The 144,179-nt window shown below is 41.1% G+C and overlaps 3 protein-coding genes, 1 long non-coding RNA gene and 1 other non-coding gene across 7 annotated transcripts; 3 read left to right on the top strand and 2 right to left on the bottom strand.

Moving 5' to 3' along the window:
• Positions 1–19,297: 19,297 nt before the first annotated feature.
• Positions 19,298–20,012, bottom strand: LOC121180910. Its single transcript, XR_005893976.1, has 3 exons — positions 19,954–20,012; positions 19,578–19,694; positions 19,298–19,334 (listed from the first exon to the last, which is right to left on the bottom strand). It is a non-coding gene; the product is annotated as an uncharacterized LOC121180910 (long non-coding RNA).
• Positions 20,013–31,261: 11,249 nt separating this feature from the next.
• Positions 31,262–46,094, top strand: LOC121180341 (fibrinogen-like protein 1). Its single transcript, XM_041035658.1, has 8 exons — positions 31,262–31,432; positions 41,802–41,879; positions 42,803–42,971; positions 44,062–44,221; positions 44,324–44,421; positions 44,506–44,594; positions 45,460–45,677; positions 45,863–46,094. The coding sequence occupies exons 1-8, from the start codon at positions 31,262–31,264 to the stop codon at positions 46,092–46,094; spliced, it is 1,215 nt and encodes a 404-aa protein (XP_040891592.1).
• On the top strand, positions 41,141–41,233 carry trnar-ucu. Its single transcript has 2 exons — positions 41,141–41,177; positions 41,198–41,233. It is a non-coding gene; the product is annotated as a tRNA-Arg (tRNA).
• Positions 46,095–46,318: 224 nt separating the features above from the next.
• Positions 46,319–123,665, bottom strand: LOC121180463 (microtubule-associated tumor suppressor 1 homolog). Of its 2 annotated transcripts, XM_041035894.1 has the most exons (19): positions 123,579–123,665; positions 108,223–108,342; positions 94,728–96,238; positions 94,194–94,640; positions 91,822–92,050; positions 86,256–86,471; positions 84,733–84,978; positions 83,077–83,244; positions 69,298–69,416; positions 68,521–68,862; positions 59,670–59,736; positions 54,379–54,502; positions 54,118–54,208; positions 52,876–52,981; positions 52,579–52,652; positions 51,963–52,061; positions 48,655–48,771; positions 48,300–48,397; positions 46,319–47,723 (listed from the first exon to the last, which is right to left on the bottom strand). In XM_041035894.1, exons 3-19 carry the CDS (start codon positions 95,898–95,900, stop codon positions 47,510–47,512), a joined length of 3,930 nt encoding a protein of 1,309 aa, XP_040891828.1. In that variant the 5' UTR covers positions 95,901–96,238; positions 108,223–108,342; positions 123,579–123,665; the 3' UTR covers positions 46,319–47,509. The 2 variants fall into 2 exon arrangements, with proteins under 2 accessions (XP_040891828.1, XP_040891829.1); XM_041035895.1 differs by lacking the exons at positions 108,223–108,342; positions 123,579–123,665 and adding an exon at positions 107,600–107,735.
• Positions 123,666–126,426: 2,761 nt separating this feature from the next.
• LOC121180466 (myotubularin-related protein 7-like) lies at positions 126,427–143,144 on the top strand. Of its 2 annotated transcripts, none has more exons than XM_041035897.1 (14): positions 126,427–126,740; positions 128,121–128,246; positions 129,926–130,088; positions 130,248–130,405; positions 131,471–131,599; positions 131,693–131,827; positions 131,960–132,092; positions 132,842–132,951; positions 133,229–133,354; positions 133,465–133,514; positions 137,632–137,832; positions 137,953–138,087; positions 138,477–138,603; positions 140,225–143,144. In XM_041035897.1, the coding sequence occupies exons 1-14, from the start codon at positions 126,717–126,719 to the stop codon at positions 140,576–140,578; spliced, it is 1,971 nt and encodes a 656-aa protein (XP_040891831.1). In that variant the 5' UTR covers positions 126,427–126,716; the 3' UTR covers positions 140,579–143,144. The 2 variants fall into 2 exon arrangements, with proteins under 2 accessions (XP_040891831.1, XP_040891832.1); XM_041035898.1 differs by having other exon boundaries at positions 138,477–138,652; positions 140,225–140,405.
• The last annotated feature ends 1,035 nt before the right edge of the window (positions 143,145–144,179 follow it).

The raw sequence follows: 144,179 nt of genomic DNA, 5'->3' as shown, positions 1-144,179 counted from the left end.
CATTTAATTGTGGTGTCTTTAGGTTCAGATACTTTTGTAGTATTGATTTTTTTGAGGTTTTTATGAATAACACCTCTTGCATTTTTTAATGTATACACTTTTTGTTGACGGGAGCAGACAGTCTCTATAGGATAAAGGGAATCGTTAGAATGGTAGGAATAGTAAGAATCATGGGTGGGTGACAGCTCTAGAGAAACTGCAGAGAAGCATGTAGGACTGCAACTCTGCCTCCTGGTCTCAACTCTGGGTTGTCATAACTTTGGTTGTCTAATAAAATCTGTCATATTTCTAGATATGAGAGCTGCACCATCCAAAGTGGGATGGATGCCGTCTCTCCTAATCAGACCAGGTTTTCCCCAAAAAGTTTTCCAGTTATCAATGAAGGCCACGTCGTTTGCTGGACACCACCTAGACAGCCAGCGACGGAATGATGACATGCGGCTAAACATGTCATCACCAAGGGGGGAGTTGTAGGTTTCAGCAGTGAGGATCACTTCCGCGTTCAAAAAGCTGCAGTTCCTCGGCTGCCGCTGGGGGCTGGCTCCAGAAGTGAGCAATTCTCCATTGACCCCCATGTTAAAATAGCCAACTTTACAGCTTAAAAAAACATATTTACAGCTTGGTACATTTTTTGTTTTTGGTCTCTATTGATAGTTTCCATCTCCGTGAACACTGTGAGGGGGGTGAATTTTTTTGTACCACAACCGTTTTAGTGTTATTTAGGCTTAATAAATTGGGGCGTGGTTACGTTGAGTGACAGTCCGTAGACAGGCACTGACAGTTAGCTTGTTGCTAAAGCATCGGCTGGGCTCTACGGCTACCTCCAGCGGTTGACAGGAGTTGCAGTGTCCGTGTTTGTTTACCAATGTTCGGATAGGTTTTTGTGACAGTATGGCTTGTTGTAGTGTGGACTGTACTAACCGACCGTCAAAGGATTCTGTGTTGCAGTTTTTTCGGTAAGTAAATTTCTCACTATTTTACCTGGATGTTTGCACTAATTAGCATGTATTAGCATATTTTGCCGCTGGCTTATGACTTAATTGCCGATTTATGGTCGCTGCTGATACAGATAGAGGACCAGAGCGGATAATGTTAGGAACGCTGCTGCGGTGTGTTCCGTGCTCTCAGAGTCCGTTTATTGCGGCAATACGAGGCTACAACTTTATTTTGTCTCATTTTTCTGTTTAAAAAGTCCGACATTGCATGGACAGAGCAGCTCCGTCAGTAAGCGGCTGCTGTTGTTTGTGTGCTGCTGTAACTGTAAATGGATAGTGGATGGAGGCAGCGGCGAAAGCCGGTAAATATTAAATATTAAACATTTTAATATATTATCATCATCATTATTTTTTATCGTTCACTCATTATATATCATTAATAATAATGGCAACAATAACAGTAATAATAATAATAATGTTTTAACTTTTTAATATATTTTATTAATATGAAATAATAGGCTAATGATTGTTTCACAGTTAAATAACAGGCTAGAAATAAATCCCCCCCCACAACTCCACAAAACCCTGCAGCTCCATCTAAAACCTCTCTATCTGAAACAGTCATGTTTAAAACACAGCAGCAACATTATGATCTCTGTTGTATGTTCTGTGTCGCGGTTATACGGGGTCGAGCTAGTCGGGTCGGACTCGGGGACTGGATGTAGCTGCGTGTAGCTGCCGCTTAGCTTGTTACCCTAGCTGATTAGCTTTAGGCTAGCTCGGTTGGTCCGAGCTAAGTGGCCGGATTCTCGGCCGGCTGACCCGTAGAGTAACCGCCTCTTCGCCAAATATGGAAAGTACACTCCCACTAAAATCCAAGATGGCGCAGCTCAAATGCCCATGGTTTGGTCACAAAAACGACTCCCCGAAACCAATGGGTGACGTCACGGGTGCTACGTCCATGTCTTATACAGTCTATGGCAGGGGTGGGCAAACTGTTCCACAAAGGGCCGGTGTGGCTGCAGGTTTTTGTTCCAACCAAGCAGCAGCACACCAGACTTGACTCATTTAATCAACTGATCTCAGTCTTCAGACAGTTGATTGGTCAAACTTTGTGCTCTTCATTGGTTGGAACAAAAACCTGCAGCCACACCGGCCCTTTGTGGAACAGTTTGCCCACCCCTGGGTCATCACTGGTCAAATCGGGCAGGAGTCCAGAGAACACTACGGCGTCTGACATTGTTTTAGCAAAGTTACACACCGATTCCACGTTAATTTTAGTGACCTCCGATTGGCGTAATCGGGTGTCATTACCGCCGACGTGAATAACGATCTTACCAAATCTACGTTTATCCTTAGCCAGCAGTTTTAAATACAATTCAACGTCGCCCGCTCTGGCCCCAGGAATGCATTTAACTATGGTCGCTGGAGTCTCTAACTTCACATTTCGCAAAATGGAGCTGCCAATAACCAGAGTTTTTTCCTCAGCGGGTGTGTCGCTGATTGGGGAAAATCTGTTTGAAACATGAAGCGGTTGATGGTGAACCACGGGCCGTTGTTTCATGCTATGCTTCCTTCGGACTGCCACCCAGCCGCCCTGGCTTCCCCGCTGCTCGGGAGCTGCCGGGGAACGGCTGACAGGAGCTAACGTAGGACGGCTAGCTGTAGCTAATCTAGGCTGGTCCGCATCAGCTACAGGGGACTGACTAGCTAGCGCTGCTACGGGGCGATTATCTATGGTGCGGAGCCGAGCCTCTACTTCCCTCAGCCTCGCCTCCAATGATACAAAAATGCTACATTTATTACACATACCATTATCGCTAAAGGAGGCAGAGGAGTAACTAAAAATCTCACACACCGTGCAAGAGAGAGGAAAGACAGCAGGAGAAAGAGAAGCCATTGCTAACAGCTAAGCTAGCGGACCAGAGATAGAGTGATTAGATTAGAGTGTAGTGTTAAATCCCGAGGGACACGTGCACCACAGATGTTTAACTAAAGCAATATACGTGTACAGGAATTCAGAGATTGACCACAGAAAACGGCAAAGTTAGAGTTGATTAATAAGCTAGGATAACACTCGTAACACCACAGTGCAAAAGCAGCAAACAGGAAGTGACACAATACGTTACCACCACGTCAGCTGTGTATTAACGTGTATTAGCTTTAAACAGCTACATAAATAATAGAAATGTTGATTGAATGTTGCTGTCTATATTGGAATGTCTGCTTTCCTCATGTGTCTTTTGTACTTGTACCAATTTTAATGACACTGAAAACATTAATTCACCAAAGCATCCTGTTAGATTCATTATGAGCTTTATGGTAAATCTGGAAAAACCTGATGAGTAGTTCATAGAAAATGAACTCAGTGCCATTACTGTTGGGGGTTACAGTAGGTTTATTTGAAATTCAATATAACTCTGACCACAAATGAATAAGGCACATTATGTGTTCATTTACAATAACTAGTTGGGAAAAATAAAACACATTCAAATTCATCAGTTCATTCCATTCTTTTATACAATTTTGTGCTGATATTGACAGTTGATACAATTGTTGAAATGAAAACAGATTTTAATGTGCAATAAAGGTATTTATGAAGCTCTTGCTCTGAGTTTCTTGATGGTGTTTTTCATAACTTATCTTCATTCTGTTGGCACAGATGGTTGAGTTTTCAGAGTCACATTTTGAATAAGAATCAAGGAAAAACATTTTAGCTGAGACGTGAGCTTCAGCTGTGGATGATCATGTATGAACCTACAGTATTAAATGAAGTCATACATGACAAATGTTCAAATCAAAGTGTAGAGCTGCACTTGATCATTTTTATTCTTTACACTGCCTTTGGAATGCTTTTGAATTTTTCAACAATCTGACTGATGTATCAGAACACCCCTACACTTGCTGGGATTTTCACTCGCAACAGTTTGTATTGTTTAACTGTGAATGGAGTCAAAAGCAAAAAGCATCCAGTGAGCAGCAGCTCAGAGGAGGTGTGGCTCATGACGTCACCATCTCACCTGCCTTTGATCCCCAGGCAACGGCTCTGGCGTCACTACGGCGGCAGCCAGATGATATAAATGAGGAGCCTTCCTTCACTCTCTCAGGGAGCGAGAGAGAGAAACACAGAGAGAGATGCTTATTTAAATGTAGATTATTTCCATTTCTATACATCATTTCTCCAGCAGGGAGAGTTTTTGCCTCTCTGTGTTTTCTCTCTGGGTTCCTCCTCTCTCTCTGGCAGAGAGAAAGGGAAGAGCAAGAGATCTCTCTCTTCTCTCTGTCAGGCAGAGAGCGAGTTACACAGAGCTTCCCCTCTCTCTCCTTGAGACAGATAGAGATCGAGACGCTTTTCCTCTCTCTTTCTGTCTCTATCGATGGAGAGGGAGGGAGCGAGAAGGAGAGCATGGCCTTCTTTCGCCCTCCTCAGCGAGAAAGAGAGCGTTTTCCGTAACGCTAACCCTCTTTCTCCACCGAAAGGGAAAGAGAGAGAACTCTCTCTTTCTCTGCTTCTCCCTGTCTCAACTTCTCTGCTGTTCTCTCTTTCTCTTCCCTCCTCAGAGAGTTTTTTCTCTCTCTTTCTCTCAGAGTTCTTGTCTCTGAGAGAAAAAGAAAGTTTTTTTCTCTCTTTTCCCTCAGTGAGAAAGAGAGTTTTTTTCTCTCTCTTTCTCTCAGAGTTCTTCTCTCTCTGAGAGAAAGAGAGTTTTATCTCTCTTTCTATGTAAGGCGCTGTATAATTAATAAATAAATTGAATTGATGGCAATAAAATAAGAGTTAGAATGATATCCTCCATCATCTCTGCCCTTCATTTTCATACAGTAGATAAGATAAGATAAGATAAACCTTTAATAGTCCCACAATGGGGAAATTACACTGTTACAGCAGCAAAGAGCGGATGCAATAGGGTACAGGCACTCAGAATATACAGAATATACAGATAATACAGATAGAAAATAAAGACTCCAAGAAAAAAATGACTTATAAGAGGAAACAAAAATAATAAATACTATAAACAGTATGACCAAAGTGACCATGTGCACTGTTTGAACAGTAAGAAAAATAAAAAGAAGAAAGGAATATAGCAGCAATTTTAAGTCCAGGAGTGAGTATGTGTTTTGTGTGCATGTGGTTTGCTCAGCACAGTTGGTTGTAGTTCTTTAAGTGGAAGAAGAAAATATCTTCTTGAATCCACATTAGCAACTTGCCATTGAGGAAATATCCAAATTACAAGTAGGCACGTTACAGGCCATGAATGAGGCAAAGTGGTAAATGCAGCTCCAAAAGTCACAATTGGAAGAATCCAGATGGCTCAAATGACAAAGTGTGGATACATTACAGATAGCTGTTACTGTAGTATGACTGAGGTGTACCATGTTGGAAATAAAGCTCTTTATACTGTATACAGACAGTATTAGATGACAGTATTAGTAACAATCAGTGTGGAATTCAGCCCAGCACAGAGTACCATTGTGCCTTTGTGTATACATACCCTTTAAGTTTTGGCCTGATATTATGCACACAAGTTGACACAAACAGCTTTAAATGGCTTTTAAGGGTCACTGTCTACACCTGTCACCTGTTTGGCTGTAATTAGTGTGTGTGGATAAAGAGTCAGTGAGTCTATGGGCTCCTGACAGACGCCTGCACATTTCATCTAGTGCTGCACTGACTTTGCTGGATTCTGAGCCATGGGGAAAGCAAAAGAACTATGAAAAGACCTACAAGAGAAGGTATTTGAACTTTAGAAAGCAGGAAAAGGATAGAAAAACATATCCAAACATTTGACAATGCCAATCAGTAGTGTTCAAACTCTGATGAAGAAGTGGAAAATATGGGCTTCTGTTGATACCAAGCTACACTCAGGTAGAGCAAGAAAAACTTCAGCCACAAGTGCCAGGAAAATTGTTGGAGATGCAAAGAAAAAAGCCAGAAATAACTTGAGCTGACATATAGGCTTCTCTACAGAAAAGTGCTGTGGCTGTTTGAAGATGTGGAGGTGGAAAGCAGATGTTTGGGCAAGATAATGCCCCTTGCCATGCATCCAGGTCAAGTAGAACTTGGCTGCAGGAGCACAATATCCAGGTCTTAGAGTGGCCAGCTCAATCTCCGGACATGAGCCCCATTGAAAATCTTTGCTGGATTAACAAAAGGTCTGTTTTAAGCAAAGAATTTGGAAGAATTAAAAACAGTAATTGAAGAAGAATGGGAGAAGATTACCCCTCAACAGTGTGAAAGGCTCGTGGAGAACATGCCAGCCAGGATTAAAGCGCTACTGCGTGTTAATGACAGGAGTACTAAATATGAATTTTACTATGTGATGGTTTATTTATTTTTTGTTCAGTTTTGAAGACATTCTTTGCTATTTGTTAACTTTGATACCGACTATGTTGAGAACTGACATGTTGACACCATGAAGAATTTACTTTTGCTATATTTTGTCTTGATAACAATAAACAAAAGAAATGATTTGTTTTGTTTGTGTCTGTCTGATGCAGCCACACCTTTTGAAATCCCAAAAAGATTTTTCTGCAAATATTTCATGATAATATTTGAGATTTGAAGGGTGTCCCAAAACATTTTTCCACTACTATATATATAATGTGCTTATTGAATTGATGAATTTGCTACATTATTCTATACACCTCTCTGGTGATATTGACAGTACAGTATTGCTGTACTGCAGAGAGGAGCTGTTTGAGCCTTTGGTTGAAGCTGAATCTTCTCTCCCAACTTGATGAAGGTAATGGTCCACTGTGCTGCCCCTGGTGTGCAAGTCTTCTGTCCCAACTATCTCTCTATGCTATATCTGTAAGAAAAGATCTTTGACTCATAATGAGGAAACAGTTTATGGCCATAGTTTAGTCACCTTGAACCTGATGACACTCTACAGTAGCACAAGACTCTGACACACAGAAAAGCTAATCTAAGTGATGATATGAAGCCTTGTGAGGCTTACATATTTACTATGTAAATGACAGGCAACATATAGAATATCAAATAGTGTGAGTAGCAGACAGTCTAAAATAGTGTATTAGCAATTTACTGTACATGCCAATGAAAATAAATGCAGGTGTAAAGATACAAGTTGATGCAGTGAGATTTTCATCTTTGCTTTAAGGTTATTGTGATGACAGTGTGTGGTTTTATGATGCTATAAATCATTGATAACAGACTTCTATCAAATATTATCAGTCATTGATATTGTGAATGAGCAACAAGCCACAATTTAGTAAATACATTTTATTGTCGTCATATTTATTTAAATGGAGACATGAGACTAATCTATACCAGTGTGAGAATCTGGACCTTGAGAGAGAAATAAAGAGACGATACAAAAGGAGGGGAATGGCAAAACTGAGTCAAAAGCTTCACAGCCACATTCAGCTGGGGTCTGGTTTGTCAGTCACATTCACCGTCACAGTCACGGTGAATAAATAGTGTCACACCAACTGGATTGCTGGGGTCAAAAGGGGGGAGGGAGTAGTCCGTGCTCATGGGTGTTTTCATCTGTAATGTCTTCTTCATACTCTCCTCTTCTCCGTTTGTTTGGTCTTTGGACGTCTGTTGCTTTCCTAGAAGAGACAGGGACTGCTTTAAAGTCCAATCTAGAACATACACAGGGGTAAAAAGACCTGGTCCTGGCTTTGTTCAACAAAGCAGATAAGCTAATAATTAAGCATGTTCCAAATGGACTTGATGTGTCTTCATCTTGGTGCTGTTATTAAACACCTGCAATGACTTATGGCAAGTACCTGCCCCAAGGACAACGTCCCATCATCCCAAACAACTGAAGAAGAGGTAAATTTGGACAAGCCTGATTCTCTACACACTGAGGAACTGCTGCCACTCACAGTTCTATTTCAAAGAAAATCAAAGCGTACCTGTCTCTGCAGCAGGAGCAGAGCTCCTGTGTCTTTGTCCTCCTGGTCTTGCATCTTCTCCTGTTCTTCTGTTTTGTCCAACACCAGCACCGTCTCCTCCTCCTTGGCCTGGCTGTGACTGAGAGGACTCTCCTCTTTCTTATCGTCCTCACTCTCTGCAGTCACTGCTCCTATGGCTGGGCTGTTTGAGGAGGAGTCTGCAGGGGCAGCTTCAGGTGGGTTACCTGATGCTGCAGGGGCAGGCACGGACAGGTGTTGGACCTCTGGGGTGGAGTCCAGGGTGGGCAGTGGTGTGATTTCTAAACATAAAGACAGATTTCAGGCCAAATTTACAATTTGAAATCCAAAAAAATAAAGAAAAATATCTAGGAAAGACTGCTTGTGACCTTGCTTCTGAAGAGTGCAGACGCTTTTCTGCTTGCTCCTGCTCCTGCCAGCTTTTCTTACTTCTTTTACTTCTTTTTTTTTTTACAATTCAATTTTTAGGACATTCTTTTAACTGCACTCTAGATTTTAACTACTGGATACTTGATTTTAACTACTGGAAACTTGGATTTTAACTTCTCAACAACTGAACGGACCAGCTACAGCTTAGTTTTGTCCTCAGCCGGGTTGAGAAAAACTGCTGGAAATATCTTAAGGAAATCACTCAGCTTCAGGCAATGATTTTTGCTCTGGAAGCTGAAAAGGGACTTCATGAGACTCTATCACACCTGGTGGTAAAAAGGCTAAATCTTTGTCCACAAAAAGCAGTGTTAATTATGATACTTCTGCCTCTGATAGGCTAAACTTGGACGACACTGTGTCCTTTCCAAAACGTATGAAAGCAGGACCTGAACAGACTGATGCCGTCTGGCAAAGACTCAGTGCCAAGCCAAAACGACACAGAAAGAGAAAGGTGAATGCTGATCACACAGGAGTATATGCTGCATCACCGGGCATACAGCTCAGAAACAAATACCAAGCACTGTCTGAGCTGAATGGAAACGAACCAGTAAACACTGCTGTAATTAAGAAATGTGAAATAAAGAATAAAATATCTCCAGAGAGAGATATACATGAAGGGAAGAAGAGATATCGGGCACACGGAGACAATGTATCTATGCCAAAAGTAAAGGACAGAGATATCTTGCTGCTTGGAGACAGCGCTATCAGTGACGTAAGGAATGAAAGAATCCACATATGCAGTTATCCCAGTGCCATGGTCACTGACATCGCTGGACTTCTCCCCCAGGTCATATCAAACCATCCAGGAGTCAAACATATCATTCTGCATGTGGGTGCAGTTGATACAAAGAGGGGCGAATCAGAAGTTCTAAAAAAAGACTTCTCTGCGTTCTTATAGATGGTCAATAAATCAGATGTACAATTTTTCATCAGCGGGTCGCTCCCAAACATTGATAGAAGGATAAATAAATTCAGTCGCCTGCTTGCACTCAATACATGGCTGGCCAAAGCCTGTGAGACACGAGGAATGAACTTTATTGACAACTTCAACCTGTTTTGGAAAAGTGACGACCTCTTCAAAGGAAAGGGCCCTCATCTGAATGGACGTGGACTGAGGCGACTAACAGATAATTTTCTCCACTCTCTGAGGCACCAAACCCCTTCTGACCTCCCTCGGGGCCCGTCTAAAGCTCAAATGCAGAGTGAACATTAGCCAAGGAGAGACAACAACACTCCTACTCCATCAGCTCCACCGCAGAGCGAGCAACAGCTGCACGGTGACAATGGTAGGACTGCTTCACTGGCCCTCCACATGGATCTCCCCATCCCACATCCTCCTCTACAGCCCTGTACCCCCTCAGCTGCATCCTTCTCTGACTCCCCAACATCCATCTCCCCCCCGCTTCACCCCTCGGATTTCCAAGTCACATGGAGAGTTTGGTGAAGTCTGGGATAAAAATGATTCCCCTAACCGCCAACCTAGCCAGATCAAGGGTGCTACTATCATCAACACTGCAATCCCCACCAGCATCCCCCCCAGACACCACCTCCAAAGCCCCCCAGATGCAGTATCTCCTCCCCTTCCTCCCCACAAATTATGCAGCTCAGGTCAACTCAACCCACCCCTCCTTCTCCCACTCCACTAAACACACCATCTAGGCCTCCTTGGCCCCCACCCAGACCACTGGTTCCTAAGGCTTTTAAAAGCACCAAGACTGCTATCAGGGACTAGGATGTCCAGGGTCTCTGCTGTTTGAGGACGTATAGCCACAATAACCCCTCTATCAACCTGAGGCCCAGGGAGAGAACACTCTCCCACAGTAAAGTAAATGTTTTTCCTGACGTTTCCAAGGAAAAGCCAGGACACAAAGTGGCGATTTTGAGAAGCAAAAGAGGGTTAGGGTTAGGGTTAGGGTTAGTCCATATTCTGTCCCAGAATATGGACAGGACATGGGTTTTAGTAAATTAAACTTAGCTCTTTTAAATATCAGATCCCTGGCAGGCAAATCATTCTTAATGAATGATTTTATTCAAAAGCACAACCTTGATTTTATGTTTTTAACTGAAACATGGCTGGGGCAAGATAACAGTGCAGCAGTTCTTATCGAGTCAGCTCGTCCTAACTTTAGTTTTGTGAGTGAAGCTAGACTGCACAAGAAAGGAGTCACCATTTTGTTCAATGACAGCCTCCAATGCAACATGACATCCTATGGAAAGTTTGACTCTTTTGAAGATGTTGCTCTTCAAGTAAAATCCTCCTACCAAGCAATATTCCTAACCATCTACAAAACTCCAAAGTACAACGCAATGTTTTTTGATGAGTTTGCCAAACTGCTTTCTATTGTATGCATTGATTTTGATTGTGTTATTGTAGTGGGTGACTTTAATATCCATGTTGACAATCCTAAAGATGGAAGTGCTAAAGAACTCTTCAACATCCTGGACAACTTTGGACTTTTGCAGCATGTAACAGATCCAACACACAACAAGGCACATATATTGGATCTAATTATTTCCAAAGGTCTCAATATTTCTGAGGTTGTGGTGACTGATGTTGCTCTTTCTGATCACTACCTTCTTTTAAAACTATCACAGCTGCTAATCATAACAAGGCTGAAGAAAAGGTGGTCAGAAAACGCTGTATTAATGATAACACCTGTGCAGCATTCACTCAGGCATTTGTACCATCACCAACCCTGCCCACGGCTCCCGTTGATGACCTTGTAAATAGTTTCATTTCCAAAGTTAAAACTATTATTGATTCAACTGCCCCGTTCAAGACCAAAGTTCTATCAGGAAGGAAAAAGTCACCTTGGAGAAATGCTACACTGGTTAAAGCTCAAAAAAGAATCTGCAGGCAGGCAGAACGTAGATGGCGAAAAAACAAACTCCAGGTTTATTATGACATCTACAAAGAGAGCCTACAGAACTACAACCAAGAACTGAAAGTGGCAAGACAATCCTTTTTTTCTGACATTATTGATAGAAACAGTAACAATGCTCACACGTTGTTTTCTGTTATCGACAGACTGACAAACCCAGGAGTATCAGTCCCACCTGAACTGCTCTCCAAAAAATCATGCAATGACTTTGCACTGTTTTTCACAGATAAAATATCAAAAATAAGATAAACAGTTTGTAGTTCGAGCTCAGGTAAAATGATGATGTAACTTTTGCCTTCCTCTCCACCAGTTAGCCCAGCACATTTTAACGTGCTAGATAATACAGCACTTACAGAAATCGTTAAGCAACTAAAATCTACAACATGCTCACTCAATGATCTGCAGACAAAATTTTTCAAAAATGTTTTAACTGCATAGCTTTAGATGTGTTGCAGATAGTAAACAACTCTCTTGAGTCAGGGCAGTTTCTCCAAGCCCTGAAAACTGCAGTAATTAAACCTCTTCTTAAAAAATCTAACCCATTCACTAAGCAAGTGTATTCAGCAAATCAATGAGTGGATGTGCCAGAATTTTCTCCAGCTCAATGCAGATAAGACAGAATTGATTGTTTCTGGCTCCAAAAATGAAAGGTCCAAGATCAGTGCTCACCTTGACTCCATGTCACTGAAGGTTACAAATCAAGCTCGGTGTAATTCTTGACACAGACCTGAATTTCACCAACCATGTAAAAGCTATCACTAAGTCTGCCTATTACCACCTGAAAAACATTGCTAGGACCAAGGGTTTTCTATTCAAACAAGACACAGAAAAACTTATCCTTGCATTCATTTTCAGTAGGCTAGATTATTATTATAAACAAACGATCTATCAGACAGTTGCAGCTGGTCCAAAATGCTGCTGCCAGAGTCCTGACTAACACCAGAAAAATGGACCACATTACACCTGTCCTCAAATCACTGCACTGGCTTCCTGTGAGTCAAATGATACAGTTTAAAGTTCTACTCTTGGTCTACAAGGCACTGAATGCTCTTGGACCAAAATATCTCATGGACTTATTGGTTCCTTATGAAGCATCCAGACCCCTCAGATCATCAGGGACAGGCCTACTGTGTGTTCCTAGGGTCAGGACTAAACAAAGTGAAGCAGGATTCAGTTATTCTGCCCCTCACTTGTGGAATAAGCTTCCAGAATACCTGAGGTCAGCCCAAACACTCAGTTTATTTAAGTCAGGCCTGAAAACACATTTGTTTACTGAAGCATTCTCTTAAATTGTCTTAACTACACTCTTCTTAATTATTTTACCGTTTTCTATTTTTTCTGCTCCAATGTTTAAATATTTTTCTTTAATTCTATTATTCATGATTTTAATGTTATATGATTTGCTTTTATTCTATGATTTTAATGTAATCTGTAAAGCACTATAAATGACCTTGTGTACGAATGTTGCTATATAAATAAACCTTGCCTTGCCTTGCGTTTCCTTGTGTTGATGGTAGAAGTGAAATCAGTGTGAGGCTGTACCAGTCAGGTGTTTGGCTGAGAGAAGACTCAGCCTGTGGAGCTGGTAAGGTGGATGCTGCAGCGGTGAGGACCGGACCGGGTGTTAAACCTGACGACCTGTCTGAGGAGTCAGCTGTTGGTGCTCTCACGGGTTCAGACTCTGATACTTGTTGATCAAACTTGAGCAGAGTTGCTGTGGCATCCGATACTGTTGTTTCTGTGGCAACCTCCATGGGTGTGTCCTAGAAGCAGAAACCCAGAAAAGGACTGACGTCATAAGACTGTGGACATTTAAGTGTCGGACACCCTCCATCAGACATGTAGAGAAAAGCTGGATGGGATATACACAAGCTAAAATGTACCCCTGTACTGTCCTGAGGGACAGATGTGGGAGCACCCTCCTCCTCCCTGTCTGTGGTTTCCATGGGAACAACAGCAGGAGAACACGGAAGGTCGGTAACATCTCCTACTTCATCTAATGTCACAAAGTCACTCATGTTGAATGGGAAGTGGTCCTCGTCCTCCACCTGATTTCATGACAGGTTGTGGGATAGGACACACAGGAGACATTTAAGTGTCCAGGTTTTGACCCAGCAGCACCTCCTCACCATTCTGGTCTCAGCCTTCACCTTGTGCTCTCTTTCTCTCCCTCCTCTCTCTTTCCCTCCTCTGCCACTCCCTCCTTTCCTCCTCCCTCTTCTCCCTCTCCCTCCTGGCTCTTTCATCCCACTCCCTCTCCCTCTTAGCCCTCTCCTCCTTCTCCCAGGCCCTCCTCTCCCTCTCCTTCCTCTCTCTCTCCCTCGCCTCCTTTCTGGCTTCCCTCTCTTTCCTCTCCCTCTCCTGCTTCTTCACCTCCTCCTCTGTGTGGTTCTTGGCAGCCTCTTTTGTCCCCTCTGCTGACCTTTTGTCCTGCTCTGTCTCTGTTTGTGTTTCCCCCTTCACGCCACAGGTGGAAGCTACTACGTTGTTAGGATGGCTGCCGGTTCTTGTTGGGCACTCCACAAGCAACGCGTTAACCATTTCTTGAGTGACCTGGTGAAACAGGGATGAAAAAGAGACATGAAAGCTCACAGGCTGAGCTACACAGAAGAACAACCCGACTCCAGCAACAGGCTGATGAGCGCAGAGCCACATTTCTGCTGTATGTTACCTTAGGTAGCTCTGGCATGGCCGTCTCCATGGAAGCTGCTCTGCCATTAGACACAGATGCCTTTGACTCTTCAGCACCTGCAGCCTTGTCCTTTCAGATGGATTGACTCCTTTATTGTCTCCTACTGTCTCTGTGACAGTTTTATCAGCAGATGTTTCCCTCATGTCTGTATCCATGACTGCTTCTGCTTTGGCGTCTTGTGCAGCTGAAGAGTGGGAAACAGCAGCGCTAGGCTCATGGCTTCTGATGCTGTCTTTGCTGGCGTTTTCTCCCAAAGCTTGGACTTCACCAGCCGTCTTGTCTGTGCTCTTCATCTTCTGGTCTGTCCCAGAAGCATCTTTTTCCACCTCCTCCAAAGGAGGTTCAGACTTCTCTATATGGACAGCCTCCTCTTCCTCTGCAGCTGCTGCTGTTTGGCTGCTTTTGCCGTTAGCAGGTGCATCCTATGACCAGACACAAGGAGCTTTTGAGCAGTGTGACATCAAACACGTGCACATGGAGCTGACACTGCAGGACATCATGCCAGTAGTAGATAAGAAATATGTCTAACTGAATAATGAGCAAGCACTGCCAATCAATTACTGACCTTAGACGACTCAAGGTACGTAGTGATGACTTTTGTCTGTGTGTTGGCCTTGGGGTCCGGTTTGCGGGAGAAGAACAGGGGGTTGTTCTGGATGATGCACGGAAACGTCTTGAAGCGTTTGTAAACAGAGAATGCCATGGCTGCAGTCGCCATCTCACAAATGACCTAAGCAGGAAGAGGCACAACATCACATCAACAGCATGTTACATGTCTTTACAGATAAAGAGCAAGACATGATTTGGAGAAAATGTGATTTGGATTTTCAGACCAGGACAGAGCTGTGTGTGAGGACACGGATATTCAGGACAGGGGTGGCTGAGGATCTCATAGATTAGCATGTCTGCAGCTGCACAGACAAACAGCCCTCACCATGTTGTTGAGCACGAGGGTCTTGATGACGGTACCAAAGCGTGGCACCAGTTTTTGGACCTCAGAGGAGCCAGAGGGCATGTTGGGGACATTACTGATCACCAAGAGCCTGCTCCAGCACACTGGAACAGTACTCTCCTGGAGGACACAAAAGGACATACAATCACTAATTAGCCAGCAGATAATTACTGGATCAAGGTTCACAGAAGACTAAAGCAGAAGATATACAGAAGACATATTCATTACCATCAGTAAATGAGGGTTTCTGCAAGATTACTATACCCATGAAAAATACTGTTTCCTTACTTTAATGTACTTTACAACAAAAACTAGTTGTAAAGTTACAGCAGACGTCACATTTTACAGGACTGTCCCTGTTTATCTACATCTAAAATGTAGGACAGGGACAACTGAACACTTACTGCTGCAGTTTGACAGTAAGACCCTTCAGCCTGATTACTTTATTAATTACTTTTTTTATTACTTTAAAGAGCTTAGTGTAAATGTACATTTGGATCATCTACACTTGTCCCTGGTGTATTTACAGCAAATTTTATTAATGTGCACTGTCCTTGTTACATCAAGCAATAAATAAGATGAAGTGCACAGAAATATCCAATGGTAGAAATACTCATTAATGGCTCCACTGATCCCATCAGCAGATTGTAGAGAGACACCTGTGTAAAGTGGTTTTTTAGTGTTAATCAGCAGCTACTGCTCAAGGTTCACAACCAACTAGAAATGCTGCACTAAGCACAAGATGAAAGAAGCAAGCACACAAAAGGAAGATATTTAATATAGAAGATTAGAGCAGAGGAGGAGAAAAAGATGATGAGTGTCCTGTAAAGGATGTGGGTGAATGATGAGAGGCCTTACCGGTGTGCTGAGGCCAATACGCTGTTTGACATGAATTATCTTCAGCTCACAGTCTTTAATCTTGGTGGGGATGAAGGAGTGGACTTTCACTATCTCTTGAGCGATCTCCGTGTCTGCCACTGACACAAGCACCTAACATACAATAAGGATGATTTTAACACGGTGCTGTAGGAAGATGAACTTTGTAACAGGTCAACAATCCAGAAACTAGTATCTATGGACAGATTGAGTGTATGGACTGTCCACAAAGCAGTCCCACTGAGCCTGTGATAGTAGTTTAAGCTATGACAGAAGCAGCTTGCATGGCTACATGTATTACTGGTGTCCAGGTGTTTTCTCCTCTCCTCCTGGTGTGATCACACCAACCTTTCCCATTTGTTTTGCCAGGATGAGGTCCGAGGGCGTGTCAAAGGGCTGGATCAGCTTGATGATGTCACTCTCTGAGCAGCTGCTCTCAGGAAGTCCTGTGATCAACACCATGCCTTTCTGTAGGAGACATTACAGAACAAGTGAATTTAACAGACATTTAGCTGAACATTTCCAAACATAAAATTCTGTTTTCAGACTGATGAGGGGGGAAATGACCTGAAAGGATTTTAGTATCAGGCTGAAACACAAGAAAATGTGATGGAAGTGAAGGAAACTGTACCACATCAGACGTCTTGTGTTCAGCCTCAGCTCCTGCAGTGGGGAGTAGGAGGGGAAGATGCTACACTCAGTATGTTTTCATACACATCACAACTACAAGCCAGCAAAAGCAAGACATCACAAACCAGACTACATGTGACTAAGCTACAGTTTATTCCATGTGATCAGGTATAGTTAACAGACTGTGATTTTAACTAGATATACTGAGTATTTCTTGACAGTGATAGATGTGGATATATTAGCACTGACTGCCTGCAGACTAGCAGTGGCGGTTTTTTGTTGTCCTACCTGCGTCTTCCCCGGCAGGACCCTTCTCCTGTCCTGAAGCAGGTTTGCTGTGAAGTCAGAAATAATCATATCTGAGTGCAGGTTTGAAATGGGCAGTTTGAGTGAACAACATATGGGGTTAAAGGGGAAGAACAGTGATGATAACTGTGGCAGACCTGTTGTTGGCATCAGGAGACTGCACTCCTTCAGGTTTCTAAAGGAAATCAAACAGAAATGAGACTTCAAACATCAAAAAATAATAAAAAAAAAAAGGAATTGCAACTAATTTTGTGTATGAAATGGTTTCTGAATCAGCAATTGCATTTAGACAGAAAACAAACTCCACTCAGCGTTTTTGTGGAAGCTTTATGTTTTCTATGATTGAAAGGGTTTAAAGTGAACATGCCTTCAGTGCCACGTGTGTGTGTTTTCCACATGGTACCTTGGCTGTTGAAGCAGTGATTTTCTGGTCTCTGATGGAGAGATTTGTGCAGTTAGCCAGTGCCTGAGCGTCTTCAGCCTTCACCATGCATACAGATGCCTGCAGCAAGGGAGGGAGACAAAGTGATGACGTGGGACAGACAGAAACCACGATGACATTGTGCAAAGTAGAAGCAGGAAACCTGCACAGGCTAAAGTATCCACAGCCACTGTTTTGTTGACTGAAGAGTGACAGATGAACAGGCCAATGCTATTCTTTCTTGTAAAACACACTTAGAGAAATTGTTAATTCTGCACATTTTAATGTTATTATGGGAAACGTCCGTTCCCTCTCTAACAAGATGGAGGAGCTTACGGTGCTGACCCGGCTGCAGAGGGAGTATAGGGTGAACTGACACTGGACTCTGTGGTTTACCTGGACGGACTTAAACTTGAGCGTGCGGACAGGAGAGTGGCGGAGAGTAGAAAAGAGTGAAAAATGGTGCAACCCAGCACCCATCTGTGTGAAGGACCAACTCTGCATAAAGAACATGGAGTTACTCCAAGACGCATACACCTCCGCCCCCCTCCCCCCGCTCTGATCACAACCTTGTCCATCTGCTCCCTGAATACACACCCAGGGTGAGAAGAGAGCCTGCTCAGAAGAAGTCTGTGAGAGTGTGGACTGATGAGGCCAGTGAGAGACAGAGACTGTTTCCAGACGACTGACTGGGAGACACTCTGCAGCTCTCATGGAGATGACATGGACAGCCTGACTCACTGCATCACAGACTATGTCAACTTCTGTGTGGAGAACACTGTGCCAATCTGGAGGGTACGGTGTTTGACCGGTCGCCTTGACCTCCCATCTGATGAAGACCCTGGAGAGGCTCATCCTCAGCCACCTTGGCTCCGTGGTGAGCACAGTGATGGACCCGCTGCAGTTTGCCTACAGGCCCAACATCGGGGTGGACGACGCTATCATCTACCTGCTGCATCTACCTGCTCCCGACCACCGGGAGCACTGTGAGGGTCATGTTTTTTGATTTCTCCAGTGCTTTCAACACCATCCAGCCGGCACTGCTCTGAGGGAAGCTGGAGGGGGCAAGAGTGGATGAACATCTGGCCACATGGACCACTGACTACCTCACTAACAGGCCGCAGTACGTGAGGCTGCATAACTGTGTGTCTGAGGTAGTAGCCTGCAGCACTGGAGCCCCTCAGGGAACAGTGCTCTCACCATTCCTCTTCACCCTCTACACGTCAGACTTCATGTATAACACCAGCAGCTGTCATCTCCAGAAGTTCTCCGATGACTCAGCCATTGTTGGCTGTGCGTCTAAGGGGAATGAGCTGGAATACAGGTCGGTCGTCATGGACTTTGTTGACTGGTGTCAGCACAACCACCTGTGCCTAAACACCAGTAAGACAAAGGAGATGGTGATGGACTTCCGGAGAAGGACACTACCACACACACCGGTGAACATCCAGGGTGCGAACATTGAGTTGGTGGACAGCTTCAAGTACCTGGGTGTTTACCTCAACAATAAACTGGACTGGATGCACAACACTGATGCCCTGTACAAGAAGTGCCAAAGTGGCCTCCACCTTCTGAGGAGACTGAGGTCCTTTGGAGTGTGCAGGCCTCTTCTAAAGACATTTTATGCCTCTGCTGTCCATTATGCCGTGGTCTGCCGGGGAGCAGGCAGCACAGACAGACACAGGAAGAGACTGAACAAGCTGGTCAGGAGGGCCAGCTCTGTCTTAGGCTGCCTGCTGGACACTGTGGAGGAGGTGGGTGAGACTCTCAAAGTGAAATTTCTTGTAAAACACATGAGCATGTAGATACTCTTAAACGCACCTTCTGTCCTTGGCTCTTCTCACTATCTTCTTCTGAGCACGGCATGAGGATCACGTTGTTGATCTTGCCAAAGGACCCGACCAAGTCAGTGACTTCCTGCTCCGAGGCGTGGTTTGGAATGCCTGTCAGATAAAGCAGACCTTCTTGGTTGGAGGAGGCCTGGCAGACTACAAAGCAACAGCATTAGTCTTTGGTTAGTTTTAGGCTGAAAGAAGTGTGTAGACATAGTTAGCTGTGGCTGAGCTTTGTCCAAAACAGTGGAATTCTGTGACAAGCTTTACACAACTAAAGAGAAAAACAGCCACTGTGTCAGCCGCCTTGTTACTTGCTGTCTCAGCCATCTTAGTTCCAGTCTTCATCCCGCTCTTGACAGTTGTGATGTTGGACTGTCCACGTTTGGAGCTGTGAGCCGCCTTAGAGGAGGGTGGATGTCGGCTGGTGTCAGTGGAGTCGTGGTGTGGACGCTTCCCACCGATGCCAGAGGAACCCCCTGTAGACACAGCACGAAGCAAAGGGAGGAGGGAAAGCAAAGAAAGCTCCACATCACTCTTGTGTAAGGCTCTAAAACTAGAAGTTATGTCAGAAATCTCATGTAAACAACAGGTAAAGTGTGATTTTAGCTGAGCACAGACAAACTCTCTTCCCCGTTAGCAGATAACTTTAAAAGAGATTTCCAGAGTCAGACTCTGAACATACATCAGTCTGTAAAGAACAAAGCTACACACTGACTAACCTGATGATTCCTTGTCCTTCCTCTCAGGCCGGTGCTCTCTGGAGGAGGAGGAGGTTGGGTGTGAGTGAGAGGGACTGTGTGAGCCGGAGTGGCGGCCCTCCAAGCGATGGCCGTGTTCTTAGGATAGTGAATGGATGGATGAGGTTAGAAGTGAGTAAACTATCATACAGACATTTCCCCTGATCTGAGTCATTTATTGGTGAAAAGATAATTGTGTATTAAGAACCTACAGCACCACTGAACAGTCCAGTAGCACTTGAGCAAATGAGCTCACTACATATTTGTATTATTTGTAAGTTTGCAGATGAATATTTAACAGAGTTGTACACGATTCCACTTTGTAAACGCTGTGCCTGCTCTCTAGCCTGTGGTCTACCTGTGCAGTGGTGGAAGCGAGGGAGATGGTGAGGGGAGTAGAGCTTCCCGTGTGGCCTGTGGGGATGGGGGCCCACCCTGTGTTTGTTGTGAGGAGGACTTGGGGTGGGAGAACCTGAGAGGCTCCGAGACACGGAATGGGATGGAGAGCGATCCTTGGGATCCCACAGAGCTCGGCTGCCATATGGTCTGCTCTGACTGGATAACACATTGAGTGACAGACATAACCAGTGAAATGACAGAGTAGAGTTGTGTCAAGTGGCAGCTTAAACAGCAGCATTTGAATGGATGTGCATTTTTCTTGTGTGGCCTCATTTGAAATGTTTTGGAGCAGCCTACTGACAGGAGTGATTCCTCCCCAGCTCATGCTCACAGCTAAAAACAGATTATTGGAAACAGAAGAACAAGAGTCCAGCTGACCATGGTAGAATTGGTTTCCAGTCAGGGTACCTTCAGAGACACACAAACATCTGTTAGCATGTCTGTCACGACTTGGGAGGCAAGGACTAGGACCCAAACGCACAACCCCTCAGACGTAGTCCAAAATAATAACTTTATTCTAACAAAGTAGCAAACAAAGACCACCCATAAGGGGGAAAAGGCACAAAAACAAAGGTTACAAAATGTGAACACAAAATCACTTTAAACGAGGAGAAAAGGCTAAACAAGAAATAAAACCTAACAAGAAACAAAGTAACAAATTAATACAAAACCTGACCTGGGGTATTATGAAGACGAGAGATCCAAAATGAAGCAAAATACATGAGCCAAGGGCAAGAGACAAAAACATGGGACACGGCATGAAACATGGCTTGAAACACGGCATGAGACAAAAACGAACTGACAAAGACACAGGGAAACCACAAGGCTTAAATACACCGGACAAAGGGAAACCGGTAACACCAATTAGGGTGGGGCAGACAATCACAAAAGGAGGGAAACAAGACAAAGACAGGAAGTAGAACAAGACAAGATACACTAGGGCAATGATTTCAAAATAAAACAGGAACCCACAAGACAATATAGACACCAGACAAAAACATAACATAATTTACAGACTATGACAGTAAGTAAAACGAGACATGATACACAAGAAATATACTTTCCAAAATAAAACTAAACTGAAACTGTCCAAAAGTCCACCAAAGAGTTCCAAAAACAGCTCCCTTAGGGATGACAATGTCATCAAACATCTTACTCCTAAACCTGTATTTAGAAGGAATTAGAAAATTCCTGTCTAGTCGCTGTCTATTGTAGGGATAACTTGCAGTGCGCTGTGATTTCCTCTAAATCTGTGGCAGTTGGACATGATTGTTGTAAAAATCTCTCACTGTTGCTGGTTGTTACAGGCCGCCCTCTGCCCTTGCCTGTGCTCTGCCTGCTCCAAGTGAGCTGATTGCCCCTCACACCTCCTCTAAATTTCTCCTGCTAGGGGACTTGAATTGGGATGTGCTTGACCCTCCATCTTCTGTGCAGTTACAGCTGGATGCACTAAACCTGTCCCAGATTGTGCAGGCCCCTACCAGATACAATACCAAGACTATGGAATGTGGCACATTCATTGATGTTACACTCACCAACAGGCCAGATAGGTATAAATGTGAAGTTTTTTGTCAAAGCTTCAGTGACCATTATAATGGAGCTTGATTGTTTTCAAACGCCTCCAGAAAAACTTTAATGAAGAGACTTTTTTATATGACCTGACACAAGTTGAATGGCACAGAATTGGTCTTATCCTTGACGTAAAAGATGCCTGGACATACTTTAAAACTTTGTTGAGTGCCATCTTGAACAAACACGCTCCTCTCAAAAGAATGAGGATAAAAAAACGTCTCAGTCCCTGGTTCAGTTCTGATCTGTCTGAGCTTATTGGCCATAAACAGCACCTATGGTGTAAAGCAAATCCTTCTAATGAAACATCAGACTGGCAGACATACAGGGCAATAAGAAACAAATGTACTCAGTCAGTCAGACACACAAAATCCAGCTTTTTCAAACAGCAACACGTTGCCAATCGCTCTGACCCTCAAAAATTCTGGAACACTGTCAAATCAATAGAAAAGAAAAATGTCTTCCCATTTGCCCACTGTTATTAAATCTGATGGTATTGTGATCACAGAAAAAAAAAGTGGTGGATTATTTCAACAGACACTTTGTCAAAGCTGGTTGTGCTTTTGAGGATATTACACCTCCTCCCAATGTTCCTCCATCCACCCCATCATCTGTCACTCATCCACCTTCTCCAGGACATCCCCTCCTGAGGTCCTTGCAGAGCAGCACACCCTGGACACTCACAAATCTGCTGGACTCACTCATGATTCATTTGAAACACACATAAATGTTGTGCTTACAAATGTCAAATCTAGAATTGGTTTTCTTTATGGTAACAAGTCCTCGCTTACACACTCTGCAAAACAACTCTTGGTTAAAGTGACAGTGCTCCCAAGTTTTGATTATGGCGATATAGTTTACAGGTCAGCCTCCAAAACCCTCCTCCACAAGCTGGATGTTATTTACCATTCTGCTATCCGCTTTGTGATTAGAGCTCCGTTTAATACTCACCACTGCAACCTCTACTCACTGGTGAACTGTCCCTTACTCCACTCCTGCAGACAGATACATTGGATTCTATTCATTTACAAAACCATCATTAGCAAAAGCCCTTCACTGTAAAATGTAATAAGTTGACTTTCCTTAAAGTAAAATCAGCTTTACTTTACTTAAAAAATCAGGAAAGCGACTGCCTCAAAATTTCTAAGCTGTTAAAGCTAAAAAGAATTGTGTTTAAACTACTCGGTAAAATTGAGTTAAGCATTGACATTACTAGTAAAATATATGGAAAGTGATTGGCTGAAAATCTTGAAGTCAGCTGAACTAAAAGTGTTAAGTTGTTGAAAGAAGACATTTTGAAGGGGACACAAAAACAGTTTATTTGTTCTCTAAGAAGAAGAAATTGTGTCCAATTCATTAACATGAACAGCAGATATGAATGTGCACAAGTCTAACTGTGTAATGTGCAAGTGTAATGCAGACATTTGAGACAGCAACAGCTAAAACCTGCTGAGAACATTGTGAGTGAATTCTTAGAGGATGAGTTTAACTGTACTGGAGACTGAGTTCCAATGTAATAAATTTGGAGGTAACTGATGCTGCTATATGGCCACAATGGTGTCAGCATGAAGAGAGAGGGAAGAAGAAGGGCTGAAAGAAAAGGTGTTGACATTTCTCCTTGTGAACAACAAAGTATTTAGCAGCCTGTTTGAGAAGAAAGAGCAATGAGGCTGGCTCCAGCAAAAAAGGGCTGACCAAGGGGACACTTTCCCAGTACTGAGCAAACCTAACATGAGACATTCTATTGACATTGTGAAGACAATGAGTCAGTGCAAGAGAAGATTTTTGGGGGGAGGGAGTGTATTTTTGCTTTTAGGGTCTTGTGTCCAAGATCACCATCAGCACTGTTCCCTCCAAAATGATTGCAGTACCTGAAGCCTGTAGGTGCAGTGAGTCAGGAGAGTCCACACTGTGTTGAGGAATCAGTGTCAGGATCCCGATTGAGGTGTGGGACATGTGCGGGTCATCATAGTCCTAAGAAGAATAAGAGCAAGCACAATTACATGTTAGTTATCACCTTGCCTATCTATGGTTCTTTGTCACTGCAACATGTGGGCAGACTGATGACAGGGTATACAGAGCAATCCTTAAGTTCAATTTAATACCTTTTAATAGCTTTTTTACTGCCTTTGGATTTTTTAAAAAACCATCAGGACACTGAGTTGCAAATGTTAATCAGCGACCTTATTAACGTTGACTTAGATTTTGACATATATAAGACTATAGACAACAGAATAGATTTAGAGACTAACTGATGTTGTTGACTGTAAGTTCTACATACTGTAGACACTGTATATCCTGCACTTTCTGCTTTAGCACTTGTGGTTATATGCTAAACTGCATTTGGTTACCTTGTCCTTGTACATGTGCAATGACAATAAAGTTGAATGTAATCAGATTTATTTGACTTCCCTACTACAGAGCTGAGCCAGTCCTTAAACGCTGGCTCTTCCACCCAGCTGTCAGAAAAGCTGCATTCACCCATGACAGCGACAATGGTTGTCTGGACGTTGAAGATTTGCCTGAAGTAAGCGTGAGCCAGCCAGTTGACTGTCCAGTTGAACTGAGCGCGCAAAGTGTTTGAGATGTGGTACAAGCACTGAATATGACATCAGCATTAAACATACAAAGCTGAGAGTTCAGGATTGAGGCGAGGATCTTTGATTATGTGCCCAGAAATGCTAAAGCCCACATTTAAAGGAACTAACAGGAAGTTTAGCAGATAGAATTTCAATGGGAATAGGACACCTCATAGTCTGAAAAAACAATAGCTGTTTTTAAAAAAAATAATAGCTCTAAAAGACAGTTAACACTTTTAATGGCCTTAAATTTGTCAATTTTGATTTATCAGCTTTTAATACTTTTTCAAACCCTGCGGTCACCCTGAATGAGTAAACTAGCAACTTAGATGGGAAAGTTGAGAACAATGTTGTGTTTAATTACGTGTTAAAGTTTATTTGGTCACAGGAAATATTAGCAGAAGAAATAAAGGTGTAAAGGTGAAAAAATACATGTCTGAATAAATTTGTGTTTTTTTTCCTTGAAGGAATTTGAGTTTCATTTGGGGTGACTCTATTTGCAATTGAACCAAAGCACATAGAAGTAAAAAGGGCCTGCTCAGGAATAGACAATCAGTGCATGAAGTAATGTAAATGAATACTTGATGATGTAAATTATGTACAGTAGCAGTCAGAAGTTTGGACACACCTTCTAATTCAGTGGTTTTTCATTATTTTTCTGACTTTGTACTAAGGCTGTCAGTTTTTATTCGATATTCGAACATAGGTTCGAACGAGGGGTGAAAAGTTCGTATTCGAACTGTAATTTCCCATTCGACTGTAGGCTGTCATCTCCCTCAACCCGTCAGACCATTTGAAGTAGTTTTCATTGTATTCCAGCAGAGGACGCTACTATATTATTGACCTATCATTGGGCCCCTCTTGACCTGCAGCCTCTCAGCGGTAAAGGTTAGGAACATTAAACTAACTTGATATTTGCTAAATGGATTGTAACGAGGAAAGCCGCCCATCCCACCGAGGCAGTGGAGGCAGACACGCCAAAGACAAGCAAAGCAGCGATAGATGTACAGCCTCGATTGACAACATATTATTCTCACGGTGACAGGCAAGGAATAAGTTCATAAAAATGTTTTTAAAAAAATACTGATTATATGCATTTAGTTGCCGTGTGAATGTTTTACAGGCTTTGCAAGGAATAAAACGCATGAACAAAAGCAATTACTGTGTTGTAGTGTATTGAGGTGAGGTTTGAGTGTGTATGTGGCGGGGTGTTGGGGGGAATTCGATTATGTTCGAACAATGACGGAATTTTTTAGATTCGTTCGAACATAATTTCTTTGTAAAGTGACAGCACTACTTTGTACATTGTAGATTGATACTGAAGACGTGAAAACTATGAAGGAACACAGATGGAATTATACAGTTAAGAAAAAAGTGTGAAACCAAGCAGAATATGTTTTGTATTTTGGATTGTGGGAAGTAACCACCTTTTGCTTTGATGACAGCTTTGCACACTGTTGGCATTGTGTCTATGAGTTTGATGAGGTAGTCACCTGGAATGGTTTTCCAACAGTCTTGAAGGAGTTCCCAGAGGTGCTGAGCACTTGTTGGCTGTTTTCCCTTCAGTCTGCGCTCCAAGTGATCCCAAAGCATCTGAATTGGGTGTAGGTGAGGTGACTGTGGAGGCCAGGTGATCTGATGCAGCACTCCATCACTCTCCTTCTTGGTGAAATAGCCCTCACACAGCCTGGAGGTGTATTTGGGGTCATTGTCCTGGTAATTGTCCTTCTCAGTGAATGAGAAGGTGTGTCCAAACTTTTGACTGGTACTGTAAATAAAGCAGCAATGATTGAGGCTAAGTGGAAGAGACACAATACTGTGGTGCTCAATTGAATAATAGGGACTACAGACAAGTTCCAAAGCATGTGTTTAAAGTGTGCATTGTCATCTCCAAGGATGACAGGAAGCCCACGGAGGACTGCTGCTGGCTTTACAGTAACATGTGTACTGTGAAAAAAAAGGGAAATTAAGATGAGTCCAAAATGGTGAAGGGGAGACAATTAACAGCTGTGTATACACAATGCAGTTGCGGAAGTTTACTGTCCAAATAATGAAAATGTTTTTCTACTGTGTGTGTGAGAAAGCTACCTGAGGTGTGACTTGGATTTGAAAATGTCAAAGAAGCGAGGAGTATATTTGTGAAGTTCTTTGGGGAATATGTGTTTTGAGGTTTTTGCTTGACAAGCGAAGGAACTCTGCCACAATCTAAAGGAAAAGTTGTATAAGTTAAGATTTAAGATCCAGTGTATTTGGACATATAAAGAAGAAGAAAACACTGGCTCACACTGCACACTGTGGAACTAGTGTTCCACTTGCCTCCACAATGAACATGACAGCAAGTCTACTGAGTGCTTGGTGGCAATAAGGTGCTTTACAAAGACTGGTAGGTAAGTTGAGCATGCACTCGCTTGAGTGATTAGATGCAGCAGTGGACGTAATCTGTATTGAACATGTGGAGGCCATTGAAGACTGAATTGAATTGTTGTGTGACTGTTTGATTGGCCCTTCACTATGATTTCTAATGATCAGTTGATAAAATTGAGATTCTTTTTCACTTTTATGACACTGAGTTAATAAAAGATGACATGACAATGATGAAATGATATTCTCCATCAAAACAAAAACTCTTGGTACATAAATGATGTAAAGAGTTTTAATTGGCCTGACCCTGGATGACCAGCCAGGTCCGGACGCTCCTCAGAGCCCGCGACGCTGCCTTCAGGTCAGGTGACAGAGCTGCTGGAGACGACCTGAAAAAAGGAATTAAAAAAGCTAAGGCAGACCATAAGAGGAGCATAGAGTCCCACCTGTCCAGCCACAACACACAGAAGGTGTGGCAGGGTATACAGGACATCACAAACTACAGAGGATGTCATGTGTTAACAGGAGACCTGAGTGCGCCGCTGGCAGAGGAGCTAAATCGCTTCTTTGCTGGCTTTAACTCACCACAACATCAGCACTCATCTGCTCCAGCCATCTGGAGCAGCAGCAGAGCTACGTCCGGATGCTCTTTGTGGATTACAGTTCCACCTTCAACACAATCCTTCCCGACATTCTCATCACTAAACTGGACACTCTCAGCCTCCCCCTCTCACATGTGCCTGGATAAAGGACTTTCTAAGCAACCGGCCCCAGACTGTGAGACTTGGCCCCCACCTGTCCTCCATTTGCACGCTGAGCACCAGTTCTCCAAAGGGCTGTGTGCTGAGCATCTCATCTCCGCCAACATCTCCTGGACAGACAACATGACAGTGGTCATCAAGAAGGCTCAGCAGCGGCTGCACTTCCTGAGGGTCCTCAGGAAGCACAACCTGGACTCCATCCTGCTGCTGAACTTCTACCGCTCGTCAATTGAGAGCCTGCTGACATACTGCATCACAGTATGGTGCGGCAGCTGCACCATGGCAGACAGGGAGATGCTTCAGAGGCTGGTAAAGGCAGCACGAAAGATCATGGGCTGCCCCCTCCTCTCCCTGATGGACATTTACACCTCATTCTCCATGAGAATGAGGTGGGAGCCAGGGTGGGAGCCAGCTCCCACCCTGGCTTTGCTCTGTTTGACCTGTTGCCCTCAGGAAGGCGCTACAGGCACATCAGAACAAGGACTAACAGACTGAGAGACAGTTTTTACCCAAAAGCCATAACCATACTGAACTCTGACATGCACTGAATGCCACAATTTATTCCCCTGACCCCCCAGACTTCCTTCTATCCACTCACTGTGCAATATCTGTATATCTGTATACTGTGCAATATTCATTACTGTGCAATAACTCATACTTCCTTGAATTGTGCACCTTACCCCCCCCCCTCTTATATTTTTGCCTTTTTTATAATTCTCTTTTAATATTTTTGAATAGTTTTCTTTTTATATATTTTTGACATATCTTGCATTAAACTTATTTAATTTAATTGTATTCTATTCTATACGCCTATATGTCGGCCATAGGTTCAGGAACCCGTTTGCAGTGGCTGGCGTGTACCCATGCGGCCTTCTCTGCAACCTTTACGGCTGTCTCAGTGCTCAGCAGAACTTGGAACAGGCCCTGGAATGGCCTTTGTTTCCAGTATCAGCGTCTGTGATCCTTGATGAGAACCCAATCTCCAGGCTGTAAGTTGTGGAGGACTGCTGTGGCTGCAGATGGCAGGGCACTTTTCACCTCTGAATGCAATGCTGACAAGGTTGTAGACAAGTTGGCACAGTATCTCAACATAGCATCATCACATGCACCTGTGGTAAGGAGAGGATGCCTAACTGGACCTACACCTGTCTGAGGGGGTCTACCAAACAAGATTTCAGATGGACTCAAACCACGTTTGTTTCTGATTGGCGAACGCATGTGGACAAGCACCAGTGGAAGGGCTTTAACCCACGAAAGACTGAAACTGGTCTTTGGTGCATTTAGCAAGTTTTGCTTTAATGGTGCCATTTTCTCTTTCAACAGCACCTGCACTCTGTGGATGATATGAACAATGGTGACGTATGTCAAACCCAAGATAGTCTGACACTTCTTTCAGGGCTTGGTTGACAAAACCTGGTCCATTGTCACTGCTGATGACTGAAGGAATTCCCCACCTAGGAATAATTTCAGTTAGTAGTGCTTTAGCCACAGCTCCAGCATCCTGTTTGGAAGAGGGGAAACTTCAACCCATTTGCTGAACATGTCAACAATTACAAGACAGTATGTTTTCCCTTCACTTGGTGTTCGTCCAATGAAATCCATCATTAAATGATCAAAAAGTTTGTCAGCCGGTGGATGACCAGCAGGCAGCATATGAATAGCCATGATGCGTTGTTGGCTGCACAAATGATGTATTTCCTGCAAAAGTCCTGTGCAGAAGTTGAAAAAGCATGTGTGTACCATGATGAATTAACAGCAGCACACATTCTCCCTTTGCCCACATGGTCTCTCCCGTGGGACAGTTTTGCATAACAGTGGAAGAGAGGACAAGGCAAACAAGGTTTGTTATGTGGACCCATCCACACTGAGCCTTTAAATGTGGCACCTGATTTTGACCAAATGGTGCGTTCTTGAGGAAAGAGACTGCAGAACAGAAACATCAGCAGATGAGCAGGTGTCAGGAGTGACAGACAACAGTAAACAGTTAACCGTGAAAGGTGAAGCAGACAATGCAGCAGCTTTAGCAGCTTTAGCATTTCCTGTAGAAATAGGGTCAGAACTGTTAGCATATCAAGCAAAGTAGTGTGTTATCTTAACCAGCGCTGTGCAGAGAGATGAGAGGTCTTCTGTGTGTGCAGAATGTGAACAACAGCATGAGGAACCATGAGAGTCAAATCTCCATAACCAACATCACGTGATGCAACCACAGCATGTATCTGTCCTTCTGGACAACAAATTGAGTAAAGGGACAGTCAGGGTTTGGCAGTCCCAGTGTGGGAGCAGCCTGCAAAGAAGCCTTTAAGTCAGTGAAGGCTCTGTCAGTTTGGTCAGTCCAAGTCAGTTTTTCATGTGCACACAGATTGTTACCATGAATCATGGAAGAGAGAGGTGCCTCTCTCTCTGAATAATTTGGTATCCACTGTCTGCAATATGACGTCATGCCTAAGAAACTCATCATTTGCTTTTTGGTGGTTGGTTTTGATACAGATTGAACTGCTTCAATACGTTTGGGAGAGAGGGATTTGCCCTCTGCTGTGATCACATGTCCCAAATACGTAACACATGTCTGAACAAACTGCAGATTTGACAAGCTAGCTTTATGGCCATTGTTTGCTAGGTGTTTTAGCAATGCTATTGTATCTATGCTATCATCAACATACTGTAACAAGACAGAACCTAAAGGCAAATGGAGGCTCTGTAAACTGTCACGCAGTGCACTGTGGAATACTCCAGGACTTTCTGAATATCCTTGTGGACAGCGAGTCCAAGTATAGCCTTTACCATCAAAAGAAAACGCAAACCAGGATTGGCTGTCTGGATGAACGGGAACAGAGAAAAAAGCATTTGCAAGATCAATGACGGAGAAATGAGTGGCATTAGGTGGAATTAACAACAAAATTGTAGGTGGATTTGAAACTAGAGGCGCGCGCGGATATATTGCAGCATTTACTGCTTGCAAATCTTGCACAAATCGCCACTCAGTGGGTTGATCTGCGTCTCGGATTTTCTTAACCGGAAAAACTGGTGTTCTGACAGGGGAGTCATCACACGGGATTATAACTCCAGCCTTTAAAAGTGAATCAAAAACAGGCCTGATACCATTTAACGCTTCTGGTTTGAAAGGATATTGTTTCATGCATGGTCTGTAATCTGATTTTGGGTGAACTACAAGAGGTGTGGCTCCCTCAATAAGCCCCACGTCATATTTGTGACGCGCCCACAAACAGGGAGGCACCTCAGATAGTTCAGCCATGTCAACTGATGTGTCATGTAAAAGCATGCAAGGTGTGGTGTGTGTATTAGGAATCAAACAAACTGTTCTGTCGACAAAGGCAGTAGATGTAAGTTTTGTTTTATATACATCAGCCCTTTTGCTGTACAGTGTTCTGGGATCCCCATTTATGGGCCTGAAATCAGAGAGGGTCTGTTGTCTGCGGAGCCATGGTCCCATATCCTGCCATGTCCAGTGGGCAGGTTTCGCCAGCGACACATGTGGGGACACACCATCAAACAGTTCATCTTGTGAACGAGAGAGAGCTACAGAGACAGCAGCAGCTTTCTTTGTCCAATAAATACATGTCATATTCAATTTCTCCACTTCTAGTGGCTTTCTGTTCCAAACTTTCTCCAACCTTTCATCTGGCCCTTATGAAACATGTGCTGTGCAGTGTAGTGAATCAGGTGACATGTCCTGTAGTGTGTGAGTAAAGCTGGTCTTCATTGCAAGCAGTGTGTGTGTGTGTGTGTGTGTGTGTGTGTGAGTGTGCGTTACCTCCTGTAGTCTGTGAGTCAGTGTTGCTGCGGTCAGATTGCTCCTCTCCTCCCGCCCCGTCCCGTCTCGCCCTCACTTTGCAGCAGTTGTAGTCTGCACAGAGCCATTCTTCTGTGGGCAGTCTTTAGCCCAGTGTCCTTGCTGATGACAGTCAAAACAGATGTTGGGGTCATATTGCCAGTGTTGTCTGAGATCATTTAATGGAGCTTTGTCCCTTATTGCCAGATGTGTTCTCACCTAGCTGTGGGAGTTCTTGTGGGAGCATCAGGTTTAGACGTGGTTGAATCAGGGGATGAGGATGATGCTGGTGGAGGTGATGATGTTTCTGCTAGACATCTGGAGGATCCTTCTGCTGTTCCCAGACCCCCACCAGGCTCATGTGGCAGTGGAGGTGCAGTCGGAGGGCAGGAGTTGAGGTCGCGATCCACCTTGACATATTGACTCACAGAGGGAACAGAAGGACAAAGTGTATTAGTTTTTGTTTTGTTTTTACCTCTGTGAGGAATATAGCATGTACTTTTGTGTTTGTTTCTTTTCCCTACATTCTGCTTCCTCTATCCACACTTTCATTGCTCTTTTGTTCTTTTCAATCTCCAAAGAAGTATACAACATGTTAGTGTGTCCAGATTGTTTTTTTCCCTCTTTTTGTGTCTGTGCTCTTAATCTACTCCTTCTTTCCCTCTCCTCTCTCCACATGCTTTATGCCTTCCAGTCTGCTTTTGCCTCCAAACATGTCTTCAGTTGGTCCAATTGTCTCAGGCTAAAGCTGCCATTTTCTGGAAACCCCAAATCAGCTTTGAATTGATTCATGCTTCCTACTCTGACTTTTACCCAACCTTTATCTCTGATTATTTTGTCTCTTGTATTCGCAGAATAAACTGGTCCACTTTCTCAAGCAGATACACCAGAAATCCTCAAATACCACAATAATAACCGAGACATGTCTGTCTGCAACTGCTTATGCGAGATATACCGGTTTACACTCTGATTAACTCTGCAAACTCTCACAAGCAACATCAAAACACTTCTCACCGTGTGTGATTCTTTCCCTTTAAATCCTCCGAGACTGGTGCGATGACTGGGCTCCGTCTGAGGACAGCTTCTCACCCACAGGGAGGAATCTTTCTTTGCAGCCGGCTTTCTGTCTTTCCAACGGAGTCCAGATGACACGTCCAATCCCATCCTCGTTGCCAAGTTTGTGTTGGAAAAATACTTTCCTCCTGATGAAAAGTGAAATAAAATTCTTTAGACAGCAATTGCCTTTTGATGTTTTATGATAAAATAAAGTTTACACAGTAATCAATTTCTGCAGAAAGATAAGAGCCCAAGCATCACCAAATGCTACAGAGGTCTGACCCCGGGTTACAAGTTCCCAGAGTACTTAGCGCTTGTTTCTCACATACCAGGATGGCAGGGAGACAAAATAATCTGAAGGTCATAAAATAGAGATAAAGTGTAAGTTGTGCTCGAAGGCACCGGAGACATAACAGGTGTCTTCACAGTAAACAAAGTCCATTAGGCCACTACAGGTCATGTTGTATGTACTTTACCCAGAATTGAATATACAAGTTTATGAGAATATACGAATGCATGATAAGAGAGTATATGGTTACATGATAAATTGACATTACACTTCACACTTTACTTTACTTACTATACTTTGTGTTTATATTTTCATAAGTGTTCTTTTTTAAGGATCTGTGTTATTTATTTATATGTGTGCCTTAAAGCCGGGAGTCTGCAAATTTTTGTTATGTTCGCATAATAACAATAAAGACTCTTGAATCTTGAATATGTTTTTATTTTTGTATAGCTATTTTTTAAATTTATCTAGTGTAACACTGTGGGCCTACGGAGCACTGCAATTGCAAAACCTGTGTATGACCTGTACATATGGTTCTGACAATAAAGCTGGCTTTGACTTTGACGGGCTAACGTCGTTAGCGCGAGCTCACAAGTGCTCATTACATCAAGGTGTGTAAGCTAGCGCTAGCGACGTTAGCCCTTAACATACGCCTTGTAAAACTACTCATTCATTCTAACTTTTAAGATAACTCAAAGAATTTCAGCAAACGTATTGTGCTTCTTAACAGTTGCTAAAACAAGTGCTACAGCCATTGATGCTGCAATAAATCTTTAATGTTAAGTGGGACATTTAGAGAAATTGCTCAGGACGTTAGCCCTAGCTAACGCGCTATCTACACATGCTAACCTCTGTGGTGTCTGTTAGGTCCGCCTCCCAGCAAAATAAATAAATAAATAAAAAGGCCGTGTCATTTCAGCTTGCTTGGAGTATTTGAATTGGCAATCTGAAGAAATACGGTTAACCTGAAACCTTTCGCCAACAGATGAGGCATACGGCATAAGACCTAGAGACCTTACTAAATAAAAAGCCGATAAAATCTTCCAGTTTGCAGCAACTTACCTTAACATGACAGAGCCACAAGCTTTCTTCCCGCTTTCAACGTGCCATTACCGAGCACGTCTTCACGGGGAAATGCGCGTGTCACACAGCCAAGTGCTGCCACCTAGTGTTGGGCATAGGTGTCAGGTTGTGAGGACGGCTCTTCATCACTCATACTTTCTCAGGCTGATGACTTTAATTACTCCCTAAAAAGTTTTATTAACTAAGTGTAACATAGCAGAGTCAGCAAAGTAAGCACACATCAATTAAGATCACTTCTTATTTTAAGCTATATTAGCAATTACATTTTACAGTGGTCATACCTAGGCTCTTTGCTCAATATTCAGAACTCTAGTCTCAGTCTTTGCTCCAGCAGCTTCATTAACCTCGTCATTCCAAAAGCCTGCACCACCTTTGGTTGCTTCTCTTTTCAATTTTCTGCCGCAAACGACTGGAATCTCTTACAACAGACACTAAAACTCAGCTCTTTAATACCATTCTCTTCTTTTAAGAATACATTACAAACCATAATCCAACATCCTTGTACTTGTTTTTAGTCATTTACCATGAAACTCACTGTATATATATGCACATATTACACTGTCATTTTGATTGATATGTATTGAATTTGTACTGTGATCCTTTGTCTTATCTACTGGATTGTGTCTGTGGCCAGGTTGTCACTGCAAATGAGAACTGGTTCTCAAAGGACTTACCTGGTTAAATGAAGCTGAAATAAAATCCTACTATATATGCTACTGTATATATGTGTATGTGTGTGTATTTTTAACACTTGTGGCCATTCATCAGTTCATTCCATTCTTTCATACACCTTTCTGCTGATATTGATGGTTAATACAATTCTTGAAATGAATACAGTTTTTAATGTGCAATAAAGGTATTTATGAAGCTCTTGCTCTAAGTTTGTTGCTGTTTCTTTTTCATACCTTATCTGGTTTGCTTGTAACCATCCAAGAACACACTGATAGAGGTTTTTCCCACAATTTGTAATTAATTACAAGTCCATTTCTGTATTAGCTTTAATCAGCATAAATAATAGAAATGTTGATTGAATGTTGCTGTCTATATTGGAATGTCTGCTTTCCTCATGTGCCTTTTGTACTTGTACCAGTTTTAATGACACTGAAAACACTAATTCACCAAAGCATCCTGTTAGATTCATTATGAGCTTTATGGTAAATCTGGAAAAACCTGACGAGTAGTTCATAGAAAATGAACTCAGTGCCATTACTGTTGGGGGTTACAGTAGGTTTATTTGAAATTCAATATAACTGTGACCACAAATGAATAAGGCACATTAAATATGTCTTTCTCATTTAAAATAACTAGTTGGAAAAAACAAAACACATTCAAATTCATCACTTCATTCCATTCTTTTATACACTTTTCTGTTGATAATGACAGTTGATACAATTGTTGAAATGAATACAGTTTTTAATGTGCAATAAAGGTATTTATGAAGCTCTTGCTCTGAGTTTGATGATGGTTTTTTTCATAACATCTTCATTCTGTTGGCACAGATGGTTGAGTTTTCAGTGTCACATTTTGAATAAGACTCAAGGAAAAACATTTTAGCTGAGACATGGTGGATCACAATGAATCACATGTAGCATCTTGTCAGGACAGGTGCATGGATGTGAGCTTCAGCTGTGGATGATCATATATGAACCTACAGTATTAAATGAAGTCATACATGACAAATGTTCAAATCAAAGTGTAGAGCTGCACTTGATCATTTTTATTCTTTACACTGCCTTTGGAATGCTTTTGAGTTTTTCAACAATCTGACTGATGTATCAGAAGACCCCTACACTTGCTGGGATTTTCACTCTCAACAGTTTGTAGAGTTTAACTGTGAATGTAGTCAAAAGCAAAAAGCATCCAGTGAGCAGCAGCTCAGAGGAGGTGTGGCTCATGACGTCACCATCTCACCTGCCTTTGATTCCCCGGGCAACGGCTCTGGCGTCACTACGGCGGCAGCCAGATGATATAAATGAGGAGCCTTCCTTCACTGACTCAACGTTTCTGAGGAGGTAGGGACAGCTCTGGTGGCGGTGCGTCGCCGGTGTCTCAGGCTACCAACGTCTTTGCTGGGGGCATTCAGTCGCTTTCGTTCCGCTCATGCTGCGGATCCTTAGTGATAACGGTTCATTTTGAGCGTCTGTGAGGTTAATATCCAGGAGAACTGAATACAGATGTTACCCGGGCCACCAGACTCTGTCCTTCTCTCTCTCTCCCTGAGAGAGAAACAGAGAGTTTTTGCTCTCTCTTTCTCTCTCAGGGAGCGAGAGAGAGAAACACAGAGAGAGATGGTTATTTAAATTTTGATTGAAATTTGACTGAAATTTATTGGAATGGAAATAATGTATATACATTATTAGAGTTTTTGCCTCTGTGTTTTCTCTCTGGGTTCCTCCTCTCTCTCAGGCAGAGAGAAAGGGAAGAGCAAGAGATCTCTCTCTTCTCTCTCCTTGAGACAGATAGAGATCGAGACGCTTTTCCTCTCTCTTTCTGTCTCTATCGATGGAGAGGGAGGGAGCGAGAAGGAGAGCATGGCCTTCTTTAGCCCGCCTCAGCGAGAAACAGATCGTTTTCCGTAACGCCAGTGGCGGTTTTTGGCACAAGCTACTACTCAGTTGCCTTGCTGTCATCAGTATCAATAATTCAATAGGGGAGCAGATTTCGTATATTGACATTATTGATGATTTTGCATCAAGGAAGGCCAGAAAGGTCAGGTTTTAGTTTTAGTTTTTTCTTTGCTGCTCTTAGTGCAATAGTGTTAGAATTAGATTCCCTGTAGTGTGTTTTCATTTGTGTGATGAAGGATTTGTGCTGTTCAGAATATTCTATATTTTATTTGTATATTATTCGTTTATTATTCTAAAATAATAATATTATATTGTTTTTATCTTATATCATTTTTATCTGCTGTTGTTATGTGTGATTGTGTATATTTTTGCCACTTTTATGTATATAGAGTATATTTATTTAATTTCTGATAACTTTAATTTCAAGTAATTTAATGTAGAACCGCCACTGCGTAACGCTAACCCTCTTTCTCCACCGACTCTTTCTCTGCTTCTCTCTATCTCAACTTCTCTGCTGTTCTCTCTTTCTCTTCCCTCCACAGACAGTTCTTCTCTCCTCTTTCGCCACGAAAGAGGAGAGAAGAACTCTCTCTTTCTCTGCTTCTCTGCTCTTCTCTCATCTTCTCTCTTTCTCTTCCCTCCACAGAGTTTTTTCTCTCTCTTTCTCTCAGAGAGTTCTTGTCTCTCTGAGAGAAAGAGAAAGTTTAAAGATATCCAAACATCCAAACATTTGACAATGCCAATCAGTAGTGTTCAAACTCTGATGAAGAAGTGGAAAATAAGGGCTTCTGTTGATACCAAGCTACGCTCAGGTAGAGCAAGAAAAACTTCAGCCACAAGTGCCAGGAAAATTGTTGGGGATGCAAAGAAAAAAGACAGAAATAACTTGAGCTGACATATAGGCTTCTCTACAGAAAAGTGCTGTGGCTGTTTAAAGATGGCTGCAGGAGCACAATATCCAGGTCTTAGAGTGGCCAGCTCAATCTCCGGACATGAGCCCCATTGAAAATCTTTGCTGGATTATCAAAAGGTCTGTTTTAAGCAAAGAACTTGGAAGAATTAAAAACAGTAATTGAAGAAGAATGGGAGAAGAGTACCCCTCAACAGTGTGAAAGGCTCGTGGAGAACATGCCAGCCAGGATTAAAGCGCTACTGCGTGCTAATGGCAGGAGTACTAAATATGAATTTTGTTATATCTATCTATCTATCTATCTATCTATCTATCTATCTATCTATCTATCTATCTATCTATCTATCTATCTATCTCTGTAAGAAAAGATCTTTGACTCATAGTGAGGAAACAGTTTATGGCCATAGTTTAGTCACCTTGAACCTGATGACACTCCACGGTAACACAAGACTCTGACACACAGAAAAGCTAATCTAAGTGATGATATGAAGCCTTGTGAGGTATGAAAGGATTTGTAAGACTGTGTCAGAAACGGGTTGATGTTCTGAGCTTAGAACAGAGTGTACTGCCATCTTGTGCTGAAATGAATGTCCTGCGAATAACCTGGGACTTGACAAGTGCCACACAAAGGATCCCTGGTTTGAGTGTTTACCCCACAGTCACTGAGGCGTGGATGTCACTGGCTGTAGTCATGCCAAGGTTGTCTAAGGCGTGTGGCCAGTGGCTCTCACTGCGGGAGGAGCTGCTGGAACTGCGCTGGCAGTATGATCCTCAGCTCCTCCTGTCCACATGCAGAAGTGGCAAGCAATGCCATCAGTGTGTGTGTGTGTGTGTGTATTTCAATGGGTAAACAAGAGTCAAATATAAAGCCCTTTGGATATAAGCACTATGTAAATGACAGGCAACATATAGAATAGCAAATAGTGTGAGTAGCAGACAGTCTAAAATAGTGTATTAGCAATTTACTGTACATGCCAATGAAAATAAGTGCAGGTGTAAAGACACAAGTTGATGCAGTGAGATTTTCATCTTTGCTTTAAGGTTATTGTGGTGACAGTGTGTGATTTTATGATGCTATAAATCATTGATAACAGACTTCTATCAAATATTATAAGACACTGAGATTGTGAATGAGCAACAAGCCACAATTTAGTAAATCCATTTTATTGATGTCATATTTAAATGGAGACATGAGACTAATCTATACCAGTGTGAGAATCTGGACCTTGAGTGAGAAATAAAGAGACAATACAAAAGGAGGGCAAAAGTGAGTCAAAAGCTTCACAGCCACATTCAGCTGGGGTCTGGTTTGTCAGTCACATTCACCGTCTTCTCAGTCTGCAGGTATTTCTACAAGAGGAGGAAAAAAGGAAAAACACTCTTTGTGAACACACGTGGACGTTTTATCACCTGTATCACAGTAAGTGTGAAAATGGAGCAGAATAAAAGAGGGAGAAACTGCAACAAATAACCATGAGCTGCCTACCTTTAGGTTCTCGTAGTGTTTGATGGTTTTGCAGTGGTTGATCTCAGCTTCTTTGGTTCCGCTGAAGAATGGATTACATACTGTACAGAAGAAAGCGGTCTTTGGGACTAAGAACTCCATACCTGAGGACACACACACACGAGAGTGACTGTGGAAATACACATGTAAAGAAAACAGTGATGAACAGTCACGGTGAATAAATAGTGTCATAACAACTCGATTGCTGGGGTCGAAAGGCGGGAGGGAGTAGTCCATGCTCATGGGTGTTTTCATCTGTAATGTCTTCTTCATACTCTCCTCTTCTCCGTTTGTTTGGTCTTTGGACGTCTCTTGCTTTCCTAGAAGAGACAGGGACTGCTTTAAAGTCCAATCTAGGGCATACACAGGGATAAAAAGACCTGGTCCTGGCTTTGCTCAACAAAGCAGATAAGCTAATAATTAAGCATTTTCCAAATGGACTTGATGTGTCTTCATCTTGGTGCTGTTATTAAACACCTGCAATGACTTATGGCAAGTACCTGCCCCAAGGACAACGTCCCATCATCCCATCATCCCATCATCCCAAACAAGCCTGATTCTCTACCCACTGAGGAACTGCTGCCACTCACAGTTCTACTGCAAAGAAAATCAAAGCGTACCTGTCTCTGCAGCAGGAGCTCCCGTCTCTTTGTCCTCTTGGTCCTGCATCTTCTCCTGTCCTTCTATTTTGTCCAACACCAGCACCGTCTCCTCCTCCTTGGCCTGGCTGTGACTGAGAGGATTCTCCTCTTTGTTATGGTCCTCACTCTCTGCGGTCACTGCTCCTATGGCTGGGCTGTTTGAGGAGGAGTCTGCAGGGGCAGCTTCAGGTGGGTTACCTGATGCTGCTGAGGCAGGCACAGACAGGTGTTGGACCTCTGGGGTGGAGTCCAGGATGGGCAGTGGTGTGATTTCTAAACATAAAGACAGATTTCAGGCCAAATTTACAATTTGAAAGCAAAAAAAGTAAAGAAAAATATCTAGGAAAGACTGTGTTTTCTTGTGTTGATGGTAGAAGTGAAATCAGTGTGAGGCTATTGGAATAGTGTTTATTTAATCTTGTTCTGGCCATATTGGTCTCTTACTTATATTTTACTTACTGTACTGTACCCCTGCTGTTGCTAAATGCAATTTCCCCACTGAGGGACTAATAATGGATTTTCTTATCTTGTCTTGTCTTGTCTTGTCTTAAAATGCACCAATCAGGGCAATCAAATTTTTTTCAGTTTGTCCAAATTTTTTTTGGTCTTTTGAGCTCTTGTGTGCTCTTGCAGCAACAGCCTGATCAACAAACTGACAATAAACCAATCACAGACTTGCCATCTTTCACAAGAGTTGCTGCTTTATTTATTTTATTTAGCCTTTATTTAACCAGGTAAGTCAATTGAGAACCAGTTCTCATTTCCATTGACGACCTAGCCAATTTATCATGCCACATAACCTGTGCTTAATATTGTTGTATTGATTCTATTGCACCAATATTGCAGTATCTATTGCAGTTCTTTTGTGGGATTATTTAACAAAAAATATTTAAAATTTATATGAAATATAATGTAGGGTAATGCAGATTTAAACAGTACGGTGTTCTATTATTTGTGTGGCAACAGGTATCTGCTTTTGCTGATGAATCTGTAATAATCTGCTATAATTCAACCATGCCGCACTTGTGAGACCTCACAATTCTTGTTTTCACACAGAGGAGTTTCAGATACCTTCAGACTATGGATTAATGGTCATCTACTATTACGGATGAATGAAGAGTTTAAACATCTGAATATGTCACTTGTGTTTGGGCCATGACCTTCAGTTTAAAAGACAGATGAAAGGTGCAGTTCCACTAAATTACACTCATGTCTCAAGATATGATCTCAAGTGAAGCTTTTTTGACAAGCTTGTAGAAATACTACATGCAAAGATGTCTGGTTAGTTGTTTTACCATGATGTCATCTGCTATTGTTATTTAACTTGTATCATTCAACTCACAAAAAAAAAAAAAAATCATTCAACTCACAATGATGCAGGAGTGTTTTAAGATTAATCGCGTCCAAATTAGGTGGGGTTATTAATTATTTAACACCTAAAGTGAAACGATGTTACATGGCAATTTACGTTATATAGGGCCTACTTAAGGCAATAGTTCTAACTAGTGTGAGTTACCGTTCACACACGCTCGCTCTTTTATTTTGAAGGCTCGCACAACAGAACAAGAAGTCTGACCAGGTTTTTGTGCAGTGCTGGGGCTAATAGGATGGCGGTTCACAATGCGTAGCTTTCGGCGACAGAAATAGAAAAAGAACATACTTTTAAATACATCACCCTCTACAGGACCGATACCTTCGATGTAAGAGTAAACAGACAAGTGGAAGAGAGCAGTCTAGCCAGGAGAAGAGTCTTTGGCGCCTCATACTGCAGCGTCTTCTGCAATAAAGACCGCTACACTGCTAATATTACCCTTAACCTTTCTGTACAATAGTAAGCATCCAGTCAACCAGTCCCGAACAGAAAGAGGCTCAAGATGGCGGCTCGAATGTGGCTCCTTTGTCATGTCTTTGATTGTTAAATCTAAATAGCTGTTCGCAGAGTTTCCTCTGTAGTAGCGTGGATATCTATATACCACAATTGTCACGCCTCTTTAGAAACAACATATCTATGTTATTATTCGAAACGTTCAACAGGTGGCTCCGTGGCGCAATGGATAGCGCATTGGACTTCTAGTCAATACTCGAGAGGAGTGATTCAAAGGTTGTGGGTTCGAGTCCCACCGGAGTCGCATTTTTGTTTAGTCTCCCCGTGTATGTACAGTGATGAGATACGTTACTTGGCTGAGTATATGATATTTAAATGCCGCAATCCTTCTGGTTGGTTCAAATAGTGTTTTGTTTTCAAATCGCGCTTCACTTAGCGAACCTAATTTATACTAACCCTAACCCCATGAACAGGTCATGTTTAATGCTCCATAACATACAGAAAAAACGACTTCATAGTGTAAAAATGGATATTTTTTGATATATTTATAAAGTGAAAGCATTAAGTAAGTGAAATTATGAAGATAGGAAGTGACATTAATGCAGTCCCTTGTTAGTGTGCAGTTTGTAAGTTCAGAATGAGGCATTAGGTACAAGCAGGAGATAAGGACTATTTACTCCAACCACTAGATGGAGGCCAGTTTGCAAAGTTTCAGATTATGTGCAGTCTGATAATCTCCAGCCACACAGAGAGTGAGAAAGAGCAGTGAAGTGATACAATATCAAACAGCCAAATGGGACATAGCAGAGAAGAGAGGAAATCAATGAGGCTGTGAAGACAAAGTGAGAAAAGAGCTTGGCATTTTGATTCAGTTGCTGGTCGGATCACTGGTTATAGGAATGTTGAGGACATCAGTGGCCTTTCTTCTTCACCTGGCTGCATGTCTGGCCGTAAGAAACTCCTAATTCTCAGTTTATAATAAATAATTTCTCTGATTTCTAATCATTCCATGTTTCATGCAGATAGTTTTGCTTGTATGTACACAAATCTTGAAATTTCTGTCTGCCTTCACCACAACACAAAAAAAAGGAATTTCTTTTGGGTGATTGCATCATTTAAAAATTTAATTTGCAAAACAACATCAATCTCAATCAGAAATGTTACACTGACCCCACTACAGTTTTTATCGGGACTGTTTTAATTAAATGTAATCTTCAACATTACCTAAAGAAAAGCCAGACAGGGTAGGACTACATACGTCTAGTGTCCACTGCTTTTATGCATGTTTGTTTCTGTGACATTGTATGTGTTTGATGGTTATTTTGGATTCGGTGTGATCATTCTGTTTCCATTATGACTGCCCTTGATAGTTAGTTATTGAGTGTCACCTGGCTGCACTTTGTGCATGCTCCCTTATCAAACGAAATATTAAAACGTGCCTCTGTAACAGTGGAAGAATACATCTCTTGAGGGCAACCTTGTATTTAAGCCTTAAACAGATCTGTACCTTGCATGCATTTTTCCCCTCTTGATTTATGTAAGATTGGAAAGATTGAAAACTTTGTTGTATTTTGACTGTAGATTCTCTTCTATGAGAATAATTAAATCAAGGAATTTGCATGGCATTAGTATGTTCACCACTTCAACTGTCAAAATTGTAACTTATTTTTCTGGAGCAGCTGAAGGAAAATTTTAGAGAGCTGAAATTTTTCAGCAAAGCATATCCACAGTATTCCAAATGTGTTCTTTGCATAGGGGCTACCTACCTGCTACCTAAGCCTAACCCTAACCCTCTGACAGTTTGTATCCTACTACCCTTACAGTCCAGGGTAACCCACAGTGTACCACCTACTCATATTGTCTTTCTGTCCAGGCTCCTGTGCCATGTGAGGAGAAGGTGGTCCATTTGGAAGCGGAGATCCAGGGCCTGATGAACTTGATCAGCGACCAGCACCTTTATATCCAGGAGCTCCACAACAGCCATGCCCAGCAACTGGAGCTCATACCCAACTCACACCTGGGCCCTGAAAACCTGTATAGAGGTGGGGCTAGATTTCTAGGAGACATACATGCGTTTGTTTCTGGGCATCAAAATGTGTATCTGCCTTCACCACAGCACTTCTTCAGCTAGTATCAGACTAGCGGTTGGATTTCCTAGCTGCCTAACTACTTGCCCACCAAGTTAGTTATGTACTATATACTTTCCTGCCAGTGGCATCATCTGTCCTGTCAGAGCTTAAAGCTGTTTTGCTGCTAATCAGTATTTTAGTGTTTTAATAGTTGTAATAGTATTAAAGTGTTTTAATAGTATTTTCTTTTATTAACAGTGGATTAATTGCTAACAGGAAAAAGCCTCAGAGAATTATCACTAACGCTGCAGTTTGCCCCATTGTTTTGTTTTTCTAGCCCACCGACTCGCATTAACCTTGTTTTGTCTACAGGAGCTGTTTAAAAAGAAAAAGCTCTGATAAACCCATTCTACTCTGCCTGCTCAGCACTACAGAGTTTACAGACACGGTTAGCAGCTAAATGGTCAACATAGTGGAGCATTTAGCAACTAAAGATGCAGACATTTCCCTCAGAAGTTGATAGAGATCAAAAACAGTTAAAAGGGGGTGAATATTGAAGTTTCATTCATCTAGAGGCCTGAATCATGAATCCTAATGAATGCTCATTTTGCTTTGTGTCTACTGACTGTATAAATTGCCATCTGATTTGTAGCTAAAACAACTGTGTAAGGCAGTAGGTTTTTGAGTGGAGCTCTTCTGACTCCAAGTGTTCAAGAGGAAGCTCTTCTTGTGTTTCAGACAAATTGGATGGAAAAAACATAAGATGCTGGCAACCCAAAATTGATCATATCTCCACAGACAATCAACATTTAGCATCTGGTTGATAAATCAATATCTCTGCACCTTTCATGACCAGCAGCAGCTTCACAGTTAAAAAACGAAACAAAACAAAACAAAACAAAACAAAACAGAAAAACAACCAGCCATTAAGAATCTCACAAAGACATTAACCATCTTATAACCTGCCAGTGTATTTCTCTTGGCTTCTACATATCCAATGCGTATAATCTACCCACTCGTTTTAAATATTTCACCTCATGCACGTTTTTGTGTGCATGTGCAGATTGTTCTGAGATGTTTGCAGATGGTAATGTGGCCAGTGGGGTCTATGTGATTCGTCCAGACGGCTCTCCCACCGCACTGACTGTTTACTGTGACATGAACAATGGAGGAGGATGGACCGTCTTTCAAAGGAGGAAAGACGGCAAAGAGAGCTTTGACAGGTGTGAGATTTACATGCACAAAAATAGTAATTTACACTCTGCATTTGTCAAGAAAGTTGACATTTCAAAGAAACATGCATTCAGAGTGTGTACTGTTTGCAGAGCGTGGGTGGAGTACAAGCATGGATTTGGGGACCTCTACTCCCCTGATGGAGAATTCTGGCTGGGCAATGAACCTCTACACTATCTCACCTCCCAAGGTGTGTGTACCTGTGTGTATGTGTGTATGTTTGGACATGCCAGGCATTAAGGAATGGATGCTTGAGTAACTTGGTGTCTTCTAGGAAACTACGACTTGCGCATTGACATGGAGGACTTTGAGGGTAATCAGCGCTATGCAGAGTACAAGAACTTCAGAGTACACAATGAAAAGGTAAAACAGACAGGAAAGTAAGGAACATGCTAACAAGTCATGTTGTTCCATCAACATGTGGCAACCATGGGGTTAGGGGCATTTCAAAAGTCAGTGCAAAATAAAACTGATTCCTTCAACAAGATTCAAGATTTTGAACCAAGTTTACATTTTTTGGCTTTCTTAACTCATTAACTTTTGTCTCTCTTAACTCATTTCTAGAAAATGATTTAAATTCTCCAGAATCCATTAAATCCAGTAATTTTATGCAATCATATCTTGAACTCTTTTTCTATCATGCAAAAACAGCTTTTAGCCCTCTCTGTGTCTGTCTTTCCTCTGTCTGTCTCTTTCCTTTCATTTTTTTCAGTTTTAAACCTCACCCTCTCTTCCTTTCCCATAACAGTAGGGGTGTAATTTAGACGATGTATGCACTTTGTATTTTATGACCTTTGCCATAGAGACAACAGCAAGGATGTCTGGCTCCAGGTCCACAGGCTTTCTTTCCCCCCATCTCTTTCTGTTTTTCTCTTTCTCCTCTTCATACTTCTAACCCTTACTGCTCTCTTAATTTCCTCTCAACACTTTTCCCTTTTCCTCTCGCACCTTTGTCCATCCAATCCTTGTAAGCATGTTTTGATGTCAATTTATAACCATGCTTCTCTACTCAGAACGAAACCTCATCAGCTCTATCGATTTGCCAGAGAATGTAAAATACTGAGTCTTGTAATCCACACTTTTGTTTGTTTACAATGTTTTTAATTAAGAAATTAAACATTTACAAACATTTCTTCATTGAATGTCACTCTGGATGTATCAGTTATTTGTGAAAAATGTAAATGTACCATGTAGTAATGATCAAAGATTCTCCCCTATTCACTCAAAGGACCAGTACCAGTTGCATTTGGGAGAGTACACTGGGAATGCAGGGGACGCCCTAACTGATCTTCACAGTCCTTCCTCAGCTGGGCAAATATGGACTGATCCAGGCTTGGGGTCAAGCGGTGTCAAATTCAGCACCTTCGATCAGCCGAACAGCAGCAACACTGAAGACAGCAACATCCAATGTATCAGACACAGCAAGTCAGGCTGGTGGTTCAGCAGGTACTGACCAGACTCTTCAGCTTTACTCATACTTTTGTGCTAACGTTATGCAGTGGATTAAAATGGAGAGAGAAAAAGAAGGGGGGGGGGGGTGCCGTATGCTGTATGCCATTTACTGCAGCTGCCACTGACCAAGTGTTTGATCTGTTTCTCTTATTTTTCTTCTCATTACTTCCTCATTACAGGTGTGATTCAGGGAATCTGAATGGTCATTACTACAAAGGGCCGTACCAAGCAATGATCAGTGACGGGGTGGTGTGGTACACTTGGCATGGTTGGTGGTATTCTATCAAATCTGTTGTCATGATGGTACGAGCTGCTGACCTCAAGCATCCACCGCCAGTTATCACCCCATTACTGGGGCAAGTCAACAGCAAAGTGGCAGGTGGTACTCTTTCCTCATGGCCAATAGACTGAAAGCAACTGTGGAAGCAATGTGTGTTTCTTCACTGGAGCTGAAACGCTTTCCTGTTTTATACACATTTCACTTAATTCACATCTGTTGCAGGGTACAAATTACGTAAAGTCAGTATCATCTCACTCTAACCTTTCCTGTAGTCCTGCTGTATGACTTTTTCAGAAATGTTTATGTTAATTTTACAATTTGAAATAAAACAATGTTGCTTTAATGGTATGTCATATTGTATTTATTCTGTGTCCAAAATAAAACAGAACATGGTACACACTGAGGCATTTTGGGTACAGCTGAGGTTTTCCAGGACACACAACAGACAAAGTGATAGTTCTCTTGGATCCAGTAAAACAGAAGGCAGTGTCTGTCGGTTAAGGAGAGTCTGGGAGTTTGCTCCATGAAAACAATCACTGGTGTGTTTTTGTGGGGATTTTATATGTGACCCAAAGTAAAGACAGATATTAGCTTATCAGTCAATAGTTCAGCTTTGCTTTGTTTGGGCACAAGATGGTTTTAAAGGATGTGGGGGAATCGTATCCCTTTGTTAGTCAGAGGTTTAATTGAAAAAGTAAAGGGGACGGGGTGGTCTGAACTGTGTCTGAACTGGCCTGCTCTGGTTTAACATCACAAGGGTGATTACATTCCACATAACAGATTAAGGTAGAGGTTGTGAGGAGTTTACATGAAGGAACAGGTCTCCATTGGATAATAGAAGGTCAGTTCCTCAGGTGAACAGAGTACTGCTTCCTGTTTGCACAGAAAGATATGACAGCCACTTCTTCCAGATATCCAAAGCAGATCAGTGATTGAGCTTCGCTCTTTGGGAAAATAAAAACATCCCCTTTAAATTAAGAGAAAAGGCAAAACAGTCCACACAAATCCACCAAGAAGTACATTTCATTATTTGCCAAACCCAAACAACTTTCAGACTTTCTCCACAAACCTACATGAGCCACAAATCCAAGGTTTGTTTCTCTTCCAGCTCTTTTGGAAGACAAGTATAAAAGAGCAGGATGAGCTAAAGTTAAACAACATAAAAGAAAACAAAAGGATAGTCATAACGAGAGTGAGGCACAATGTACAGACCCTGAGGTGTGCCTGTTATTTAGTTTTCTTCAGAAAAAGGTTTGTTGGTGAACCAGGCATTTGGTTAGAGACTGACAGAGAGCAAGGCCAGTCCCACGCTCAGACCTAAGTGCATCAGTGCCACTGCAATGTCTTTTTGCTTTCAAAATAAGCCTCTTCTAATGCAAATTATACAAAATGTACACATTTATTGTGTGATTTATTAATCACACAACACTGCTGTGACAGGAGTCTTTCTCTGTATTTGGACCACCTTCCATCCTTCCAAGGCTTAAAAAGATGATGAGGAGAATCAAAGGTCAGAGGAGAGGAGGAAGTGCTGTCTGTTGAGGGGTTATCTGGGTGATAAGGGTGCAGCTGTGGGGAAGGAGGCAGAGTTCCTTGGTGAGTTGAAGGGTGAGGTTGGTGAGAGGCGACGGGGACTTGACAGTAGGTCACCGTTGTGCAGTTTCCACAGCAGCTCCTCGTTCTCCATGGACAAACGCTTGTTGACCTTCGACTCTTTCTGCAGCGTCTGCTGGAGTATGGCCTGTTCATTGGACAGCTGCCTGCAGGGGGAGACAGAAAGCTATAACAGGCTGCAAGAAGACACATTGTGGTTATCAGAGTTAGAGTTCAGTAAGACGGAAACACATTTCAAAGGATAGAACAGACATAGGAACTGCACCATACTGGTTGGTTTTGCAATGGGTAAATTATCACATTCATATCATATATTGTTCGTGTTAAATTCTTTAACTCAGGGTGTCATAATGCAGAGAGTCATCCCAACATCATGTGGCTGGTGCTGGGATGACTGGCTTCTTCCTGTTGGATCTAAGCCAAGACACACTTAGGTTAAACACTAGGGTTAAAGGAAAGGCAAATATGTGAGAGGGGTCAGATGTCAGATAAAGCCACATGAATGCATGACTGATGGACCTTTTGTTCACTCTAAATTTTAAATCTTATTTAAATGTATGTGCAGAAAAGTACACAAACATATGTCAGAGGGTAAAGCCTTAGGGTTTTGGTCTGGTGTCATGGAGCTGAATAAGCGGCAGAGAAGTGGAGAAAAGACAGCAGATAGAGAACCCCCCCCCCCCCCCCCCCCCCCCCACACACACACACACACACACACATACTTGGAGAGAGCAGCATGTTTGTCCATTCTGGCCTTGTAGTCCTCGTTCTCCTGCTGCACCTTCTTCAGACACTCCTCCAGTTTCACATTAGTCTCCACCTGAAACACAGACATACAAATAGTCGCAATTGGTTGAATGTAAGCACCATAGCTGTGTACAAAAGCTTAATCTGATAAAGGTCAGAATGTCTGGACTTCCAATTTGGCCATTTCTACACCAAAACATAATTACAATAAACAATTACAATATTTGACTTGGCATTATCTGAGAATGAGAAAGCCTTTGAAAAAGCATTTCAACTACTTGTGGGCTACCAATTCTCCAAGATCGGTAATAGAGCAAGATTGATATCCACCAGTTTGTCCATCTCCATAAGCCTCTTCTCCTTTTGGTGCAGCTGATTGTTCTTAATCTCCAACACCACCTTCAGACTCTCCAGCTCCTGCTCCAGGTACACTGTGTGGGAGTCCTTCTGCACAAACAAACCAATAAAGTTAGAGCTGGCTACATGAAATTTGAATGCTCTTTACGGCTCACTGCAGCAGCACAGACAAGATTAGACAAACTCTGTGAGCCCCACGGTGATGACATTGATGGGCTCACTGAGTGCATCACAGGATACATAAACTTCTGTGTGGACACCATTGTCCCAGCCAGGACAGTCAGCTGTTACCCCAACAACAACCCGTGGGTAGCAAAGGACATCAAAGCCATTCTAAATGATAAGAAGAGGGCGTTCAGAGCTGGCAACAGGGAGGAGGTGAGGAAAATTCAAGCAACCCTGAAATCCAAGACCAGAGAGGCCAAGGAGATGTACAGGAAGAAGCTGGAGAGGAAACTTCAGCATAACAACATGAGAGAGGTGTGGAGTGGCATGACGACCATCACTGGTTTCAAACCAAGAAACAGCAGAGGAGCTGATGGAAGTGTGGAATGGGCAAATGAGCTGAACCTGTTCTTTAATAGATTTGAAGGAGTGACCCCAGCTCACCCCCAAACAGACTCTTCTGCAGCACAATGGCAACCATCAACTCCACTCTCTCTCCCTCCCCCCTCCTCTTCTTGCTCTCCCTCATCTCCAAACGAAGGCCTCACTCACACCTCCTCCTCTGAATCCCCGGACTGCACTTATCAAGGTAGCACATACACCCCTCCCCCACCAGACTCCCCCCCACTGAGTTTCACTGCTGACCAGGTGAAACGACAGCTGAATAGACTCCATGCAGGCAAGTCTGCAGGCCCAGATGGCGTGAGCCCAAGGGCCCTGAAGATCTGTGCCCCCCAGCTATGTGGAGTTTTTCATTGTGTCTTCAACATGAGTCTCAGTCTTCAGAGGGTCCCAATGCTGTGGAAGACGTCATGCCTCGTCCCTGTACCGAAGACGCTGCGCCCTAGCGACCTCAGAGATTACATGCCTGTTGCACTGACGTCACACATCATGAAGACTCTGAAAAGACTCATCCTGGAGCAGCTCCGGCCTATGGTCCAACCATTTATGGACCCCCTTCAATTCGCCTAACAGCCCCGTCTCGGAGTGGACGACGCCATCATCTACCTGCTCAACAGAGTCTACACCCACCTGGACAAGCCGGCGAGCACTGTGAGAATCATGTTTTTTGATTTCTCCAGTGCATTTGACACCATCAGGCTGACTCTGCTGGGTGAGAAGCTGACGGCGATGCAGGTGGATGCCCCACTGTTGTCCTGGATTGTGGACTACCTGACTGGCAGACCACAGTACGTGCGCTTGCAGTGCTGTACGTCAGACAGGGTGGTCAGCAACACAGGGGCTCCGCAGGGGACCGTCCTTTCTCCTTTCCTCTTTACTCTCTACACCACAGACTTCAGTTACTGCACAGAGACCTGCCACCTTCAGAAGTTTTCTGACGACTCTGCGGTAGTAGGATGTATTTCAGGTGGTGATGAGAGTGAGTACAGGACGGTTGTGGACAACTTTGTCACATGGAGCAAGATAAACCACCTGCAGCTTAATGTGATGAAGACAAAAGAACTGGTGGTGAACTTGAGGAGGACCAAGGCTACAGTGACCCCTGTCAACATTCAAGGGGTCAATGTGGACATGGTGGAGGAGTACAGGTACTTGGGGGTGTACCTAGATCACAAACTGGACTGGTCCAAAAACGTGGACACTGTTTACAGAAAGGGCCAGAGCGGTCTCTATTTTCTGAGATGGCTAAGGTATAGAATAGAATAGAATAGAATATACTTTATTAATCCCTTTGGGAGGTCCCTTGGGGAAATTTGGGAGGTCCTTTAACATCTGCCGGATGATGCTGCGGATGTTCTATGAGTCTGTGGTGGCCAGTGCCATCCTGTACGCTGTTGTCTGCTGGGGCAGCAGCCTGAGGGTGAAGGACACTAACAGACTCAATAAGATCATCAGGAAGGCCAGCCATGTTGTGGGGGAGGAACTGGACTCAATGAACACAGTATTGGAGAGGAGAATGTTGTCCAAAGTTAGGACAATATTGGACTCTCCTTCACACCCTCTCCACCATGTGCTGATCAGTCACAGAAGCTCGTTCAGAAACAGACTCATTGTTCCACGCTGCACAACAAGAGCGACACAGGAAATCATTCCTGCCTGTCGCAATCAAACTTTATAACTCTGAACTGTAAGAATCATGGACTCATGTATACTGTGTATACTTCATTTTTAAACCATCAACCACAAACCTCATGTACATATCTGCAAATATCAAAATATTAAGATGTCTTATTTTTTCTATTTTTATATTATTTGTATATATTGTTCTGTTTGATTTTGGAGTTATTGCAATATTTTTACTTGATTTTCATTATACTATACTTTTATTTTTATTTTATTTTGTTTTTCACTTCACTTATTTATTCTAGAAATTTTTTCTCTTACCACACTCTATGTGCAATTTTCCTCTTCATTTTCAACTGGGAGTTAAGTAACAGTAAGAATTTCCCTACGGGGATTAATAAAGTTATTCTGATTCTGATTCTGTCTTCCACAATCAAAATTGTCTCAAAGTGCTTTACAGACACCCAGAGCCTGACCCCAGAGGAAGCACTTGAGAAAAAACTCCCTTTTAACAGGAAGAAACTTTGAGCAGAACCTGGCTCATATTGGGGACCCTCCAGCTGATGGCCAGGCTGGGTGAAAGGAGGAAGACAGGACAGCTTGGAATGGAGAAGAAGGACATGCAGCATATAAAACATGATACAAACAGGGGTTGGCAGTGGACAATGTTAGAGAGACAGCATTCAGATTACAGAACAGTTAGTGGATACTGTGTTCCCCCAAAAAGTTAGTGGATAGCAGGTTACAGTTATGATAGTAAACAGGGCACATACAAGTCTGTAGTGGGCAGATTAATTCATGGAGTTTAGAATAAAGTTTGAGCGTGACTCTTCCCAACCAGCAGAGGGAAGTCATGTTCAGCAAACAGGTTCAGACTAACACTGAACTTCAACGTTCATGATAATGACTGTTCTTCAGCTCACTCACTGCTGCTTGTATGTCACTAAATATTTGAATACACAATATGAATGATGCATGTTTGACTTGAAAAATCAGTTGAGAAATTTCTAGACCCCACTATAACGATTCATCTTGTTGGGGCTTTTAGAAATTTGATTGGATAGGAAAGAACTTTACATGTTCTGTCTTACCAGATGTTCGTCGGTGAGTATCTGCTTCCGCCTCTCCTCTTCTGCTTTCAGCTTTTCATTCAGAGCCTCCTTTTCTGCTGACAGCTCAGATATTTTCTCCTGGTAAGAGGGAGAGATGTACAGCCACATCACACATTAAGTCATTAATGAGTGAACACTGAGCTTTGGTTCACAGACAAGTGAGTCTAAAATAATAACAGGTAAACTCGTCAAACTGCTGCTTCCTCAGTGTGGAGTTAAGCATTTAACAGAGCAAAGACATTTAAAACATGGGGACTACAAACACTCATTATATTACATGCTATATGTGACATAATTTTGTAATGTCATACATAACGTGGCAAAATGATCATGTAGTAAAAAATCTTTTCGATAACTATTTTTCCTTTCTTCTTTGTGCATATTTATTCATATCTATCATAGCTTTGTTTTTGTGTGGATGTTTTGCTTGAACAACAGAACTTTACTGAACTGGTGTTTTGGTATATAGATAAAAAGATCATCTGCTCATACCAGCCACATACATTAAGTGCGTACAAACAGGCTGTTTCAAAATTAGGCACTCGTTTTACCCACACTTTTGATACTCTGTTCAAAATGAAATGAAAAAACTTACCAAGAGAGAAGTTTCAGTCTCCATCAATGTTTTCTCCAGGTTCTCCCGGTCTGTTTGCTGGATCCTCTTCAGCTCTGAAAGACACAAAAATACACATAAACACACATTAGTATCAAGTAATCAAGCAAAATCACATAAACTAATGTCCAAGCTAGAAAATGATCAAATATAAATTTGAAATAATTTAATGTTTAAACAGCATATCAGTCATGTAGTAGGTATGTAAAGTCCTATGTGCAGACGATTTCAAATTTAAATTGCTTAGCTGTGAAGATTGTGTATTCGTCCTGCACGCACCTTGTATGGAGGTTTCATACTGCCATTTGAGAGACTCCATTTTCTGGCTGTGACTAATTTCCTGGTTTTTCCTCTCTGCTTCTTGTCGGTTCTTCAACTTCTCGACCTGAAGAATGCAGACACAATGCAGTCCAGTGTGCACAAAATATGTTACTACAGTGCACCACTGCTAGTTATCTTCAGCTTCTGGTACTGTCCTTATCAGCATCTGGTTATTACATATTAGAAGAAGAATTATGATTCTTCTGTTACAATTGTAACAGAAATTACTTACAATTACTTACAATTGTAACAGAAGATTTCATTTCTGTTATTTCACACAGAAAGGTTACACAGAAAATTCAGTCCTTGTGGGACAATGTAGATGTTTCTACAGCAAACACACAGATATAGCAAAGAAAAAGGACATATATTAAAGGTGTAAAAGTTAAAATGCGTTTCTTACATGAATGAAAAGTGTGGAATCTATCTTTAAATGTTTATATCTGATCATGTTGCTCAGATGTACCAACTGCTGGCCATAAAATTACTTGAGCTTCACGTTCATATTCATGCTGCAGTATCTTCAACTTTAATTAGCTGCATCAGAAATGTAACCATGGCAACAGTCATAAATCTCTGGAAGAGATTACTTATGAGCAGCTGTGTAGTATGTACTGAATCCAATCAGGCAGCGTGTGTGTACTTGTACTGCAATTGGGTTAAGGATTGGGGTTAGGCATTTAGTTCAGATGGTTAAAGTTAGGGTAAGGGGTTAGGGAATGATTTATGTCAATGAGTGTCCTCGCAAAGATATAAAGTACAAGTATGTGTATATGTACATATCTGTGTGTGAGACAGTGAAATCCCAAACAATTTAAGAGATCAGGGAAATACTAAAGCTTAGGGATTCAAACGAAATCAAAGTTCAGTCAGAGGAGGGTGGGATAATGGCTCTAAAGGTGACACCACAGTCTTTAATTCAAAGAACCAGTAGGCCGCATTGTGTTTCCAGACAACACTCTTACAATCACAGCTCTCCCGCAGCCATGTTTGCTGTACAACAAGATGATCAATCCATCGGTTCCATAAATTACATTTCAGGTTGCACTGTCAGAGAGAGAGTTGTTTTTGTAACCCGTCATGTCTAACTGTAATTACCTCATAATAAAACCTGGTTTTATGAGAGAGATGCAGGCTGAGGAACATTTTATGAGACTAACGGGTAACTACTTGTTACTGTACATACATAATAATACTAACCTGCTGTTCCATCAACATGTGGCATTTGTCAGCCTCCTCCTGGTATGTCTGGTGAACTTTGTCCCACTCTGTTTGGTAAAAATTTCTCAATCTAACACACACACACACACACACACACACACACACACACACACACAACAGCAATCTGTGCAGGCTTTCATTTCCAACAACAACGGCAGGGTAACTCTGAAGAGTTACAGATTTAAAAATCCCATCTATGTGAGGCTGAGTGGCAACACATCAGCAGAGGTGAATGCACACCTGTCCTCCAGCTGCACCAGCTCCTCCTTGTGCTGATCCTCCAGCCTTTTCAAAGCCTCCTCCAGGCTGACACGCACCTCCTCCTTCTCCTTCTGCAGACATTTGCAGCGCTGTGATGACACAACTGAAGGAAGCAAGAGAAGGAGGAGTAAATGTTAGTTTGTACCTCTGTATTGTTAAGGATCTACTTTAAAAATCATTTCCTAAGAAATTTGTGATACATAATACATAATTGAACCTAAAGTTTTATGAAACCGTTTATGCACAGATGAGGTCAGACAATCTTAATTTCTTGGATCAAGTCCCATTTTCTTAATGATAAGGAAAAAAATATTGCTGCACAATTCAATGAAAAGAGAAAATCTAGGATGACTGAATCCAACTAGTCCAACAGGTTAAAGCTCTGTTGGTTGGAACTGATGGAAAATAAGAAAAAGTGGAGAAAAGACTTAAAACAGGTTTAATACACAGCATATAAACTCAGTTAGAAATCCCTCTGTGGGCAAATGTGATAGAAGTGGAGACCAGATGTGAAGTTAGCTACTATTTTGACCATTTACTGTTTTTCCATTAATCAGTGTGTCAAATCCATAATAGACACCAATACAATCATCATACCACATTATGTCATTCCAGACTGTGATGAGATGAGACATGCCTGGAACAAATAATGTCTCAACAGGTAATAAGTAACAGATTTTCTGTGTGTGTGTATGTTCCTCAGCATGTTCAAACCACATTCCAGTTTAATTACTCTTATGGTAGACATGGGATCCAACCCCAAAACATCTGTAAGTCAGCTTAGAAGTATGCAGCAGGACTCATTCCTCTCATGACTAATTTAAACCCTCACAAGCACATGCACGCTTCCCTCTGTTTCTACCAATTATCACATGCCATTTTCATTTGTCTGTTTTCTAGTCTAAAATATTTGGGAAATATCCAGATAAAGAATAGAGCAGAGTACCAAAGATCCAATGCCTCTCATTGCTTTTTGATTTTTTGAAACACTGGTTCTGTGGCTCCAAGTGTTAGCATGGAGCATCTTAGACACAAACTTCTTCTTATTGACAGACGTGTGTGTGTGTGCATGGTACGGACAGCAGATCTTTGGCAGGTTGCAGTGTAAAATAATGACATAATGCCAGTAGAGGCCCATCTTCTCTCCAGTATGAACAAGACAAGGTCAAAACCTAGAATATCTCTGGAGCTCACATGCTCAATGTTTAAAATTGAGGACACAGTTGCATTGTTGTGGAACTGCTGTAAACAAATACTTTCAATGAAAAAAACTGCTTGAATGTGCTAATTAGGATATTGCATTGTGTTGTGCTCTTCATCTTGCCTAGTTTCAGCCTTTTATCTATTTGCTTCTTTCTTCATCTCTGTGCTCACATATACAGTCATTTAATTCAGCTGAATTCACAGTAAAGCTGTTCTCACTGACATATTTTCTGTTTCTGTGACAATGGAACAAGTACAAAACATTGACTGAAACTCAGCCCATTAAGATACTTGTTAACCAGAAGTCACTTCAAACCATTTCCAAGCTGCTGCTCTGCTTCTGCTAAAATCCTGATTTTATTGCCATGATGGATTGTGGGCTGCCGTCTACCAGATCTGGACTCAGTTTATGCTGCCCAAGTCCAGATAAAAGCCAGATGCATTGCGACAGATCCCACCCACCCGGGCAACACACTGTTTGTACCGCTTCCATCAGGAAAGCCGTACAGGAACATTAAAACAAGCACAAACAGATTCAGGGACAGCTTCTTCCCCAGAGCTGTAAAAGCAATAGCCCTCCTGCAGGGAAACACTTACATCCCATCCCCCTACAGGACCCCCACACATGTACCCTCCCCCCTCCAGCCACATACACTCACCTTCTAACATACACACACTCACAGACAGACAGACAGACAGACAGACACACACACACACACACACACAATCAAACACTCACAGCATTCCATTGTCTGGGACTGGCACTAAGCTGCACTTCATTGCTTACTCCACTTTGTGTTTATATTTTCGTATGTCATATGTACGTGTTCTTTTTTTAAGTATTTGTGTTATTTATTTATATGTGTGCCTTAAAGCCGGGAGTCTCTGCAAAATTTCGTTATGTTCCCATAATGACAATAAAGACTTTTGAATCTTGAATCTGTGTCAGTTGCTGTGAGGTCAGCTAAATGAGACTCATAGAGAGATGTGCCTGTGAAGAGAAAGTCTGACTTTGTGCTTGCGGGCCAATAATGGAGACTCTCTTCTATGGAAAGTAACAAAGGTTTGTCCAAGAGATTGCTAGATTTGTCTCTATATGTTTTTTTTTACACAAATCACTAGAGGGGTCTCAAAGTCATCTTGTGAAAAAAGGTGCTAAGTTGGCAACACTTGATTGGTTAACTGGCAGTGTTATAAATGATGTAATAGAAATTTCTTTCTTCTTTAATCCTGTTTATGGCTGATGGCAACCAGTGTTAAGGTCCATTACCGCAACCTACTATGTTTGGAGTGTGTGTGTGGAGTTATCTATCCTCTCAACCAAACAAACATACAAAAACATTTCCCTCTGCCGCCACCCTCATCAACACAGCTCCCCACCCCCTTCCCCCCCAAACAGCACAGACCCTCATTTCCCCAATACAGACTATGTTACATTAACATAATTCAGCTCTGTACTGTATGCGTTATATTAATGCTCCTATAAGGCATTATTACCTCTTTGCAACATTGCACATTATACTATTATTATTTGTACAGACTTTCTTCCTCTTAGTACTTTCCTCTTTCTCTTATTTTAGTATAAAAACTTTCTTCTCTTGTTCAACTTTGTGTTATGGGACTTGTCAGTCCAATTTGTCTGTTTTTTGCACCAACAACACCACGCCAAATTCCTTGTATGTGTAACATACCTGGCAATAAAGTTTTCTGATTCTGATTCTGAAAAGAAAAAAGAAACTATATTTCACTGAACACTAAATAGTTTTGATCAGCCCAGTTTCTTTCCAGTAATGGAAAAGACTCCCTAACCCAATACCAAAGACCTTTTTCAGACTCAGTTCTTCTACAACTACAAGCTTCCTGATTTCCCTCTTTAATGTCTCTCATTCTAAAGAGTACTTTTGACAGCGAAGAATCCTCTGTTTGATTGCTGTGTTCTACCCTCAGCCTTATTAAGAGGTTCTCTGCCTTGGTGCTCCTATCAGCTGTCCTCATTGTGCACACTTTCTGTTGTACTGTGTAAAGGTGGTGTCCTGAGTTTCCTGTATCCCGGCTGTGCTGCCACTCTGATGTTTCTTTTGATTATTCCTTTTGCTTCAGATTTACTGAGATGTCCATGATCACCTTATGTTTCAGAGCCTGTTTTGTTAATGCACCCATAATTTCAGTGCTCTCTATCCCTCTGTGAGCTGGTATCCACACAAATGCTATCAAAATATTCACATTTTAAAACCTGTTTCATATATCTCATGAACTATGTCCTGCCTACTGTGAAATGTAAATGTCTGCAATGACAATGATGCAGAACACAGATTGTAAAGAGAATAACCTTTTTAATCTGTAACTCTTCCACTGTAATGCTGTTGCAATGGCTGTCATCTTGAGTTTGTATATGGACAAATTACCTGATGTTCTTCTATTGCTGGCATACCTGTGCTCCCTGTTTTAGGATCCTCAGTGTAATGTCTGTAAACTACCTTCAACCAGAACTACAATATTTCTATTTGATTTCCAGAATACAGAAATCATGGAGTTACTGGTAACGTTACTGGAGGGATATATCTTTTCTGACTTAATGTCATGTCTCTAGCTATGTTCTCACTGCTCCATGCAAAACGCTCCCATTTTTCCCTTTCTTTCTCCCCAAATGGGAGAAGTACCTTTGTTGTTGAATGCCATGAAATCCTACCCATGAAAATCAAAATTCAGCCATTCACCTGCATCTCAAGGAGAAGAGACAGTCCTTTGAAGTGATGTCCACATTTTGGACCGTGAACATAGATGGTTTGAAAGAGGAGTTAAGGAGGCCATCTATGTCAAAACAGAACATCCATCACTGAACAGAGGGGGTGGTCTAAGACACCAGCTGTCACCCACCTATAACGCAGTTTTGAGATCCCTCCCCAAACATCACATGAGCCTATCCACATCCGGGCTCATGTGACTCTAACGAGTCCACTTGAGGCAGCCCAACAGTTGCCACATAAGGTGTGAACAGCTTCAACTGTAAGATATATCTAGTTGGTACTGCTCCACCTAACACAACAACTCCGACCAGAGAGGTCACATTCCAAATACCAGAAACTAACCATCACTTTAAGAACCACTAGCATAAAACAGTTAATAAAATGTATGTATGAGGTGTGTGCCTTCACTTGTATATGCTCCATCTCCTTTACCTGTTTTTCCTTCTGTTCTTTGTAAACACATTGTTTTTAACCGTCAAGGCTGAACTGTGTAGTGTCTCAATGACAGCTAAATGGCAGTCTGCCAAATGCCATGGAACTACTGAGTAACACATAAACGTACACTAGACATGGAAACTATTCCCTAATAATTTTCTGAAAACTACTCACCAGTGCCAGATTCCACTCTACATGATTTAAATGGATTACCTCTTGTTACTGAAGTCTTACACATCTGATGCGATTATGTTGAACACTCTAATTCAGTACTTTAACTTGAGATGGTTCTGAATACCAGAAGACTAGTGGCTCTTGAAGATTCTTAAATTATAAATTATTATTAAAACAATTTCAGCCTGACAAATCGTGCACTTTTACTGTTTTGTGCTGTAAAGCTCTTTGTTTTTTTTTTTAAAGCAACACACCAGATTTCATTCCAAATCCAAAGAATGTGGCAGAGACATGGTGAAATGAAAAATGGAGACTGTGACATGCTGTCAGTTTTTTTGGTTGTTTAACTTATTTGCAGCAATGATACTAACATCTTAAAATTAAATTTTTTTGATGTTAATGTATATGAGTCCTTGTACACACAATGCTACACACAAAAATCTCATAAAAACACAGGTGCACTGCGCAGATAACAGACATGTGGACAGGTTACAGCCTGTGTAGAGGCTTCTCTTGCTCTGGGCCTTTCCTAAATATGAGGAGCAGCTGCACCACACCACACCTTGAATGGCAGTTGACCTGTCCTTGATAAGCTTTGTCCGTGTATGTCATATGTAAATGGACGAGAGAGGTGCAAGAGATAATGTGCAGGGACTTCATAGCATGGGGGTGTGTGGAGAGAAGTGTTTCCTTCTCTGAAGCACCTCTTACCCAGCTCATCTTGGAGGTTTGTCAGTTCCAACGACAACTCTGTCTTTTGCTTCAAGGCCTCCTCACACTGCAGAAAACAGAATAAAACACAAGCAGAGAGATGAATACACACTGTCCAAAATCATTCACGATTCAGTACACTGCTTTCATAAATCCACCATTTTAACACTCTCACAATGGTAACTGGCACTTGGTTAGTGAATGTTGCGGGAGGACTTCCTTCCACTGAAATAGTTATAGTTATTTTCACTAAAGGTTTGGACAGCACTATAAAATGGCAAACACAATATGAAGTGGACGATAAGAAAAGTATTATTTCAGATAAAGCCTGATGGACACTTGCTTTTAGATAGTTATTTTAGAGCTTGTACTTATCACAGGTGAGTGATTGCAATCACTGAGATCATAGGTAACCACAGGGATGTTTTGTAAAGATCAGATGTGGTTGGAGAGGCAATCTTTTGACCAGAGGCAATGTTATGACCAGTGGTTTCCCAAGCTTTAGGGCAACTTGATCCTATCGTGTCTAAAGACAATCACAAGAGTGTATGGTTTTAACAACAATTAAGGATGAACAAATGACATTCTAAAAAAACCTGAAATATCACATTCCTGTCCTCTCTATTTAGTGTTTTTAAATGCATACTCTGACAGACAAAAAGGAAGGCACTTTATATATTTTCCATTTAATTCGCTCTCTACCACACACACTGTAAGACAACGCAGACCAACACACACGTGTAAACTGGACTGCCACACATTTCAGCTCCGTGCACTGCTGAGTTCTAAAACAGAACATGATGATCCTATTGTCCCATTTGAACGAACTGCCACAACTTTTACTCTTTCTAGTAGACACACAAAGACGCAAAATAACAGCAACTTAACAACAGGAGTGGTGGAATTTACAATGGAAACTGTGCTCCTGCCTTCTTGTTTTCTAACACACACACACACAGAGTCACAAAGTCCATCTGTTGTCTGAGAGGCTGGTTAAGTGGAAGAGCAGATAAAGACTAAAGGCTACAAAGAATTCAAAAAGCAAAAAGACAGTTTGTAATAACTAAATGTTTTTAAAATTTCTAGCAGTGAAAATGTAGAAAATCTGAGAAATGAATTGAGCAATAAGAGAGAAGATGACAGTGAGAAAAGGTGTCTGCCTATAATATTTCCTAACTTATCCATGGCATTCATGATCCAAATGAGGTAGTGCCATGTTTTTCTTAACAGTTTGAACTGAAAACCAGCAGCTCATACAGTGAAGGCAGCAAGGTGGAAAAATTTGTTGATCCCAGCTCTGACTGACAAGACCAACAGTAGTGAAGAGAAAGAAAAGAACGACAGTAGATGACTGTAAAGCAGCAGACAGACACACATTAGCACACACAGTAAAAAAAAAACACACACACACACACACACACACACACACACACACACACACACACACACACACACACACACACACACACACACACACACACACACACACACACACACACCTTGCATTTCTTCTTGCAGCGATGAGGGCGAGCCTTCCTGGGCTTTGCATGGGCTTTACTGGCTGTGGAGCCCATGACTTGGCGAACAAAGACACACTCATACACACACAAACTCTCACACACACACACAAACACACACACACACAACACACACTCCTCTCTTGTTTCTTCAGTTTTTCCTCTCTCTCTCTCTCTCTCTCTCTCTCTCTCACTGATTCTCTTCTTCTATCAAAAGTGGATAATACAAACTGAAAAAACAAAACACCAAACACACACTCTCTGCCTTCCTCCTGAATGGGACACATTCTCTCTCTGTCTCTGTATTACTGACTCTGCCAGTTCTACTCCTCCCACTCTCTGCCTATTCACTACAGAGCTCCATGTCCCGCCTCCTCTGTCCAACTGTTTCTCCTCCTCTTATCTGTATGATGGAAGAATGAGAGTTATTTCTGCACCGCCTTCCTCTCTTCATATCTTTATTCTTATCTCCCTTTCTCTTCTTCCCTGTCAGTCATTTCTAAACTGGTGTGTCTGCATTTAACTCGTCTCTCTTGTCTTTCTTGCCTTCTCCAACTTTCTTTTTTTAACTTTGTTTTTTATTTTTTGCATTAAACAGAACAAAAACTTTCAAAACAAAACAGAATACATACATATATGAAACAAGTAAAATGGACAGGATCATCTACAGCAGAGTGAAATGTCAGACATCACTCAAGAAATAAAATAAGTACAAAATGGGATATCAGTTTGGATTTGGGGGTTCTACTTGTCCATGACTGTCCTTTAAGGTACCCCCGATTCACTAGTTCCTTAATAAAACAAAATTTTCCCAAAGCGAATCCTCAATACAGTCCCAAGATCCACAGGCATAAAAAACAAAAAACAAAAAACAAAAAAAAAAAAAAAAAAAAAGTATTGCACTCAAAGCAAACATTCAGTGTCCCAGCACAGAAAAATGCAAAGTTCTCCACAGAAAGCAAATATTTAGTGACAAAATCACATCAAATCTCCACTTCTCCCAGTATGTTACCCTTCTCTGTATCGTGTCTAAGGGAAAATGTTAATGTTTCTATGATGTAAATTTCTTCAACTATTCCTATCCAGTCTAAAACTGTCGGGCACTCATGACTGAGCCACTTCCTGGTTATGGCCTTTTTACTACTTGCTAATAATATTTGTAATAAATATCTATCTTGTTTATTAAGCTCAATTTTTATGTTCCCTAAATATATAACAGTGAAATTGACATCAACCTGCAAGTTGATTATTGATCTGATTGCTGTTACCACATGTATCCAGTAGGAAGAATTATTAGGGCACTCCCAGAATATGTGATAGTGGCCGGCAGACATATTACCACATCCTCTCCAGCACTGTCTGTGGTCTGGATTACTGGTCTGTAAGCTTTTGATTTTTGGAGTTATAAAGAACCTTACAATGTTCTTCCAGGTAAACTCCCTCCACAAATCTGAGCTAGAGGTGGTAGACAATGTCTTACAAATATTTAACCAATCATCTTCAGTTAACTGTATATTAGCTTCTTTCTCCCACCTTGACTTAATATACATTTCAGAAAGACCCCATCCAATTGTAGAGCAGAATATATCCTGGGGATCAATTTTCTGATAGAATTTCCTTTATATGTATTGATAAATATCCCTAACAGGGTCATTCCCTCCTCTCCAGTTTTGATGTTTTTATTAAAATAGTCTCTCAGTTGAAAGTATCTGAAGAGATCCTGCTTCTCCAGATCATAGGTTTGTCTCAGGCATTCAAAGGGCTCTAATCTAGTAGAGGAAGAAATTTTGCAATATGAAGTATTACCCAAATCTGTCCAACATTTAAATCTGCTATCCAGTTTGGCTGGTGCGAACTCTATTGGATCTCTATTATATAATTTTCTATGCCACATTTTTAGGGGGGTTACAATCCAATTAGTTGACTTGTCTAGGTAGGTATAGAGTAGAGGTACATTTATTAGATTTTGCCTCTGGATCACACCAACTGAACAGAAAGCGCAGTTGTGCTGCTCTATAATAATCCTCCAAGCAGGGTAAGATACGGTGGCCGAGAAAGGCCACACAAATGCAAAAGCCACAACACAAATACAAAAGCCACAACACAAACGCAAAAGCCACAACACAAATACAAAAGCCGCAACACAAACGCAAAAGCTGCAACACAAATGCAAAAGCCTCACAACGGAAGTAAGTCACAACGGAAGTTGTTACCTTCTGGATACAAAGTGGAAGAGGAGCCAACCGCTCCAACATTTCAAGTGCTACAGCATGGACCAACTTCTGGTTTTCAAAATAAAACGTGGGTTATTGAAAGGCAATAAAGAGACGAGTCAGTGTGATCTTGTACTGGTTTTGAATCATTATGTCACATGACCTAGAGGCTATTGAAAAAAATTGATGATATATATCCAAAATTGGTGATCAGGATCCCAATGTTTTTGGGATTGTGGGAGGAAGCCAGAGTACCCGGAGAGAACCCACGCAGGCTCCAGGTTTGAACCCTGGTCTGGGCTCTTCTGTGTAGAGTTTGCATGTTCTCCCTGTGCCTGTGTGGGTTCTCTCTGGGTACTCCGGCTTCCTCCCACAATCCCAAAAACATGCACATGAGGTTAAATGGCTACTCTAAATTGCCCATAGGAGTGAGTGTGCACATGTGTGGTTGTCTATCTTTGTGTGTCAGCCCTGCGATTGACTGGTGACCAGCCCAGGGTGTACCCGCCTCTCGCCCATAGTCAGCTGGGATAGGCTCCAGCTCCCCCGCGACCATGACAGATTAAGCAGTTTAAAAAATGGATGGATGGATGGATGTAAATATTAGCATTTTTTGCTCAATAGCTTCCAGGTCATGTGACCTAATGACTCAAAATCAGTGCAGAATCACTGTGTATGAGCCATACTATTCTTTTTGGTGGTAGTTGGTTTTTTATCGATTCGTATTGTCTGGTTACCATGGTGATGCACAAGGTTTGGGTCACGTGGGCATAGGTGGTGATAGACGGAGGTAACAAAGAGGGGCACTCACTCACCTGCGCTCAGGTAGGAGGAGAGAGGGGAGTTGGGTAGCCGTCATTTTTGTTGACTGTATGCAGGAAGTTCTTATGCATGCTTTTTCCATTCATTTTTTACATATGCTTTATACTGTGTACACGTTTCCATCAACAAGCATGTGTATTCTGGAAGCTGCTGTTTACTATATATATAAAGGAACAGATCAAGACCAACTCGGACTCAGTGTGTTTTTTGTTTGGAAAAATAGCGTGTCAGACATATAGATGCTCACGCAACTTTTAGGCTGGATTTTTGGTCGCAATAACAGTACTCCACTGTCTGGTTGAGATACACCTCTTTTATTCCATTTTAACACTCCTGATCATCAATTTTGGATATATATCATCAATTTTTTTCAATAGCCTCTAGGTCATGTGACATAATGATTCTAAACCAGTACAAGATCACACTGACTCGTCTCTTTATTGCCTTTCAATAACCCACATTTTATTTTGAAAACAGGAAGTTGTGTTGTGGCTTTTGCATTTGTGTTGCGGCTTTTGCGTTTGTGTTGTGGCTTTTGCATTTGCGTGGCCTTTCTCGGCCACCGTAGTAAGGCCATTCCGCCTTTATCCTTAGGCACTGCAGTGTCTGAAAACTAATCTGTGGTCTTTGTTTTGCCCAAATAAATATTGACATAATCCTATTCCTTTCAATAAATTGCTTGGGAGGTACCTCGACTGGCAGTGACTGAAAGAGGAATAAGAGCCTGGGCAGTATGTTCATCTTAATTATGTCTATCCCGTTGTACATGTTTGTCAGTTATAACAACCAGAGATTCGGGTCTGCTTTAATGTCAGCTGTTTTGGGGGTATAGTTGTAGTCATAAATGGTAGTTTTTCTTTTGGTATTTGTACTCCAAATGTCGGTGAGAGATAACTCTGTTTTAAATAGAAAAGCTTTCATGCTGTCCCCCTCAGCCCCCTCAGGAACGGATACGAATGTTTAAGTTTAAGTTTATACTTTATTGATCCCTCCTGGGGAAATTACTCTCTGCATTTTACCCACACAAAGTGAACGAAACACACACACAAGCATGCACATGCACTGGAGACGCGTTGGCAGGGGCTTCCCTAAAAGGAGCCCGGGGAGCTGGGGTAGATTGGTGCCTTGCAAGGCTTCCATAGTCTCAGGTTCAGTTAGCTTGCTAGCTGTATCCTCATTTCACATCAGCGATTTATCATCTTTTCTTAGGTTTTGTTGTAATTTCCCTCTGGCCTTTTTACTCAATTATCCAGTCTTTTTATAAGGGGGAAATGAGACTGTCTGGGAACTCCTGTGCCATACCAGAAGTCCCTACCTTCTCCAACTTTCTACTTCTCTGACTCTCAGTGTTAAGGTTTACTTTCAGACTTTTGAGTGTTTCAATTGGTGGGATGTTAAAGAAAGACAATAATAATTATGCTCCCTAACAGAGTTTAGGGGTGTTGTCCTTTACACCTGCAATTTGTGGCTGCCAACATATGAAGCACTCACAAAGTGCACAGAAAAGACGAGAGAAGTTGTACTAAAAAAATCATACCAGTATAGGTTTTTAAGAGTGGAGTTCCCAGATAACCCCACCCAATCAAACTAAAGTGCTAAACCATCAGCCCATCCTCCATCCACAGTCTGCTCTCAGGGGAAAGTTGTTCTGTATGTTCAGCTGATATTCACCCATCACCTTTCAAGTGTGTAGGATAGATTAGATAGCACTGGAATTCATGCTTTAGCTAAAAGAAACATACACACATTATCTCAGACACACAAATCAAAGAGCTCTAGGGTTTGATCTGCAGCTGCTGAATTCCTCTATCCCTATCCATCACTCCCCTTTCAACTCCACTTTCCACTGGACTGCTCATCTAATCTAATCTAATCAATAACCCAGTCCTGAAGGCTCCTGTCCTCTAAACCATGTTCTCTCTCAGCTCATCTTTACATGTCACCATCCCTCACTTTCATATTAAGTTGCTGGAAAATGATCTACTACATCTAACTACAAATGGAGGAATTTCAGTCTGTCTTTCTTTCTGTCTGTCCTTGGATTCTCTCAACAACTTCTCGTCCAATTAACTTCAAACTTTGTGTTGAGAAAGTGCAATGTTAACTGTGATGGTTTTAAGCAGTTCTTGAGAAACATAAAAAAAAAAAATATTAATGGACAGCTGGTTAGGGCTGGGTGGCGCATTCACATAATGAGTGCCATCATATACGACCATGGCACATCGCAAAGAAGGCTGCGCCAGGCCAAAGTATGGATTCCCTGGAAAATAAACTGCAGCTACAAAAAGTAATGTGTGTTTGTGTATATTCATTTTTATTTAAAATGCTTTTATGCTGTGCAAATATAAAATCACTATGCCCTATAATCAGAGTGAGTATCTTCGTCCATACTGATCCCAAAAGTGTCTCTATGCTGAAAGGTAAAGAGATATGGCTAAGCTCCGGTCATTACAACATTCCTCACCCCACCCTGTACATCCTTCACCACTGGGTTGTGGAACTACCAGTTGTGACTGACAAAGCTGATTTCATGCCTGCTTATGTTAACCAGCTATCCCTTGAGCTTCTGACACTCATTGAGGCTTTAAACCAGGAAACACTGCTAACCTGGCTGCACTTTCCACTAACTAAAAAGAGGTGCATTTGTTTGAAGGCAGCAATTTCACCTCCTCTTTAGAGCACCATGCTGTTGGTACTGGCACTGTGGTTGTCATTCCTGAACATGGCTATCCGCTACTCATCTTAGGTGATATGACCAATCATTTAGACAAAAGCTCTGCAGGCTTACTGTCCCTAATTTACTCAATTGACCTCAAACGCGTTTGCAGCCCTCTGAATCTTAAAGCAGGTAAATAAATTGACCTCATTTTCATCCAAAACAGTGTCACTGATTACCTAACAGTTATGCCTCTGCACCTCTCTGACCACTGACCAAGACTGGCACCAACTAAACCATTCACTTCACCATAGGCCTCCCAGAACAGCCCTCTGTTTCACCACCTTTGATTAAATTCCACCATAACTGTCACAACCTCCTGCCCACCCACTTATCCTCAGTGATCACCTCCACTGTCTCCTCTTAGTATATTTTACTCACTAGAGGTCAATGATGTCAGAGTCTCTCTGTACCACACTGACCTCATCCTCATCCTCCACCCCTCTACCAGACACAAACTCAGCTGATTTCTTAGCCTCCTTCTTTACTGAAGAGGTGGTGACCATCAGTAGACAATTCTCTAAACCAGTCAGAGACAACCAGCCCCCTCTCGTTAAGGGCACATCACTCTCCATGGTCATCCCTCTCACTAAGGGTACCACATCAGCCCTGCCTGGTCTGCGCTCTGCTCTTATGCCCTTCTTTCTCAGGCCTTTTTTCTCCGATAGATTGGTTTGAATCTTAGCTCACTGGCCATTCCTTTAATGTGTCATATACCATCTCCTCCACACTGAGGTGCCCCAAGGTTTGAAACTGGGGCCCTTTCTCTTTGCAGTGTATAGCAATTAGTCCTTTGCATGGCTTCTCATATCACTGCAGAAATGTCACCCAACTACACCTGTCATTCCCACCAGATGACCCCACAGTCTTGGCATGGAGCCAAGATCCTCAGCCAGATCCATATGGATGAAAGAACATACCTTTCAACTAAATCTGTCTAAGAATGAACTCTTAGACAATATCGACATCAAAATTACCTCTTTGTCTATCTCTCCAACCAATATAATGACAGACCTGGGTATCATATTTGATGACCAGCTATCCTTCTCTGACCATGTTGCATCTGTCTCCTGGTCGTGCCATTTTAAACTATACAGCATAACAGTACATCTCTCAGGTCTTGGTATAGGGAAGAAAAAAAGGGAAGCCAGCTTACTTGTGCAACCACTGTTGTCTTAACCAAAGTCTTGGGATTCAGATAGTTACCTCTCATTGCCACCAATAGGCAAAAACCATATTGGTTCATTTCACTGAAACAAATCATTGCCTGGCCACATTTGCACTGTTGTCAATGTGCAAACTGAGCAGCTTGACTCCTGCATGGTCATTCCAGCAGCCACTCCCAAAAACAGCTATTACAGAAATTCTTCAAGCTTTCCTAAATAACAACATGTTATCACCAACAGTAGCACAGGATGACTGCCATTTCTGTTTGTCTACATTTTGGTATCATTCAATAATGAGGCCAACTTAATAATGTGCAAAACATTTATTCCCCTTCATATATTTTAAGGCAGTTTAAAAATAAGGAATGGAAGCTTTCACCCCACAGAAGTTGGTAAAAATAGAAATAACCAAAGTACCTCAGTGAAGAGATGTTGGATAACTGTAGCCAGAGCCTCCACTCTCTTATTCCCCTGAACAAGCAGCTTCTTCAGCTGGTTGATGCCCTGGTTCTTCTTCACGGCCTGCTCTTTGCTGTGGTTCTGTTTAGCCGTGACAGTCCCATCCACCACAACACCCCTGGCCACACTAGGTTTAAACGCATTCTGTACGCGAGATCCAGTTTTGGGGTTGGATCGTGACCCCGTTCTTGCATTCTTGCTAAGTCCAGAGGCTCCAGTGGTGCCTGACCCTGTGCTGGTGACTTCAGCGACAAGTACTGGGAGAACTGGGGCTGAATTTGCATTCACCACGTCTGGTACCTAAAAATAAAAGACAACACATAATTTCAGTATAGATACTTTGAAGTCCTGATTTTTATTTTTAAGATAATTGTTCAACAAGTGACAAATGACTTTGGAAGTAAAGTCTGTATAACTTTTCTTGTTAACATAAGAAGTAGTAAATTTGTAGCAGTGTAACAGGTGCAAATTTTCAAAGAAATGATCCATTGCAGTGCAGGACCACCACAGATGGAGACATAAATGAAAAGAAAGAATGAGGATCTTATGTATTATTACTTTAAATATTCCTGTCAAAGAACACACCTTTTAATTCCTTTCATCAATCAGATCCCAATCAGTAACAATTTAGTGATTTATGTAATGATTCCCATTTAGTGGCTCAACCATGACTGAGTTGAATTTGCATCTTAAATGCATCTTAAAACTCAAAATTTCAAAAAGAGGAGTGCTTACCAGGTCAGGTGGAGGTTGTTGCTGGCTCTGGCTGTTTCCTCCTGCAGGTGCTGCTACCTGTGAGCTGCTGTTGATGTTTGTGGGCCTTGCTGGTGCCTCCCGGGGTTTGTTTTTGTCCACTGCAATAGAACGATGACCTCTTAATGAGTGGGTGGCAGTCTCAACATTCAACATAGTGTCCACACATTTCCCTCAAGACACACAGAATACTTACGCAGCCCATTAACTAATTGTTAAAGAGTGTAAAACAACACTTAAGAAAGCAGAACACACACACACACAGTGCCAGCCAGTCTGGGGTCTGGACTTGACCACCACAACATCCAAACATAGAAAACGTTACAATCCTTCACGCACACACACACACACACACACACTAGTCTCACACATTCGCTCTTATCTGGTAAATGAGAATACGCCCTACTGACTGTTCTAGGCTGAGACAGATGCATCATGGGAATGCATGGTAATGATGGCCAGTGTGTGTGTGTGTGTGTGTGTGTGTATGTGTGTGTGGATGTGATGGGTCCTGGGTGTGCAACAAGGAGTGCATTACCAGAGACAAAGCAATTAGAGAGAGACAGAGAGAAGACAGAGAGCTCAACAACCCCTCCCTCCCCCAAGTTTCTTTCCTCAGGCTGCAAGACTACTGAATTTATCCCCCACACTCCATCATGAAAATATTTTTATTATCATGACTCATGTATAGTTTTATTATCATGACTCATGTATATTTATATAATTCATTTATTTAAAATGTATGCAAAAATTTAATTGCCATGCTATAAAGCCACTGTCTTATGCACACCAAAGCAATCTGACTGCAGGACTGAAAACATCAGGACTTTGCTGACAACAGTTAGCTGCAATCATAGAGTCATGTACACTGGAGCTTCCACATGACTGCTGCCATGGAAACAAGTGTGTAGCAGGTCACTGTTCACAAATGTACAAATGTCAGGCATAGGCCTAACATTATGACCACTGACAGGTGAAATGAATAACACTGATTATCTCTTCAGCAAGTGAACATTTTGTCCTCAAAGTTGATGTGTTAGAAGCAGGAAAAATGGGCAAGCGTAAGGATTTCAGTAAGTTTGACAAGGGCCAAATTGTGGTGGCTAGACGACAGGGTCAGAGCATCTCCAAAACTGCAGCTCTTGTGGGGTGTTCCCAGTCTGCAGTGGTCAGTATCTATCAAAGGTGATCCATGGAAGGAACTGTGGTGAACTGGCGACAGGGTCATGGCTGGGCTAAGGCTCATTGATGCACGAGGGGAGCAAAGGCTAGCCCGTGTGGTTGGATTCAAAAGATGAGCTACTGTTGCTCAACCTGCTGAAGCAAGTAATTAAATTTTTTCAATTCAATTCAATTTTATTTATATAGCGTCTTCCACAATAAAAATTGTCTCAAATCGCTTTACAGAGACCCAGAGTCTGACCCCAGCGCAAGAAACTTAAGGTGACAGTTGCAAGAAAAAACTCCCTTTTAACAGAAAGAAACACTGAGCGGAACCTGGCTCATATGGGGGACCCTCCTGCTGATGGCTGGGCTGGGTGAAAGGAGGAAAAGGAGGAAGGTGGGACAGCTGGGAATGGAGGAGAGGAGGAGAAGGACATGCAGCATATAGAACATGATACAAACAGGGTTGGCAGTGAACAATGTTAGAGGGCCAGCATTGGGATTACAGAACAGTTAGTGGATACTGTGTGCTCAGCAGATTATAGTTACGATAGGAAGCAGAGCACCCAAGCAAAAAGCTGTCATGATTGGTAATTATTTGCATTACAGTTGGCATAAAATATTATTCCAAAATGTATCTTAAGCAGAGTGGAAAATAAAGCATAGTAATGTGTTAGAAATGGATAATTGTAGACAATAAACAGGTGGCAGGTCGGTGGAGCCAGGACCACAGACAGAGAATATGCAGCTCCGGAGCCAGAGACACCTGCAGAAAGGTACAGAGAAAGAGAGACCAGAGAGAAACGAGCACAGGACTACGGAAGAGAGAGGACATGTAATAAAGGCTAGTACATGTGAGAGTGGGTCTGAGGAGAGAAAGAGAGAAGAGAAGAGGTGTGCAGAGGATCATGGGAAGTCCCCCAGCAGCCTAGGCCTATAGCAGCATAACTAAGGGATGGTTCAGTTGCCTGAGCCAGCCCTACTATGGACTTTATCCTTAACTGTATAAATGTCTATAGAAATAATTGTGAAGAACTATAGGTTTAGTTATAATAACTAAAACTGTAACTACAGCTAATTATAATCTTTGTCAAACAAGGTTTTAAGCCTAATTTTAAAAGGCTCGGCTTCCCATTCTACTTTTAGAGATTCTGGGAACCATAAGCAAACCTGCATTCTGGGAACTAAGCAATCTGTTGGGATAATATGGTACTATCAGCTCTTTGAGATATGAAGGAGCCTGGCCATTGAGGGCCTTATATGTAAGGATAAGGATTTTAAAATCAATTCTGGATTTTACATGAAGCCAATAAAGAGAAGTTAGTACAGGAGTAATATGATCTCTCTTGCTAATTCCAGTCAGTACTCTCGCTGCAGCATTTTGGATCAGCTGGAGGCTTTTTAGAGAGATAACTGGACATCGTGATAAAAGGGAATTCACCACCTGTGCAATATGTCTTTACGATCACGATGTGAAACATCATACACTGAAAGAGACTGTGTGCCTATATTCATTTTTATTTTTTTATTCTTATTTTATCCTTTAAACTTTTAGTAAGCTTGACTCATGTACTGCAATGTATCTGTGCAAATGGCAATAAAACTCTATTCTATTCTTCTAGTCCAGCCTAGAAGTAACAAATGCATGGACTAGTTTTTCAGCATCACTCTGCGACAGAATGTTCGTAATCTTATTGATATTGCGTAGGTGAAAGAAGGCGGTCCTAGAGACTTGTTTTATATGCGAGTTAAAGGACAAATCCTGATCAAAAATAACTCCAAGGTTCCTCACAGTCATCCTGGAGGCTAAATTAATGCCATCCAGAGTAACAATATGATTAGATAAACTGTTTCTGAGGAGTTTAGGACCGAACACAATAACCTCAGTTTTGTCTGAATTCAGAAGAAGAAAGTTACAGGTCATCCAGGCCTTTATGTCTTTAAGACATGCCTAGTATGCCAAGTATGGCTAACTGATCTGTTTAGTCTGGCTTCATAGATAAATATAGCTGGGTATCAGCATGGAAATTTATTCCATGCTTCCTGATAATATTGCCTAGGGGAAGCATGTATAGGGTGAACAATATCAGTCCAAGCACAAAACCCTGTGGAACTCCATGACTAACTCTGGTATAAATGGAGCAATCATCATTAACATGAACAAACTGGTATCTATCTATCTGATAGATATGATTTAAACCAACTTAGTGCTGTTCCTTTAAGAGAGATCTAACAGGACAAGTATAGAGATGAGTCCATTGTCTGATGATATGAGAAGGTCGTTGGTAACTTTTACCAGTGCTGTTTCTGTGCTATGATGAATTCTAAATCCTGACTGAAAAACTTCAAACAAACCGTTCCTATGTAGATGGTCACATAATTGAGTTGCAATAGATTTTTCAAGAATTTTAATGCTGGTTCTGAAAGATCGTAGTTTGTTGTTTATTTGTTGTTTGTTTGTTGTTGTTGCATTTTGTTATTTGCAGCCTTTTGTTAAAGTTCATCAGTTCAAGTGTCAAGGGTCTTCACCACTCAGAAAGCTACTGGAAACCATCTGGGATTGGGAGTGTGAACAATAAAGGAGCTTCACAGGACTGAAAGCATTATGATGTTGAAAAGCCTGTTACACCGTCAGTGGATGCCAGTTCAGGTGGTTTGGAGCTGTGATCCTGCAAGAAGGACAAATCAGAGGCACACACCCTCTTTCCGGGAGCACAGAGAAAGCAGTGTTTTCGTCTTTGTGGAGACATGGCTGAACGACAGTGTACCGGACTCCACTATTCAGCTACCAGGCCTGCTAGCCTTCCGGACCGAAAGAGAAGCGACTTTGTCAGGCAAAACCAACCACAACAACCACTTCACAGATACTAATGACACACAACGCCTATGGCAGGGCATACAAGCTATCACCAACTACAGGCCTGCCCCACTCTCCTGTGATGGCGATGTCTCCCTTCCTGAGGCACTGAACCAGTTCTACGCAAGGTTTGAGGAACAGAATGACTCAGTGGCAAGAAAAGATACCCCACCTCCCAAAGACCTAGCGCTCTGCCTATCCACCTCTGAAGTGAGGAAGACCCTGCTCAGAGTCAACCCACAGACCTGGACCTGGACCAGGTTGCGTGCTGAGAGAATGCGTGGATCAATTGGCTGATAGCCTCACTGATGTCTTCAACATCTCTCTGAATACCCCTGTTGTCCCCACCTGCTTCAAAACCACTACCATCATCCCTGTACCAAAGAAACCCACAGAGACCTGCCTCAACGACTATCGCCCAGTTGCACTTTATTTCTCGTCTCTCTCTCTTCTCTTCTCTTCTCTTCTCTTCTGCTATTGTTCTTTGCAGGTACATCCACCCTTGGAACTGTAGAGTCTGGATCGGCTATCGGCTATGAGCCACAGTTATTATTTATATAGTAATTATTATTATTAGTCCAATTATTAGTCTTATTTTCATTATTTTTAGTATTCGTATTGTTAGCCTTCTTTTTAGTCCTATTACTAGTCTCCTTATTACTTGTGTTGTTATTATTATTATATGGAACCTGCTCTACACACACACACACACACACACACACACACACACATACATATATATAAAACTGACTGCGCTTGATTTGACTACAACTCAAGGTCACAGACCAATGCAAACAAAGATATGCTCAGATTGAAAAGGAGCTACTAGCAATTGTGGCAGACAGGAGTTGTATGCGAGCTATCTGGTTCAGTAGTTACCTGTTTCAGAAGAGAGGCATCAGCAGTTCAAAACTGCAATTGAACAGGATGAGGAACTGAGACTGATCAGGGAAGCAGTACAGAAGGATTGTCCTGAGTCATGGAGCCAAGTTCCAAAGTCAATATGAAAGTACTAAACTTTTAGAGAGTAGATGACATACTCTGAAGGACAGTTGTTCAAAAACTCAGAACTGGTAGTTCCTATGAAGATGAGGCAAGAGAAGCTTTATGACACACATGGCAAAACAAGTTGAGGAAGTTGTGCAGCATGCAACAAACACAAAAACAACAATTCAAGAGAACCCTTCATATCTCATCAAGTCCCTGAAAGAGGTCAAAGCGTGGTCAAAAGTTGGAATGGATCTATTATAGTTTGACAACGCGGAATATCTTCTCTGTGTGGACTACTACTCTAAGTTTCCAGAGTTTCTGTTTTAAGTGGTACCACCAGCAAGCACATCATTATAGCCCTAAAGGCAATTTTTACATGACACAGAGAACTCTTTTCAGACAATGGAAGACAACAAGTGCATAAATGCAGGACTCTGGACCCAACTGGGAGGTCATACGCATAACATCAAGCTCAGAGTTTCCTCAATCCAATGGAAAAGCAGAACGAGCTGTTCAAATAGTCAAGACCACTGAAAAAAAGCACAGGGCAGTCTCAGAGGCCCTCTCTGTGGAGTAGGCTACTGGCCTGTGCAGCTTCTCATGGGAAGGAGGCTAAAGACAAACATACTTGTACCAAAGAGCCAACAACACTACTTTGACCCAGAAATGAGGAAACTAGGTGAGGCAAAGTGAGGGAAGGAGGAAAAGGATAGATTAAGACAGCACAAACCAGTGGCAACCATCTGTCATACTAAAGAAACATGAAGGCTATATATCAAACAGACTAAAACTGAACAAATCTAAAGAAGTAATAGGAGACAGATATTGAAAACAATGGAAATCTGGATTTCCCCAAAACAGCGTGAGACTGTTGAAAATGTCCCTGATTCACTGCAACTGAGAACAGACAGCAGCCTGCAGGAAACGAACCAGAACAAAGTGACAACCAAGAAAGACACTTACTGGCAAGACCACCACTTCCAACACCTAAATCAACAGTAAAAAAAAAATAGATTATGAGAGCTGATACTAGTGTAGAAACTTATATTTTATATTATATTTTGGTAGACCTATTATTATTAGCTACTGAGAACAATTACTGCTTCCAGAAGTGTAGAAACTGTGTTAAGTTCCTACTATGTTTGTGTAGAATAACTGAGTTACATAAAGAAAGGATGTCATGCATTGTGTTATAGTACTGGAGTTACTAATAGGTGGTGCTGTAATGTTACCTACACTGTTCTGCATAAACTGAAGTGGAACAAGCAAACATTGCCCAGTTTGCTACATGCTGTCTCTTCCTTGAGCACCATACAGCAGAGAGGCAGCTCCAGATGTGGACAAAAGATAAACTGCACATGACTGTCCCTGATCTCCACAGAGAAAATGTCAGCCTAGCTTTACAAATATTAGAGAAAACTACACCTCAAATCTAATGTACATCTCTGCTGAGCAGGGGGAAAATATTCCAGTCCAGCAGATTCAGCCTCAGATGCCCTCATCTTCCACCACATTAGGAAAAAACAGCTCCCCCACATCAGATTAAAGCCTGCACAACTGTCCAGCCACAGCTAAACCACTGTGCAGCGTGCATGAGTGCCTCTGCCGAGTGTGTGTGGACATGTATATTTGATGACTAAAGCCTGCGCTAACCTACATTTCAGGGCAACAGCAGACAGCAGCAGGGAAGTAGGTCTGTGGAGCTCAGCCTGAGAAAACACACTGCAGCCAAACACGTGCTGCTGAGCTCAGATGGACTGGTGAGAATACACAGTGCAACTCAGAGAGAAACATCATGATGGCAGTGTGGCTAAGCTGAATATTTACTGAAGTACAAGGAGTAACGCTCATATTAGCAAAACCAAATGATAAAAATACTGGCTGCAGAACATGAGCAGATTTGTAGATAATTTGCTGCTGAACATGAAATAACATACAGGCGATTTAGATTGTCAAGGTTGATGAAAGAATTAGTGAGTAAAGCCAAGCCAAGACATTTGAAAGACATTAATTCTAATAATGAAACTAGCTAATACACATTCAGTAGCTAAGTCAGAATATGTATGAAGCTGTTAAAGACAACTCGGGGAAATCTGCATTTAACGTCTTGTAAAGAATTGCATAAATGTTTTCCGGTGGATTTTCTCAGATCTGAAATCAAAGCTCGCTCTGTTACAGCTGCTCCTATTTTAATCATTTTCATTTCATTTCATATCCATATCCCACATTTTAATATTTTATATTCTGTACTCAAAACAAAATGGAATTCTGATTATCCAAGCAGAGCGTGGAAGAGGATCATATATTTGACTCTATTTAACTATATTTGCCTCTGACATATAATATGCACAGATCACACATACAGATTTCAAATATTCAGCTTTACTGCCTTATTTATCTTCAGCTAAGTCTACAAAGCAATGCTAACATTGAGCTTGACAATACATCCAGTGCTAACGTGATGCTAACATTGTGTCCTGCTAGTTTGGCAGCTCTATTGGCTTAGTAATATAAAATGCTTCAGCTCTCACATGTTTAGAGGAACCCAGTAGTGTTCACCAATGCTTAGTGCAGTTCCTAAGAAAAAGCACAATTAACATTGAGTACAGATTCTGTACTCAAAAGACACATTCAAAAGACTATTACTCAAAAGACACAAGCCTTACACAAAAAGAAGCACCCTTATAATGGTTGAATGAGTAACAGCCAGATGCGTTCGTGGCTATTTCTGGTTTGTGTGTGTGAGTCACGTGGTTGGTGCCCCTCTGGGCGTGGGTATCAAGGAGCCCAGAGCCACAGCTATTCATCATGCCACTGCTGAATCAATGGTGCAGAAAACCTATACACACACACACTTTTGTACACACTAGTGTTAAAACAACTGACAGCCCTATTGTAACCCTAATATCCATGGTGGCTGCAGTCGTCAGCTTACACAATACAGAAAGCCCCCACAGTGGAGGAGAGACAGAGGCAACAATGGCTGCCAGCACCATGCAGGAAAAAAGCAGGAGCTGAGGAAAGAGGAGGAGGAGGAGGGGTGAGAGGGTGAAGTAGCTGATCTGGACCCAGGCATGCCATCCCATGACTAGAAATTAAGCTAAAACAAATTAAACCAAGAAAGCTGATCTTTACACTTTCAAAGGTAACCTCATCCATCAGATAAAGTGAAAGAGGAGGAAACAGATTTTAGAGAGTAATATGGGAAAAGGTGATTGGCAGGGTCTACAAAAAATTATTTTATTATGGTCGAGCAAATAGAAACACAAGACCGTATTTTGGCACAGACAGACACTTTTGGGGTATACCTGCTTCTACATCGACTTCACATTGATTCATTCTAATTACAAAAGAGACAAATAATAGAGATGAAGAAGCAAACATTGTGCCCTCCTTTGCTCAGGCGTGGTACAATCCTACTTAAATCCACCCAGCCAAACACCAGGTTGATATAAAACAACTTTGTCAGAGATGTCAAAAAGCAAACTAATGGGGTCACAGATGGTTTGAAGATTTGTGACACATTGTGGTGATGAAGCTGTTGGCCTGAAACTTGTGTTGATTGGAAATGGAATGGAAAGATGGATGTGTTGCAATGATGAAAGGCTGGTGGATGGTTGGATGAGTGGATAACAGTGGCATATCCAGACCTGCATGGAAGACCACAGTGTTCTTTCTGCATCCCGACAGCAGCTGAAGATTTCGGAATAGACCCTTGGCCGTCAGCTTCACATGGAAGTTGGACAGCGACAGTCTGGGAGACCATAACATTGTCTCTGTTTGTCCTCAAATACCTTGATTTAAGACTGATGTCTCTGGACTATCTGGTCTTTTTTGTAACAACTTTAACTTTCAGCAGTTTCTTTGCTTCTCTAGACTCTCAAATAGTCCTGGGTGGATCTGCTGGTTCGCCTTGTGGTCCAAAGTCCCAGAATTGCTCTTCTTACCAGGTTATTGTTGTCACCTATTTCCTTGTTATTATAATGCTTAAGTATTTTTGTCCAAGAATGGTTTGAGATCCATAATAGTTGAACTCTCTGCCAAGTAAAATGTTGCTCTTTCTTTCTTTAATTTTAGAAATAAAAAAAATAATCCCGCAGACAAACAGAGAAAAGATTATTTTTGATGATAGAATCTGTGCCTTGTATTTCCATGAAAGCCATGTAGAAATGAAAAACAACAACAACAAAAAAAACCAACAACAGGATTTTGAATTTAAAAGGTAGACCCTTGACTTGGTACAGATGAAAATAGAACCAATAAAAAACAAAGAGGCGACAAAAGGTAAGTCCACTAAACCTCTAGCTATGAAGGATACTAGATCATTTCAAAGCCACCGAGTCGCCACTGCAGTACAAAAAACTAAAACATGTGTTTCTGTAGCCAAGCAAATGGGTGAAGCAAAGAAATGGTGCCAAAAATAGCTGTGTCGTCCATGTGGGAGTGAATCATCCAACGATACAAGATGGAGTGAGAGTACGACGAGGGAAACCAGAGAGGTAGCGCTTGTGTGTGTGGGAGGCAGGGAGGAGGAAAAAAATCCTCAACACTAGTGAGGATTAGTAGTCTGTCTCTGCTCTTGCATGCAAAACACAGCAATCCATCCCGCTGACCCACACCGCAGAGATTTGTGTGCAGTCACAGAAATGTAGCACTTATCTATACACACATAAACACTGGGTAGTTGGACAAAGACAAGCATCTGTACACTCCCTCTCTTTTATTAATGTTTCTAAAGGTCTGTGAGCCCAGAATACACACACACACACACACACATACTGGATGGCGGGATGCTGCAGGGGAGGAGGGGGAATGGGTAGTGGGTGGGATTTGAATAATCTCTCTGTCCTTCGCTTGCTTCCTCCATCATTATTTCCTCAGGTCTCTCATGCTCTCTCAGTTTCCATTTATATAAAAGAGAGCATCAGAGATGATTCATGTTAAGGATAAATGTGATAAAAGGTCTACAATACATTCAATTCAATTCAATTCAATTTTATTTATATAGCGCCTTCCACAATCAAAACAGTCTCAAAGCGCTTTACAGAGACCCAGAGCCTGACCCCAGAGCAAGCACTTAAGGCGACAGTGGCAAGGAAAAACTCCCTTTTAACAGGAAGAAACCTTGAGCAGAACCTGGCTCAGATGGGGGACCCTCCTGCCGATGGCCGGGCTGGGTGAAAGGAGGAAAAGGAGGAAGACAGGACAGCTAGGAATGGAGGAGAGGGGGAGAAGGACAATACATAAGAAATACACTAGAGAAGAGGGTGGGAGGAGCCTCTTTCTCCCTCTCTCTCTCTCACACACACACACACACACAAACACAGATCTATGAACCTAGCTAAAACTAATTTAGTCTGAAATAACAGTTCTGCAATCAATCCTACTTTCATGACATTTTTTGGGAAATGTTTAAAAGAGGTGTGGATTTTGTGGTTATTTTGGAGGCTGATGTGTGTGGTGCATTATAATGAGAGGTGTTTCTAATCATTTTATCCCAATTATATCAATACTATTAATATAATATTATTAATACTAAAATTATATCAATATTCAGTATTTTGACGCATATCGGCATCGGCCTTTTTTTTTTAAATCCGACTGCCGATAAGAGATCAATTTAAAACTGGGTTATTTTGGATCTGATGCAGCCGCGCCTCTGTCTGCGGTCACTACTCTGTCTCTAGCGTTGTCCCACCCACAGCACCATCTGATTGGTTACAAGCAGAGCTGATTGGCACGGGTAACAGCCAATCAGTAGTGGAAGCTGTGCACAGTGCTCACACACACGGCGGAGAGAAGAAAAAGTTTGGCCGAGTGGAGAAGCTCCGGAGCGCAGGTGTCGAAGGTAAGTTAAGGCAGCAGAGTCTCCTGGAATTGTAATAAACTTCCCAGTCCTCTACATCTCACAACTACTAGTAACGTTACTGTGAGTCCAATAACGTTATATAAACAGAGCGGCAGCTCTACTCGCTCGCAGTCCCTCCAGATGTGTCTGTTATGCTTTGGAAACAAGGTTGCTGATAATATCGATATGGAAATAGTCCGAGATAATAGTAAGAAATGTGCGTGTGTGTGAGAGAGAGGAAAATTCAGTTAGTTTTATTGCAGGGAAGCACGTTGAGGGGATGGCTAAAGAATAGTGTGTGTGTGTAGGCCACTGCAGAAACCGACAGTAAAGCACCGTCTGTCTGAGAGAAAACTGTAGGGCAATAAAGGCTGTTTAACTACCAAGATATTTTGCTGTACCTTTTCCTGTGTTGATTGAGATCCCAAGCAGCAGAAAGTGACATATTGTTAGATGAAGTGTGTCCTGAAGCTGTCTTTGATAGTTTCTTTGATAGTTTCTTGCAGAGAGAAGCAGGATGTTGCTGTTCAAGACTTAAGACATAATGTAACTGCATCATAAAGCCTACATGAACTGCATGGTGTTCAGGGATGAACAGTCTCTCCTATTGCAATTGTACTATTTTTTCAGCTATTGTAACATTAATCATTAGTAATGTAGCAGCCTAGTTTTGAATGACAGGGCCCCTGCTATCTCGTTAAAATATAACATTTACGTAATAACATCAACTACAAGCTTCCCAAATGCTGTAATAAATTAAGCATGATGAGTTGAGCATATGTCAGCATGTGGCCCCACTTTTAACTCTCTTTTTTCAAACCCTTATTGCAGATGGATAGACTTAAGTCTTCAGTGAAGTCAATTTATGAGAGCAAGAGAAGCCGTCTCACTGGAGAGCACGCTGAACAACTCTGCTTTTTGCACCACAATCTGGTGCTGCTCAGTTGGGACTACTAATTGATCTGAGAGTCACATTTCTGTGCAAATTTTATTTAACTTTGTTTTATTTACTTTATAAAACTTAAGGAAACTATTTATTTATTTATTTATTTAAATTTTCAGTTAACTTTATAAGAGATGCTGCTGACCCTGGGAACTTTTGGTTAGAATTTTAAAACAAAGATGTCTATTGTCTAAGATAAAAAAAAAAACCTTTAATGTGTTGCAAATCTGAAAAGCTGTTTAATAAACATATGCTTAAAGGCATTTAAACAAAGTTAAGTGTTGGAGTTTGTATTATCCAAAATTTTGACGCCAATATTTTCACTTTCACTGCAAATGAATATCGGCTCCAAATATCGGTTATTGGCCTCCTTGACTACTAATAATCGGTATTGGTCCTGAAAGAAACATATCAATCTATCTCTAATTATAATGCAATACAGTTTCACAGCACCGCAAGATTCAGTCTCTTCAGAGTTGAATCAACACCTCTCTGTTTCAAAGAAAATGTTTTAGCAAGATGGGTCAAATTAACTTGGATTTATACTGAAGCTGATGGCAATGAACACCTGACATGATTTTGTAGACATGAAAATAATAAGTTATAAGAGTTTCATTCCACCTTAAAGGAAGTATAAGAGGCCACTTGACACAATTATGAAGAGCACTAGAGTAACACTTGAAAAGAGCTTCCTCTGCTTCCTCCTATCAAAGACAGCCCCTGAATCCCATTGACTGTATTCTATGTGTTATGGGACTAAACAACCCTAAATAAACTGTGATGTGTGTGAATGAGAGAGAGACTTATGAACTTATGAAGTGTAGGCTGCTGGCCTGTGTGTGTGTGTAGCAGTTAAGCCATCATGAGGGTCACAGCATGTCTGTGACTAGCAGCTCCCCACAGGGCCCACAGAGACTTCCAGAACCAGCCACAAAGAGTAGGCAGTAAGGGGCCACATGGGGGCAGGCTGCAACCACAGGACCTGGCTTCATAGGGCCTGCATGGAGGAAACCAGCAGTACCCTCACAGGGGATGGGCTGAATACAACCAATGTTTTTTCATGCTCCATCTGTGACTGCACATCCTCTACATTAAACAAATGAATGTTTACTGGTTAAAAACTGTGTGTTTCAGGACACTAAACAGCTCTAAAGATTAAATCCAACCTACGTATAGCTGAGATGCAAATATAATTCCTTTTTAAGATCAAGGAACATAATTTGTGTGTTTGCATGGGTAAGTGTGTCATGAGTAGTAGAATAATTACAGAGACTGCAGCTCATTATTCCATCAATGAGCAGTAAGGTTCATGTGTGTCATGTGAAGCCCTTAACCTGAACTGCTTTTACTGAGACAGATTCAACACAAGTGCCAAATGTCTCTGAAGCACTTCTTCCCTTAAGCTTTGAAGTTTTAGCAGCACAGAACACCAGCCATCAACAGGATCAATCTAAAAAGCACTGACACTGGCTTTTAAAGAGCAACATCATCTGAACTCTTATAAAATCGTATCAAAAATCGTATAAAATCACAGTCTAAGTGTCTGCTGGTATCACATGAACAGAAACCTGTAAAGTTAGCAACAACATCTGAGAGCTTTAAGTCCTCCTCATCTGGCACAGAGAAGAGTGTTGTTCTGCCAAAATGCTTTAAGAGTACCAGGACAGGATTAACAGGATAACAGCTTCAGGTACTTTCATTTCAACATCATTAAATATGCACCCACACACATAAGCACACACAAACCACATAAAGTAGCTGTAATAACGCTGGATGTTTGTGACTGTATCTATTGCCAAGAATCCTGGGATTGATGAGGTTTTGAGACCCTGACACACCTGCAACCCTTTACACACCAACGTCTCTCCTTGTCAACACACACATAAGCACACAAGGAAGTAAGTGAAAACACTAAAACCCACATATGCCACCAACAAACAACCTCTCATGCATCCTTACCAGTGCTGTTCAGCCTACTGAGTCTTGCTGAGCCACTTCTTTGCAAGGGATATTGGGACGCCTGCTTCGTCACACCCTGAATGGCCGAGGGAGCTGTCCGCACTGCTGTTTGACTGGGAGCTGTGGTCTTGGCTGTGTTGTGATTAGTGGCTGTTGGGGCCTTCAGACCTGTACATAGGGTGCAGAAGAAGTGAAAGTCAATCTCAACATCTCCAGCTGGCTTTTTCTCACTTGGTGGCCAAATGTTGATGGATCACATGTATTAATCAGTCTCTGGCCCAGACAGGATACACTTCCAAAACAGCTGTCTGCGTCTTTCCTCCAGTGCAAAGGAAAAGTACCCAAGTTGTGTGTGTTATAAAACCACAATACAATACCCAGCCCCTATTGTCCCTGTAATTGTGGAATTGTATCAAGAGAACCATTCACACCAAATTCGTCCTAAGAATTGCTTAGTTGCAGCAGTTCTGTAGGAAGAATGGTCCAAAATCCCTCCTGAACATTGTGTGGGTCTGATCTGCAGCTGACGCAAGCTCTTTTTTGAGGTTATTGCTGTGAAAGGAGGTTCTACCGGTTATTAAATCCAAGGGTTCACTTACTTTTTCCACCAGGATGTAGAATGGGTAAGTTCAAGAAAGACACAAAAGATTATAATTGTTTTGGTGTTATTAGCTTAAGAACGTTGTGTTTGACTGTGCTTTAGATAGAGATCAGATCACATTTTATGACTAATTAATGCCAAAAATCAGCTCATTCCAAATGGTTCAAATACTTTTTGTCACTGTAGGTGGAGAGGAACTAAGAGTCATTCACACCTTTAATACATGTATACATCTCACTCTTTTTCTCATATACACACACTGAAATAAGGAACAACTGTTTACAATAGTACAATAGTACCAGCCTTGATTCACTATCTTATAATGAGAAAATGAGATGAAGCAATAATGTTAATTGCAGAATTTAAAAAAATATAAACCCCCCCAAAATATTCTGCACAGTACATTGATATTTTCTGTCAATCTTCACTACATGCGTTACAAATTTAAAGAAAAGTGTTTGTTCGAGGATGTCATCTTCCAACAAAAAGAGATCTCTTTTTTCTGGGGTTTTGTGGGTTTTGAATTCTAGGCATTTACAAAAAACTGCAATCTTGTGACGTCAACAAACCTGCCCAGGATGGTGGGAGGTAAATTCTGCTGAGAGGTTCATGTGGAAACCAAGAACATCATTTTAGCCTGTGGTCCTTTTTTAACTTACGTTTTATTACTTTGACTCACACTGAGCCCCATAATGAACATGAAACACTTTCCATTACCCAATCTGGATACCAAACCATTTAAGAAACACTATGACAGAAATTTCTACCCTGCAATCAAAACCATCTGATTATCACTGAACATATACAGTACAAAGGACAGTTAGTTGGTCATCACTGCTGATGACTGATGATCAGGACGACCTACGTTTGCCTTTGAATGTGTCAACAAAGGATCCAAAAGTGTAAAATAAAATAATAAGCACTGGAACCAGCCCCTTCATGCATATACATATCATCTGAATCTTATTACTAATGGAAAACAGCAAATAAATTTGTAAACTAACAGTTTACATCTATAAATTTCTCTGGCAAATTCAGGTTACACATGTACTCACCTGTAGCAGTGGTCCTGGCATGCAGAGGCAGAGCTCTGGTCCTCATGACAGGAGGCTTTGGAGCAGGAGTGACACTGCCAGCACTGGTAACTGGATCACTGGGAGTACTGATGCTGGTGGTAGCTGTGGTGCTTAAGCCCAAGGACTTTGCCATACTCTGGCTATCCATGGGACATGTGCTTTTGCTTGGACGCTCATCTGGCTTGGGCCCTGTTAGTGCTGGAGTTACAGCAGGTGCTGGAGAAGCTGAAGGAAAGAAGATATAAATGATTAAAATACTAAGAACGTGCTGTGTAGTTGGAGGAGCACAACTTTTGAGTGGTTATTTAAAGTGTCACTTTTTTATGTTAATGTTGTGAATCATATTAATAAATATAGCCGCAAGTGGCAGTTTGCAGGTTCAGATGTGCCCCTTTACCTCCACAGAGGAAGAGTGGATATTGCTGTGCACAAACATAAAGTGTCTCTCTGACAGAGGTGTAGCAAGTGTTTCAGAAGTGTGGGGGATGGATACCAATAAAGTTTGCTTCACATATGTTTTCATATGTTTTGACCAAACAATAAAAACGATGAATACAATGACAGAAGGGTATACAATACTCTTTTAAAAGAGTGATACTAGAAACGTACAAAAACACACTCAGTATGAAATTAAAAAATCACATCTACACACATCTACAAAAAGGAAATAAAAAAATTGACTTTACAAAAGTTGGAACAAACATGACTAATAAAATAAAAATTGTATCTGTGAAAATGAATGCCTAATTGAACAATTTTCTCAATTATTTCAAATAGATATTAAACACAGCTTGTTGATATGATAATTAAATAATGTCTTATATTTTATTATCAATATTGACAACTTATTTAAAAGCCTCGAAAGCATAAACACCCATTCACAGTACCAGGAAAAAGGTGCCGGTGCCGGTGTGAACTATGAACTTAGCTAGTTCCCGCCTCCTCCTCAGGACGAGCCGATCGATAAATCTAACAGCAAGAGAGGCGGGACCTAAGGCAGAACAACCAATCATCAGCCGGTCACACTCAAAGGCGGTGTATGAAGCCGTTTGAAGCAAGAACAGGAGAGGGAGGGGAGAGGAGGCAGCCGCAGTGAGCGTGAGCACACAGCGGCCGGAGAAACGGAGTGAAAGTTGTGAGGCGTTTATGCAAAACTGCAGAAAAAAAACTGTGGGTGTTGAACCCTCTTGCTGGAAAAGGTGTGGGTGTTAAAACACCCACATCCCCCACGGGTGCGACGCCCCTGCTCTCTGACACACACTGGTAAGCAGTGGTGATGACAGTGTATAACAAAGTGAGAGGGGTACTGACCATATACTTTAGTTAAACAGCCTCCTAGTACAGGACCCTCCATGAATGTCGGTACACCCTTAGCAGTGTATTGTATATGGTGTATATAAGTGTGTATCTATGATTGAAAAGGACATCAACACTGGAAAAGAGAGGGAAGTCAGTAGCGGAAGGGAAACCAGACCAAAATAAAACACCTATGATGATCTTGCCTTTGCTTGTCGCTCCATTGTTCTCACTGCTTCCCAGTGATGAAGAACTTGGGCTTGTAGTTAATCCCTTAACAGGAAGTTTTGATGCCACGGGTGCAGCAGGTCGCCCAGTTGACCCCACAGCTGGCTGTTGATTGGCTGTTGGTTTGCAGGTGGAGGTTGCCTGGGCAGTCAAGGTAGATGCTCGCTCTGAGTTGGTGCGAAGTTTGGTAATACCTGTGAGAGAGAGAAAATACAAAAGGCCATGAATTTGCTTCATTCATCATTACGCACAAAATACAGATATTTACTTTCGGAATGACAGTTGGTCTAAAACAGTCTGATGAAATTTGGTACTAATTGGGAAAATAACGTCAGCTGCAAGATCAATACACTGTCCAGCTATAAAGTCATCCCCTATATTTCACTAAAATGTTAAATGACTCAAAATTGTTCCATCTCACAATAATTATATTGTTTTTATGTTGGAGAGTATGGTATTAATTATACCACATGTAAAATCAAAAATAAGCAGGTCAGACAGATGACACTGAAAACAAAAACCCCACAGAACAACTTCAGTACAATGAAAATGAGTACGCTTGTGACCACTGCAACAATAGTCAGTCACCAGGGTTGTACTCAGTTTTGTTGTATACTGTAAATGCTAATTTTAGTACAGTTGAACCTTTGATAGTGTATGATATACTCTTTTACGTTAGGATTCTTCAGCTCATATAAGCTGTTTTATGAGCTCCCCCCAAACCTGTCTCTGTTTGATCAAAGAACATACAAGAAACTAAACTGAGCTGTAGATGCAACAGATATACTGGTCAAGTTTAATGTCAAACTTGCTAATATTTATTGCAGAATGATTTTATATCTTCTCCATCATAAAAACTCTACACCTTGGTTCAAACTGAAGATGAAGAATCAGCGTAATTCATATAGATATAGATACTGTTGACAGAGAGAAGCACTTGTTCAGCTTGATCAGCATCAGCATTCATCAATCCATCCATTCATGCCACAATCAACATGGTGCTTTCTTAAAATTCAAAGATTCTTCTGACAAAAAAGTGCTTAACTGTTTTCAGATTATACCAACGTAACAGACAGATCAACTGCAACATTATGATTCTATAAAAATAAAAATCCAAGTGTAGCAAACAGCCTACCCCTAACTGCACAAATCAAAACTCAAGAGCAGAGCCCTGATCGCAAAATCATGGAGGTAGTCTGGGATTATATACGGAAACAGAAACAATAGAGACAGCCTGAGGAGCGTGTTTAAAAGTGTAAACACCAGAAAAGCGGCTGGACCAGTAGGGATTAGCGGCCGTCTCCTCAAAACCTGTGCTGATCAGCTGGCGCCTGATCCCCACCTGCTTTAAAAAGTCCATAATTGTCCCTGTCCCAAAGAAACCACAACGACGATGTCATAGCCCTCCTTCTCAACAGCACCCTCACCCACTAGGACACTGGTAAGGGGAACTATGTGAGAGTGCTGTTTGTTGATTACAGCTCAGCATTTAATACCATAGTCCCCTCTAGACTGCTCTTTAAGCTGTATGACCTGGCCCTGGACTTCTCCCTGTGCAGGTGGGTCTACAACTTCCTGACCAGCAGAACACAAGTGGTTCGTGGTACATTTGCACAATTGGGAGCATCTTGTGTGGGAGTATCACCACCTGGATGGGAAACTGCACAAAGCAGGACTTCTTAGCCCTTAAAAGGGTGGTCCATTCAGCGGAGCAGACCATCAGAACAGCCCTCTCCAACCTGCAGGACATTTACACACAACGTTGCAGGTTAAGGGCTGTGAGGATCCTCAAACACCCGGATATTCTCGCTTTATCTTATTTTTATGAGATTTTCTATGTTTCCAAATATATATATTTTTTTATTCTTATTCTGTGTGCTGACAGACATTCTGTGTTTATTTTTCTCACTAATGGTTCAGGTACAAAAACACATTTCACTGTACATTGTACTATGTATAATTGTGCATGTGACAAATAAAGCTTATCTATTCATGGCATTACTTTTGGTGCTTAAAACATAGTACTGTAGATAAAATGTTTAAGAAACAAGCAAAAAGCTGTCACTCAAAATCTTCAAAAATGACTCAGTGGCTCTTTCATTTGTATACAGTGGATAAGTAAGAGGCTACCACAATTTGCTCAACAACAAGTTATGGAGTTATGGAACTGTGAAATACATCTCAAACTTTTTTGTGGACTGAATCACACATTCTTTCCTAAAACTAAAGCACAATGAATTGTCCTGAAAGCTGTGACATCCTCTTCTTCACAGCAAACCAGGGACATGAGATACTTAGGAAGTGAGAGAGAGAGAGAGAGAGAGTGTGTGTGTGTGTGTGTGTGTGTGGGTGCGCATCATTCAGTCTTTGTTGAGTTACAGACCTCATGGAGTGAGGCCATTTTGGCTGGTCCTCACTTTCTGACAAACTTTCAAAGGGCTGTTTGAGGGTTAAGACCTGGTTTTAGGGTTCAGGTTAGAATCAGGTTTAGGTTAGAGTTAAGTATTTAGTTGTGCTGGTTAAGGTTAGGTTAAGGAGCTCGGGAATGAATGAACGAGTGAATGTCCTCAGAAAGACAGAAGGGGAAGAGGAACAAACTGCCTGTGCCTGTGCTGGTTTTTAAATTACATTAAGGATATGCATCTGATTCTCCTGCTGAGCTGAGTTGTCATAACCCTCATTATGACCACAGAATAAATTAAATTAAACATGATGGCAAACAATTATGGAATGTGTGAGTTCCGTGGGCATGCAATGACACAATGATATTCATCTGGTGGACAATGATAGATTCAGTTGGTTCCCATTTTCTTTGTTTGTGTGATTTAAACTGTGGCAATCAATGTCATATTTATAGTAGATGTGCATTATGATGTGTTATGTTATTGCAACTGTGTGATGAGTAATGTCAGTGTGTATGGTTGTATTGTCTGCTGCTATGCAAAATCTGATAGAGATACCACTAAACAAACAAACAAACAAACAAACAAACAAACAAACAAACAAACAAACAAACAAACAAACAAACAAACAAACAAACAAACAAACAACCTTTCTATCTGAAACGTGATTGTACAGGCATCTTGTCCACTATTAGACATGAAGAATCTCCAAGCCAATTCTTTAAGCTGATTTAAGGGACCTTTAAAATAGACAGTCTAATGAACATATTCTTATGTTCTTTTTAAATTTGAGGGGAGACTCACTCTCTTCCAGAAACATTTTTTTTCCTAAATTAGAAAGTTATAAAGAGAGGGAATAAAATGTACATTTGTTTACCACAATCACATCACCTCACGTCAAGAGACACACACATACATGGATTCAATTTCCAAAGAAATCAGTGTTAGGTAAGAGCTGGCTCACTACAGATCTGCCTCATGCTCACTGTTGATACACAAAAATACACATGTTTACACAATTATCTGACTACGCCAAGCTGGATATTTAAGTGAATACAAAATGCCTTTTGTAATTCCTGGCTAACCAAACTTCTAAACATAAACACAAAACCAAACTAACATCTGAGTCTAATCCAGGAGGAGCTGAACAACATTTCTAAAGCCAGACACTAACAAATTCACATCTTCTCTTCCACAACAACATTTGCCTATTGTTGGCAAAAAACAGAAAGGTTTGTAAATGCTTTTCAACAAACAACTCTCAAATTTCCACTTAATTATCTCCTGCTTTTATCTGTATGACTCTAGCAAACTAGTGTAACTGACAAAAGAAAAACATTGGATAACTACATGTTTCCTGTGATGCTTTACCTTAGTTTTAGGCATCACAGTTGACTTGCATAGTGTTCCAAACACCTAGAGAAGCTTGGGATACCACCCTTCTATATTAATTTATCACATAATTGTTCAAGGATGTCTACCATATAAGTAGACATCCTTGTGTACTATTAAAGGTATACCACTTGGTTCTGGGGAAGATGGTGATAGGGCTGTCTGTACAGTGTCTTGGACTGCTCTCCATGGTGGTTAACTAGTGACAAGCTCTTCCTCAGGAGATTCAGTTCTACTGATCTTTGGGTGTAAGTTGTAGCTCTCTTAGAGGAACCCCTCCACGACTTCCTAAAGGTTGATCAGTCTCCCAGATCTTGCTTCATTTTGGTAAACCTGTATGGGCCTTTTATGAACTGAGTTTGCTTGGCCTCCTTCTCCTTCCTCAGAATGGATCCGATGGGGCCATTCCTCCCCTCCGTGGTTCTGAGTCCTTGTCTCCCCATGCACAGGGTCCCAATGATGTTGAACTTCAGCATGCATTCTGCCTGTGCCACTGATGTGCCATCTGCCCACTTGTATCCTAACCTTGTGGTGACGCTTGCTTCCCTGACCTTCTCATCGCTGGACTTTCTGTACATCATCTGAACCCTGCACCTTGAGCGCTTTCATCACTGACAATAGGGGTAGCTGTAACTGTCCAGATTTGATTTATAGTCCCACTGACAAGAATCTTGGTGGAATTCTGAGTCACCTGCAAAGATGTCTGTTCACTTACATCTCAACTCCATCCACTCATGTCCTAGGTATTTCATAGCATGGCAGCAACAAACAGATGTCTTTCAGATGTCTTTCTCAGGCCTGAGTAGCACAAGTTCAGTATGATCAAGTTGAGTGCCTAAATTCTGTTACATCACCAGGAGCATACACTACTGTAACAAACACTATATCACACATACAGACTATAGGCTACACTGTCAGGATGTGACTGACATGATACCCTCTCCATTTCACCACTCAAAACTAATCATTTTGCATCAAAACATGCACAAAGTGACAGATAGTAAACAAACACTGGAACTCCATTGAGCAAAAAAAACAGTGAGAGGAAAAACAAAAAGTAGATGATAGAGAAAAAGGAAAAACATTGTGAAAGCAAAGAAAAAAATGCAACCCATGTGTTCTTAAACCTCCTCTGAAGACAAACAGGGAAGTGCAGGGTAAAATTAGTTTGCACACACACAGGCAAGCACACATGCTCTAGGAGTCTCCAGTTGTACCTTGTGAAGTACTGTAGTCTGAATGTTGACAGAGATCAGTGACAAAGACACAAAGAAATATTCTGTTCTTATGTAATACTACAGCTGACAAACACTTTAACATGAAGAAAATCTAATTCACCAGCTGCACACACGTGCACACACACAGTGTCGGTAAATGCATGTCTATCAACAATTTGCTCACTGTATGTGACAAAGTGCTAGTGCCTGCAAAACAGTGTATATGAGCGAGAGTGTGTGTGTGCATGTGAGTGGTGTAGTGGTATGTGGAAGGCATTTTAACTCGCAGTTCTGCAGTGTCGGCCTGCTCATTTCCTGAGTCTGCTGCACAGACCAAAAAAAGAATTTTTCTTCTATCACACACTGACACATGAGTCTATATGTCTGAGAGAAGCTAAGAAGTGTTTTGTGGAGCAGAGCAGACATACAGTCCATGCAGCGTGTTTACATTTCAGGTTTCATTAAGTAAATGGGTCTGTACTGAAATAGCTTGTGTTCGTCTCTACATACAGACAGAATCCATGCTAACTCACCCTGGCTCTGACTTTGGGTCTGCCTCACTCTTGTTGGAGATCCACCCCCAGCGCTCTGTCCAACTTCTCCTAACATGAAGTCATCAATCTGGGCTTTCCTGGGGTCATGGCTCCCCTGTCCTGGAGGTCCAGCCCCTGAGCCTGAAGGTGGAGCTGGTCCAGAGGCTTTATCCACTCTGGTGCCTCTCCCCTGCTGCCTGGCATTAGGCCCCAACTTGGAGGAGACTTTCTGTAGAAAGAGCTGACGTTTAGTGACACTGTCCCAGCCAAGGGGCCCCAGCTCGGAGCTGCACACCGAGACCATGGTGTTGGCCATTCCCCACTCTGAGCCAGAAATGTGGATTGAGGGGAGCGAGGCAGACAGCGAAGGAGCAGAGGGGAGGAGTGAGCAAGAGAGTGTGTGTTAAGACAGAGGGGGAGGAAAAAAAGCAAGAAAGAAGGAAGGAGAGGGAGGAGGGAAAATTGGGAGTGTGCTGCAGCCAACAGAGTGGTAAAAAAGTTGCTATTGTGTTCTACATTCCCCTTGAGAATCTCTGCTCTGACCAAAGCAAATTTTTTTCTCTCTCCCCCCACCCATAAACCAGCACACATGGACTGAGTTTGTGGATGAGGGTTTGACATCTGTCTCAGTCTTTTCAGAGGAAAGACACAACTCATAGAAACTATTCTAGTGAGGTAAGAGACTTGGGAAAGTGGAGAAAAGAGTTAGAGAATGTTCACAAATCTATTCTTATGTAAACTTAAGTCTAAACATTTTCAGATAAAATCCCTGATGTGCTTTCATTCAAAAACAATTTTAGAGCAGCAAAAGAGAGAAAATGAAACACTTCAGAATCTTCTTATATCTTATGACCTACTCAACTTTTCAACTGAGCAAAGAAGCTGAGCCCATGGATCACTGTAGCATACCACTATACACAGAATCACATGTTGACATGCTAGCTGGCAGTTCAACTGGGCTGAACTGAAGCTCTGTTTGGTAATATGAGATTATACAGAATCAGTGGTGAAAATAAAGGCACATGTGCAACATAATATCTATGAATAGAGATAAAGTAGATTAAGTTAAAGTAGGTCTTCAGAAAATATAATCTAATCATCCAGACAATTTAACATATGCCACATGTGCCTCTATTAATGGGAATATTATCAAATCATCAATGAAGGAATACATGCTGTGCATGATCAGAGAGCACAACTAACTGAGGCTGAGGACAGGAAATTATGGGTTGTTCATTTTAATTGCTTGAAACTATGGCCTTGTTTGACCTTGACCACAATTTTGAAAGGGGTCGAGTAGGTATGAAAATCAGCCCAGGACTTTTGGCTCAGAATGGCCCACCAAAACCCAGTGGACACACAACACCACATAAGGATCATGTCACACTTAACAAGACCCATGTAGTAAACAAGTTGAATTACCTATGATGACATAGAGAGCAATGCATAACACATTTTATTACTGTAAAGTAAAAAAATTCCATCAGAAACACCTGTTTTATATTGCAGTCCAACACCAATGGCTCCAAAGGAAAAGTCCCCAGTTCTCCCGTTTGACTTTTAAGTAGGCTGATGCATGTGCTATAGAGGTTATTGTATGTGTGTATAGCATAGTTGGCCTGTTTTTACACCGTGGGCAGAGACAACCCCCGAGGCTACCAATGAGAGAAAATGCTGGGGCAGGTTTTAAGCCTGGCTCACTGCATCTTTAAAAACACATACCAGAGACAGCATACACATACCACTCCCTCATTTAAAACACAGTATATGTTTTAAACAATGTGAGACATCTCTTGTGCATGTAAAAGATACACTACAACAACACAACATAGGGCATCAGATAACTAAAGCTCACTGCCTTTTGACAAACATTATTAGTGTCTATTATCTAGTTAATTTTCCTGTCTTGAATTCTACTGAGCATAATAGCATTCCCTACCTCCACCTGTTATTATCAGTGTTAAACTCCAGTAAACCCTGCTTGAGCACATACCATGACTTCCATTTTCCACGTAGCCACCAATGCAGAATTTTAAATTCAAACTAAAAAAGGTTTGTTACAACCTAAGCTGAGTGTGTTACTCTACAGTATATCCACAAAGGCAAAGTTATCTTTTCTACAACCTAAAAGACCCAATAAACCCAAGGACAAAATGAGTTGCAGTAGATGGAACACAACACACAGTAGTGCACCAACACACATCTATTTCAAAATAGCTATGTTGCATAACTTGCAAGGCAGAGCTGTTTCTGGGTACTCGTTGGCATTTGAAATCAAAATTACATTTTTATACGTCATCTGTGACTGAACACACGAGCCTGAGGCAGAGAAGTCCAGTTTAAATACATCTGACCATGTTAATAGTTCTCACCCTGCTATGACCCCTGGGTTTCTCCACTGTCATCAAGGCTTCTCCAGTATCCTCCCTTGGGTCCTCGACAAATTCTTCACCAGCATCTTCTCTTGGATGTGTTGTCTCTGTATTTGCAGCTGTTCCATGTTTTTCAAGCACTTCCTGGACAGCCTTCCTGGGAGTGTCCAGGGATCTTTCCTCAACAACTTTGGACCCCAGAGAGCTGGTTGAGGTATTCAGTGTTCGACTGACAGCCATACTCGTCTTCTCTTGCTGAACAGAGTCATTGGCTGCTGTCTCATGGTGGGTTTTGAAGTTACTGCTCTTTCCTCTGAAGGGTTTCAGCACCACAGCCACTTCAGCTGGATCTGCAGATGACCTCTGACTTTTATGCCCATCCCCAGTCTGCATTTCCTCCTTCCTAGAAACAGCTTTCTTTCCGTTAGCTTGAGCAGATTTGTTCTGCTGAGTAGAAGAGAAAAATCAAATGTTAGACAGAGGACATCTGTGCAATACTTAACATATATCAGCTTTTCAGTAACACTACATTACCTGACTGGGTGTTTTAGGTGGGGCTGAGGTGGACCTTGATCCAACTTTAGCCTTGACATTTTTTTGGTCCAGTTTGGAAACTCTCTTTGCCTCCACACTGCACAGTTTGATGCCTGTGGAGGCAATCGCCTTGGGAGTAGTTGAAGTAACAGTGGTTGGTTTGGTTTTTGCTGCTCTGGCAGGCTGACTGGTGTTAGGCTGGGTAGATTTGGAGCCCAACAGACATTTTTCAGTGTCCTCAGGAGGAGGAGATGTGACTTCCTTAGAATCTTGTGCTGGATTGGTAGAGGAAGGATAAGATGATGATATCTGTATGTTTTCATGAAGGTCCTCAGGAACAGGAGGTTCTGTCCGGCTTCCAATAGGTAGATCCAGAGAACAGGCAACCTCTGGCCCTTTTAGCACCAGCTCTGGCCTCTCATCATCAGCTACATTCATGTCCACAGTTCGCTCTGTCTGAAGCTCAGTCATCACAGCAGAGTCACCTGGGATCATCAGGCCAATGTTGGATTGACTTGTTGAGCTTGTGAGGGTCATGCTACCTCTCCGTACACCCAAGTCAGAACTCACAGACAGAAACAAAGCCTCCTCTTCATCATCATCAGCAGGGATTTCTGTTGTGTCTGAATCTGGACTTGAGGAGCCATTCTTTCTTCCACTTCCACTGCAGAGGTCATCATTATTGCCACAGCTACAGCTGTTTGTTGTTAGTGAAAGGGCCAGAGTCAGGTTGTCATTATCGTTCCAGGTGTCTTGGCAGTATTCTCCACTGTTGGCATCCAGATAAACAGACACAGAATTATCATTGGATTCTGACTGCTCCATTACTGTTTGTATCTTTCCCACTGAGACATCATCATTGTTATCTGATTTGCTTTGGTCCTCCTTTGACACCCATTTTGAAATTACAACATCTGTCATCAAGGTGACTTCAAACATGTCATAGTCCAATGGGCTGTCTGTTTGGCCCGCATTGAGGGTGCTCAGACTCTGCAGAGACTTGGGAGACAACTCTCCCAGACAGGAAGAGGAAGAGGAGGAGGAAGACGAAGAGGAAGAGGAAACTGAGAAAGCGTTCGCGTTGTGGTCTCCTGATCTGTGAAGAGGTAACCTCATGCTGGATCCACCTTTACTCCTGACAAGGAAGCTCTCACCGGGCTCAGAAACACTCATCTCAACAAGGAAGGCAGAGGGGCAACTGGTTGTGATAGAACAATGAACAGTGCTCTTTACAGCTTTATATTACATACTCTCTTTCTTGACATCTGAAAGATTGTCCAGTTCATTCTCCATAGCACTCTGGATTTCTGCATTTGTGTTTTGATACTATCTAGTATGTCATACAGTTACAGTCCTTCCTCTTATACATTTTGAACATTGCATAAATATGCTGCATTATTTCCAAAAGAGCTGTAAGTCATCTTGTCCTTGTCAAGTGCAGAATTGTAATGTAGTATAAAGCGCCCAGAGACTGAAGATTCCACATTTTCAAAACTCTGCTGTCAAAAAATCTGAAAAACAGAAAGAAGAAAGGGAATTACATGTTTAAACTAGCATAACTGTAACTATCAACACATAATGTCATTCTTCTGTACAAAGATGATTAATAGTCAAACTAAACACGTGGCTGAAAACTTGAAAAAATATCACACTTCACAGTGGCTCCACCTTTTTGTACATATATGATGTTATTATGTTTAACATTATTTTACTACTGATGTGTTATGTACATATTACTTTTCCCCCTGCTGGCGGTTCAGGAAAAGTAATATGTACATAATCTGTTTTCTGCTGAAACAACCTAGTGTCTGCACACTGACGATAAAAGACTTAAGAAATGCTGCCCTCTGCAGGTGAAAATCAAGAACTTTTATTTTAGTGCATTACTGACAACAACAGCGATAACTGTAACAGTCTCTTTGAGGTGTTTCCAATGAACAGCCTTAGAGATCTCTTGTGAAATGAGAGTGAAGTCCACTCACAGCAATTCAAACTTTTTTTAGGAAGTGATGAACTTAAGTCTGATTGACCATTTGAAGTAATACGATAAACTGATAAACTCCATCAGGCTCCAAAGTCTGTCATTTATTTTGTGTCAGTTAACCAGCTACATTAAATGTCAACTGGTTACATCATCAGTTTAAGTCTTGATGCTCTGATTTCCATTTTTGGGAGACAGTAGTGAGACACCTGCTGTATGCATGTGTATGTGTATGTGTATGTGTATGTGTGTTTATGTGGGTCAGGGACAAAAAGAAAAGAAAGGAGCAGCTATATAAAGGCGATCAGATCCAGGACACTGTTCCATCTCCATTATCCAGTAATGACAAAAGGGCCCCTGGGCAAGAGCTGACTGTCTTCCAGGTAGGCACACAGAAAAGAGGCACACAGTTATAAGCCTTCAACTTCTCCGGAAACCATTACCTCCCTGAAATGGGTTATCTGAATCTGTTCTTTAGAGGGCCAGAATTACAATCACAGATAACATCAAGCATTCATAATAATTTCAGTTAGCTTCTTGCTCACTGTAGAAGTTTGTTATCACTGTACCTTTCTGTGTGCATTTTTCAGAATTTACAAGGGCAAAAATCACATAGAAGCAGGGACAAAAAAGGCAGTCCCAGTTTGAGGAATACAGAAATTCTTTTGCTGTATAAAATAATATGTGATTCCAGACACCACATGAAAAGTAAGTTTAGCATTAACATTCATAGCCTTCTAGAATAATCTCTACAGCCTAGCTCTGCACTAACTTGTAAGTTATGAGGTAAGGTACCCAACCTTACCTCATAAATTATGAGTTAGTGCAGAGAGACAGCTGCACTCAGGGGCAATATCAAACAGTCCTCCACCTCGGTTCCACTGTTAGGTTTGGTTTACAGAAGTGATTACTGTGTTTGCAAATGCAGCACATTAATGTGGAGCAAAATGAGCAGTCCATTGCTCATGGATAAGATAATGATGCTGGTCAGTATGTAGGTACTATGTAAGCAGAGACCATCTGTAAGATAAAACTGTTGACTGACAATTCACCTGGTGCTTATCAGATGATATTCTGAGGTAAAGATGATCTGGGCAGCTTCACTTAATTAAATATACATTAACATTGTCACTCTAGTTGGTTGGATCACAGTCAGCCTGTTGCTGCTGCTGCAGTCAGCTTAATTTCCCCTCCGCCTGCGGACAAACAACATTATCAAAAATGCAGTAGATTCAACAGAAATGCTGGCCAAATCGGCATGTCCTTCAGACTTCTGATTGGGCTACACATCATTAGGCAAAAATGTCTTTACTAGATGTCTATCTGATGGTGCTGTAGCAAAATTTAAGAAGGTGATTCCATCAGCACTTAACTCATTGCCATATCTCAATACAACAGAGGACTCCTGTACTAACTATAGACCCTGCCAAACCGACCATCTTGTTGACAGTGCTGCCGGCACAAAGCGAAAGACACTTGACTCTATTGGCCTTCTAAAAAAAAAGAATAAAATAAAAGAGCTCCATGGTCTAACTCTACCTCAAAGCAAACTGCAAGACCTTGAAAGGATATGGCGTTCCACAAAACTGCAAGAATCCCACTTAGCCTGAAGCCAAAATTCATCACCTCCTTCCCTCAACCAGCACCAATATATTTTCAAACACAGGAGCCTTAGAAACGATAAATCCTGATGTATATTTATAGTTTTTCTCTCATCAACCTTCACCAACTAACTTCAATAATCTCTTCATCTGAACCATCAACGTGTCTCTTAGACCCGATCCCAACAAGGCTGCTTAAGGAAACTTTACCCTTAGTTAGAATTGATCAGTCTGTCTTTATTACCAGGCTATGCACCACTGATTTTCTTAAGTAGCTGTAATTAAACCTCTTCTTAAAAAGTTTATTCTTGATCCAGGTGTTTTAGCCAACTACAGACCTAAATCTAATCCTCCATTTTCTCTCTAAGATCCTTGAGAAAACAGCTGCCTATCAGCAGTGTAACTCTCCATGAAACAACAATTTATTTGATTTTCAGTCAGGGTTTAGAGTGAATCATAGCACAGAGACAACACTGCTGAAAGTTACAGATGACCTAGTAACTGTATCAGACAAAGGACTTGTCTCTGTCCTTGTTAGATCTCATGGGTGCTGCATTTGATGCTACTGACCATCACACCAGTCCACACATTAACAATGAGTCCTCCATGTATGCAAAAGTTAGAAATGGAGTTCTACAAGGTTTTATGCTTGGACTGATTCTATTTGCCTTATAGAATCTTCCCTTAGGCAACATTATTAGGAAATACTCCATAAATTTACATTGTTATGAAGATGATACTCAACTAACAAAGATACTGACAAAAACTGACACGTCCTCCTCTTTCAATCTGCCTAAAGTTATAGAATCGCCACCTGCCGATACCATATTACTTAATGATACTGAAGCCCTGAATTGGATACAGATTCTAATGTAGCTTTGTTTCTGCTCTTTTGTCTAGTTCGCTGTTTTTCAAAGTCTCATTTAGGACAACTTTCTCAAGGGGAGACAGTCACAAGGCCTATATCAAGGTTCCTGTAGTATTCTGATATTTACTTTTTTTTTATAGTCACATCGCAATCATTGGAGACCAAGCAAAGTTTTTTGTCCTGCTATCCTAGACTATCACTCCTTTTCTGATAGTCCGATCGTTGTTTTAACCTCCACTTCAAGTTAGTAATGAGTGCGTGAGTGTACATCAAGGTAATAATCAACTTGAGAGTTGCCTGTGCTAGCCACAGCTCACTGCATTAGAGGCTATTTGTTTTGACTAACAGTCACCTCCATTGTTTTCAGCTGATCATTTAGATTTAGATTCAGGTCCAGAGCTCCGCAATCATGCATCCTGCTAACTATGTGAGTGAAAATACAACACATACAAAACATTAAAAAAACTAACGAAAAAAAACCTAACAAAAAACAAAACACAAACAAACAAACCCCCCCCCCCCCCCCCCCCCCCCCCCCCCCCAACAATATACAAGACAGTGAATGATTTAATCAATGCTTAGGTTCCTCACACAGTAGCCATGCTAATTGTAAGTCATTCTCTAAATGAACTGTCACAAGTAGGACTTCTTTAGTTTTCTGTGGCATTATTTGGGCATTTTCTTCAAAGGCATTTTTCTTCCTGGAGACTGAGAAACCTTAAAATTTTAGTCCATTCTGTACAGCACTCCACCGTTTTCATGTTTGGTGGCATATATCAGACACTGGCTTATCATGTAAATTATAGTCCAAATAGCAACAGTGGCATGTAACTTCACATTTACTCAATTAGTCTGCTTAGGGACAGTTATGAGGTACTTGTATTTTACTTGTATATTCATTGTATTTTACAGTGTTTTCATTTTATTTCACTCCTACTTAAATACTGTGCTTTTCACCCCACTGCATTTATTTGTCAAACATAGTTACTAGTCTATAGTTTTTGGTCCATAGTCTATCGTTTTTGGTCCATTGTTTACCTCAGAAATTAAGATTTACATAAAAAACGGATAAGGTTATGTAATACAACACAATATTAAAAATGAAACCAGCTGTTCCCATTGTCCTTGGTTTGCGAGGCCAAAAATTTATTTATAATTTACACTTATAAATTTATAATTTATAAGTGTATGAGCAGAACTCTGAACTTTTTACCCCATCAATCATCTCATAACACCTCATGTTTATTTTATAACTCTTTAGGGGGGCCAGAACCTTAGGTTGGGAACCACTGGACTGAAGTACCTAACATTATATAAAGTTGTTAAGCTAGCTCCGCCCCAGTCAGCTACAACAGTAAAATGCTACATGTGCATTCATGTATCAGTACTAGTAGTCGAATGATGTGATATATACTAGACACAAGGGTATTTTTTTAATCTACTTTAAGTACAATTTGCTGATAATACTTAATCAGCACATCATTGTGTGAGCAGTGGTTTCATTTTTAGTCATTTTATTTATCAATCTGAAATTGAGGTAATGATAAGCTCTTGCTACAATTCTTCATGCAGTCATTTTAACATTTCAAATGCCTGTGCAGACACAACCAAAACTCTGAGAGGTCCATAATCTGTAGCTTGGCATTTTTAAACAGCAGCGTTGAAAACATCAGAGTACGTAAACAGCAATTGTTCATGTGTGAATATATAGTATGCGAACACACACACTGAGTAGGAAGAGGTGACCCAGTATGAAAATGTATTATAAATGCTGAAAAACTGGGCAGACTTTTTTCTTCCAAATTCATACAATAATCTGCTGCAAATTAATATGTCAAGGAACACATACTACATATTCACACATGCACATGAATGTATGTAAACTGCAAGTAGGACTTCCACCCAAGTTCTCAGTTAAGACAGAATAGAACTAAAAAAAGATAAAACATTTTAACTAGAATAACTAGTATACTAAGGGCTGTCTGTCTTTGTGTAACAGCCCTGCGATTGACTGGCAACCAGTCCAGGGTGTACCCCGCCTCTCGCCCATAGAAAATGAATGAATGAATAACTAGTATACTAGACAGAGATGTCAGCAGTCCATGGGCAGCAATACAGAGTCTTGGCCCGCTCTTATTTCTGTGGATGTGAAGAGACACACTGACAGTGAGATCTAATACCGACTGAACACACCGTGATTATTTCAGCTATATCAAGTGGACATTTGAAGAGATACAGTTTTAATATGAGCTTTAGAGAGTCCCAGCATTCCTGTTTATCGTCTGTGCCACTGCTTTCAAATGTATAACATTTAATTCACCCTAGCTTACATAATTATATCACACTGAAGAATGAGTGGTCAGTAACACCGGTGCTCTGCAAGGGACTGTCCTCTCTCCCTCTCAGTATTACAGTATTTTTATTTAATTTTTATTTTTATTTTTATTTTTATTTTCACTTCACATTTTCTTCATTTTCAATTGGGAGTTGGTCCGTAACTAAAGAATTTCCCTACGGGGATTAATAAAGTTTTTCTGATTATGAATATTTTTGCTATTCTATCAATGCTAAAATTGGAAGATTTTCTGTTGACTGCTCAGTTTTTCATCATTTAAAAAAGTGACCAGGTGTGACAATGCAAAAACACAGTGTCATCAAAAGTTAAATTAATGAAGACAGCTCACTCATATGCAGTCATTTTTTTCAACTCCTTTATGAAAACAAAAGGTTTGCTTGGGTTCCACTGTAAAGAGATATACCCATTTCTTCTCTGATGTATTTCAGAAAGGAATGTTTGCTGTAGTATTAAACCACACTTACTGTTACCACAGTAACCACAGGCACAGTCAAATCAACCAAGACTAAAATCTTAAGGATTACAATCTCAATGCTTCACTAAATATACATAATATTCTATGATCAGGATCTAAACATGGAACATATTTTCTTTGGTTTTGAATAGGAGCTCATGTGCTCTGATCTCACCACAACCATTAACTACATCCAGATGTGGGCTATTAAACATTAGATCTCTCTTGTCTAAATTTCTTTTTGCAAACGCTTTGATAATTGATCATCCGATTGACTTATTTTGTGTTACTGAGACCTGGCTGCAGGGGGAGGAATATGTCAGTCTAAATGAATCAGCCTCCACTAGTCATATTAATTATCACATTCCTTGAGACACAGGCTGAGGAGAAGGAGTGGCAGCAATCTACCACTCAAGTTTATTAATTCATCTGAGACCTAAACCTAGTTATAGCACATTTGAAAGCCTTATCCTCAGCCTCTCACAGCCAAACTGGAAGACAGAAAAACCAGTCCTATTTGTTGTTGTGTATCGTCCACCTGCTGCTTACTCAGAGTTTTTGTCTGAATTCACTGACTTTTTATCTGATTTAGTGCTTAGTACGGATAAAGCAATTATAGTGGGCGACTTTAATATTCATGTAGATACCCACAATGACAGCTTTAAAACTCTATTCAATTCAGCATTAGACTCGGTTGGCTTCTCTCAAAATGTAAACAAACTGACTCTCTGTTTAAATCATACCCTCAATCTCGTTCTGACATATGGAATAGAAGGTGAACATTTGATAGTATTTCCTCAAAACCCTCTTTTATCTGATTATTTTTTAATAACATTTGAATTTACAATAATGAATTACCCGGCATTTGGGAGAAAAATTAACTACAGTACATGTAAATCTAAATGATGCTGCAAATTGAAGGAAGTTATTCCATCATTATTAACTTCAGGGCCATGTACCAATACAACAGAGGGCAATGCCCTAAACTTCACTCCTGCAGAAGTTGATTGTCTTGTTGATAGTGCCGCAGCCTCACTGCATACGACTTGCCACTGTTGCCCCTCTGAATAAGAAGGTCATGAATCAGAGAAAGCTAGCTCCATGAAATGATTTACAAATATGTACTTTAAAGAAAATATCACAAAAACTGGAAAGGAAGTGGCAATCCACTAATTTAGAAGAACTCTGCCTAGCCTGGCAAGGCTAAGGCAGATCTGTAAGGCAAGATTCGCTTATTATTCATCATTAATAAAGGAAAACAAGAACAACCCCAGGTTTCTTTCAGCACCGTAGCCAGGCTGACAAAGAGTCATAGCTCTGTCAAGCCATGTATTCCTTTAGCTCTCAATAGTAATCACTATATGAGTTTCCTTACATAGATCTTGCTGAGTTGACTTCAACAACTGCTAAATCTAAAGATTCAACATGTTTTTTGGACTGTATCCCAACTCAACTTCTCCAGGATATTCTCCCCTTGATTGGCACTGCCATACTAGATCAGATCAATCTCTCTGAAACATCTCTCTATGTTTCACAGACTTTCAAGGTTGCTGTTATCAAACCTCATTTTGTCATTGGGAATGAAGAAACAGCACTACGGTGGTTTAAATCATATCTATCAGACAGATTCCGGTTCATGTTAATGATGATTCATCCACATATACAATATGTGGATGAATCATAGTCACATAATTGATTATGACTAAACCTATAGTTAGTCACAATTATTTCTATAGACACTGTTACCGTTAAGGATAAAGCCCATAGTAGGGCTGGCTCAGGCAACTGAACCATCCCTTAGTTATGCTGCTACAGGCCTAGGCTGCTGGGGGACTTCCCATAATCCTCTGCACACCTCTTCTCTCTTTCTCTCCTCAGACCCACTCTCCCATTTTTGAACCATTATTACATGTCATTTACTCCTCTCTCTCCCGTGGTCCTGTGCTTGTTTCTCTCTGGTCTCTCTTTCTCTGTACCTTTCTGCAGGTACCTCTGGCTCCGGAGCTGCATGTTTGGTCCTGGCTCCACCGACCTGCCCAGTGTTTATTGTCTACAGCTGTCCATTTTTAGCACATTATTTTGCTTAATTTTCCACTCTGCATAGGACACATTTTATATTAATATTTTATTATTACATCTACTGTAGTTATTTTACACTTAAACACACTGTCTTGTTCATATTGTATATCTTGTAAATAAGGTCCTAGCTTTATCTTTATCTTATTTTTTGTACTTATATTTTACCTATATTTTTACTTTATCTTGTTTTATTGTATTCTATAATTTTCTTTTATATTGTACGACTCTTATTGAAGTTACTTTCTATGTATGCACCAAACCACTGAAGCAAATTCCCAGTAATGTGAAACCCTTTCACTTACATGGCAATAAACCTGATTCTGATTCTGCCAGTTGTATTTTAAATAATTACAAGTAGCAGTTAGTTTCTTTTCTTTCCTGTCTACCTGTATTTTATTGTGAATGAAGAGCTGATAGTGTGAACGTTTGTGGGGAAAAATAAAGTGGAAATCGTTCAGATATGACATGAATGTGATTTGTAAGCCTTGCTATTAGCTGTTCCAGTGTTTATCCTGGGACCACAAAGGTTTGGCCCACATTTTCTAACATTATTGCCAGATTAAAGTGTTGAAGATGTGTGTTGAACTCTTGCACATTTATGGCTGCACACTGACAGACACTTCCCTTCTCCCGGTATAAGTACAGTTATTTAGATCATTACCAGGAGTTAATCACATGCACACAGATATGCTGCGCAAAAGTGGCCCTCAAACGATCAGATATGGCCACTGGCCGATAGTTGTGCAAAGCTTACACTTATGACTTGTCAAATTCTTCCAACCATCAGCAGTGCAGCAGTTATCTTTGGTCTGCATTATTAATGCCATATTATAACAAACATCTTTATCATGTCTTATATAAAGTTAACATAATTTTTTATAAATTATCTCAGGTACACAATGACACTGATTAATTAGTGAACATGTAGTTCATCAGCATGAACATTAACAGCACTAGCAGCTAAGGTACATCTCAGACACAACTGCTTACATTACACAAGTGGTTTTACATTACACAGGTACTCTCAATGTACACTGTATTTGAGGTCATTTAAAATGCATGTGTTGTGGAAATTAATTAGCTAAAGACAGTTCAATGATTTCTCAAGACAACACTCTACCCATAATTTCCGATTTTGAAGAAAATCCACTCAGGCTATCTGCTGGATTGATTTTGAACTGAATTCGTTTGATGAATTCATGATGTAAAGAGAGGAGGCTCTGAACTGATAGATTCTGCTTCAGACATGCACACAGCCAAACTACGGAGCTGGTAACAGGTAGGAGGCACCATTCCTTCACAGAAATGCTTGGCCAGCATCACCACAGCATCACATTACAGCAACAGTGCTCAACAGTGCTGGTATCACTGCATTCACATCTCTGCAGACACACAAGAAGCATGACACAAATACTGTAATCTCTAGTGTACACAAGCTAGTTATTAACACACAATGACAGGGTCGCTAATGTGGTGGTGTATGAAAGACAGCAGCAAGTTATACTCTGCCTCTCGCTGCATCACACACGGAGGACAATCCCAATATAGAAAAAGTGGTTGCCATAGAAATAAATAAACTGCTTAGTCATTCTGAAAGAAGACAAATGTGACTGTGTGTGACTTAACAACCAACCTGACATTCTGCCATCAGAATTTTCCCACCTAGTCACTGCGGAGGTGTGTGTGTGTGTGTTCACTGGTGAGAACATACATACGTAGATTTGTGTGAGTGCATCTGCAGTTCAGTCTATGCTGACATGACATAAGCACTGCATGTGAGGATGCAGCAGGAAATGTGACACTGCTGATAACGTGTGTGTTCAGACTGTATTTTCTAATATGAATATAATGACATTGATATGACACATGCTTGCAGACAATATTAGAATAGTTACAAAGCACAAGAGCCAGAGATCACAGGAGGATAACAATATTAAGATCAATGAGCATCAGGACAAACTATAAACAGAAAGAGGCAGTATTTGTGTAATGAGACTAATCCTAATGGACGGTGAGAGCGGTATTGATAGTAACAACAAGTTACTAGATCCAGAAACAGAGCTTGTAGGCTGGCTGCCAGGCCAATTGGGACTGGTCCTGGGGTTATATAGCACAGTGTGGACTGAATTATTATTATTTAACCAGCTAGCCACTCCAGCTTTGACATCACAACTGTCTTAACAGATCAATACCTGGATACATGACAATGGATGAGGTTTAAATTGCACTATAGCCTTATTAGTGTGATGGTCCTTACTGTGCCTTACTGTCCATACATGGTCAGAAGTGTTCATACAGTCTGAGCTGTACAGTGGTTTACTGCATGAACCAAAATTCCTGAGAAAAGCAACAATGCACAACAGAGAACTCATTCAACCTCCAGTGACACTTTTTGGAAATTGAGTTAATTGGGTTTTTGCACTGTGTAAAATATAACAACCAAACTTGTAGCTTTTCAAATCATCATTAAAATCTCAAAGGCCTCTCTCTGCCTCTCTGTGACCTGTTAGATATACCATTGCTCTCTAAAGCATTGTGTGATCCTGTTTATACAGACTCTCTCCCTTTGGGAATAACGACGCCTCAACTCCAGCTTCTGTACTTCATCACTAGCAGGTCATGTCATCCTGAAATGGTATTGATTCATAACTTCTTACAGTTACAGAAAAGCATACAGTAGGTTATTTTGTCTCATGACATCACTGCTTTTGACTTATATGTTTCTTGTTTTTTACGATCACATCAAATTAAAAATATTTTATTTGTTAAGATTCATAAATAAAGATGATGACATGACTTCAACATTTAATTGCCAATTTGCCAATTCCCTAAATGGTTGTTTTAGCTCTTCACTTATCTGCAGACCAACATTTCTAATACAGATTGAACAAAAGTACTGGAAGCATTTCTTTTTTTTATGTTAAACAACATTAGAAGTACATTACAAACAGATTTAGTTACATGTACAATCATCTTAATAAAGCATCTGGAAACCGTCAAACCCACCATCTCCAAAGACTGCAAGTACATCAGTGGTTTGTATCTTCAGTAAGGCCACAGTAACATAACTATGTCACTACCTTCTTATTCCTTTAATCAAAATTCAAATGACTCTTCTATTTAGGATAAAATGTATAGGAGAAATTTACAGAATTTCTCAGCACATTCTCAGACATGGAAAGTCTATGCTACAAGCAGAAGCTTAAAAAACTCAAAAAAGAGCATATGGCCTCCAAATGTAATTACAATTCAAAAATATGCATTTTATTACAGTATAATAAGGATTATAATCATACTATTTACTATACAGAAAATTAGCTGTGTACAATCATTTAAGTCAAATGGGTGGAAATAATTTACCATGACACAAGTTACTTTGGAATTGACTTGTTTTGAACCAGTCAACATCTCAAAGTGCACAGGCCCTATGTTTTTGAAAAGAAATAGTCCCCTGAATGCACACACATGAATAAGAAAATACACATGTGCATGTCCTAATCCAGTATTTAACTGCTGCCACAGCTATTACTTACTCTTCTGTTCCCTTCTTCTCAGGCTGCACTGCAGCAAAAAAACACATCCAGCAAAAAATCCACAAAGCTCCTTCAGTTCAGTGAAACTCCTCACTTCAGATGGCCATATACTTGGCCGTGTGTCCTCACATACACTTGATCCTCCTCCTCACACATACTGCACTACACAATCATGCCTCCTATCTTATCCCATCACTGCTGCATGTAAGTGTGTGTATGAACACACAGACAGGAGAAGACTATGCTGGCTATGAGGTGATCGAGAGAAGGAGGGAGGAGACAAGAAGAGGGTGGGGGTGGGAGAACGGGGGAGGGAACCACCTCTCTTTTTGGTTCTGAAATATGAGCACGCTGCTCAGTGCTGCAGTAAGAAGGAACAGTCTGTGTGTGTGTGTGTGTGTGTGTTTGTGTGTGTGTGTGTGTAAGGCAGTCAGCGCAAACTGCTGTTTGCACAGGACTATGGCAAGAGGAAAAAGACATTCCTTAACACCCCCCGCCCCCCCGAAAAGTCTACTGCGGGAGGGTATAGCCAGTCCCATGTCTGTGTTTACAGACACATCTGACACCAGAAGTGTGAAAGGAAAAAGTGTGTATGTGTGTGTATGTCTACCAAGTAACCTTACCCTAGTCATAGTCCGCCCTCCACTCCCAAAAAATTAGGAGGAGCCACTTCTGTCAGGTCCAGCTGGGTTGGCTGTTGCTAAGCAGCATTGGGCCACCTCCCTGTTATTGGCAGCAGGACTCTGAGGGAAAACAGAGAGGACGTTTTGGACTGAAGAAGAAACAAAAATACAAAACACACACTGGCTAATTCTGAAATATGTCACCTAGATGTAATTTAATCAACTTGGTTAAAACATTTTTGGACATTCTGAAATTAAGAAACATCTGAAAAAAGGAATATCACTGGGCAAGTGACAACTTTTTCAGGCCCACGGGCATGCAAAAATGTCCAACCACATGTCTGATGCAGTAGGCCCTCATCATTTAATCTATTCAAGTTTAAAAAGAAGAATAATAATAATTTTATAACAGGGAACAGTTAAAGGTTTGTATTTTTCTTGTGTGTAGCTACTTTAAGGCTAAAAAAAAGTTAGGTGGTTGTTTGTATCGCCAGCCTCCATCACTGAGCAGTTCAAAATCTCAGTGTGAGTGGTGGGGGAGTTGAAAGAGTTTTTAAAGTCCAGAGGGTGAAGTGTTTTTGTTTCAAACCAGAGTGCAGGCTGGAAAATGAGCAGTGAAAGACTGAATTCTCTGTAAACGTTATGGTTGAGGCACTACTAATGACCAACGATTAAATGTTCATTTTGTTTTGTGGGGTGATAAGGCCTGTTGGGACTCTGTTCTGTTGATGTCATTGTGCTTCCAAAGCTCAGAGATTTGGTTTGAATAAAATTTTATCCAATAGAAATGATGGACAGAAAGAGAAAATAAAGGCCCACACCCAAACAATGATAACACCCAGACTTTTATTCTAAACGACATTTTTAGCAATGAGCGCTTGGACTTCATGTGCCTGACTGAAACCTGGCAGCGCGAATTGGATTATACTCTTCTGAACGAACTGTGCCCCCAGGACTGCTCCGTGTTCGGCACAGCTCGTATTTCCGGCCGCCGAGGAGGAGGACTCGCTCTCGTCCATCGGGATCGTTTCCCCTGCAGACTAACGAGTCAAGATTCTTTCAGCTCGTTTGAGCTCCAGATGACAAAGGTTGGAACGAGTCACCCTTTTTATTGTATCTTAATTTACAGACTTCCTGGTCCTGCTCGTGTGTTTTTAGATGAATTTGCTGAATTTTTATCCTCTATTATCAAACTGGAGTCAGTGCTAATAGTTGGTGATTTTAACATTCATATTGACAATCCCTCATGTAATATTGCCTCAGAATTAATAACCCTAACGGATTCTTTAAACTTGACACAACACGTTTCGGGTCCCACTCATGAGAAAGGCCACACTCTTGACTTGGTTTTCTCCTTAGGCCTGAGTATTGACCAAATTTATGTTAGGGACAGCCTTGTGAGTGATCACTGCTGTATATTATTTAACGTACTTTTCCCACTTTTACCACTGTCAAGTACTATTGTTTCTCAACGACGCATTATAAATCAGTCTGTCATTGAGAGGTTTTCAGAGTCATTTGATCCTGACTCGTTCGCGAATGAGTGTAATGATGTTGAATCATTCGTTCTGTCTTTTAATAATCACTGTCTGTCACTTTTAAACAAGGTAGCCCCTGTTAAACAGAGTATTATCTCTCCAGAAAAATCATGCCCATGGATTCAGGAGGACATTTGTTCTTTTAGAAGAACTTGTCGTAAAGCAGAGCGTTTATGGAAATCTACTAAGCTGGAAGTACACAGACTGCATCTTAAGGACTTGGTTTCCTCTTTGAACGAAATGATAAAACAAGCCAGATCTGCTTATTTCCGACGGTTAGTCCTATCTAACAAAAATAACCCAAAATTTCTTTTTGAGACAATTAATAATATTGTCTCACCTCAAGCATCTCAAATTCAAGTGGACTCAGTATCGGACTGCAACAAACTCCTCCTTTATTTTGTGAACAAGGTTCAAGATTTAAGGGCCAACATCTGTCCATCTGAGGATGTCCAGCCCAGAAATTCTTTGTTTCCACTTCACATTTGGTCCACTTTCTCACCTGTTATGCTTGAGGATATTCAGTCATTGATAAAAAAGATCAAACCTTCTTCATGTCCTCTAGATTTTATCCCTACATCTTTGTTTTTAAAAGTGTTTGATCAAATTGGCCCTTGCTTGGTGGAGATCATTAACCTTTCTTTACAAACTGGCTCTGTTCCCAGCTTTTTTAAACAGGCAGTTGTAAACCCCATTTTAAAAAAACCAAATCTAGATCAATCTGACCCAAAAAATCTTAGGCCCATTTCTAAACTACCTTTTATGTCCAAAATTTTGGAAAAAGTCGTGGCTGAGCAACTTACCTCCTTTCTGGAGGACCATGACTTGTTTGATGATTTTCAGTCCGGCTTTTGTAAAATTCACTCCACTGAGACTGCACTTCTAAAAGTTTCAAACGATGTACTGATGGCCGCAGACTCTGGCCAGTACACAGTCTTAGTGCTGCTGGACTTGACAGCTGCGTTTGATACTGTTGATCATACTGTGTTTTTAAATCGTTTACACGATGATTTTGGGCTCTCTGGATCAGTACTAGATTGGTTTGCTTCTTATTTCACTGGCAGAACTTTTAGAGTTGCAGTAAACAACTTTATGTCTGAGCCAAATGACCTGCCATGTGGGGTACCTCAGGGTTCAGTGCTAGGTCCCATTCTATTTATGTTATATTTATTCCCTCTTGGAAGGTGCATAAGTCTGTTCAAAAATGTGTCCTATCACTTTTATGCGGATGATATTCAGTTGTATTGTTCGTTTTCTGAATCTGAGATAGGTAGGTTATCAAACCTGTTAGATTGTTTGTCAGCCATCAGAAAATGGTTAACAAACAACTACCTTCAGCTTAACTCTAAAAAAACTGAGACACTGATTATCGCACCGGATGAGAAAATCCCTCTTATTAAGCAGCACCTTGGTTCAATGAGCTCCACAGTTCAGTCGAGCATCAGAAACCTTGGGGTGTTGTTTGACAAATCAATGTCCCTGGAAAAGTATTCAGGGACGTTGGTGAAAAGCTGCTTCTTTCATTTGAGGAACATTGCGAAACTTAAAAACATTGTATCAAGGCCTGATCTGGAGATGATTATTCATGCTTTTGTTTCGTCTCGTTTAGATTATTGTAATTCTCTTTTTATGTGCTTTAACAAGGGCTCTTTAAACCGGCTCCAAATTGTTCAAAATGCTGCAGCCAGGCTTTTAATGGGAGTTCGCAAGCGGGACCACATTACCCCAATTCTAATCGGTTTACACTGGCTACCAGTTAAATCTCGTATTGATTTTAAGATTTTAGTTCTGACTTTTAGAGCAATACATGGACAAGCCCCTAAATATATTTGTGATCTTTTAACCCCATACTCGTTCACTCAGGTCCTCAAATCAAAACCTTCTGTCGGTGCCTAAGATGCATTTTAAAACCAGAGGTGACCTAGCGTTCCAGTCTGTCGCTCCCCGTCTATGGAACTCTTTACCGTTAACCCTGCGTCTGACCGAATCTGTTGACTCTTTTAAAAAACAGCTAAAAACACTTTTATTTAGACAAGCTTTTAGTTGACTGGGTGGCTTGCTTATATATGTGTGTATGTGTATGTATGTATGTACGTATGTATGTATGTGTATGTGTGTGTATGTATGTATATATATATATTTATATATATAATTGATTGGTTTGTTTTATGCTATTTTTAGTGGTTTGATTTTACATTATTTTATTAAGTTGTATTTATGTAGTGTTATTTTAATTGTTATCTTATGGCACTCTGCACTTTTATTGTAAAGCACTTTGTGATCTTTTATCTGTGAAAAGTGCTATATAAATAAAGTTTACTTACTTACTTACAGATTATAAAACAAAAGTTATTTACTTAGAATTAGAAGTATTATGAAATCAGTGCAACTACTATACATTCAAGATCACATTTGTTTGCATAAGAAATTACTACTGTGGCAGCAGATCAAAAACTTACGTGAACACACTCCTATTACCAGCCAAACTGTGATTCAGAACACTGATTGCATAATTCAAGTGGGCACTGCAGACCCTGCAGCAAAAACTCCACTCTGAAAATAATTGTATCCAACACGGGTGATTGAGCAATCCACTGACCCAGTAAAGCTGGTGAGACAACTTCATGTCATTTCCCCTGCTATGTCAAAGAGAGAGAGAGAAACAGTCCAAATGATGTTGACACTGCCTGTACAAATGCCAAATGTCATTTTTTCTGTTTCTAAAGCGTGTCTGTCATGATTTTATGGACATTGTAGTAATGTAGCCAATAGCTCTCAAAAGTAGCTGATGATAACGGGTTACTTTAAAACACTTCTTCAAACATGTTTTCTATTTTTCTTGTGGGTGTGACTTATATATTTCCAATTGGATGTTTTCTGCAAATCAGCTGATATAACCTCACCTATAATTTTTCAGTTTTTGACAGTACTTTGTAAAGCTAAACTTGAATTAATCAATATTTTTATGCCTCCGCGCCAGCGATAGCCAAGGCCAGAGGCATTAAGTTTTCGGGTTGTCCATTCGTCCGTCCGTCCGTCCGTCCCGAATTCTTCTATGCGTGATATCTCAAGAACGCTTTGAGGTCTCTCTGTCAAACTTTGCACAAATGTTAACTGTGACTTAAGGCAGATCTGAAAGGAGTTTGGAGGTCAAAGGTCAAAGGGTTACAATGACCATATTCAGACCAAACTACGGCCAGTGGGCCACACCCGACCCTTTGTGTGTCCCTGTCTGGCCCGTGTGAGGCCAATCATAAGAATTAGATTAGAATCATTAGAATATAAATGAAAAAATATTCATGCCGTGCATGCAATACAACTGTGTTGCCTTTATTTTGAAAAGCCAAAAGCGTGACCTTTTGCGTATGGATGCACATGCGTGCATGAGCCTTGACTGAACTGCAACAAGTGTTGCTAGCCAAGTTACCCTCAAAATGTCAGCTTAGGCCAAGAAGAGAAAAGTTGATAATGAATGTTTTCAACAAGACATGGACTACCAAGTACTTCTTTACAAAAGAATGTGCTTTGTGGTACACTGGTCACTGTGCTAAAACACTACAGTTTGAATCACCACTACATGACCAAACATGAGGATAAATATAGAAATTTGTCTGATGAAGAACGAGCAAGGGAGTCGGATGCTTTGCTAGCAAAACTGCAAAACCAATAAGGGCTTTTTACAAAACTTTGCACATCCAGGGATGCAGCCGTCAGGACAAGTTATGTAATTTCTCACTAAATCACCAAAAAAAGTAAGGCCTTTTCTGACGGAGAATTAACAAGGAAGGTTTATTGGACTCTGTTGCACTGATATGCCCGGAGAAAAAGGGAGCATTTGAGAACACTGTAATGAGGAAGGTCGAGGACATTGCGGGAAACCTGGAGCTTCAGCTGAAAAACAGAGCGGCCAACTTTGACTATTTTTCCCTGGCTTTGGATGAGAGCTGCGATGTACGTGACACTGCCCAGCTACTCACCTTCTGATGTGGGATAAATGCAGACTTACAAATCACAGAGGAGCTGGAAGCCATGCAGTCAATGAAAGGGACAACAACTGGGAGTGATTTGTTCGCAGAAGTAAATGCATGTTTGGGCAGGTTGGGGCTGAAATAGGACAAGCTGGCAGGGGTGACAACGGATGGTTGTGCAAATCTGACACGGAAAAAAAAAAGAGAATGCAAGATAAAGTGACAGAAATTAACCCTGAGCAGAAATTGCCATTTTTGCAATGTATTATACATCAGGAAGTGTTTTATAAGTCCATGTTAAAAATTAACCATGTTGTTGATGCTATAACTAAAACAGTTAACTTCATCAGAGCGAGAGCATTAAATCACAGACAGTTTGTTGCACTTTTGGAGGAAAATGAGACTGAACATTGTGACATAAGCTATCACTCCACCGTCAGGTGGCTCAGCCTGGGCAAAGAGCTGAAAAGTGTCTGGGACCTGAGAGAACAGATTCAGGATTTCTGTGTGAAGAAAGGACATGACATCCCACAGCTTTCAGATGCAGACTGGCTGGCACACCGCAGTTTTGCTGTGGATGTGACTGTATTAATGAATGAACTAAATGTCAAACTGCAATGCAAGGGCCTTTTTGTGCATGAAATGTACAGTGCAGTGAGGGCTTTCATGAGAAAGTTGCAGCTTCTCTTGAGCCAAATAAAGGACAACATTCTCACCCAATTGCCAACACTAAAGGAAGCTTCCCCATCAGCTGATCACCTCCGCAGGTACTCATGTTAGAAGCACTGCATGGAGAGTTTTCAAGGTGACTTCAAGATTTCAAAACAGTTGAGAGTGAAATGCACGTGGTTTCTTCTCCCTTCAACTGCAGTGTGGAAATGCACCAAGTGATGTTCAGATGAACTCACTGACCTGGAGTCTGACACACTGCTGGATTTTTACTCTTCCCTCAAAGAGGAGAGCTTTCCACACTTGAGAAGGCATGCTCAGAAGATTCTAGTCTTTGGATCTATCTATGTGAACAGACATTCTCAGTGTTGACGTTCAACAAACGCAGATCCTCTATCACTGATGATCACCTCTCAGCTGTCCTTCGCATAGCCACCTCAGACATTCAGCCAGATTTCAATGCACTTGTTCAAGCCCAAGACAGACTGGATTTTTCTCACTGAAGTAGTAAAATGAAGTGAAAAACATTAAACTTACTGTTGTTTGAAGTAGTTACAATTTTTTACAAGAATAAAATGAAACTCAGATTCATTGTTTTTGATTTTACTGTTTATTACCTCTATAGGACACCTACACCACAATTTCACATTTTTATTTATATAAATATTTGCACAAATGTTCACTGTCACTCAAAGATGAAGTGAGTAGATTTTGGAGTTTTGAGGTCAAAGGTCAAGGTCCCTATGACTGTGTTTACATTTTGCTTGGCAATGTGATATCTTAAGAACCCTTTAAGTGATTGTCTTCAAACTTTGCACAAATGTTGACTGTGACTCAAGGATGCACTGAGTAGATTTTGGAGGTCAAAGATCAAGGTCGTTACCTTATGTTCATTTTATGTCTGGACGGTCTTCAGACTTTACAGAAATGTTGACTGTTGACTCTCATTCAGTTAGTTGAATGAGAGTATAGAGACCAGTGCCTCTGGAGGGAAAGCCTGACCTCCCGTTCAATGGGTCAATACTGGAGACTCTCTTCTACAGAAAATAGCTAAGGTTTGTCCATAAAGAGGCTAGATCTGTCATTAGGTGCTTTTTCAAAAAAGAGTTGTTAAAAGTGCAGATGCAGACACACTAGGCAGATTTAAGGATGATGACTCTAATTAATAACAAAAAAAAAGGTCACTGGTTTCAAAGTCCATAAGCCAGGAAACAAAACACAGGATAACTCAAGGTGTCCTTGTAGGGAAAAACCCCAAAACTAAACTTGAAGGCAAAACTGGACTAGTATTTGCCTCAAAACAGTCAAAGGGGTATATCCACAGAAGGACCAAGAACTGGGAGCAACCAGGTCCAAGCACAGGAAAGTCCACAGGTACAAAGCTCGGGTAAAACCAACATGAATAAACTGAGGCAAGAACAGGTACAAACTTGGGCAGAACAACAGCATGAACAGACTAGGGCAATAACACAGGAACAAACACAAACAGCTGAGACTCAGACGAAGTGACAGGGAGACAGGGGAACAATGAGACTTAAATACACAGGGGTAATGGGCCACAGGTGAATCACATTGGGGAAGGACAGACTATCACCAAGGTAGGAAACCAACGGCTCATTATAAAAAACCTGCATGGTGGAGGAGTAGTAGTAGTTCAAATGACCTTAGAATCATTACAGTTGAGATTAATTATGTTTTCCTTGTCTGAATGAAATGCCTCAACACAGAAAATCCATCCATCCATCCATCCATCTTCAACCGCTTATCTGGGGCCAGGTCACGGGGGCAGCAGTCTAACCAGAGGCGCCCAGACTCCCCTCTTCCCTGACACTTCCTCTAGCTCTTCCAGGGGAATCCCGAGGCGTTCCCTGGCCATCCCCTGGATGCCTAGAAATTCCGCCCATAAAAATTATGAACAGAACCGGTGACAAAGTGCAACCCAGTATTTCAGTAGATGCCAGTATTTCAATAAACCCTTGTACTATCAATTTAACCACACAGTTTTTATGCCAAAATTGATGCAGGTTTTTTAAAAGTGGGTGAACCTGCTAAAAAAAAGCGACTCCTTTCCCATTGCCAGTGTGTCACGTTTGCCATCACAAATATGCTAGAAAAAAGGGTTAGTAAACAGAAGAAAGCAGCATGGAAGCCAGTGATTATGTCATGTCATTACCTTCTTCGCTCACCTCGCTGGCATGCCACTGTTGCCTTTTGCAGTATTGCATTACAAGAACAAAATCGCTATTACTCCTTTTGTAAAAACAAAAAACAATAAATGTTCCTGTCTATTTTGGTGCCAGTGTCTGAAACTTTGATACGTGTCACAGAATTGTGCTGGGGATGGAGACAAAAATTGACATGTCCACCCTGGTGTTATGTTTCCATCACTGCAGATAGGAGCTAAAGCCAATAAAAACCCATGACTACTGCAGGAATGAATGCCGATTTTACCTTTTCCCATGGAAGACAAAAGCCAGATGTTAATGGGTGTTATTGGATTTTTTTGTCCAATGTGAAAAGGGCTTTAGATGCCCAGTAATTAACAGAGGTAGGGAGGTCTACCTTCTGCTCAAAACTGTGTATAGTGGAAACACTGAGCACTAAAGGTGTGTCTGGAGATAAAAAGCAGCAGCACTTGAGGAAAAACACACATTTACCAACTCTTAATCATATTGGTGGAAATATTTTAAATAGCTTTGGGGTTGTGTGGCAGGCAGTGGCACAGGAAACACTGCACAGATAGAGCGAACAATGCAGCAAGTTTAGAATGCTGTCATCCAGTCAGTCAAAAACATGGAAATGAAAAGCAGATGGTTTCTACAACAGGACAATGCTCCTGAGCAGACCTCAAAATTCCCCATGAACAATTTCAAGACATGTAAGCTGAAGCTTTCGGAATGGCATGAACATGCTTTACATACAAGCCTAAGAATATTTCTGAAGTTGTAGTGATCTACAAGGAAGAGTGGATAAAGATTATTCAGATAACTGCCCAAGGAGGGGTTACTAAGCACTGAGTTGCCCAAACTGTTGCACATGCCACGATTACCATTTAATTCTTTTTCAGGGCCATTTCCCTTCAATCTACACTTAATAACCCATAATGAGAAAGTGTATGGAAATTTCTGAAAATCACAAACCAAAATCTCTCATTCACATAAGTTTTCAGACTCTTTGCTGTAGTAGGGTTATAATCTTTTATTATCCTTCACGTGTCTAGAACTTGACTGAAATCCACCTACCAGGCAAGAAGGACCTTGGCCAGGGAGGTGATCAAGAAACCGATGGTCACTCTAACAGAGCTTCAGTAGTCCTCAATAGTGAGAGTGGTGACGGTACACCTTTCAGCATGACGACAACCTGAAGCAAACAGCCAAGACAATGCTAGAGTGGCTTCAGGACAAGTCTCTGACTGTCCCTGAGTGGCCCAGCAAAAGCCCAGACTTCATCTCTGAACATTTGTGGAGAGTCATGAGGTTGGCAGTTTGCAGATGCCTCCCATTCAGTCTGACAGAGCTTGAGAGGACCTGCCAGACTTGCAAAGCTTCCACACATTTACCCAAAAAGACTCACAGCTCTAATTGCTGCCAGAGTGAGATTTCAGTGTTTGATTTTTAATAAATGTGCAAATATTTCTTAAGATACGTTTTCGTCTTCTCATTGTCAGTTACTGAGTGCAGATTGATTGACTGGGCAAAATGGCAATTTTATCCATTTAAAATTAAAAAAACACAATAAAGTCTGCAAAAAATAAAGGGGCCTTAATACTTTTTGAGATAACTGTATATGTACTGATAGACACATTGCCCTTCACATGTTTGCCCTTCATTTGTCACTTGTTTCCCTTCTCAGCCTTATCTACAAATTATCGTGTGTGTGTGTGATGCATGTATTGTCCTCCGAGACTTTGCATGCTTTGAAAGCTTAAAAATTCAGCCCCTGTGACCATGTAAGCTTCAGCTTGTAGAGTTGCCTTTTTTAAGATCAAAATGTTAATCAGATTATAAGTGCATTAATTCCTGTATGCACTGCCAGACTGTCTTCACTTGAGAAAATATGGACAATGTTTTAGATTTATATTTTATATTTGGTGTTAGGCTTTAGGCCAAAGTCATATTGTTTTGGTGAGTGGAGACATTTCATTTGGAAGCACATAAGAAATCTTTGGTAACATGAAACATACTTTGTAAAAACATTTTATCATGTTTTGTGTGACGGCCCCCATCTTATTATATTTTTAAGTAATGGAAAGGTGTGGTGGGCGCCAGCCAAATTTGTGGCACCTGGGCTGGGTGGACCCAGGGTATAAAAACCCAGCCCACACTGACTTCAGGGCTCTTCTGTTTTTTCCTCTCCACAGCTGGTATCAGCCAGCATTGGTACACCTTTTCTTTTCTTTTCTTTCCTTTTCTTTCTTTTTTGACCCGAACACCCCCCCCCCTCCCCACATTTCATAATGCTCACTCATGCACACCCCATAATTGTATTTCCTGAGTTGTTTATTCGCTTTAAGTATAATAAATTTACATTTTTATTATTCTTTGGGTGTCCTTTCCTAAGAGCCAGGTTATGACATTTGTGAATATGCAATTGGATTAAACCTATGGTGTGTACATGTAGTTTAAGCCTTTAGAGTTGCCATTGTCTACTCACATGCAAAGTAAACTTGAAGGTGTTCAGTGTTTTCTTCACAAAGCTGTAGCATGTGGTGTGTAATGACTGCTGGGATTTAACTCATGTTAACATTCTGTGTTTGATCATGAGGGCTCACAGTGGTTTCACTCACACTGTGAGTAATAAGCTTCCTTACTGTGCTACTATAAATAATCATAACAAAAAGTTTGAAGCTTTTTTGTCTTAAAAAATTCACATGATCAAATTTCATCTGAAGTAATGACTTAAGCAGAAACCCACAACCAAGCAGTTTTTATCGAAGCCCTCCTGTTGTATGTTTAGAAGCCCACAGTGAGCCATATACTACCCTTGACATTATATGTTCAGAAGAATGAATAACGTTATAAGCAGAGTAAAAACTCAATAATACAGACATTATGTGAAAATAACAACACAGATCTGGATATAAAGCAGAAAAAACAAAATGACAGAAAGCTATTATGAATGCCATTCTAGACTATGAAATTCCTGGAGTGGGATTTCTTACTGCTAAAACGCCGAATAGCTGGCTAACTTTGTACAAAGCAGTTGCTGGCTGTTGTGAAGCTCAAGCTAAACTATGGGCTCAAATTAGGGTCAATAAGATTTTCAGCCTGTAAAGTGATCACAAATAATTCCCAAGAATTCCACCAATTAGTTCATGGTTTAAAGGTCCATGACTGAATTTACACTGGACTCAAGAGGATCTGGACACCAACTGCAGATGGGAAGATATGCAACACTTCCTGTTTTTACAGGTAACAGATAACTTTTAATCATGAGGGTACATAGATTCTATGTGTAAAGGTTCCTGCAGACTTAAAGCCTAGGAGGAGTTTGTGAAAGTATGTTCCGCAATTTTGTGAAAAAAGTTATAGGCAGCAATACGTGTGGTCTGTATCGCAAGATTCAGTTCAATCCAGGGAACATGTTTTGGTGTCTGCCATGTGTACTCTGCTGCAACTTTCTGAGTGTGAGGAGACCAACCAAGAACTTCCTTGTAACCAGGGTAAGGGTATTCATTCCACAAACGTGGTGCAAATACTGTTTTCAGACATTTTCAATTTTCAATTTTCAAACTCCTCAAACTACGCTTGCATGATTAATCATATTTTCATCGTCATCGCGATGCGAACATGCGTGATAAACACATTGCAAAAGCTGGTCTGAAATGCAATAAGTTTTGTTTACATGTGCCATGCTTTCACTCTCATTCGGACATTTGGCCAATCAGATGCAGCCCTGGACACATGGGCCATGCATCCACTGGGTCAAACAAACAAAATAGCCTTATTGATTACTTACACAGCAGCTTGTCATTTGTGTCTCTATGTGGTTGTGCGCTCACAATTCACTGCTGCTTTCTGCGCACAGCGAGTTCCGACCCGATGCGAACACACACAGACACATGCGCACACAAACACACATGCAGATACGTGTGTGCACATACATTGATATTGATTGATTGGTTATTGATTTTGAGCTCATACTTCAAATTAAAATATTAATAAATATTACATATGAATTCATAAATAATCCATGAATTATGACTTAATAATCGTCATCGTGCAGGCCTACTCTAAACCAAACTGAAAAATATAGCATTCGAGTAGTAGAAAAACTACTCAAATGTTTTTATTTTTTCTATATATTAAGGGCCGCTACATTTGCTGCTACTGTTCACAGGTGAAGTCTTTGTTTTGATGATGAAAAATGAACAAAAACTAGCTGATTAAAGGAATTCAAATATTGCACCTAGCCTAAAACAACTCTCTGACTTTCTGACTTTCATGCCAATAGAAATTCAAGGTAGCGACCAAGAAACTGGTCCTAGTCTTCAACCAACTAAGCACAAACCCAACCAAGAAAAAAATTTATAAGTCCAATTTCCATCACCTGCCCATGATTAGCACACCTGTGGTCTTCAACACTGAACTCAGATAGTGGCTGTCCGGCACATCGGCTGGCATTACTCAATTAATTTATCTACCTGGATGGATAAAGATGCAGGATGCTTACATGAATTATAAATAGCAGCACAGAAAATAATGTTCGCACTCACTGTCACACTGGCTCACAATAAGACAGGTGTACGTTACACTGAAATGTTTTCTTTTCCACTTACTACTACAGCTACACAAACAGCAATATACATTTAAAATGGAGCTACAAATTGATGTTTTATTGGAAATGGTTGGATTTTAGATAATAAAAACTGTAGTGGTCAGATAAACTCATTGTGGTTGGCCTCAGTGTGTTTATTATTTGACTGTAAGAACCAAGTGGTTTAGTGATGTGTATATAATGTGTTTTTGGTAAAGGTTGGGGTAGCCTTAGCGTCTAGGCCTTTAGCAACTGACTATTTATTTTTTCCTTGCCCAGAGGTCATATGACATTAGCTACAAGAGATGTAATGACACAACATTAAACTAACCTAGACCAGTATCAATCAAACTTGGTGACCTATATGACAAAGAGCTGATTAAAAAAAAGTATTTTTGAACCATTTTACGGCCAGATGTGGGCACTGCTTTTGCTAACATAAGGCTATTTAATTGGACAGAAAGAAAAAAACATTTACCGCAAACACCTGTTTGTTTGCAGTATTTGAGAGCATGTCATGTCATACAGACATGACTGTTCCTTTCTTTCCTCCGTCCCAAACTCATTTCAACCAGCTGTCTGTTCATAACCGACTTGACCAGCTGACTTCACTATGAGCTGAAGATGATGCCCCCCCCCCCCACCCCGGTCTGGTTCTGTTCATTCATGGTCATGTTCATGGAGGGAGTTTCTCCTCTTCACTGTCACTAAGTCCTGCACTGTTGGGTTTCTTTCTATAACACTGTAAGGTCTTCACCTCACTCTGTAAAGGGCCAGAAGCCAACTGAACTGAACAGAATTGAAAAACCATAGCATCAAGAGAAAGCATTCAGTAGAGAAGGCAGTGATAAAGCAGTGCATCCCCATAGCAAACACAGAGACAGCGCTCCACCATGCCAAGGAGAGAGACTGAGTCTTTATTTAATCCTGGGCAGCCCTGCAGGATGATGCAGAGGACAACCTGTTATGTAACACTGCGAATGCTGCTGCAGCAGAAATGTCCATTACACACTGGCAATCGCTACTGCATGGAGACTTATCAGAGACACACACAACACCACAAGCAGTAGCCTGGAAAGGACTACACAATGCTATTCATTAATGCAACAGCCATGTACATTTGTGCTGGGCCTAAACAAACACAAACACACATATAGCCTCCCAACCCTGTGTCTGAAAAATTACCTTTATCTACAACTGAACTGCAACAGGAAAATATGTCTTGGTCAGTGATGTGTGTGTCTGGACCTCAAGGATGTCGTACCCTGATGCCAGTGTAGCCCAATTTGATCATTTTGGAAGCTTTAAATAGCTTGATAAATGCAGACAGGGTGGTATGGTGATGTAAACAGCTTCTTGAAAAAAACGGATTTTTTCATCTATACACCATGGAGAGTAAAATTAGAGTAATTAAATGAAGAGAATGAAGGTTTCATTGGCTTATAAGGATAACCTTACTGCACCTCTTCATTCAAGGATGTAAATTTAAAACCACTAGACTAGAAGTAGGATCGAAAGGACACTGAATGCACTTTAACCTGTGTTTGAAAAAATAAATTTAATTAGCATAATATAGTGGCATTACCATTTATGCTTTAGCCATTTGTACGATTCTGAGGCCAAACATTAATAGAGACACTGATGTCTTACCATTTTCTTCTCAGTATTCCATGTGTTGTTTAGTTAAACAACATCTTTCTTACTGTCCTTCAAGATAATGGCATGTGGTAACCTACTGAAGAGTGTGAGTAACTTAAAGTAAAAATAAATATATCACTCTCCCAAGTTACCATGGGAACCCATGTCCACATCGCTCTCTCCAAAAGTTACCATGAGAACTCCTGTTTATTAAGAATATTATGTTTCTATAAAAGGCGACATAATTCTTTAAAATATAGAGGCTGTGTTTGCTGAAATTTAAACCCAGCATTTTTACTGAAACTCTGACTTACTAGCTCAAAACTGACGCACACTTAAGAAGAAGGCATTCACTTTAATAACCTTTAAAAATAAACATGACAGATTCATGTCAACTTGGTCCCTGACTATAAAAAAGAAACGCCCATGTCACCTTTCCTCGAAACATAGTAAATTTGGGGGGGCAAAGCAATATTAATTAAAGTTGAAATATAGTTGAAAATTTGCAGTGCTTTTAGACAACATGTATGCCGGATTTACCATAAGACTCTGCTGACTTCGAAGTGTTAAATGTTTGTTTTTAACAGCTTTCTACCTTAACCAATAAACGAGCTAACATTACGCTGTCACATTTTAAATGGAGTTTGGGTTTATGTGGACAAATCTGCACATTTCAGGCTGGTTAAGGACCCGTCGCAGATATGACAATATAACGATATGATAAACAATATAAAGTTACCAATGCATAAAACTGAAAGTAATGATATGGGGTTAAACTCTCACTTACCGCCGCCCATGGTCCTGTGTGGATTTATCCCGAGCAAGCTGCTTCTCCACTGTTTCCACCTGCATACACCACGGCCGCAGCAAGAATGCATTTACATTTACATCAGATGTCTAACGCAGATTCGCCAGATTCTATTAAAAGTATGCGTTTAGGTCTTAAGCACAGTAGTCAATAATTCCTTAATTCCTTTTTACATGATCAGTGATTGCTGCAGTCCTCGAGTTTGATCGGCTGAGTCACGCAGCGCACGCGCGCACACAGACCTGCGGTTTAACAGTTAAGGAAACAAAGTAATGATCACACCTCCAGCTTACTTACACGCTCAAGGTATGGAACGTAAAAATAAGCAGGTGGAGGAATAACATTTTCTTAACTACTCTGTCATTGTGTTAAAAAAAAAAGTTTTCTTGGAAATTTATGGCAGTGGTGATACTTTTGTTTTATATTTACAATAAGCCCCTAAATCCCATGGCTGATGCTGATTTTAATGCTAAACTAAATTTTTACTGTCCACACTGGTCATTTCACCTCACCTGTAGAATATGTTTTGATTTCTAACACTGCCATCTAGTGACCAAATGAAGACTGATAAGTGTAGATTCTTTTTTTTTTTTTTTTTTTTTTTTTTTTTTGAGGAAGAAGAAGAAAAGACAACCTTAGGTGTTATTTATTTATAACACATTTATATTTAGTAAAAATAATAAAAACATAACATAATTACAATATTTTTATATAAATTATTATAAATTATTCTGAGTTTAAAGCCTCAAAAATACAAAAAAACCTCATGTTCAGTACCACATTGCTTACAGTAAGAAGATGGCTGACAAAATTTGTTTTCAGGGTCCAGTGTTGCATCAGTGTTTGGATTTTGTAAACATGTGCAAAGGGCCTCCACTAGATGGCACCATGATACCACTGAATGCACACTGAGGGTCACAGGCACTGACAGTGGAGAGTCTACTACCAGTGTGTGTAGACTTGATATCCAAGATTTAAAATGTGTAAGTAACAAATAGGCCTACAGATAAGTGTAGATTCTGTGCATAACAGTAGTTAGTCCTGACTTCATTAAACGTTCATTTAAACAGTTTACACATGGAGCAATACGGGTGGCGCACAAGTCGTTAAACCAGTCAGTGTCGCCAGACTACATGGTCTGTTTCTGAGGAGTCAAATTTGACTGTAGGACTGTATCAAAACCTATATTTGGTCAGAAATTAAATTAGTCATGTGCAAGGAGTTTAGAGCCAGGCCAAGCGTAAAGACGAGATCAAGGGGTGGGCACCACCTTGATCCTTTGAAACCTTTAAACATTTCCTCTAACCATTTCGACTTTTTGCTAGCTTGCTATCTTTTTGCGCTCTGGCTGACTAAACTGCATTTAAGGTGTTACAGCAGATTCAGACTCCTAGAAAATCGACAGTGATTAGGGTGGCCAGATGTCCCGCTTTGTGCGGGACAGTCACGCATTTCCGTTACTTTTCACACGTCCCGCAAATTGAGACGTTGTCCCGCATTGTTATTGACAGTCAGACTCCAGTTTTGAAATGCGTGTTTTATAATCTGGCATTTATCAAATAGGGGGCGGGGCGGGCTGTTTGATCATGTCAATCAAACTGGGACGCGGGTCGCGGTCGCAAGTCAAGTCAAAACGGCATGCAGCGTGAGACATGGATGGAAGCTGAAAGTGCATTGTCTGTGTGGGCCCGGCCTACCTGCAATTGTTGCTGTGATAGAGAGAGCTGAAAGACTTTTGATGGAGCAGAATAGAAATGTTTATTTTTTTTTTTTTTAGAAAGTTTTTTTTTAAGTTCTTTTAGACTACCTTAATGCATTGGTATCCCACATTGTCCCACGCAAACGTAGTCTTTGTCCTACATCTGGTGAATTGGGATCTGGTCACCCTAACAGTGATATGTTATTGCTAAGATAAGGATCACATGGATTAGTTGTCTATTATTTCACTAGCAAGTTGTGAGTGTGGTATTCTATTACTTTAAAAATAATTATAGGCATGTCAAATGTTTTTAATGGATCTTAATCTCTTTTTTCAAAATTCCAGAGCTACTTAATTTTATGTACACACCCTCTGGGATACATCTACCCCCGGTTGGCACTCACTGACCTAGCTTGTACTACCCCTGTGGTGACACATGGTGGTGGCAGTATCATGTCCAGTACCATGTCCCAGTCATGGAGACTGGGCAGAACTTAGGGAAGGATGAATGCAGCCAAATACAGAGAGGACCTTGCAGAGAGCCTGCTCCAGAATGTGTGCGACCTGAGACCAGGGTGGCAGTTCACCTTTCAGTATGGCAATGGCCTGAGCCATACAGCCAAGACGATGCAAAGAAGACGATCAGGTCCTTATTTTCCCTTCTCCTTTTCTCCGACTCTCTATGAATCCTATTTACAAGGTTGTCGGGCACTTATAATAACAATCTGAACCAGTGGCAAAATCAAGCAGTTTAGTAGATGTAATAGTTGTCTGTTTATTGCATTGCAGTTGCCTGGAGTTATCCCTTAAGCTTAATAGAACATGTGTGGATGGACCTTAAAATGGCAGATGATAAAATTACGAGCACGCCCTTGGCGCCAGTATAGTTGAACGCTCAGGCATGATTCCCAAAATAAAGCACGGTTTCCACACAGATACATAGTGATACAACATGTTATGGAATGGATGGGAATGCTACCACTGTTAAGTATAAGGTTAAGGCTTAGATCTGGCTTAGGGACAGCTTTCCTCTTAACATGATATTTTATTTTGAAAGGTATAACCGGAGGCTGGGTGTTTTATTATCGTTGACGTAACAATAGTGTTGTACGTACAAGTACGTTGTAACGCAGCTGTTATCAGCGTCAGTATCAATCGGAGACAGAGAGGGAATTCTGGTACCGTTAGCGACGATTATGCCTTCGCTTCCAGTTTAACCGAACAAACCTAGGATATAGAAGTAAATCGTGGAAAGCATTCGGCGCAGGGCAGCGCAGGAACGGCAGCAACGGAGGATACAGCTCATATGATGACCTTAAACAGGGAATATAACCGCTGACGGTAAAAACCGCAAAAAAAAAAAAAAAAAAAAACATCGGACTACTCTTTTTCCATCTCCACCATTTTGGTTGTCAGTGATGGAGCATATCCGGACGCCGAAGGTATCAAAACTCGGCATTTAAACACCCATGACTTGGCTCTTTATGGTGCTTGGCTTTGTTTCTTTGCTGCTGGTGTGCTCATTAGTGTACCATTTTATTCAGTGACACACAAGGTAGTTTTTCCCTTGAGGTTTCTGTCAGTCTCTCCTGCTCATCTCTCTCTGCCTCCGTTATACAGCACAGTGTTAATTAGTACCTGTGAGGCATCCCAAAACTGACGTGTGTTTTTATGGGATAACCTGCAGGAAGACGTCCTTTATCACTTTGAAACGGGACATCGTTTTGTGGTGCCACATGCTTCAAATAAGTTGTGTCAGCTTGTTTATCTGCTTAGCAAATATTTATCTATTGTATTCACAGGAAGCATAAAATCTCTGTGGAGCTAAACTTATGTGGTGACTCAGTTGCTGTATCACCGGCATAGCCAAAGCACACCTGCCACATGTGGCCTTAAGTTCAATTCGAATATGTCTCTCTCTCTCTCTCTCTCTCTCTCTCTCTCTCTCTCTCTCTCTATATATATATATATATATATATATATATATAGAGAGAGAGAGAGAGAGAGAGAGAGAGAGAGAGAGTATGGAATATAATCGAGATAATCTGCCTTTAATCTGCCTTTACACATCTGCTCAGTCATGATTGTAACATTGTGCTGGTAACCACCATTTTCCTCCTGCCAGCCTGGCAAAGGCACACATGTACCCATCCTCCTCATTACCACATCACCATGGTCTGACAGTGTTTATATTAGAATATAAATGAGCTGATATGGCTTGCAGAGTATGTAAAAATCTATAATGATACACACATTACAATAAGACATCCAACAGTTCCTACATCACAACACGACAGGGACATTAATGTTTGTTTTTGCGTGCAAGCAGACACTCCATAGTTACTAGTGACTAAATTAACTTGATTTATTGACACACTTTAATTGAGCAATCTGTTGAGTCATGCCAGGGGATACATTGAGATGTTAATACAGTATAATAATCTGTTTTGGATTTATGTTTGCATCTTGGTGTGTATATAGTGCTCTCTATTTGTATAGTGTTTTTCTTGTCTTATTGACCACTCAAGGCGCATTACACTAAAAGTCACACACAATCATTCACATTCGCATTCTTACAGTGCTTCTTCTATGCATTCAGCGCTTCACTAAAACACACACACTCACACATCAGTGATACATTGGAGGCAATTTGGGGTTCAGTATGTTGCCCAAGGACACTTCATGACATGTGGACAGAAGGAGCCAGGTATCAAACCACCCACCTAATTAGTGGACGAGCAGCTCTAACTCCTGAGCCACAGCCTTTTTCATCTGTGTCATTTTTCCATCTCTGATATTTTGCACGTGTATGTCTCTGGTAGGTGGAAAATGTACATCTCCTGGACCGCTCATCAGGCCAGAGAAAGGCCAGTGTTGGGACTCTGTACCTTTCTGCCACGCACACCATTTTTGTAGAGAACAACCCTGAGACACGCAAGGAGACATGGGTAAGCTGGAAGCAGGGCACTGCACCTGTGTGTTATGAGAGCCACTGTACCTTTAACATTTGGTTCATGTCTATGAAATATGAATGCTATCTGGTATTTCATTCAGGCATTAGTCTGAATGAAATATCAGATCAGATAGCGTTCATATTCATCTAAAGACTATCTTTCTTACTTTCCCCAAATCCCAACTAAAGTCTTACTCTAGATAGTCTGTTCATACATATCCCAAATACCTGCTTTTGAATATTCTTCCAATGCACAATCACCAAAAAACAGATTATCTGCCAATTTAGTGTAGACATACCTCTGTTTGTTAGGCTAAATTGAATGTGGAATTTCTTTTGACAACATCTTACGGACATGCAGACAGATTTATACCAACTGCACATGAATGGCAACATGAAGACATGTTATAAGAGGAATATGATCTGCATAGGAGCATTAATTTGACAGTTAAAACCCCTGGATAGTGACACTCAGTGTCATTTTCTCATAAGTCTTATTATTACAGAATTAGTAGTTTCTCCAAGCAAGATATCAAGGAGACTTGTTTTAATTTAATGTGAATTTATTAATGGGAATAACAACTGAAAGAAACATTGAGATTTGAGATTCATACTTTTACTGTTGAAGAAAGGCTGGGCAAAGAATGCAGTGCAGCTGTAGGTAACATCAAGCAGTGCTCAGAATGTTACATGTAGTTAACTGATTAAGATGTTCAGATTGAAATTAAAGTGTTTTGAGTATTACTATAATATCTTCTTCAACATGACATCATTCTTAAAAAAAACAACTTCAGTACAGTCAGAAGAAGAAGCAGACCAAAGTTAAAACAGTTGTGGTGGTAACATAAGCACAGTGACACACACACACTCGCTTTGGCAGTAGGCCTTGGCCTGGCACCTACAATATGTCAGGCTATAGTTCCTCCTCTTCTGTATTATTCAGTTGTCCATTTTTGATTTTTTGGTATGAATCAAGCAGAATGACATTTTCATATGGCATGTGTATGTTTTTAATAAAATGTTACCACACTTTTGAGAAAAGCTGGCATTACTTCACCACTATCAGGACTATATGAGTGCTGAGTTTCCAGACAAAGGAAGGAAAGATGCCACCCTTCCCCCTTTCTAATCTCCTGCAGGAGGTGGATGAGGAGTCTGCCCCATCCCTCTGGACTTGACTAGATAATAAAGGCATCCAGGGGAGTCAAATTTCACCCAACAGCCACTAACTGTGTCTACTGGAACAAAGAAGGCAGATTTCACTTAGCTTGTGTAAAAATGGCTACTAAAGCAACTAACTAAAGTCTACTTCTTCTTCTTTGTCTTCTTCTTAACCACATGGTATTTCCTTCCTGTGAGACAAGTCCAGGAGCTTCCCTATTAACGGATGTGGACATCTCTTCCTGAATATTTTAAATCACAAGACAGATTACACAATAATGTGGTATATGTTAGATGTAATGCAAGATTTGTTTAGTTTAGTTTAGTGCTGATTGATATTACTGACTTACATGCTTACACTTAAAAACTTCCTAAGTTATTCATGAAAGACTTGATAGAAAAAAAGGGAGCAATGTGTGCTTTTGTCTGTTTTGTTAGTGTGTAACTCTTGAGATTAGGTAAAGTGTGAGCTGTGTGAATAACTGGACAAATTTGTGTGTGTGTGTGTTTCAGGTGTTGCACAGCATGGTGAGCAATGTGGAGAGACTGCCTAGCACCCCTGCAGGAAGTCAGCTGATCCTGCGTTGTAAGGACTTCCAGGTCTTCCAGATCCTCATCCCTCAGGAGAGAGACTGTTTGGATGTTCATTCCTCATTGGTCCGGTTGTCACGACCCGGTGTGTATGTGTGTTTGTGTGTATAAGTAAGCAAATGTATGTTGTCTAAAAGAGTACATAAACACTTGACTGGCAGTGTGTCATGAAAAGTTGGGTTACAGGTATGTTAAGTCCATACATATAATACTGACTGAAAATGATTCTCCTCTCCCCTCTCAGAGAAGTACAGTGAGCTCTACTGCCTGTCCTTCAATCCTAATGTGAACAAAGAGGAGAGAGAAGAGTCATGGAACTTCATAGACCTCATGGCCGACTACAAGAGGATGGGAGTTCCTAATAACCTCTGGGTCACTACAGCTGCCAACAGTGAATACAGGGTCAGTGTAATTGTGACTTGTGCATATTTCTAATGTTTTTAAGATGAATAGGGCAACCAGTCTGTTGATGAGATTGAATTATTTTTTAAGAGATAAGGCATAAGTTTATGTAGGCAGATAATTTTAAAGATGATAGAACTGCTCAGTTATGCCAAAAATCATAATCAATTATTTTGGTCTTCAATTTAACATGATTAATTCAATTCAATTCAATTTTATTTATATAGCACCTTCCACAATCAAAATTGTCTCAAAGGGCTTTACAGAGACCCAGAGCCTGACCCCAGAGCAAGCACTTAAGGCGACAGTGGCAAGAAAAAACCTTGAGCAGAACCTGGCTCATATGGGGGACCCTCCTGCTGATGGCCGGGCTGGGTGAAAGGAGGAAAAGGAGGAAGATAGGACAGCTAGGAATGGAGGAGAGGAGGAGAAGGACATGCAGCATATAAAACATGATGCAAACAGGGTTGGAAGTGGACAATGTGAGATTACTCAAAAATTATGTTTGCAATTTTTGCTAGTTCCGAAGTGTGAGTTATCAAGCATCCCAGGCCCCTCAAAAATGTGTTTCTTTAGCATCATAACAATAATAATAATCATAATATTAATAATAAGAGCTGCAAGCACTTTGAGTCCGTGGGAAGAGTGGGAACCATGTTAATAATGCAGGTTGTATGATATGGCTTGGAATTTTCATGATCTTTGCATTTGCATTGAAGGCAGACAGATTGACCACAAGCTTCACCATGTACTATCATCAGGGTCCCAAGACATCATTTACGTAATGTGAAATGGATCTGATCAACCTCCCAGGAAGAGTACATCACATAATAACGTGTAATTTCCTGTTGCCAGTAGGTGGCACTATGACTGTGGCAGAATGGTGGCATGTAGAATACAATCTGAAGTTGCCACTGAAAATAGTCCCCAACAATTATTTACTCCTGTTTGAATAATGTTTGCTAAAGACTACAGTGTCCATCTGTTTAAGGACATTTTTAAAAAGATGAGACTATACATTTGTGATATTTTAAAAAATGTACTTCTTTTTTTGTATCCACCCAGTTCTGTGATACGTACCCCTCAGAGCTCTTTGTTCCAAAGTCAGCCACACCTGCCATCATCGTGGGCAGCTCAAGGTTCAGGAGTCGGGGTAGATTTCCTGTTCTGTCCTACTTCCACCAGGACACACTGGTCAGTGTGACACACAAGCACACATACAGAAAGATAATTATGATTATATTAATGATGACGACAATAACTTAATGATGTTTTATTGCCCTTCAGGCAGCAGTGTGCCGGTGTAGTCAGCCATTGTCCGGCTTTAGTGGACGCTGTCAGGAGGATGAGATGATGCTTCAAGCTGTGATGAAGTCCAACCCTGGTAGTGACTACATCTACGTGGTGGATACCAGGCCCAAGGTAACTCACATTCATGCACAGATACACCCAAGCGAAGCCACGGTGAATAATACAAATATACATTGAGTGATAACATTCACACATACAGTACCGCTTGTGTGTGTGTGTGTGTGTGTGTGTGTGTGTGTCCAGCTGAACGCCATGGCAAATCGAGCAGCAGGTAAAGGCTATGAAAACGAGGACCATTACACCAACATCAAGCTGCAATTCATTGGCATTGAAAACATTCATGTGATGAGGAGCAGCCAGCAGAAAATCATCGACGGTAAGAGGGAGTGTGTATGCTGCCCTCATGATGAGTGATCCTTTTGCAAAGCTAGGCAGTTAACAGTGTGAAGTCATCCAGTAAACACACCTTGTAACTTTTCTTGGATGTTCAATAGAGATCCACAAATTTACTGTAATACTGCAACAAAGCACAAAATGCAAAAATACATCAGAATCTTAACAATACTCCTTACACAAACATAACTATTGTAGAAATTTAAAAACATGCTGAATGACAGGGTGAAGCAGGATAACTAGCACTCAACAGCTATGCAAGCTGTCATTTAAGTCACTTTAGATCCAATTTGCAGCAAAATAAATAAACAGAAAATATATTATGTAGATAGTATCAAAAACTTGATAAAACAAAATACTGTCCAAGGCAGCATCTCTGAAGACAAGTTGCAGCAGAAGAAGCACTTACATGTACTCACTACCCTGCATCTTTAACTCTGAGAGAAAGTCCCTGCTCAGCAACTCCTGCTTTTGAATGATAAGGAGGGGGCAATGCAGTACATGTACATGCACTCAAACAATGAGCAGAACAAGTTTGTGTCTTGTATGGCTAAACATTATGAGGACCAGTTTGAGTTTTAAATCATTGGAATGAGGAAATTTTCATGGACATTGGAATCAGGACAGAGAAACAACAGACTGAAGAGAAGGAAATATTCGAGTTATCACGTAGAGCTGCCATCAGTAAATACACAGACTTCCTCTGACAGAATGTTTTCCTTTTGCCTGCAGTGGGCGAAATGCGATCTCCATCCATGACTGACTTTCTGTGGGGCCTGGAGAACTCTGGTTGGCTCAAACACATAAAAGCCATACTGGATGCCGGAGTTTTCATAGCCAGGGTATGTTCACAGTCAAACGCTAGGACACACGCTCAGACTGACACACACACCCCTACAGCGAACACAAACATTTTAAATTCTGAAACTGTCCATATGACCTATGTAAAAACTCATAAAAGGCAGGTGTAAGGAAGATGCAAGTGCAACATAGATGCCTTTGGATTTAGACATCTTGTAAATATATGCCTCATGTCTGTATTACTTTGCAACTGAAACATTATGTTTCCACTGATAACCTTACAATTGCTGCTGTCATTTAACTGCTGTCTGTTTCCAGGTGGTGGCTGATGAAGGTGTCAGTGTCTTGGTCCACTGTTCAGATGGCTGGGACAGGACAGCCCAGGCCTGCTCTGTAGCCAGTATACTGCTGGACCCCTACTACAGAACCATCAAAGGACTCATGGTAACACAAATGCACACACACTCCTTTTCCTCTCTACACATGTTCCTCCCTTCTTTCTTTGTCCTGCCCTTATTATTTGTATATACTCCTCTTTACCTCTTCTCTTCTAGGTGCTGATAGAAAGAGACTGGATTTCCTTTGGACACAAATTCTCCCACAGGTCAGTAACTTTTTGTTTATTTTGGCTCTGTTTAAATGATGCCAGGAAAAGCAAAAAGAAAAGAATTATAGCAGAGAAAGAGCAAGGCAGGAGCAGTGTTGTGATGAATTCATAGATGGAAAAAAAAGACTGTTACAAGAAAGACATAAGCATAGAGCAGCGTTTCCCGTACCATTATATAAGTAGGGGTGCCACCCCCCCAACCTCCCAACAGCACCCCTTGCCCCCCTTGAAGGTCAGACAGAATAGTAGGTTTAATTCATTTTAAATACTAGGTCAGCAGATCTGGGACAGTACAGAAATGCCTTCAGATGTTTTTTTTCCATAATTGAGAGCATTCCTCTTACATTAAGGATAACTTACATGTATTTCATTGTAAATGATTGATAGGGCTAATATTTGCAGTCATTTGACTATTGAGCAACTATTGAGCAAGAATGGTGTGTTATCCTGCAGGGCAGCTATCCGCTTCAAATTGCATCCACTGAAACTGCTTGTTTTTGCCACCTACAGGCTCAGATTGTTATTATAAGTGGCTGAAAACAACATGGAAAGGACCCCTACAGAAATTGACCTCTTTGTTTACATTTAGCTTCTTCCTGTCTAAGTTGTAACATCCCTTTCAGTGCCTGTATGATTTGTTCTGGGGGCAGTGCTATCTCATTACAAAAGGAGAAGTCACAGCAGTTGTTATCAGAGCAGACCTTGGATCATAGCTTGAGGAACTCCAAGTAAAAATTTGTTTCCAAAGTCATGGCAGATTATTTATGAGCTGGACATAGTAGCAAATAGGTATCAGGTGGAGGTGAACCTGGAATGCAGGCAGAGTGCATGGTGAGTAAACTGACGAGTACAAGACTTAAACACTAACATAGCTTAGAACTGGCCGTAGTGTGGTTACCGCATGGGTGACTGAATGATCTGGCAAAGTGAGTGCATGAAATGGCAGTTAGAAGCCAGGAGACCATGGCCAGCAGACAGACACAGGACAGAGAAGCAGCTAAACCTTAACACCATGAAGCTTGGGAAACTGGTGGTATTCCTGTGGCTGCTGTGACCCTATGCCCAGAGAGGAAGAATGCCTCTGTTTTAAAGAGCGGGATCTCTTACTGCCCAGTTCTGGTGGTCTGGATGTGTCCAGCAGGGACAAGGGATGATGCATTGGACACAACAGACCAGAGGGATCAAATGGGAAACTGTGCATAGAGCAAGCAAATGTTTAAATGCATGTAATTTCTATACATTGAAATGCCTCTGATTTTCCACTGCCTTTTTTGGCTTTGCAAAAACCCCATTTTGGATTAGTGACTTGTAAATTAAGTGAATGAATAAATCAGACTGTTAGTAGTAGTCAGGTTCACTATTATTTGAACTGAGACAGTAGTTGATCTGCTAAATCTCCCTTATTAGGCCTTGGAAGAGGAACAATGTTCTGTAGTAGTGTTTTGTGACATGGTGGATAACAGGGCAAGGGCTTTTAGTAAAGTACACTCTGGTCACCTCTTGTCTTCAGGGCATGCTCCATGAGATGATTACGGCAGACATGCGTTGTGCGTTCATAAATGGGCTTTGCTACACATTGCTGATTTTGTTTTGAATAAGAAAGGCAATATAAGGGTTCTTCTAAGATAAGAAATAAGAAAATAGTGCTGTGTAGTTCAGGGTCCAACATAACATTTTTTTCTTACTGGCCCGCTTGGCCAGTACATTCAAGTTCTACTGGCTCCTTGTATATTTTCACTGGCCCGGCCACCAAAAAATGAAATAACTCTTTTTTTTTTTTTTTTTACACAACCGTTTATTTCTTGAAATTGTTCACATTTAACTGTCAATCACATTTAATACTAACAGAACAGTGAGAACAAAAAAGGTGTGTGTCTGTCTGTGTCTATTAGGTCTAGTTACCTAATAATGAAGTTGCTATAAATATTTGTAAAACTAGAAACAGAGAAAGTGTGAGTTTGTCTGCTGGGTGTAAAAGTAGCAGTTGTTACTGCTATTAGTGTAGTGTAGACAGTAAAGATCCCTACATTTATATTATGTTTTTGCCTCTGTGAGGGAAGGAGCTGGAAGAGGTGATGAGCAGGGTGTGAGGGGTCAATGATAGATAGATAGATAGATAGATAGATAGATAGATAGATAGCTTTATTAATCCCAGAGGGAAATTAGTTAGTCCCAGCAGCACATATACACAACAAACACAGTACAGTTATAAATAGAGAGATTAATCTAAGTAAAATTCAGGTAAAATTCAGTGCACAGTTCTGGAGGCTACATGTGTATTATACAGTCTGATGGCCTCAGGTAGAAAGGACTTGCTGTAGCGCTCCTTAGAACATCTGGGCTGCAGCAGTCTGTTGCTGTGGGAGCTCCTCAGACTGTCCAAGATGTTGTAAAGGGGGTGAGAGACATTGTCCAAAATTGCTCTGATCTTTCCAAGCATTCTGTCTCTCATCACCACCTCTAATGGAGCCAGGCTGGTGCCAACAACTGACTCAGCCTTTTTTATGAGTTTATTTAGTCTGTTTGCATCCTTTGCTCTGATTCCTGCTCCCCAACACACCACCGCAAAGAAGATGGTACTGGCCACTACCGACTGGTAGAACATGTGGAGCATTTTATTGCAGACGTTGAAGGACCTGAGCCTTCTAAGGAAATAAAGTCGACTCAGGCCTTTTTTATAGAGCACCTCGGTGTTTGTGGACCACTCCAGCTTGTAGTCCAAATTAACACCGAGGTACTTGTATGATGTTACAATCTCCACATCTGATCCCACGATGGAAATTGGCAGTGACTTCTTACAGCTGAAATCAACCACCAGATGATGCTTACTCGGACCATCACATCTGGCATTGCCACTGTTAATTTTTATTTCCACGTACTGATAGCTGAGTGAGGTGCTCCATGATTTTCTCATGTTAATTTGTGTATACATGCTGAATGACAGCTCTGAAGTATGTGGACTGCATGGCATAAAACTGGATTGTCTTTGGAATTTGTGCATTTAGTACTCAGCCCAGTATGCTATGTCTGTGTCTGTTGCTCCAGAAAAAAATGGTAAAAGCCAACAAGAACAAGTAAGCAAAAATAAGTACACCTAAAATATTATAAATACAACAAGAAAGTAACAATAAAAATTTATTAAAAATAAAAATAAAGAAGGCAAAAAAAATGCAAAAAGTAACAAGACACTTAATCATGCATGTATTAGAAGATTGTGTGCAAAGTGGTTCAAGATGTAAACATAGGGCTGTATGTATGTATGTAAACATGAACAGAGATGTCTACTCTTTCTGAAGTCCACGATCATCTCGGTTTTCTTCACCTTTGAATAATGGATTGTGAATATAACATCAGTGGTAGTACTATGCAAAGCTGATAGCTGTATGAGGGTGCCATGATTTTACTTTTACAAAGCTGAAAAGACAAGCCATTCAGCTGACTTGTGATGTCTTCACTGGCCAAATGCAGGATAGTCTGACTTGTAGTAGGTGGTGTAGTAGTAGGTGTTGCTTATACACACAAAAAATGTACACTGAGCGTACATTACTTGTCAGTAAGTAAATTGTTACTATTGAGGTATTCAGAAAAGGTGTCATCACTGCAAAGCTTACCACTGATTGTGCTCATGGTGGTGCAATGGTTAGCACTGACGCCTCACAGCAAGAGGGTTCCAGGTTTCGGTCCTGGTCTGGGCTCTTCTGTGCGGAGTTTGCATGTTCTCCCTGTTTTCTCCGGGTACTCTGGCTTCCTCCAACAATCCCAAAATTTTGCGTAGGTGTCAGTGTGTGCGTCAGTGGTTGTCCCTCTTTGTGTGTCAGCCCTGCGATTGACTGGCGACCAATCCAGGGTGTACCCTGCCTCTCGCCCATAGTCAGCTGGGATAGGTTCCGGCTCCCCGCATGATTGTGTCCATGTACAAATATTGCCAGGTACAATCCAGACAATGATGGCCTGGCGTGCGGTGTGGACTGAAGTGTGTGTATATATAAGGAATTCCTTCAAAGAGATAACAGCCAATCAAAAAACACGAATTTTATTGAACAAGTCAAAATACAGAATTTTTTCAATAGTGTGTATTGGAACGGACAGTAAAGAGAGAGCTCTGTATCTGCAGGTACGCCCACCTAGATGGAGATCCTAAAGAGGTGTCCCCTGTCATTGATCAGTTCCTGGAGTGTGTGTGGCAGCTGTCAGAACAGTTCCCATGCGCCTTTGAGTTCAACGAGCACTTCCTCATTGCCATACGCACACACGTCTACTCCTGTCACTATGGGACATTCCTGGGCAATTGCCAGAGGGAACGCAGGGATATGAGGTAGGACTGACATAGACTCTAAAGACTTGTGAAAGCAGCTATAACCAATATTTTATAGTTTGTCAAATCACAGAATCATTCAATTCTTGACTGTTTGTTGGGTGGTGTGTTTGAATACAGGCTTCGTGAGCAGAGTCACTCTCTGTGGCCTCATCTTTGGAAGGACAGAGCCAAGTACGCAAACCCCCTGTATAAGTCTGAGCTGAGCCAGAGTCAGGGTGTCCTGAGACCCAACACCACCCCGTACTGCTTCAAGTGAGTCACTGCCGCAAGCATCCAACGACAATCATGATATTATATTCTACCACAGAAAGGTGATGCTATTCTTGGTTCAGAAGCGTATGATAAATATGTATTTATGTAACAATATGTAAGAAAACAAATATGGTTACTCTGTGTATTTATAATATATTGAAAATATAAACATCTCTCCAGAAATTATTATTGTATTAAATTAAATAGTATTAAATTGCCTCCAAAAGTTTACTCTAGATATCCAGATATCCATGTTTTCTTTCCTCCTAATGAAAACAGAAGAGGTGTCAGGGCTTTTAAGATTTATATTTTAGGGGTTATAGTATTAGGGGTTATATTATTTATATATATATTATAACCCCTTTCTCTTTGTCTCTTCTTGTCTTCAGAATGTGGAAACGTCTCTATAACTGCATGGAGAAATCAATGCCTCCTCGCCAGTCTCCTGCTGACTTCCTGTCTGTCGTGAGGGAGGAGTCCCAGCAGCTGGAGGAGGAGCTAACTAATCACCAGGAGGTACCGCCAGGAGGAACCGCCCACCACCACCACCCGGGCTCCAGACAAGGCATACAACACACAAAGACACCCCCTGTTATGACACCACCATAACCCCAGTTCCATGCCCTCTTTGCCCAAATGAAACTTTAATGTCCCCTCCCTGGTCCCATTTGTGCCCATATACAGACAAAAATTTAAACTGAAAAATAAATTCAGTACATGGAAAACAAGCAGTGAGTTAGCATATGCAACAGCACTTTACACTCTTTTCGACAGGATTTGTGGTTACTGAAATAAAACCCAATGTTTTGTTTAAAAAATGTTGTAAAGGCACATATCCTAAAAAGGGCTTTAGTTTGTCAGGTACCCCTACCTGAGATAGAACAACACACAACAGTGTTTTTTCCTAATATTGATATATCTTCTTCATGAAACCGCAAAATACAGAAAAAGTGATGAGTGATTGATCAATATGCTGACTCACCCCACAGGTCAAAAAGCGCAGAATGAAACCACTGAATGATGGATTGCTCTAGAGATGTCAGTTATGTAACCCCATGTAGGGTATAATTCTATAATGTTAAGTTAACAGATCATCTGGTGAAGGGCAGTAGGGCAGAGGTAGGCAGTGTGAACCAGGGTGGTACACAGCTTTCATATAGACCAGTTTGGAGTGGACGTCAGGGTCACATCACTTCAGTTGCATGCGCACTGTGACGGAAAAATGGAAAAGTGGAAGGAAATGGGTTGTACCATTGGAAAAGGAACACAAAAAAGATCTTCATTGTCTAGGATTAGGGGTTGGGTTGACTCTAATAATGTGACAAATGCAGAGCTAAGCTAATTGTCCACATGTACATTATAATCACCTACCATAATTACTTTATCTAAACCTTACAAACTAATGCTGGTTAAGAAAGACTAAGAACGAGACTTTTCAATGAGTTATAATTAAGTTTACGTTTAGGGTAATTTAATAGTCTGTCCTGGTCTCAGCTCTGGATTGTCATGGTTCTGGTCTACTAATAAACTCATCCAGATTTCTAAATATGAGAGGTGCTCCATCCGAAGTGGGATAAATGCTGCCTTTCCTTAGCAGACCAAGTCTTCTCCAGAAAGTTCGCCAGTTGTCTACAAAGAAAGCAAGTGGTTGAATGCAACTATATATATCATCACTGGAGAGTTTAGGCTGGGGCCCAGGGAAAACTATGGAGTCTGGTTTGAATGAGAATGAGAGAGGAGAGGGGAGGGGGAGTTGGAAGGGGACTGGGAGCTTGAGCAGGCGCTGTTTCCATGTGGTTCTTGTGCCTGCATTTTATTCTGATTTTTTTAAATTAAATATAACTTACCTTTTCAGACTGTGAAAAGTCGGGAGAGCCAATACTGCTTTCTGAAAAATGCAGGGGACATATTAAATTACGCTCTTGAAGGATGGTGTTCTTCCCTCCGGTAGAGTCCAGAGACTTGGAGAATCAAAACCAAGGCCCAGCGCCTTACTAAGACACTTTATGTTCATTTTTCCTTTAATTTGTCACTGGCCTACTGAGACAATAGTCTGGTAACACTGCTAATAAATGAATGGAAGATTTCTCAGCTAAGTAAGGGAAATGTATATCTTGTTCTTCTCTCATCTCTGCAGAGGATTGCAGCCCTGACAGGGAAGCCAATCACATGGGAGAAGATTGAGGTTCCAAGGAAGAGGACTAGCCACATGCAGCAGAGACACTGTGGGCTGGACCTGCCTTCGACTTACACAGACCCAATCACCAGCCCTGCACAGGACAATGGTTATGCAGTTGCCTCTGAATCATCCAATCAGAACCCCCAGACTAAGGACCCTGCTCTCACCCTGCCAATAGAGCCACACACACAGCTCAAGAGTCATGACCCCGATGACCTCTCCACCTGTAGTGACCTGGAGTCGGGTGTGGCTGACCTCAGCAGCCGCTCATCCAGCGGCATGGACTATGGCAAGGACCCAGACTTGGAGTGAGGATGCCTGTACTACAGCCTGACTGGGAAAAAAGTGAGCCCTGAACCTACCCGGAGGAAAGTGGAGAAAGACTGTACCAAGTTAAGGATTTAGGTTACTGACTGACTGAAAGGCTGTTGGAATTTTTCCTTTCTTTTCTAGCAGACAGCTGTAGTTAGGATCATTTCTTCTTCACAGTGAATTAAGGAGAAACCTCAGTGGCTGTTTATCAGTTTGTCTTTTTGACAAAGACATAGAAAGACAACATTCCTGTGTTTTAATTTGACATTGTTTAAATTTCTTCTTTTTTTGCACAAGGCCAGATATGCTGCTTTTTTTTATACTTGAATGTTGTCTTTAGGTGGGCTCAACTAATGACATTTGTATTTTTAAGGGATGCACTATAACAGCTGTGAGATGGACAGATGTTAAATGAAACCAACCTGAAATAATGTGACACGGGCTTCATGAAGGGAGAATCTGATGAAGCACTTACATTTTCAGAGTAGAACAACCATACTCATTGGACAAAGCTTCACTTGTGTCCGTATTGATCTTATCCTTCGCTTTACCTCTTCAGCCAAATCTTATTTCATTGAAAAATGATCTTATTTGTTAATGTAGTGGAAAGCAGATTGTTTTTAGAGAGATATCCATGGTCATTAGTTCTGGGTCAGACTAGCGGAGGAACAGAAAAGCTAGAGAGCTGCTGTTAGGGGAACAAATCTGATTATTTTGCAGCCTAAACACTGGAAACCTGGCTTGGACTTCCATGAAGCCTTGTCTTGCAATCAATTCTTGATTTCTTCCTTTGTAACTTATCCTGCACTTCTTCAAAACCATATCACTCCATAAAACAAAAGCCTGCCACTAAGGGTCAGTGTCTAGGTTTTGAGAGGTAGAATAAAATATATTAACTTAGTTCAAATTAAAAAGAAATCAGCATAAAATTACAAAATGTGGATTCCCCAAAGGCACTTTTAAAAAAGACAAAATTATTCCCTCAGCTATGATGGAGATAAAGGAAAAGTATAACAGGAAGGGAATATGTCACAGATTTACAGTCTGAATTGAGATCAGATAAATGACAATTCCTCCTTTTTTATCTGTTACCTTTTTATCAGGAATTAACCACAATTAACCAGAACAATGTGAGCAAAATATTAATGTTTATAGCAAAGGCTGGAATACAGTATTTTCTTTTGTTTTTCTGTGCAATATATTATGTTAAAGTCTTCATCTTCATCCGCTTATCCGGGGCCGGGTCCTAAGCAGGGACAGCCAGACTTCCCTCTCTCTGGACACTTTTTCTAGCTCTTCCGGGGGAACCCTGAGGCGTTCCCAGGCCAGCCGAGAGACATAGTCCCTCCAGTGTGTCCTAGGTCTTCCCCGGGGCGTCCAGAGGGCATCCTAAATAGATGCCCGGGCCATCTCTGCTGGCTCCTCTCTATGTGGAGGAGCAGTGTTAAAGTCATTTCTTATATTGTTTTGGTTTCAGTGTACTTTATAACATTCTACAAGGACCTGGTATCCACATTAATGTAATAATATTTATCGTCACACTGACTGAATCCTTCAGATGGGAATGTAAATTATGAAATCTTTTTAAGCTTATGAGATAACTGATATTTCAAATGTTATGTGGACTATCTTTGACTTCTGTGTTACTTTAAGAGCTCAAAATCTATAGCTCATGTCTTTCAGGGGATTTGTAACTTTTTACATTTCCACAGATGAATTACCAACAAGCAGAACTCTGGGAAAATACACAAAGCAATTAAAAACATCTCAGTTTGTTTTATGGCCTCTACACTGTCCAGAGGGATTTCTGTAAGTGCATTCCATATTTCAACAAGCATATACACTGTTTGACTGTGTGATATCTAAGAGTGGACCTATTGGAGTACGCTGTTATGTTACTGTACTTAAATCTGACAAAACCTACCACGACTCCAGGTGAACATGACTGGCTCCCTGTAATCTGGTATTGTAGGTGAATAGGTGGTAAAGAAAGCACTGATTATATTTCAGACACATGCTAACTGAGTAGTTCTTCCTAAAGCTAATCGCTGCTGAACAGTGAGGACCACCTGTGGGACTGAAGAAAGAAGTTGACAAATTATTTTAGCACAGATATTACTATGTAGTCTACTTTGTAACTGTGGATTATTTTAAGAACAATGTCTTGGAAATCATGTATACACTGGACATTTGTACAACCAAATCAGGAAAAAAGATAAAGAATTAGTCCTGTTTCTGCTGTTAGAACATTCAAAAATGTTTCTGTATTCAGATCTGTGGAGCAGTGTAGTTTATACAGCTACACTAAGCAGGAAAAACTGAATTTTCATTGGCTCTGGCAGGTGTTCAGATATGCAGATATAATTATGTAAAAAAGGTTCAACTTGTGCGTGAAGAGAAATGAACACCATTTGACAGCACTGACTGAATCTAATGAGCTGGAAGTGTGTAGATCTCCCCCCTCTTGTACATTTCACTGTAGCCTGTGGTGTGTATGTACATGTGTCTGTTCTGTATTCACTGGTGAAAAATATCTATCAATAAATGAACTGTTAAAGGGTCTGAAAGGGTCTAAAGTGACTTCAGACCCAGCATGTTGCAGGAATGACTGCAATAGATAGATAGACAGACTTTATTGATCCCACAGCGGGGAAAGTTACGTGTTAGGCAGCTCACAAGAAAACAAGAAGTGTACATGCAAGCAAAGTAACTATAAGTACCGCATGGTGGTGGTATGCCTCCGCGCGGTTAGGTGCCTGTTTGTAGCAGATGTAGAGGTTATGGGTGTTTTGTAGTGATAATGGCAATGTTTGGGAAGGTTAGTGTTGGGTGTTCACAAGCAAAACTTACACAGGGTCACAGTGGCCTTGACCTCTGACCTCCAATACATATTGACTCCATCTTTGACAAGCAGTCATAATATGCTAAAGGTTTGAAGAACATCACTCAAAGCATTGTAGAGATAACGCATTCTGAAGCACAACTTTTGCATTAAGGTCACAGCGTCCTTGACCTTTGACCTCAAACCTCCAAAATCTACTCACTTGAGTGACAATGAACATTTGTGCAAACTTTAAAGAACATCCTTCAAAGATTTCTGCAGATACCGCATTTGCCTGATTAAAATTAAATGTGTTTAGGGCTCAGTATCTTGTCATCAAGGGAGACATTTACAGGCAGTTGGAAAAGTCTTGATGTGACTGTTAACATTTATTTTAATGGGCCACGTTTCAGTCACTGTTTCACGTTGTTGTCTGACATCAGAAAGAGAAAAACATCAATGAAAACAGCTTTATTGTGAAGTCAGCTGAACTGATTAACTGTATATGTGAGCACAGAGAAGAGGAGAGAAGCAGAACAGATAAAAGACTGAAACTGGCTGAAACTAGACAAGATGCAAATATGACATAATTATGTCATGAATATGCTAAGTCGTGTATCATGACATTTAGCAACTTAGAGCCAGATGCTGGTTCACATTCATGCCCAGCATTCAAGGGACAGCTCTCTTTTGATGTAATATTGCTGCATCCATGGGAACACAACCAAAGTTCCCCTACCTTTTGCATTTTTTCCAAGGGAGCAGACATTTTTCTCAATG

The sequence above is a fragment of the Toxotes jaculatrix genome, chromosome 4, assembly GCF_017976425.1.
Source record: "Toxotes jaculatrix isolate fToxJac2 chromosome 4, fToxJac2.pri, whole genome shotgun sequence".
Classification (NCBI taxonomy): Eukaryota; Metazoa; Chordata; class Actinopteri; family Toxotidae; genus Toxotes; species Toxotes jaculatrix.
This window is presented reverse-complemented; position numbering and strand designations above follow the sequence as displayed.

Bases quoted from the DNA above. Each gene is read 5' to 3' on its own strand.
- LOC121180466 (XM_041035897.1), top strand. From the start codon at position 126,717: ATGGAGCATATCCGGACGCCGAAG. The intron at 126,741-128,120 runs GTATCAAAACTC...TGTCTCTGGTAG, and splicing joins AGCATATCCGGACGCCGAAG to GTGGAAAATGTACATCTCCT. The intron at 130,406-131,470 runs GTCAGTGTAATT...GTATCCACCCAG, and splicing joins CTGCCAACAGTGAATACAGG to TTCTGTGATACGTACCCCTC.
- LOC121180463 (XM_041035894.1), bottom strand. From the start codon at position 95,900: ATGAGTGTTTCTGAGCCCGGTGAGAGCTTCCTTGTCAGGAGTAAAGGT. The intron at 52,982-54,117 runs GTTAGTATTATT...TGCATTCTTCAG, and splicing joins ACATGTTGATGGAACAGCAG to GTCGAGAAGTTGAAGAACCG. The intron at 47,724-48,299 runs GTATGTGTGTGT...CTCCCCCTGCAG, and splicing joins AAACATGCTGCTCTCTCCAA to GCAGCTGTCCAATGAACAGG.
- LOC121180341 (XM_041035658.1), top strand. From the start codon at position 31,262: ATGTGTTCTCACCTAGCTGTGGGAGTTCTTGTGGGAGCATCAGGTTTA. The intron at 44,222-44,323 runs GTGTGAGATTTA...TACTGTTTGCAG, and splicing joins GGCAAAGAGAGCTTTGACAG to AGCGTGGGTGGAGTACAAGC. The intron at 44,595-45,459 runs GTAAAACAGACA...ATTCACTCAAAG, and splicing joins TCAGAGTACACAATGAAAAG to GACCAGTACCAGTTGCATTT.